The 103178-nt window shown below is 44.0% G+C and overlaps 2 protein-coding genes across 10 annotated transcripts; one reads left to right on the top strand and one right to left on the bottom strand.

Annotated features, from left to right (window-relative positions):
• The first annotated feature begins 8019 nt into the window (after positions 1 to 8019).
• Positions 8020 to 68115, top strand: VPS54 (VPS54 subunit of GARP complex). 9 transcript variants are annotated; one of them, XR_009818131.1, is made up of 27 exons: positions 11082 to 11228; positions 11661 to 11772; positions 21173 to 21334; positions 22150 to 22391; positions 23832 to 23910; positions 26882 to 26916; positions 28234 to 28365; positions 30962 to 31347; positions 35761 to 35887; positions 37694 to 37801; positions 40537 to 40592; positions 42397 to 42493; positions 42969 to 43306; positions 45203 to 45332; positions 45763 to 45944; positions 46746 to 46858; positions 48299 to 48362; positions 50452 to 50557; positions 53757 to 53844; positions 55196 to 55317; positions 55430 to 55510; positions 58546 to 58653; positions 59853 to 59947; positions 62141 to 62318; positions 64546 to 64646; positions 65352 to 66096; positions 66272 to 68115. XR_009818131.1 is itself a non-coding variant. In XM_061989171.1 (25 exons), exons 4-25 carry the CDS (start codon positions 21199 to 21201, stop codon positions 62244 to 62246), a joined length of 2931 nt encoding a protein of 976 aa, XP_061845155.1. In that variant the 5' UTR covers positions 8020 to 8102; positions 8443 to 8536; positions 11661 to 11772; positions 21173 to 21198; the 3' UTR covers positions 62247 to 62655. The 9 variants fall into 9 exon arrangements, 3 of the variants coding, with proteins under 3 accessions (XP_061845155.1, XP_061845154.1, XP_061845157.1); XR_009818130.1 differs by having other exon boundaries at positions 64546 to 66096; XM_061989171.1 differs by lacking the exons at positions 11082 to 11228; positions 64546 to 64646; positions 65352 to 66096; positions 66272 to 68115 and adding exons at positions 8020 to 8102; positions 8443 to 8536 and having other exon boundaries at positions 62141 to 62655.
• Positions 63255 to 82698, bottom strand: UGP2 (UDP-glucose pyrophosphorylase 2). Its single transcript, XM_010209963.2, has 10 exons — positions 82452 to 82698; positions 77118 to 77245; positions 76468 to 76575; positions 69949 to 70134; positions 68124 to 68257; positions 67349 to 67646; positions 66224 to 66421; positions 65836 to 66078; positions 65259 to 65363; positions 63255 to 64363 (listed from the first exon to the last, which is right to left on the bottom strand). Exons 1-10 carry the CDS (start codon positions 82468 to 82470, stop codon positions 64256 to 64258), a joined length of 1527 nt encoding a protein of 508 aa, XP_010208265.1. The 5' UTR covers positions 82471 to 82698; the 3' UTR covers positions 63255 to 64255.
• Between the last annotated feature and the right edge of the window lie 20480 nt (positions 82699 to 103178).

The following is a 103178-nucleotide window of genomic DNA, read 5'->3' as shown; positions in this document are numbered from 1 at the left end:
TCCAGCAATGCCATCATCTGTTCTGTTAGCCCTGAGCAACATAGAGACAACCTGCCTTTTTAATTGGCCTCTTCTTTTGTCTTTCTCTCTCTGGCCTCTGCTTCCAGTTGGCACAGTGGCTGACATTATCAGAAGCCCCCATAGGACTGAGATGCAGGCGTGCCCACCTTTTGTCTGGAAGATCATGTAAAATGTGACTTTAAGGGGGATGAAAGTCTCCAAATTGCAGTGGATTTGAGAGGTCATGGTCTCTCACCTGTCCCAGCTTCTTTCTATGGTGGGACGCTGTAATGGGGATGTGTCCATGGGTCCCACCATGGGATGAACTTGTGGTGCTACCTTCCACCATTGCTGGAGGGTAAATGTTGCTCTAGATAGGTCACAGGGATGTGGGCACCTCTCCCATCCCCTGCCCCTTCCCCACAGCCTGTAGTTACAGCTATAGGCTGGACAAAGCTGGTCCCAGGCTCTGCAGAGCAAAGATGGCAGGGCCTCTGTTCCTTTCGTTAGTGTGCTTCACTTCTAAAGGGGAGCTGAATCAATCAGAAGGCTTGTTAAATGCTGTATAACAGCATGGAGCATGGATATTTAATGCTTTTTCACATTATTTGCATTAAAAGTGGATTGAGAGCAGATTCCCTGAGAGGCTGAAGACCCAGGCTCCACCACTGCTCTGGGACTTTTCCCTGTTACTCAGCGTTTCTGCCAGCGTCACTCTATCGCTTGGAAATCTCACTCTGCCTGTTCTGGAGCTGGAGCAGCAGAAGGTCTGTGCAAGAGCCTTTGGGCGTTGATGAATCAGTGCTCATGTTGCACTCCTTGGCAGCTCCTGACAACTGCCTGCCAGGGAAAGACATCACCAGAGCCAGGACAAGTGCCTTTTGCAAAAATGGGGCTTGACTAGAGACTGTGCCCAGCCCTAAAGGCAAAAACACTCCAGCCCCTCTGTCCTTAAAACAACATTGTCAAAAGCACAGTATCTGTACCGTGGAGTGGCTTTCAGGCTGTGGAGGCCTGTAACTAGTGTTCCTCATGACAGCATCTGCATGTCTGCATTTTGTTACATCTTTTATCTTTGTAGGCTAATGGTTATTAAAACCAGGCTGAGTTTATGCTTCTACGGCAAAAATGTTGAATGGTATCAAGCAAGAGAGCTTAGGCTCTGCTGGCCCCAAACAGTCTTTCAGACTGTAGTTTAAGGGCTGAATCACACTTCAGAGGTAGAAAGGTGGGATATCAGAGGCTGGCTTCCCTGGGACACAGCAGAGGAAGAGAAGAGCAGCTGTGGGAGTCCTCAGAGTCCTCAAACCCATCTTTGCTCTTGGCACTCAATAAAATAGCAGCACATCCAGTGTATTCTGTGTAGCAGGAGTTTTTAACTGGCTTTGCTCAGCCCAGCTTGCCACCTGGGTGATTCTTACAGAACCACAGAACCCTTACAGTTGGAAAAGACCTCACAGTTTAGAAACAAAGATGTTACAGCTTGCTGCTAAAGGTGCACCTGTCCTCACTCCATGGCTTCCTTTGTGTGACATTGAACAAGATCATCCAGTGAATGGACCTGGAAGAACAAAAGGAAAGGTGCCTAACAAGGCCTAAACCTCTGATTTTCAATTTATGAAAATTTAATGATGAGCTATTAATAATGAATGCAGTCAGGAAGGTGGGAGAGAACCGCAGTATAATGGCCTCGAGATTTCTAGTTAGCCAGATTTCTCTACGGAGCTGGGAAAGACGAGGGCAGCTTTCAAAAGGATGAAAAGGCTCCTCTAAGGGATAGATATAAGCAGCAGCCTGCAACAGTCTCTGTGGACTGGGCAGACTGGTGGAAGAGTAGCTTCTTTCATTAGAAGCTGAACTGGGGATGGGTGGCACACGTGTCTTGTAAGGAAAAGATGCTCAGAATGCCAAGACCTTGAAGTATAACTAAGGAATTGGGGTCATTTCCTTGCTGATGGTGATTTCCTGTGTGGAATTAACTGTTTCTCCTTGTCTTCCATCCCTCGAGCTACATGCACTGAAGTACAGCCTCCTGCCTCTTCAGCCAGATTTTGGGAGCAAATGTTCACGTTGCAGTGGCTGTTAGAGAGAGGATGTGATGAACGTTACACTTTGAGCATAAACAACTTGCTCACCTGTTCACCGTGGAGTAACATCGAAACCGTTTCCTCTGGTATCTGCACAAACCAGCGTTACTGAAGTGAAGATGCAGCACATCTGTGACTTCCCTTTCCTGGCTGCCAGGCCAGCTGCCTTATCAAAGAGACAAATGGAGTGGGTTAGACGTGGCTTGTCTTTGTAAGCCTGTAGCAGTTGCTTTAGGACCATGTGGGCCTTTAAGATTAATTAATGCTGTATTTGGATGTCCCCCTCGATACTGATAATAGGTTCTCTGGTCTTGTGGGGCCTTTCCCATCCCCCAGAGTTCATAATGTCATTCATTGACAAGCATTTGATTAGTTTCATGAAGGCTCCAGAGAAAATTCTACTTGGCTGTGCTGACTCTTGAATTTCTCTCATCTCTCTTAACTATTGTTTAAGCTGTTCCCTTCCTCATCTGGCCTGTATTTCCTGTCTCTGGCTGTTAGTTTGAAACGTGTTAATAAGCATCTGGATGCCATTAACATATTCTGTGAGAAAAGAAGCAGGATAAAAAGAAGAAATTGAAGGCAGAGCCTATGTAGAAGTAAATGTGTGCTCTTTTGTGAGTTAGCTCCCCAAAGAAGATGTGTTTGCACCTTTCTTGTGCTGTGGAACAGACCTCTAGGACTGGTAAGTACCAGTCAGATAGGTACAAAAATGCAGTATGGACAAGGGAGTTGGCACATGGTAATAAGAAATGCTTCCACAGGGTCCAGAGGGTATTAGAAAGAGCTTGGTGTGCCCATGGTCATCTCAAAAAAACCCTTGTCCCAAGAAGCGTTCATTTTGTGGCTCCATGTGCCAGGATAAAAAGGAGCTGGATGTAAGAGTGACCATTACTTTTCTCCTTGCTTTTCAGAGCTGGGTGAATACACAGAGTGTATCTGAGGCTCCTTTGAACAATCACCAGCAGATGAAGTAATTTGAGGCCTCACCCACACCACAGTTTATTCAGCCAGCTGCTGTAGGTCTTTCAACAGAGGTGCTTTTTAATACAGCATGAACATCTTAAGTCAAGCACTGAAAAATGTCACTTGGATTTTGACACACTGCCCACAAAGTATGAAGTATTTTCTGTTATGTGTTGTTGTCAAGTGGAGAAATGAATTAGGGTGGATTTTTAATTACTTTGATCTTGAACTCTGATATAAGTTGGAAGGGAAGATGAATAAAGAGGTGGTGCAAGAGCTGATCATACCTCTGGTGAGGAGCCAACCCCTGCAAGTGCATAGAGGTGATTTCGGTCTTGTTTCCGTGTCTGGCTTCTTGGATCCAGTTGCTCAGTTCCTACAGAGGCTTCTACTGGCAGCAAGCAGGCAGCAGGAGACAAGAAAAGACATGTATTGTCTGAAATCCAGGTATGCTTCATTTCTGGAAATGTGGGGAAAGGCTGCCATCTGCTGTAATAGGAAATGATTGCTGGAATAAACTGACCAAAATCATAGTGGTCATGTTGAAGCTGTGATGGGCTTAGGGTAGAGGTAAAGTTAGGCAAGCAAAGACAAACTGTGAGCTTAAAGGCACGTTGATGCTTTCCATACAACTGACTCCTAATAACAGTTATGGCCTAGCTCTACAAAATCATGCCCTTGGAGTAAAAGAGTCATCCTTATGGTCTCCAATTACTTTAATCCTGGGCATTTGCAGTCACGGGCAGAGACAGGCAGAGGGGAACTGAGGAGAACTTGGGAAAGCTGCTGGTCAGGGGAGCCTGCTGTCAGGGGATGGTGTGCTGATTCCTCAGTTTTAATCTAGGTACCCATGTACTTCTACAGCCTGTCAGCTGAACAATTTTACAGTGCACAAAGATGTGTGTTTTGTCTTTCAGCGGTGTGTATGTGATACCCAAGACAGCAACCACTTAGCTTAGCTGCCTCTACATTACCTGATTGAGATTGCTGTAGATGCTGGTGCTGTATTCTCTATTGGTGGACCTTGCAAACTAGAGCAGAGCAAAGCCTAAAAACATCTGTAATTCAGGGCCTTTATCTCTGACCTTTAAAATAAAATCTCTACTGAACCCTGTGGTAAAACTAGAATCAAATTCTTATCTCTCTAAGTCCCTGCTTGCTTGGTATCTTCTTTAGACATCACCAACTGGGTCTTGCTTTTCTGTACTTTTTCTCACTCCACATCACTTCCTTTGAAACTGCATACTTTGACTCACAAGTAATCTCAGAAACAAGAGCTTTTAGTTTGCCTGAGTAAAGGGAGACTGAGAGGCCTGAAAGAATTGTTCCAAATAAACAAGTTAGCACAGGAAAAGATGAGAATAAAGGACAGGGGCTCCTGACACCCAGCTTTTGTAAAAATGCAATTTACTGTGTGGCTGTGAGATGGCAACTCTGGCAGGCTCATGTTCTTGGGGTCCTTTAAGAATGAAACGCTTCCTCTCATACATGCTCAGACAAAAAGGATGCACTTAGGAGATAAAGCTTTTGAAACGTTTGAGTTGTGTCTCGTCTGCCTGTTTGTAGGCACGTGTCTGTCCCTGTCAGACAATGCTTAACACAGTAAAATGTAGTAAAGTCAAGATATTTTGCTGCTTCTGGGGTACCAAGATGGTTGGAAACAATGAGGTCTGGGAGGGAATGTAATTGATTTTTGGCTGCATTTTGTTACGGTAGGCAGGAGGTCTAACATCAAATATTGCTAAAGAGATGGTCAGCTCAAGATGGTAGGTACTCAAGCCTTAAATGGTGGAAGTGAGAGGCCAGTAAGAGAGAGAAATGTTTGTCAGCAGTGCAAAAGTGTGGGACATGCTGGTGAAAACACCCAGGATGTAATGCAGACAGAAAAGAGACAGGGAGGAACTTCTTCAGAAGTATCTCAAAAGAACAAAGAGAGAACAGGCTGCGAAAGGATAAGTCTTATGTAGACACAACAAAGCTGGAAGGCTTGCTAGGCATCTTTATCCCCATGGATGATTTAAGTAAAGGCTACAGGTGAATTCCATATATATCAGACACACCTGGTCTTTACACAGAGATTCCCTGATGCCAAACAGGAGAATCCCCTGTTGTGTTTCTCAATAACTTCCCATCTCTCCATTTAATTTAAAAGAGAAGCCCTCTTTGAGTCCATGGTTGATGAGACTGGAGTTGCTGCTCAGACCAGACTGTTTTCCCATTACACTTCCCTGAAAGCATCCCACTAGAATCCCTCCTTTTGTAATGTTGGGGTGGCAGTGGCTGAATTCAAAGGGAACACTGCACACAACAAAGCTAGCCTGGAAAGCTGACATAAAAAAGGCCAGAGCTGCTGTTGACTCAGAACAAGCTACTGTCTGATAAAATGTGCTTGCTCCAAATACAGAAACAAGAGCTTTTAATTTTACACAGCCTCATTTCTGAAGGCTGACAGCACCAAGAAGAAACTGAGTTAAATGCAGATACATCTGCAGCATGTCTAGCATGCTGAGGAATGAATTGGAGCCTGGTGAAGCTCTGTTACCTTTGTAGACATGGAGGAATAAATGCTGTCCCATTTAGGAGCAAGGTGAGAGATTTGGCATCACTGTTTCATGGGTTGTCTTTATGTTGTGACAGTGTCTTGATGGAGGCTATTAAGGAACTATCCTAAACAGAGCCATTTACCTCCACTCCTCTGATCCAGCCACTTTTCCTTCCTGCAGACTATTTCTTCTCATACTTTGTGCACTCTGACACATAGTAGTGGCCTGACTTATTCTCACTTCTGAAGGAAAACGTAGGTATGATCCTCCAGGGTCAAAACAGACACCCATCCTTCCCTGTATCTTGCCTCTAGCAAGGATGCAGCATGTCAGGTGGCGGCCTGTGAGTGCAGAGGGGGGCCAGTCATCTATCTTCTCTGCATGGGTCTGATGCTGTTCTAATAGTTAGCATTTGGTTGATGTGGTAAAAATAATCTTCCAAATTGTCATGTGTTAAGTTGGAAAGCCACTACTGTTGCCCTATAAAACTGCCACTGCCTTGTGCATCTAAGCTCCTGTCTTGAAAGATTTCTTGTGGCATTGAGTATCACGCTCTACTTACACAAGGCATGGGAAATCCAGTCTTAATATCCCTTCACAATACTGAAGACAATAGGAGCAGAAACTCTCCATTGGCTTTCTCTGCAGTGTTCATTATTTCACATATTTATTTTGTGTCCCTTATTTCCTTCAAAGAAAGCTTTTCCTTGATGTTTGCTTGTTGCTATCACTGTTGAATGCTATTCTGTTAGAGACATGATTAACCACCACACTCAGGGTTCCTGAGGGACCTGCCCATCTAATTACATTCCATTATTATGTTCCCTCATATTCCTAATGGATCCCAATACCTTGTTCATTCTTTTTACTTGCAGCACAAGTTGAGCAAAGGTTTTTCTATGAAAGTTTCTGGAAGGTATAGCAGTACCAGGACCCTGCAAGCAAGGACCTTCTAAAACACTATAGCATCCTAAGAATGGAGCCTAGATATTGTGAGAGATAACACAGCTTTTACAATAGTTGGCTACTCCTTCTGCCACTGAGCAGTAATACTCATTTCCTCACTCTTCATTGTCTCTTGCCCTCTCTCATATCTGGGAAAATGTTGAGCTGCTTTGTTCTTTTTACTGTTTATTTTCAACAGCACAAAACCCACTGTTTCCCCTGTTTCTTTACCAGGAAGACTCTGCAGAAGACTCCTGAGAGTGAGTGTAGGAAAAAAAAACCCCTATTGTATTGCTGCTGTTTTTCCAAGAAAGCCAATTTGACTCATGTATCTGAAAAAGTAGTGGCAGAAAAAAATCTCTGGCTACAAGTGCTGGGGATTGGATTTGTTTACCTGGGAGAGCCTTTGTAGGACACGTGCACAGGAATAAGGATGTTTGTCATTTTATATCACAGGGGCACTGTAACACACTGGCAGCACTGAGTCACACTCTCCTGCAAAGCCAACGTGGCCCTTGGCAATCAGTAGGAAGCAGAGATAACCAAAATGCTACAATCAGAAGACTTCTCATAATTGCATGTTTTACAGGCATAAGTTGTACTCCAAGAGGTAGATAGACAACACACCAAGTGAACTATGGTTAGCTGACTCAATTTCCTGGTAAAGCAGTGGCTGTTCTTATCTGCAGAGAACTGTCAGCACATTCAGGCTGTAAACACAAAAGTTCACAAGACCAGCCATGCTGCATGCCCTGGGGAAGTCTGTTATGGTTTAAACCAATCTTTCTTCTCAAAGTCACCAGAAATCACCTTCTGAGTGTCCTACAGACCTGGAGGGAGGAGATATCTCAGGCTGGACTGGCATTGTTTCTGCCACCTGCTGTGTTTAACCAAAAGATGAGAGTCAGAAAAGCAAGCAGCAGGAGGTAAATATGTGCCTGTCACCTTTTCCTCTGGTCCACAAATATTACACAGCACTGGTTTATTCTTCCCAAGGGAAACAGAAGGCTTTGCTGTTAATACAAAATGCATCAGAACAGTAGCAACGTTTCACTCGGAGAGAACATCACTGAAGCACATGGTAGAAAATGAAGCAACTAAGGTAGAAAATAACAAAAGAAAAAAATTGTGAGAAGATAACAAGACTCTTTTCATTGCAACTGAAAAATATTAAAGGTCATGGGAAGGTGTATGGCTAAAAGGTCACTTTAAGGGTTTGGCTTTCCTCTGTGTCTCTGGCACAATTACTCATTGTGGGTTTGAATGTCTCTCTGGTGAAAACAGAAACACAGACCTGAGGTTCTAAGCCAGGCCAGTACTTCCTGGGCAAATGTCAATGGAGGGGTAAGTTCAACTCTACATAGAGGTAATTTAATGCTAAATTGATTGATTGAGTGATGCAAAGTTTCTTTTTGAAGCTGCTCTGAGCAATCAACTGAAATTAACCTGGCAGGATGTCTCACTGACTTGGGTCAAGATGCTTCAAGATCAGAACCCCACCAGCTGAGCACTGAGGTCACTCCGGCTCAGTTTGGAGACCAGGACTGGACACATTGCAGCAGTGAGTGTATCAGCATGTGATTCATCCAAGGGAGGCACATAAAATGATATCCACATTGCAGTGCTCACCTTCAACCTCAGACTGGCCCCTAGGGCTGGGGAGGGGAAACTTGGTTTACCACAGAGGCTGTGGGAAGGGTTGTCCCTTCAAAAACAGCATCTGTTGTTGATAACTACACACAGCTAGGGATTCCCTTCCTTTTTGCCTTTCCCCTCCCTTCCCATCTGTCTCTTTGCCAGTGGAAAGTGGTTATGTAGATACTCGTAGGTCCCCTCCCAGAAAGCCAGATTACTGAAATAAAACAATGAACTTAACTCAAACTTTCCATCTCACTTGTGAGTATTTGCAGGAGCCACGAGGACACCCTCAGTCAGATGGCAGCAATGATGGAGCAGCAAGGCAGGAATGGCTGAGGATGCTCAACTGAGACAACAGTAAGGAACCCAGTAGAGAACTTGCTTGTTGGGGGGTCTGTGCTTTAAATATTCCAAATATGGTTAGTCTTTGGGATAAACCTTTCATAGCCTTGTGGCAGTGATGCTAATGCATATCTTTAGCCTGATGCAGGCTTTTTACAGGCCGTGTTGCAAACCAAGTCTAGAGAGAGGAATAAAATAATAGGATACTGCAACCACAATATGCAGCCTCTCTGAGACAGTGTCTGGAACAAAGCAAATAATGTGCTTAATGCAGGGTTGTGTGGGTAACAGAGCCTCTCCACAATTCTCTGGCATTTTCTTCCTGCTATTTGTTTATCTTATGTGTGTATATATGTATTTTTCTCTTCTGCATCTACAACTCATTCCTTCTCTAGCAAAAAAGCCCAGACTGCTGCACCCATGACTAGCACAGGGTCATTACTGGTGTTAGCAGCTTTCTGTTGCCATTAGCATGTTAATGACAAGAGAAAAGCTGAAGATGGGAGCCTACTGCCTGACAAAGGAAGGTCCCAGACAAAGGGTGAACACTGGTCAGGTCAGACATATCTCTCAAGGAAGCTCCTGAAAAGCCCTTGTGACTCCCAAACACCTGATCTGGATGTCTGAGATTTATCGGTCCTGAGTCTGCAAAACAAATAGTAGCCAACAAATGTCTGTCAACGTTGACAAAAAACCATCTTCACTCCAGCTTGCGTGAACTGTCTGGTGTCAGCGCAAGGGCAGGCAAAGAAACAAGTGAGCTGTAAGCCAGGGTGTGAACCCATGGATTTCAACATACGTGCATTTATGCAGCCCATAGCCATGTGCTCTGCTCATGAACACAAATGGAAGTGCTATTATTAAGTTATCTCAATCTCCCAGTGTTATGATACATTTTGGTGACTACCACAGGACTATGGTGGAGAATTTAAGTGTGTTTAAGTTACAGTCAGGCATGAAGCTGCTATTGCTTGATTGGGACCTAATGTGTCTGTACTTCAGCATATTTTGTGGCCTGATAAAGAATTATAGCCTAAAATATACATCTGAATAAGAAGTTACCAGCCGAGGAATTACTGGGTATAATGCCTGCTTAAAGTGTTACTGTGGGCATGATTACTCCACCTCTGTGCAACGTGACGGCCATGTCCAAAACTCATGCCGGAGCATGGGTCAGAGTCTGGCCGTTGCAGCTTCCCTTCCCTGCTCACCACCTGCTCAAAGGGAAGCTGAGAGGCCTCCATGGTGCCAAGGAGACCCCTCAGCACAGGCTCTGCCAGAGGGTGTTTCTAGGGCCCCTTGTACCCTAGGACGGTGGTGCTTCAGCTGTGGGACATTCATGAGGACTTTGACAGCCTGGGATGGTGGTGCCTTGGCCTTAAGGCATTCATGAGGTGGCTGATGCCTTGAAGCTCAGCTATGAGGCCCTTCTGGGCCTCTCACCTTCTTTGGCTGTGGAGCACTCCTGTGGCCCCTCACACTTGTAGCTGTGAGGTGCTTGTGCAGACCCTTGAATGGCAACATCTCAGCTGTGAGTCACTCATGTGGACTCTCACATGCCAGGCTGGCAGTGCTATAGCTGTGAGGTGCTTGTGAGGACTCTCTAATGGTACCATCTTGTCCAGGGGGCCTGTTGAAGGGCAGCGCCTCAGCCACAGGGCACTCATGAGGCTTCTCACAGCCTGGAAGGGTGGTGTAGCAGTGAGGTACTTGTGCGATTTCTCAAAGGGTGGCACCTCAGTGTTGAGACAATTGTGGGGCCTCTCAAATGGCAGCACCCTGGCTGTGAGTTACTCATGGTGCCTCTCCTGTGCCAGGATGGTGGTACTGTAGTTTTGGTGTGCTTGTGCAGACCCTTGCCCTCAAAAGGCAACACCTCATCCGTGAGGCCTGTCAAAGGGCAGCACCTCAGCCGGGGGACACTCATGCAGCTTCTTACACACCAGCAGGGCTGTGCTGTAGCTGGGAGGTGCTTGTGAGGACTGTCAAATAGCAGCACCTTGTCCATGGGGCTTGTCAAATGGTGGCATTTCAGCCACGGGGCACAGGTGGGGCTTCTTCCATCTTGGGATGGTGGTGTAATAGGGGGGCAGTTGTGGGGTTTCTCAAGTGGTGGTGACTCCCAAATGATGGCACCTCAGTGAGAGGGCACTTGTAGTGCTTCTCATCCCCCAGAATGGTAGTGCTGTAGCTGTGGAGACTCTCAAAGGGCAGCACCTTGTCTGTATGGGGCCTCATAACCAGCAGTGCCGTAGCTGTGGGGTACTTGTGGGGCCTCTCAAACGGCAGCGGCTCGGCCCTCGGGCACTGCCGAGCCTCTCGCCTCCTTGGCCGGCTAGAAGCCCCGCAGATGGGTGGCGAGGCACCCCCGGCCGGGACAGTCCCACCTCACCGCTGCAGCCGTCCTCTGAGGGCGGGCTCCGCGCCAAGAGCCGGCGCCGCTCCCCAGGGGCCGGAACCGCAGGCTGCAGGGCGGCTGGGCAGGGGCAGCCCCTTCCGCCGGCCGCGGCGGCGGCTCCTCCCCCGGGCGGCGGGGGGAGGCGGTGCCTCGGCCACTCCTGCCGCCGCGGCTACCGCCGCCCGGGCAGCTTCCTACGCTGCTCCGCGCCGCCCAGCTGCGCCGTGTCCTGCCCTGCCCTGCGCGGGAGGCAGCGACGTGTCGCCGCGGAGGCGCCGCGCCAGGCCGGCCGCCCGCCCGGCACCGCAGGTAGGTAGCGCGGAGCTCCTCAGCCGCCCGCCGCTAGGCCGCAGGTGCTCCCCCGCGGCCCGGGAGGCTCTCCCGGAGAGCTGGCCTGGAAAGTTGGATTTTCTTGCGTGCTCTTTGTCTTTGAGGCCCGGGGGCCCTTCGCGGGGCGGGAGTGGAGGAGGGCGGCCTGGGCCGTGTGGAGGAGCGGAGGGCGTGAGGGAAGGAAGGGGCGCCAACTTCGAGGCGCGGGGGATGTCGGCCGGTTTTCCCCCTTCTCGGCAAATTTACGTTTTGTATTTCCATGGTAACTCCCCAGTGGGAAACGGGTGGTATCTGAAATCGGTGCCTGTGCCTGGCAGGGAGGCGTTGAGCGTGTGTGGAGGTGCCAGCGTTGAGCCAGGCTTTCCTAGGCCACCCTGAGTGTGGCCCTCTCATGTGGGCTCTTTGCCGCAGGTCACGGACACGCTGTCCCCCAGCTCTGAGACCGGGCAGTTCTCCGTATGATGCGACAGGGAGAGATATGACGACGGCCTCCTTGAGATACTCCCGGCGTGTTCTCGCTGAGGTGAGTCTAGCTTCTCATAGGGAACTTCTGTGCTCATCAAACACAGTTTTTATAACCAGGTGATACTGGTGTGAGCAAGCATCATTTGGGGCAAGCATTTGGGATTTTTCTCCATAATACTGGGACGTGACACCTGTGTTAGTGGCAACCAGGATGGACTGGAATGTGGAACGCTAAAGGATTTGTTGGTTCCAAAAAGCATTTAGGGTTACTGTGGTTCCTGGGTTTATAGGTGATCCTAAAATGACTTGTTTAGGTAGATATTGTTTCTTACTTTTCCTTACTGTGATTTTTTTCAAACACTGTATGTCTTGTTGACAGAAATACTCATATGATTGTAAAATATCAACTCCTTACATTCCCTGCTAAAAAATAGCTTTTTCTCTCTTTGACGGTACAATTTTGCCCTTCATATGTTATCGTTTCTTGTTTCCTTCTCTATTTTCGTTATGTTCTCTACATACTTAGGATTTCTGTTGCTGGATGAGCAATCCCAAATGTGTAAAATACCTGTTTGAAAGTACATAAAAATATTTGACTACAGATTTGCATGCATATCTCTTTTTTTGAGAGAGTTTTAAAGTGCAGGTGGTGTACCGATTTTGCACTCTTACCTATACCTTGCCTGATGAAGTCCTGAATGAGAAGAAATCCTATGAACTTCTGTGCAGCTATGGCCCTGCTTTGCAGCTCTGTGAAAAAATGCTTTTACTAAAAGACCTGACTGCAGTACCTTAGTTGTTGGAGCAGCAGCGGTAATTACTGCTTTAGCCTTAGAGCCAGTGTGACTTTTTCCCAAACTGTCATGCAGATAAAAGCTGTAGTTCCCTTGAAACCCTCTGGACATAGGATGTTGCTTCTGTTGGATAGGAAAACAATGCCTAAAATTAACTAATTGACAGACCTATAGCTGCCTAAGCAAAAACTTCTGTGTGTCGTGTGGGCAGCCTCAGCAGTGAACTCTGAAGCCTGCATGCTTGAGAAGCAACTCTAATTCTTCTGTCCCATTTGCTAGTAATAGGATCTGTTCTGAGTGTCCATGTATTTCCAGTTCTCTCTTTCTCTGTAGTAATAGTCTGGCACACGTGTGCCTTCCTGTCAGCAGCACAGACTTCATGGGAGGAGAAGGGGATGTACATTCCCAAGGTTGAACAGGAATGTTGTTGCCTGAAGTGCCAGGAGCCACTGGAGAGAGTGGAGAAAGCAGACTGCAGACTTGCTCTTTGGCAGTTTGGGTGGGAAGAAGTTGGGAAATGGAATCATGTAGGTATCGTTTCTTCTTTTGGTGAAGCAACTGTGTGTAGAAACTACTTCTGCTTTCCTCCTTTAGACTTCTGGAGAAATGAGGAGCTGCAAGTTGCTCAAGAAGAAGAGTGAAGGGCCACGAAGATCTTATTGTCCATCTAGTTGAGAGGCTTAGTTTTCATTCAGTTTCTATTTGGGATTTTTGTGTGTTTGTTTTTCTCATACTTTGTTTATTTACGCCCTGTCTTATTTTATGAATGTGGCATAAAGAGAAAACGTGAGCATGGTGGATGTTTTACGTGAATATATCTGGGGCCTCATGGTTAAGTCCAAAGAACTATTCCCTAGCATGTCTAAGATTTGTCTTCCCTATATTTTTAACTTTTTGCACCCAGTTCACTTTGGTGTTAGGTTTTAAAAAGACATCTGAGTATTCTTTTCAAAAAGTAAAGCACTCCTCATGTGTTTCCCCTGTAGTCAAAAACGGTGGATCCATTTACTGATTAGACATTATGAAATACTTCTCTTTGTAGAGAGGAAAAGCTAGGATATTTCAGCTATTAATCTGCTTCTTAAAACAACAAAAAAAGCCACTTTGTGTGTGGGACTATGTGTGTTTCAGATGGGTTATTGACTTGGAGTAGTGTATCTGGTGCTTTGTACCAGGGTGGAGAGTTCCCTTCAGTTTTATGTGTTTACCATAAGCAGCAGTGTAAGACCTTCCTTTTATTTTTTGGCATTTGAAAGGTAGCATGACTATACTGCTTTTTACACTTACGGAAATATTTATTCTTCTTGTAAGTGGAAGCTGTTTGAGGGGTGAAAAGGAAATGATGTGATAAGAGGTGATCAGTTTCATTTGATATTCTGTGGTGCAGGTGTTAACACCGAAAGAGTAGCAACAAACATGAGTGGCACTCCGTTGTTCACCAAGGCCAAGTTTCCACGGTCTTGTTTGCTGAGTACTTGTCTTAGAGAGGGCTTATTGCCTCCCACTAGTGGACTGACATCCTATGGCAAGTCTGCTTGAAAAGACCTGCTGTGAGGTATGCTTTGCCTGCTTTTGGATCATCCCTGGTTTCAGCTTTTTGCATAACGTCAAAACTATGAAATACTTTTATTTGGCTCTTTCATAGCTGCTTGCAATTGTTCAGGGCTTTGGTAAGGCTTTGGAAAGATGTGATTCTCATGAAAAACCACATTTTTAGAAAATTAGTTTCAGATGAACAAGGTGGTGCTCTGTCTGCTGAAGATTGCAAGTGGAGAGCTATGCACAGTGAAACTTACCATTGATGTAAGTTGCCGTGAGCTTCTGTCAAACTCCTTTCATGAAGTCAGGACCTGTGCATTACAGTTTTCACTCTGGCTGGTGTAGTTCTTCTGCCTTGCCTGAAAATGTCACCACTCTGTAGTCTCTGCCTTTGACAGATTTCTAGCTGGAATGCCTGCTGGGGCTTCTTGATCTTTGTTGGGCTGCATGTACCTCTGTGGAGCTATAGGATATTTACACTGTAGAGTAAATAAGTACATAAGTATATTTACACTGCTTTCCAAGGAGATAATGCTCACTGTAATGCTGACACCTGAAAAAAAAAGAATGCAAAGACATTCAACTTGTTTAATAGTGTGGGCAGCTAACTACAAGGCCTTTTCTCTTCTAACATATGTTTTTACTGCTTTAATTGTTTCTGAAAGATTCTACCACCCGTGGTATGAAAGAACTTGACGCATAATGACTTGAATAGCTGTAGGAAGGTCTTTTCCTCCAGCTCAGAAGCTGCCTTCTGATTTCAAATTAGTGTTTAGCATTAGGAAGTTAGATTTCCAGATGAGAAGAAGTGCATTTGGTACATTAGGTATATCACAGATGTTTCATTTGATTGTTTTATTCAGTACCTGAATAAAAGTAAAATGTTACGTTTAATTGGTTTGTCTGTAGGGAGAGAAATTGCTTTCTGATTTTTGACAAAATGTTTACTCTTGTATATTATTCTAAATAACTTGTACATCATTCAAATAACAATATGTTATTCAGTGATGGGACTTTTGGGGGTAACTCTTCAGAGCTCTTTTTTATTCAGAGAAATGAAGCTCAACTAAAGCATTTTTGTTTAAATCTTCTGTTCTCAGGTGACTTCAGCTGGGGAGGGCAAAAGAAACTGGTACAAAATATAATGATATGAAAGTCAAATGATATTTCATTCTGGCCTTGTGGTCTATCTGATGTTTCCCAGTGAGGATGCAAACTCTCCTCTTGTTTTTTTGTACTCAAATTACTTTTATTTCTTGTCCTTCTCCCTATTTCAGGAGAGTATTTTGAGATGGCATTACAAAAGAAAATCTAAGAGGAGGGTGATGGTATTACCCTTTGAGATATTCAGGTGCTCTTCCTTTTCCTCAGTCCCCATCATGCAGTTTGCTGAGAAAGGGTCACTCATAGGCTGGCTCGTCCAAGGAGTTGCAGAATATGCTGGATCATAACAGCACACGTGGCTAAGCAGGGCTGATGAGAAATGCAGCAGCTCATACATAGCTCCCTTGTCAGGTTGCTTTCATCCCAGCAAGGCTAATATGAATGATGATCACTCATGCTGACTTGCAGAGAAGATAGGTCCTCACTGTGGGAACATGCGATTTGAGATACTATTGAAAGATGTGCAGAATGCACTAAAATCCATGTGCATTTATTAATAGAAATACATGTATATTTATTAGGCTTTCAGAAAGGCTGGGCTGACACAGCTGGTCTCCAGGTTGTGTAAGGAGGCCTGATATTGGAATGTGCACCCAAATGTAGATGGCTCTCCATTTGGACAAAGTCACAGCTCTCCTGACTCTAGCCTCATCCTTCCTCTGATAGTCACCCACTTCCTGCTCTAAAAACTCTGGGGTAGAAATAGGTGTTCAGAAAGAGCTTGGGTTAGCAGAGCAGCTTCCACAGCCTTAACCACCTCCTCTGAAACTGCTTAAACATTTCTGCTGAAACCTAAGCTCTTTCTCTCCCCGGCTGAAGGAGGAATGTCTATTCTGAGGCACAGGGTCAAGCATGGAAATTTCACCCTGAGGCTGAAAGAAAGTAAAAGTGTGCATTAGTCCAGACAGGCTCATGTTATCTTACAGAGGTGGTGTGTACTTTGTTCATACCATGGTTTACTTGTTACAGGGCTAAATCCTGCTGATTCAGCACAAATTGCTGTAAAATAATGGAGCGGGAGACCTAAAGTTTTGAGGACAGAGTAAATATATTAGACCAATAACAGACGTTGTTGACTGTTGAGGTCCTGGAAGGAATCTCTTGTGCTTTTTTCTTTTTTAGTTATGCTTCAGATATCCTTATCCATAGCAAGTATTATCCTTGGTATTTTTAGCTGCTTCTAGAAAGGGTTAAATATTTTGCTCTATTGTGGCTTATGGGAGGCTTCTGATGGTTTTCTCTTCCAAAGGATGTGTGTAACCAGAACAATACTTTAAAATGTTTTTATTTCGCTCTGCTGTTTCCAGACAAAGCCATGAAAAGCAGTAGGGACTTTAGTATGCCATTCCCATTCAAATAAAAACTTCTCCTTGTCTTACCTTTTAGATTCTTGAAAAGTGCCTGGTGGTGTCCAAATGTGGCTCATGGTGTACAGTGTGGAATGCTAGAAGGAGAACTTGTTCAGTGTTGTGTGATAAATGACATCCCATGGCTCTTTCCCCTGGGTGTGTAGTGTGTTTTCTCAGATGCCACTATTTTTTAAAGCCAAAATTGAGTTTTGAGAACAGATTCTATCAATTGTATGAAGGGCTGGAGCTAATAAGCTCCATGTTCCTGAGTGCCCTTCGTAGTACCAACCAGCTTACCAAAACTGCCAATTTAAGTCAAAAGCATTTCTAGTAAGTTGTAGATTTGTTTTCATTTCGGAGAGAAAGCTCCAAGAAAAGGGGAATAAGAGTTTCTCTAGTGCATAAATTGGGACTTCAGACACCTTACAGAGATTGTGCTGGTTTCATACATTCTTATCTGTATTCTTAATGTAAATTCCAGCTTTACAAACCAAAGTGTGCATACATGAAAACTCCTACTAAAAATTATTAACGTGTGTAAATCTATTACCTTAGTAGGAAATAGAAAATTGGTTGAGAATGCTGATGGAAAACTGCCCCAAAAAGTGGAAATACTAAGGTAATATCCATGAATAGGTTAGGTTTAGTTTGCACCTTCTGTAGTATTGTGTCTGTATAGAGGTTAAGCTGGATGTTTTGGTAGCAAAGATTGGCCATCTGAAAAACAGAGCAGGTAAATAAGACTCAGAATGTGGAAAGGCAGTTTCTGCAGAACTTTGTGTAAGTCTTAATACTTAGAAAAACAAGCACGGAATCAGTAGTTACAACCATCCCATGCAATTACTTCTGAGTAATGCACTTTGTTTTTTGTTGTGTTGCTCTTGTCACTGCTGAAACCTTGGGTGTGAAGCTCAAGAGTCAGAGTGTAGTCACAACAGAAATAACTTCTTAATATTCATGTGATTAATACATTACTGACTGCAGAGATCTTCTACTTTGCTGACTGTACAGTGTCGAAGCAAGTGGTTGTTACATTTGTCATCGCAGTCATGTTGTTCTGTGCTGTACGTTGTACAACTGTGTCATATTTACTGAGAGTGTTACTGCCCAAGGTGATTTTTTTTTAATAGAAGAATCTGTAAGACTGTTGAAAATGAAATACTAATCTTCATGTGTTGGGACTGCAAGAATACATCAAGTTTAAATTCAAATCATTGAAGCTATTTTCATCGTTGCAGTGGCTGCTTCTTAAGTCATAGCAATGTAATGTCATTTTTTAAACTAAGGAAATAAGTACAGTGTGTACAAAACAGATTTAATATTTGGAAGGCATATTGCAAATATATCCATAGTCCTGTAAGTATTTCCCTCATTACTCCTGGGTCTAACCCTCATGGTTTTTATTTGTGTTAGTTTAATACACATTGCTAGACAAAATGTGAGTAAATGATGGTGATTACTGGCGAGGACAGGGTTAATCTAACCCAGTTTTAATTGCATATCATTTAAATATTGGTGTCATTAAATTACACAGTTCATATTCTTATTGCTGCACATATGCTTTTATAAGTAGGAGGCTCAGGGGAATCACCATTTCATAATTCCCTCTGCATAGCTTGTGCAGTCAACTATATTTACCAGTGTTTCACTTGCATTTAAAGTTGAATGAGTTAAAGTACTCTATAGCAGTTTTATTCTATATTAACGTTGAGCTTTGGGTTTTTTGGTCATGTTTAAGTCAGAAAATATATATATATTGTTGCATATTTTAAAGTGCTGCTTTGGAAATCTGGTTGTACGTTCATTTGTCCAGAAAATGTTTAGTAGTGGTAGCGTGAGGAATGGCTGTTCTATTGGTGCACAAATGAAACTAATTTTCAGTTGTGTACAAGGTTGACATACATGGTAGGGATTGAGTGTTTCTGTCTTGATGTAGACTTGTCACATATTCCTTTGTAACTGAAATTTAATTCAGGTAATATTGTCCTGTTAGTCAAGTGATGCTGACTTGTCTAATTTAAGGATTGCAGTTTGAGGAATGCCTGGTTTTGGGCAGTACAGATGGGTTTCTTCCTGTGCAAATGTGGCTGTTCATTGAGGTTAATTATCCCTAAGGTCCAGACTTATGAGACTACTGGAATAGCTGTTAACTATGAATAATTTAGTACAGCATCATATTACATGCCACTTAAGAAGGCCTCTGCCTGTGAATCCTTCTATCTTGTTGAAATCCACTCAACAGTATGAAGGTTACTGCTTGCACTGATATTTTATTGTACTCTCTTCATTCTGTTTAAAGGTTTGTCAGCGCACAAAGGCAATATGAAGATTTTTATGGTGATAAGTAATAAAAATACCTGTGCAAGTGTAGATATAGCTTGGTTTTGAAAAGCTGAGGGGCTAGTCTTCAGTGTTCATTTGTCTTTTAAATTTGTTTTAAATCTGGCCTAATGCAGTTAGCATTTTCTCCACTGAGATTTATGTAGTTGAGAGAATTCATATCTTATAATACACTTTTAGGCAATACCTCGTTATGGGGAGAGAAGCTTAATGAAAGACTTGCTAGCAGGAGCACAAGATTTCAGTGCTTGCTACAAATTGTCTTAGTTGCTTATGCATCTGGCTAGAGCAGACTGTATCTCATTATAGAGGCTTTTTCAGGAGAAAAACTGCAAATACAGAACACTGAAGCATTTCTAAGTGCAGCTAAGTTTACTGCGTGTCTTTAGGAGCCTTGATCATTATAACTTGGCACTGTGTTTTTTTAAGAATGTTAAAATGATGGTGTTTTGTCATTATTATCAACTAGATTTTTCACAAAAACACCCTAAAACATTAGGGAAGAGCCTTCATGAAGAAAGGTCAAGGGTAGAACATAAAAAATGAATGTACAACAGAAATAGGAGGGGAAAAGGCTTCTTTGGGGCTTTTTGGCGAGAAAGACCGATACTTTACAACATTTAAAGAAAGTCTGGAAAGGGTTTTCTTCCTTTATGACTACTTCCAGATTTCCATTAATGCTCCATCTCAACTAGTATAGTTTCTAGGATAAAAAGGAAGGGAATTCTCTCCCAAGAAAACCCTGGAGACAGATTTTCAGTCCTTGTGCCCTTAGAAAAGGGTCCTGCCAGTCTGTTTTCACCCCTTTTAAAAGTCACAGAATATGTGTTTGTCGGTCATTATGGGCCTGTTCGTTGGGATGCTCTGTTACAGCTGTATGTATCCTAACTCATCTTCAGAATTGTTTTGTAGGACACTTCCAGCCTCCTTTAGAAAGGAGAACTTTATTTTTTCTTTTCCGAATGAGATGTTGTTAGAAGTTGACAGGGTGACGTACAGTCGTCCCATGGTACCTGCTTCAGCAACTGAAGATAAAACAGACCTTTTATCTTTTTGTGCTCCCTCATGGGATAGTAAGTAATTTAGGTGTCCCTTAAGGGTTGGTAGTTAAATGCTAAGATCTTGCTAGATGTGTTTATTTCTCCTTAAAGGTGGAGATTCAGATCAGTCCCTTTGAATGGGTGCTCTTTGAGCTGTACGTTATGGCTATGTTTTAATAAACTCTCAAAACTCTTAGTAGTTCTGCAGTTTGCTACTGACTCAAGTGATACTTTGATGGAAGTGCAGCTTTGTTTACAGATGGAAAATAGTAATTATGTTGTTCAACAGTGGTGTAAAATTTTTAAGCCTCTTTATTTTCAAATTGCTAGCTTAAAATTCAACTGAAAATTAGTGGGACTTTACTCCAGAGCTTTTTGATCTTTGTTTTAATTGTCTTTCTCTACAAATGCTCTTTATGCTTGAAGCCAACTGCAGTTGATCTACCAAGCAGCCATGGAAAGTCAAATTGTCAATGTTCCTGCTTGAAGTGATAAAAGATGTCTATGTCCTGTACATACCATGTGCTCAAGCTTTTCAAGTGTGCTCGTATTCTTCAGGTTCTGATTTGTCTGAAATAAAAGTCAATTCAGTTATGCAGCAATTTTCAGACTTTCAATCTTGACCTGAGCCCTTCACACAGACAGGATAGGTTTTCTGAGGTTTATCTTTCTGCCTGCAGTTCTTTGAACATTGAGATAGTTTCTTTTTCCTTCCTCTACGTGGGCTGTGGTGTTTGTGGAGTACAGGCCTCAGGGCAGTACTAAGAGCACTGTGGAGACCCGATGCAAAAGGTGATCATCTGCTCCCTGCAGTCACTGAGGATAGTAGGTAGGAGTGCAGAGGAGGTGTAAGGCTCAACATTTGTCTACCCCAAGCTTCCTGATATCCATGAGGAAGTTCTACTGTGAATGTGTGCACTGTGCCACCAGTAGTTACAACAATAGAAAAGAAGTGTCTGAAAGACATCAAACCCAAACATACAGTTATATTGGTGCTGTGTGCAGGAACAAGCTATCCTCCAACCTAGAGATGTGGGAGGAAACAGACTATTAAGTTACATTCTGCCTTGTATTTTTGTGTTTAAACTAAACTTTGTCCTGTTGCTGTGGAAATGTGTCAGTTAAAGTGTTGCAGTAAAAAAAAATGCTATGTAGCTGATGGAGTGACCTTGTTTTGATGCCGTCTGTAACCAGAACATTATTAAAGCCAGTCTTTATTGTTTCTTGTTTAGCTTTTATCAAGTGGTGGTTTTATGCAATGGCATCAAGCCACAGTTCTTCACCAGTGCCTCAGTCAAACAGCAGTGATGCTTTCTTTAAAAAAGAAATGGATGCCACGAAACGATTTCGACCTGTGCAGTCACTGCCTGATGTGTGTCCCAAGGAACCTACAGGTAATGTTGGTGTGCAAGGAAAGCGAAAATGCAGTTCAATTTGCTAACCCTTTTACAGTTGTTCAGTCAAATTTTCTCTTATACTGGGTGTGATGTACTAAACTATAAGTCTTCAATTTCCAAGTATGCTGTAATTGTGCTTTATAACACCCAATGTCCCTTTGGAGCAGTGGGAGAGCTTTACCATTTGCACCTCAGTTTTAGATCTCCATGTTGTAAATAGGATCTGAGCTGTGTGATTCCACAATATAGCTGGGATCCATACTACGTGCAAGAAGAGGGTATGTTCTGTCAGAGCTTCTAACAGCATGCTTGGAGTCGAGCTGCATTACTTCTGTGAAACACCCCAGCCCTCTTGCAGTAGGAAGCAAGAGACCAAGACCTGTCTGTAGCACTGTCATCTCTAGTCCCATCATAAAGCCAGGTTTTGGTCACAGCTAGAGCTGCTGTGGTATATTAAAACTTAGTTTATGAAAAGAAATAGATGGGGTGGAATCTTGAGAACTATGAAAGAGAATGGTAATAAATTTCAACTGTCATTAAAAATGTGTGTGTTTGGAAGTTTTTCCTCTTCAGTAAAAGTTAGTGTTGACCTAGATATATTTAATGAGTGTGAATACACCATAGTTGGTTAATCTGATAGAATAAACACATATTAAAATATTGCAAAAGGGGACTATCCTGTGTCTTTTGCATAGACAATTCTGATCCATTATGAAATTGTGAAAACATGGTTTGCTAAAGTAGCACATTTTAGTAAAAATGCAACTTTCAGGTTCTCACCATAACAAATTGTCTTGTCTTTTGTGCTGCAGGCGATCCCAATAATTTATGTGACAGCCCATCTCTAGTTGTGGATCAGCACAGATGGACTATTTATCATTCCAAAGTCAATCTCCCAGCAGCACTAAATGATCCTAGGTTAGCAAAAAGGGAATCTGATTTCTTTACAAAAACATGGGGAGTGGACTTTGTGGACTCTGAAGTCACGCCTTCATTCTACCTCCCACAGATCACCAAGGAACATTTTGCATTATACCAACAGGAAATCACTCCGGTAAGAGCACAAAATTAGGTGCATGTAGTACTAGGGGACACAGAGATCTAAGGTCCCTCTTCTAATTTGATATTGTCCCTGCTACTTGTCTGTCATACAGTTAGCCAATCATTAATTTGCTCTTCAGTGCTTGTTGACTGACATTAGGCTTTTCTTGTTTTGTAATTTCAGTATTTGAAATGTTCTCTAAGTTCTTTATAAGCAATTTCTTCTTTTGTTTTTTTTTTCATTTGTGTTTCTGGATAGTGACTTCTGCACCAAGTCTTACAGTTCCTACTTATTCTTTCTGATTATTAATCCCTTTTCTGTAAAGATTGTTTAATGATAGGGCTTTGCAATGCAACACAGCACTTCTGTTCCAAAGGTCTGAATATAAATCATGGCTATGTGCTGCAAGGGTTTTATTTTTTAAGAGTCTTTAATTTAAACAGTTCCATGTGAAATTCTTAGTCTTTAAATAGGCCTATTATCTTGATGATTTGTCTTGTAAAAGGGAAGTTTGGGCTACGTCTAAGGACAACAGGACCAGTAGGAGACTTCTACATACTTAAAAGACAGGTGTCAATAAGTATGTAGTACTTCTTAATGTTTCTTTTTTAACCGTAAGAACATGTAGAAGTCCCCTACTGCTTTCTGCTTCCTTGGTTTTTAACTGTCTTATTGTTCACTCTTACACAACTGGCTGCAGGAAGTGTTACTTGTGTAAGTCAGAGTTCAGTATGTGAAAGTAAATTGTTTGTAACTGAACTATTGCCATTAGTTCACACATTCAACAATTAAAATGTTTAAGAGCTCATACTTTAAAATCACCATGTAGTACAGTAATTGCTAAATGAAAAGAAGTTTTGGGAACTGACCCATGATGTAGCTTCAACCAGAGATCTAGCAAATGGCAATGTTCTCTAGAAACATTAGTTTCTCACCGCTGTGGTTTCTGGTGTTGTTTACAACTATAGATAAAATTTCAAGCTCAGCACGACGAAACAAGATACATAGTTTTAGCCAGGTACTTGTTAGGTATGGAAACAATTTCTACTTTGATCCAATATAATTAAGTTAATGGAAAAGCATTTGTTATGTCTTAATGTGATTTCTGGGTTAGACAGCAAATAAATGTTGGGATATGTAATTACAGTTAATCTCTGGTTATATAACGTGGAGAAGTTATTACACCTCTAATAGTGTTTGTGTTCATTTTATCTTGAGACTTAAAGATACAGTGAAAAACAATGTATTGCAATTTTTGGTACCTTTTACCTGGAAAAACATTGGCAGAGTTTTTTTTAAGAAGAAAAAAATACTATTTTGAACTTGTCAGAATTGTTTGGTGTCATGCAATTATGTTGCACTGGAAGTGTTCTGAATATTCTCTTTCAGAGGAAAAGAACCCAATTACTAAACCTGAGGATAATTCTTTTTCATATATTTTCTCTTTTACAGAGAGAAAAAACACATGAAAGGTGCAAGAATATTTGTACTCCTAAAGACACTTTCGACAGGACTTTATTATACACCCATGGTATAGTCAAAGCCTTCCTTTAGTCATAAAAAAGTAAATTCTGTCTGTATTAGGATGTTATAGCGTTCATTATGGAATCCTGTAACGTATGATCACCTCCTTTAATTTCTCAAGGGCTTTGTGTGCAGTAATAGGTGCTGCTGAAAACTTTGTAACATTGGTTGAAAGCCTAGACATGTTTGGCTAAAATTGTTCATGACCACTGCTGATGTAGGTCAAAATGCTTGTGATACCCGCTCTTAAATTTTCACCTTGGCGTGTTTGCATTCATGGCAGGTCGTTATGTCCCTTGCAATGCTTTCTTCCTTTTATTTAAGATCTCTTTAAACTGTTGCATCAAATTTATAGCAACTGTTGACTTTGCAATGAAGAATGACAGTGCTGGACCATTCCTGTCTCTGCCATGACATCACGGAATGTCTGGGGTGGGAAGTGACATCTTGGGATGGTCTAGTCCAAACCACCAAGCAGGGTCACCTACAGGATTATAGTGTCCAGCTGGGTTTTGATTTATTCACAGATGGAGATTACACAACCTCTGGGCAACCTGTTTCAGTGCTTGAGCACCTTCACAGTGAAAGTATTTCCTTATGCTCAGGTGGAGTTTTTCATGTATCGGTTTCTGCTCATCACCTCTTGCCCTGTCACTGGACACCACTGGGAGGAGCCTGCTTTCTCTTCTTTACACTCCTTCATGAGATATTTAAAAACATTGCTAAGGTCCCCCATGAAGTTTTCAAGGCTAAGCAGTGTCATTTCTCTCTGTTTCTGCTCCTGTGCAAAATGCCCTGCCCTTCACTGGACTCACTCCAGTATTTTGAGGTCTGTCTTGTACTGGGGAGCTCAGAATTGAGCATGCTGCTTTAGATGTCTCAGCACTGCTGAGTGGAGAAGGAGGACCACCTTCCCTCAACCTGATGGCAGTGTTCTGCTTAATGCAACCCAGGATGTCTTGCTTCAAGAGTGCACTGCTGGCTGGTGGTCCATTTGTTATCTAATAGGACCTTAGATCCCTCTCTGCAGAGGTGCTTTCTAGGTGGTAGACCCCTAGGGTGTAACGGTGCCTGTGGTTATTCTTCTCCAGGTGTGAGACTTCGCCTTTTCCTGTGTTGAACTTCATGAAGTTCCACTCTGACCAGTTCTCTGCTTAGCATTTCTCTGGTTCCTGTTAGCAAAGCTGACCTGGCAAATTTATTTTGTTGACTGCAGCTGTAACAGGGCTGAATTTCAAAATTTAATGGCAGGAGTTCAGCTAACATGAAAGTGGACAGAGGAAGGCAAGGGGCAAAATGAAAAAGACAAGCAAAAGGAAAATAAACACTCATAACCTGGGACAAGCTTTTAATATTTAATTGTCCTTATTTTCTAAAAGTGTTAGCATAAAAGGGTTCATTTGCCAGTCACTGTTGGCTCAGGCTTGTCTGTATCAATGTGTACAGGTAATGCAGCAAGAAGCATTCAGTAGTTTACTTATTTGGATCAGGTTCTTTCAGTGAGCTTTCTTCCTTCTTTTCATGCAAAAAGAAACCCTTTTGTAAGGTTTGTCTGTGATTACTGTTCTTTTGGAATAGCTGTTCCTGAATGAGTCTGTTTGTGGTGTGCACTGCAAAACAGAAGTTCCTTCTTCAGGATTAGCTTAATCCATTTTGAAAGAGTCTTTGTTTTAAGAGGAGAAAATTACTGTGTCAGTAAAGTAACTGGGAGCTTCTTGGGTAGACGGACAGTTCTTAGTAGAAGCATCTTTGGTAAACTGAAACTCTTTATTTTCTATAGTTTCTTTTGTTAGCATTGCCCGTCCTCCTCTAACTCCAGCTCACAAGACTTGACCTTTCACTTCCGTAAGAGTGTGTCTGTTCAAAGACTGAGGACAACAGATTGATTCCTAGGTTGCCTTTTGTATTTCAATACAAATAAAGCAAGAAACAAATGAAGTAAGAACCAAAGAGATGAGAGAAATGTGGGAGATAATGCTGTTGTGGTGCTTATCATGTAGACCACATCGTGTTTACCATTAGTAGCTTGTCCAGCAGAGTTATGGGCTTGTTGCTTTTAAATTCCTCACGTTTTTTGGCCTCCAGCCTGCCCCCTCCTTGTAATGCACACTAAGTTAAGGCATAGAGATGGAAAAGGGGGCTGAACCTCAAAAGTCTGAATTTGCTTTTTCTTCAGTTTCTGTTGGGATACAATGATGCACCTCTTTTCTGATCTCAGCTCTCTCACCACTTGCAATTGTTAGGTCAGCTTACATAAAGAGAAAGGCTGCTCCTGTGCCACTTGCTCAGTGTACTTGGGAGTCTGTCCTGTGCCCTCATTCATGCCTTTTGCCAGCTTCCCAAGTGCTGTGCAGAAGTGATTATATGGGCAGCTTCAATCTGGAGCTTTTAGAATTGGAGAGATGTTGGAAGGACCTTTCAGTGGCCCTTGCTGGCTGATTGAACAGTTCCTTAAGGAATGTGAAGTGATAAGTAGATTGGTTTGTATGACTAACATTTTTGCTGTTGAAGCAGCCAAATGTGAGCACCTTTGACTACTATGAGCTTGAGACCTAAACTACAAAGGACAACAGAATATTTCAAAGAATCAGAATATGACAGGTTGGAAGGGACTTCAGAAGCTCTTTGCTTTGGCTGCCATCTCAAAGCTGGTTCAGCTGTGAGGTCAGGCCAGGCTATTAGGGATTTATCCAGTCATGCCTTGAAAACCTCCAAGGGATGTGGAGTACTCAGCCTCTCTGGGCAGCCAGTTCTAATGCTTGATAGTCCTCATGGTGAAAAAAGTTTTCCTTGTGTTCAGTTAGAACGTTCCACTTCCATTTATAATCATTGTTCCTTGTCTGCCGCCACGGTCTGTTCCCTATGAGGTACCTGATATTGTTGTCTTGGAAAGTCCCTCATAGGGTTTAATAGTGTTCAAGGTAATTGTTGTTCATTGTTTGCTTATGAATAACTACTTGTGTTCTGTTTCATTTTAGATAAATCCAGGACAGATCTGGAGCAAGTACCTAAGGTATGGTTCCTGTACACTCTAAGCTTTTATACAGGTTTCTCACATTCAGTCTTGAATATCTGAGTGTACTCTCTTCTTTGTAGAAATATTGTCCAAGCTGATTACTTGAGCTGATTCTCAGGTGGATCTGTAGTGCTCAGGCTTTAAAAAGACTTAAGAACAAGTTACTTTTACTTTTTTCATTGTTTCCCATGGTCTTGATTTTTCTCTTCCTCAAAGTAGAATGCAAATGCCATTATTTTTTAATCTTTGATGGTTAAAACCTCAGAGCTGGGCAAAGTTAGCCACTTTGTGTTCTAGGAGGAAGAGGAAAACTGAGGAATTTGATAGAAACTTGAATACTGCATAGTGCACAACTTAGCATTAGTTCAACTCCTTGAATCCTTGAGCAAAGCCCTCTTCCATGCATGCTTGCTGTATATATGATGTAGTTCTTTTGTGGCATCTTGACAAAACACAACTCTAGATTCTATTTTAGTCTATTTTTTTTCTAGGTACATTAAGAAGTCTGTGTTAGCATCTGGGTCAGCATCTCTGTGCTAGTTGTGTAGGCTGTTACTTGGATAGCTGCAACTGCAATGTTTAAAGTCCAGGAAACAAGAATGTTTGAGTGTGATGTGGTGCTATAATCTCTGTTGAACCTTTTAAAATTACACTTCAAAAATATAGGGAAGGGGTACTACTGGCTGCCTGCAAACTCACGGTTTGCATCAGTTTTGTTAAGCAGAAATTTCCTTATCAGACAGAATTTAGATGACTAGTTCCCTGAGATGTGCAGTTTGCGTTAGATGTAACTGACTCTTTCTGTGACCAGTGGATTTGCTGCATTGTGCTGAAGGAGATCAGCTTTAGGTTTTGTTCCCTCTCAGGCAATGCTTGCTGCACTCTTGACAGCTGGCTGGATCCTCAGTCAGGTGGAAGCTGTGGCCCCAGAAATGAGGAAATCAGCAGTAGGGTGCCCCTGCTGTTAAAGGACATTTGCTCTTTTCCTTCAGAGGACCCATCTGCGACTGCCTACATTTTCACACTCAGGATGTTTAGATCATCTTGAGTGCTTGGTAACCTATGTAATTTTGGAGCTGTGCCTTCCACTTTTAGGAAGATAAGACTTTGTCAGATCACACAAGCTTTTAAGGTGTGAAGTAAATTGATTGTAATGTCTGGACTGAATTAATTTACCTGGATGAATGAAAATTTGGGTCTTGAAAATCGACAAATAAGATCCTCATTAGCTTCATGAGGCAGGAGATGTTCAAATGGGGATAAAAATGCAGGGGTGAGGGAGGCACATTTATTTCTTTTGTTTTTCTGTTTCAGATTTTTATGAAACCAGATTTTGCCTTGGAAGATTCCTTAACATTTAATGCCGTTTTACCATGGTCTCATTTTAGTACTGCTGGTGGAAAAGGAAATCGTGATGCAGCTTCTTCCAGGTTACTTCAAGAAAAGGTACAACTTTGGTAGAAGATGTTGTTATCCATTGCAGCTGTTAACTTACTACAAAGAAACTCCACTGCTGCTGTTCTGTACTGTTTCAGATACCACTGTTGTGGGCCTGGTTATCTCTGCATTTTACATCAGGCTACAGATTGTTAGTAGACAATGCAGAAAGCATCTTATTGAAAGAACTTCTTTTTTCCCCCCAATAAATAAATGCATCAAATCTGGGGAAAAAAAAGAACCTGTATATCATAATACATGACTCTTCAAGACTGCTAAAACTTAGTGAAACAGGTATATATTGAGGACTTTGGAGATGTGGAGCTGTTTGTTAGGGAGGAAGAACAAATCCACTAGATGGGAAGGTTAGAAGTTGTATACTGTTTATTGTTTTCTGATATCTCAGGAAAACTCCAGCTTCGAGACACTGTGATTTCTGTGGTAAAAAAGAAATAACTAAATCCTAAGATTTTTGCGTGTCAGGAGCTTCCTCTTAGCTTTTGTTGTCATGTCATCTGCACTGATCCATTTTTGCATTTCAGAAAGGACTTGAGTGCGTTGCAGAGCACGAAATTAGAGCTTTTTCATGTTGAAAACATGAAACATAAGTCTTTAGTTGGATTTGAGGTGGTTTTTGTTAGTTATGGAAGTAATACAGAAAAAAAGTCCTATAATGAATCATGTGTATGGTACAAATACCCACTAAATGCTCATAGAAAATGGCATAATTTTGGACTCTGTTTTCGAACTTCAGTTTTCTCTCCTAAAAAAACCCTTCTGGGAGCTAAGAAAAAGCTTTAAAAATATGAGATGCTTTAAGAAAAAAATAACAAGAGATCCTCTGGAAGTGTTTATAAATTTCCAGGAGTTGCTATTCCTGCTGTCCTGCCAGGTCAGGAGAAGAGAGACTCTACTGGAGATTAATGTTATCTTTTATTGGATTGTCCTCCATGCCTAAAGCTGGAGGAATACTTCTTGGGTGTTTCTTCTGGCAGTTGCTGTCTGGGGAGCAAAAAACCAGTGTCTGACTTTAAACTCACAAAGTGTGTCTGGCAGCAGCAGGATGGACACTTGACATCAATACCCGGAGCTTTCTCTGATGCAGTGGAGGCTTTGAAAAGCTGTGAGCTGCACTTGTTTGGAAAGATGATACAAATACCTCAATAGTAGCCAACAGTTGTGTTGCCTGCAAAGCCACATACCTGACAAACAAATTATTACACTGCTTCATGTTACTGAAAGGAGCCTGAATTTTTTAGTTTACTTTTTAAAGGCTATGAACTACACGAGGTTTACATTTACCACATGTAAATAGGAACCCTGCTGCCATCAGTATCCTTAGCTCCAGGCACCATTTGTCGACAGGATTTTAAAAGTCCTGCCTTAAACACACATACTTAGGCTATTAGTGCTTTTGGACTGCTGTTGAGCTGCTTGAACAATTTCCCCCTGACTTTTTCTCTTCCTTACCTCCTATGTCTTGCCCTGCATTGGGACTGTAAGCTCTTTGAGGCAGGTACTGTCATTTTGTTCTGTTTGTTCTATCTCAGCATAGAAAGGGACCTGGGGCATCTGGTTGGTATAGTCACATAAATAAATAACTGTAATAACCCTTTCTCTGATCCCCATGTCACAGTCTGTCTCAGCTTTTCCCATGGGCTAGGTGTGTCACAGCTGGTTGGTAAAGGATGTTTTTCATGAATCATATTATGAAAAAGATGAGTTTGCATATGGAATAAATCCCCAGTGTTAAATACATGAAGGATAGCATTAACATGAAGGAATCATTCTCTGGCTGATTTTCTCTGGATGGGCCTTTTGAAATGCAGCATGAGGTTTGAGTGCTTGGCACCTCTTAAAAACCAGGCCATCTGAGTATTAGCATTCAGATGAGCATCCTAATGCCTCACTGCTTTGAGTTTGTTTATTCAGCATAAGCCAGAACACAGAGGTTTCTGTTAGACATAGAAGATTTGAGTTTCAGGTTTTAAACGTAGGCATAATTCCTCTCTGGTAATCCCACAGTGCCAGCACACTTGAAAGGTGCTTAATAAGAACTCCAGCTGGTTGGCAAAAAACAACTTCAGGCAGAGGATATCCTGAGGATTTTTCTGCAAAGAAGGTGCTGCAGCTCTTAAGTGAACAGAGCCATTCCAAAGCCATGTCATCAAGTATAGTCGGGCTGCATCTTTAGCAGCTTCAGTGACCCAAAGTACATGGTATATTTGCATGGCTGTACTATTTTCACTTGCAAGCCATTATCCAGAGCTGTCTCCTGTTTGGTGGCCATATTCTAAGTGCCAGTGTGCAGCCTTGTGGTACAAATGCTTGAGTTTTTAAAAGTTACTGTTCTACTTTGTAATTTTCAAGCAGGAGAGGCATCAAGTTAGCTTTCCCAAAGTGATTGCAGCTCGTTTAAAAACAAACCATCAAATCACAATGGCTAGTTATTTGCTTGCTAATCTGACAAAGGGGTTTATTTTTTATTAGCACTATTGCTTCATGATCTAATAAGACAAATATCCTGAAAGTGTGTTTGCATGGTGATAAATTTGCCAAGTCGTAACAGCTGCTGTTTGTTTTTCCTCTTCCCTCCCCTTTCTAGCTGAGCCATTATCTGGACATTGTGGAAGTCAATATTGCTCATCAGATTTCACTGCGCTCAGAAGCATTTTTTCATGCAATGACCTCTCAGCATGAGTTGCAGGACTACCTCAGGAAAACCTCCCAGGCTGTAAAATTACTTAGAGAGAGAATCTCCAAAATTGATAAAGTAATGTGTGAAGGATCGCTTCGAGTTTTAAGACTGTCACTAACCAGAAATAACTGTATAAAAGCATACAATAAGCTGAAGTTAATGGCTACTGTACACCAAACACAGCCCACGGTGCAGTTGCTGTTATCAACCTCTGAGTTTGTTGGGGCTTTGGACTTAATAGCAACAACACAGGAAGTGTTACAGCAAGAGCTTCAAGGCATTCACAGTTTCCGGTAAGTAGCCATCTAGGAAATCAATAAAATGCAAATAGAGCTAAAATGTGTTGAGCACACTATGTTGGCTGAAGGAGTTTGTTTTACTGTTGTTGGTTCTTAGAAGACAAAGTACAGAAGATACAAAATCTAAGTGTGACGTGAACAGTGTGACTAATGCTTGTGCCAGAGATCGTTATTTTTTTAGGGAGGGGGTGAACTTTTAACGTTTTGATGCTTTGTACTCCATTCCTGTTAACAAGTGTTTGAAGGTTGCAGAGAGCCAAGCAATGACTGGGCCTTCATCCTCCAGGGCTTGTAAGCCCACAGCTGAGTGGTAGTTTACAAGTGGTGGTCTGTAACCCTCATGCATGCAGCACCCCAGAGAATTTCTTGCTACACAGCTCCACCCTAGGCCCATGTCTTTAGTGACCAGCCTGGAGTTACGGTGTTACAGGAATATGCTCTGATCACATGTCAAATAGGTTGGCCTTCAATTTGTGCTGGAAGAAACTTTGCAAGCAAAAGCCAATGCAAAGCTATCAAACCAGGGCTCAAAATGTGGTCTGATGTTGACAGCTGTTCAGGTGAGATGCTTTCAGCTGTGTCTGCTCTTGTGGAGGGCCGTATTTGTAGTGGCCAGGAGGTGCTTTTTGCTCCATCTGACTAAAAAATCCAGTTCTGTGAGCTACTGAGGTTGGGAAGACATGGTGAAAACGTGCAGCCCAAACTGCTGTCACTACTAGTTTTTTACCTGTATTTGCTACAGTGATGGGAATTAGTGAGTCCAAGGTCCTGTGCTGGCTGCTTCTGTTAGCCATGGGTGCTTAGAGCTCCACTGGATGAGTTTTGTGATATGCAAGAGTATTAATACAGTAGAATCCTTTTAGCTGATGTAAAATGAGCTACTGTAATCATTATATATAGTTTAAAAGTGTTCTATGCAAAGCTGCTACTGTGTCATGGTGCTAGAAGTAGTGTATGTGGAATCAGCTTTGGGACTCGCAGCTTCCATTTCAGCTGTATACTTACAAAACTAAGTTAATGCTGGAGGAGGGGTTGTCTTGTTTAGAGGTTATGTGGTTCTTGAGACCTGCTGGTTCCCAGCTTGCCTAATAAAAGCGTGATTGTTGCTTAGTAATTCTTACCACAAATGTTCAGAACTTTATATGGTTACTGCTTTTGTCTGTGTGTTCTGATGAGCTCCTCTTCTAACAACCCTTCTAGCTGGTTTGGAAAAAGACTCAAATTTGATGTAGAAAAGATCTGACAAAAAGTATTAGAAAAATATATATTAAAAATTAACTTTTAAAAGGAAAAAGTAGCTGATGAATTACTGGGAAGAAAGTGGTTAGAAGCTGTTAGTCTTTTTCTTTAGCCTAGATGGTCCATTTTTAGACACCTCAGTGCAGTTGCTTTCCTATTTCTCCTCTCAACCACTTGATTATGGTGCACAGCCCTTGACTGAATCATGTTTCTATTCAGCTTGATGATAGTGAGTGTGCTTCCACAACCCTGGGACAGCATCAGTCAGAATTAGTTGTGTTTTGCAATCAAGTAACCTACGTGCTACCTCAGCAGAGAGTGCAATTATGTTGTTGTTGTGGCTGATACATGTTATGTCCCAAGAATGTGTCATTACTTTAAAATTCCCCCCATATATGGAACGTACTTGCAGGTGAATATTCATCTTGTCTGTAAAAAGTAATTCCTATGAATAATGCTTAGTTGGTTGGTTTGGTAGAGTTAGAAATAGTGATGTGAGTGGGAAATGTCCCCTCTGCTTTGGATATTAAGGGTTCAGAAAAGCGATTTAAATGCAACCTGAGTCACCACCCTCACCAGAGACACAAGTACAGTTGAGAAGTCGAGCAGAGTTGTTCCCAAGTCTTACAGAGGCCTCATCTTGATAAAACCTCTCAGTAGAACTTTGTGTTTCTAAAAATAAATGATATTTTTAAAATCTGGGTTGGTGGCATCCACAAATACTTCAACTTTGTCCAACAAATACTAAATGGATGTTCTTGCTTTGCCCTGGGCCAGAGTGCTGCAATTGTCAAGTGAGTTAATTATCTGATTTGTGAAAAAATACTAACTTCTATATCAGTGCCTTATTCTTCCAAATAATTAGTACCTGGTTTTCCCCCAAATAATTTATCTTGTTTTAAAGAAAACCTCATTGCTTTAGTGGTGTGTCTGATGACTTGTAGAATTTGCTTTTGAACAGACAGCTTTAAATTGAGCCCTGTCACAGATTTGTTAAATAGAAAGCAGTAAGAAAACTACTCGCATCATCCATATACAAAAATGTGTCTCTTCTTGTCATGCCATATGCAGAAAAAAAACCCCATTTGAATCTAGTTACAGCAAAAATGAAAGCACCTTAATGGTACTGTGAAGTAATAAACTGGTATCTTTAATCTAGGTTAATATCCCAAGTGATTACATGTATCAGTCCTAACTGTGTGATTATTGCTTGCTACTACTGTTGGATAGAATTAAACTTAGAGTGCTCTTTAACCTTTTCTAGATCATCTTTCACATTTTTGTTTAAAAAAAGCTTCACATGTTATCTAAATGACAAATCTGTACTGCCAGTTTTTACATTGCTTTCACAAGCCTGTTGGAGTGACGGATATACAGTGGGGTTTCTTTCTACCACACTTCCATACTTCTTTTTTTTCATACAGTAAACCACAGATGCTTGGAAAAATAGTTGTCATCTGTGTATTTTCAAAGAACTTTTACCCTTCACTCATGATTTCACATCAGAGAATTGTAGTGTTCAGTCACTGAAAGGACCTGATGTGGGACTGTAACCTCTTAAGCCAGAATTGCAAAGGCATTTTGATGGAGTGTGAGTTCAGGTTGGACTTGTTCCTGCGTGTTTCAGGGTGGAGGGATTTTTTTATTATTGGGGTTGGAACACCTGAGGCAAAGTGGTGGCAACAAGTGCTGGGAGTTCTTGTTAGATGTTTCCATACCTGAGGTTTCAGAGGGTTGGCTACTTTGTGTTTCAGTGTAGTTAAAGCACAGTTACAGGAATAATTTACCAGTTCCCTAAGACACTTTGTGTTGTGGATATTAGTACTGCAGTAAGCTTTGCAACTTCAGTCCATTACATTGCTAATAATAATCTTTAGGATTTTTTCTGGCTGTATTTGTTTTGAAATGTCCATAATGCAACTGATTTGAATTTATTCTAGAGGCCATTTTTCCTTAAATTAGGTATTCAAAATGTGTTGGCTTTCCCCACTCCAGCCAATTCTTGACCAACAATTTCTAAAGCAGACACATACTTGGTCATCTTAACTAAAAGTGCTCAGTGCTGGCCATGGTGGGCTTCTGCAGGGAGGAGCCACCCTGGTATCATGCTTCCTTTCACCCTGGCACTGACTTTGGCCTATGTGGGCTGTGAGGTGGGATCCTGTGGACTTTGCATTGATCCAACAGTGCTCCAGCCAGGGAGTCCTGAGACAATTTTGCCACTCTATACAAGCTAACAGTCTAGCCACACCAGCACTCAGTTAAAGTCAGTGAGCCATGCAGATTCATCCTCCCCATTTTGTATCCAGCTTGATCTGAAATATCACAGAACTCCTGCTGTCTCATGCACAAAGTGTCCACTGGGTTTTTGTAAAACCAAAAGTAGTCTTGATTTCTTTACAGATATTTGCTGCTCCCAACTGTTGATGGAAGTTGGAAACCCTGGAGTGTTTGTCATCTCTGAAATTCCCACTTTTAATTTTACTCTGCTAAAAATTTCTCTGTCTACACAACTTTTAAAAACTAGTCGATGTTTCTCGAGTGAGAAATTTCCCTGTGGTTCTGTGACAAGTCTGCAAAATGGGATTTAAAATCTTTAATACTTGGAAGAAAATAATTCTAATGTAATATGGCATAAAAATGTCAAATTTGAAAACTTCTGTGTTCCCTGAAAGCCAGCCTGCTGTGTGAAGCTATTCCCATGTCTCAGTCGAGCGAATTAAATCTGTGATCACCTTAAAAGCTCAAAGGTCTGACATGGAAAAACTTGTGGACTGATGAGCTGAAGAACTGGACAAGCAAAAGAAAAGAAGTATTCCTTCTTTTTCACACCTTTATGCTGACAAGCACTGAGCATTTTCAGTTCTGGTTCACTTCACTGGGAAGAGAAATATTCAGCACCTTAAAAAAAACCTTGAAAAGCCCTCATTCCATTTTTTACCCTCCCATCAATATTCAAGTCCATATGTTTTGCTGGAAAGTGATGATGCCTCTGAAAAATGTATGGTTTGAGCTGCTCAAAGAAGTGAAAGATTTGAGCCCCCCCATTAAGCCAGCATTGATTGCATGGAAATTACTCCTGGGTGCTTATTTTTTTTTCAGCTGTGAACTAATGATTCTTTTTCAGGTTGATTATTTAGCTCATATCTCAATGGCTGTTTTTCTTAGGCATCTCGGCTCACAGCTTTGTGAACTGGAAAAGCTGATAGATAAAATGATGATTGCAGAGTTTTCAACTTACGCTCGCAATGATTTAAATAGACCCCTAGAAGATGATTGCCACATTCTAGAAGAGGTATGTCTCTTATTGAAATAAACTGTCTGATGAATATGTTTGCATCTTTAAATACTTAATTAGCACCAACTAATTCACTCAGGTCCCTAGTAGCAACATTATCATTTTATACTATTTCACTTCTCATCCAAACCTCCCCCTGCCCCCCTATTTTTTGTGCTTGATGAAATTAAGTAATCATAACTAAACTCATGGAACTGCAATCCAGTCCTACTTTATTGTTTTTCCAAATAATCATTTCCCTTTTCTCTGATTAAGTATATACTGAGTTCACTTTATGAACCTGAACACGTAAGTGGAAAAGAACAGGGGTTCTCACACCTGCTGGACTGTAGATTTTCAGTTTTGCAATGAAAGCTGATAGTTGCATCTTATTCTCATTCTGTGTCCCTGTGCATTTAGGGGTGCTTATAGTAAGCTTATGGCTGCCCTGAATACATACTTCATTTGCAGTATATATATATTCATCATTCCTCTGAAGGTCAAAAATGTCTGAAGATTAAGCTATTCTAATTGCTTTCTAGTCAGGAAGAGATTTCTGTGTACTTATTTTCAGTAGTTGCTAGACCCTGTTAACTGTTTAGTCTTGTTTTATCCATAGGTTTCATAAAATACAGTGAATGGCAATAGCACTTAAATATTCCCGTTTCTTCCCACCTCTGTGCTGCAATGTAACAGCCTCTCATTTATGCTGGTGCAGTTGTATTTAGTGTCATTCTTGCACAGAGTAAGGAAACTCACTAATCATAGAATCATAGAATGGTAGGGGTTGGAAGGGACCTTTAGAGATCATCTAGTCCAACCCCCCTGCAGAAGCAGGGTCACTTAGATCAAGTTGCATAGGAACATGTCCAGGCAGGTCTTGAAGACCTCCAAGGAAGGAGACTCCACAACCCCTCTGGGCAGCCTGTGCCAGGGCTCCCTCACCTCAACAGTTAAATAGTTTTTGCTTATGTTTAAGTGGAACTTTTTGTGTTCCAGCTTCATCCCATTACCCCTTGTCCTGTTGCTAGCTACTATAGATAAAAGGGATGTCCCAACCTCCTGACACCCACCCTTTAGATATTTATAAATGTTAATAAGATCTCCCCTCAGTCTCCTCCAGACTAAACAGACTCAGTTCCCGCAGCCTTTACTCATATGAAAGATGTTCCAGTCCCCTGATCATCTTGGTGGCCCTGCACTGGACTCTCTCCAGCACTTCCCTGTCCCTCTTGAGCTGAGGAGCCCAGAACTGGACACAGGACTCCAGATGAGGCCTCACCAGGGCAGAGTAGAGAGGGAGAACCTCCCTTGACCTGCTGGCCACACTCTTCTTGATGCATCCCAGGATGCCATTGGCCTTCTTGGCCACGAGGGCACATTGCTGGCTCATATTTAGTTTATTATCAGTTAGGACTCCCAGATCTCTCTCTGCAGAGCTGCAGAGCTGCTCTCTTCAGCAGTTCCACCCCCGGGTTGTACTGGTGCGTGGGGTTGTTAGGTTGTTCCTTCCCACATGCAGGACTCTGCACTTGTCCTTGTTGAACCTAATCATTAGAAATATCCATGTTTCTAAGCATAAGTGGATGAACACAGTGGAAGAACAGGCCTGAAAGGGGCTGGGAGGAAAGGGACTCAGGTGGTGTTGCCATGAGGAACTTTGTATAGTTAAAGCATGGCATTAGTCTCAAGGCACTGGACTGATCTAAATACTGTTCACTGTATATTTGCTACATGAAATTTCTTACTGCTGTGCAATTTCTTAAAACTATTTCTTGTTTTGATGTTTTAGTGTGGTTTTTTTAAAATCTTTTTTCTTCATAGGAAAGACTGGTGTCACTAGTATTTGGACTTTTAAAACAAAGAAAGCTAAATTTTTATGAAATATATGGAGATGAAATGATTATTACTGCAAAGAATATAATTAAACAGGTAAGCCAAACACTTCTGATGCATTGCAAAAGCCTGCCTCAGCCCCTTAAAAAGATTTTTAAAGTAATTAAAAACAGCTCTGATGAAGTTTTTTGCTGGTGGGTTGTCTCTCATTTAAAGAAGCTGAGCTTGCAGACATTAAGAACTTCCTGAAGCACAGAGGTCTGGTTGGAAAAGAGACCTTCTGGAAGGAGTAGGTAGCATAAGTACTGCAGATCACGGCTTTCTCTGTGTAATTATCACTGTTCTAAATCCCATGATTTTAGCTTAGGGATTTTTTTTCTTTAACACATGGCTTTCCCAAATAGTACAGTTGTCTTGACACAGTTTCAAAACAATCCACAACCCAAAAACCAAAACCACACCAAAAAGCCCTTCATAACCCTCTGAAAAAAAAACCACCCAAGTTCTTGCTGTAAATGCATAAAATAGAATCAACAGAACTTGCCAGTTGAAACGATTCAGTTCCCAGTAAATGCCACAGAAAACAGGGTGAATGTTAGCACAGACCTAGCATAAGCAGGTGATGAAAGATTAGAAAGTATCCTTGCCTTTTTCTGAGAGAGCAAGGTGAAGAGGTAATGCCTGCATTGGTGTGGTTAGCTGCCATTTAAGGTAGTGTGTCTGTCTTTTCAAACCAAACATTTTTTTTGTAGCTAAAACCAACACATGAGCATAGTTCAGAGTACTTTTGGGGGGGAGGAAATGCATGGACTAGTTTGGACAGTTGCACAATGACTTTGTTTGCAAACAAAAGCTTTGAGCCTGTGTTTGGTACTTGTAATTTTATTCATCTTGTTTGTTTGTATGTATACATGAGAATATTGTGTAAAGGGTGTTTTTCTCCCCTAAATATACACAATTATTTCAAGAGTTGTGTTCAGATGTGTTATGAGCTACCTCTGATTTGTGTCTCAAGGGCTGGGAGATAGTCAGGGAGTGGGTTTGCTGTCAGATGAAGTCAGTCAGTCTCCAATCCTCACATTATACTATGCTGTTTACAGCTGTGTTGTGAACCACCTTTTAAAACCTGGGGTTTTAATTTTTAGTTATTGTTTGTACTTCAGCCCCACGGTTCTGTTGATCTGGTCATGCAGGGTGGGTACAGATGACATAGGCCAGTGTCGCTGGTAAATATCGTAGCAGAACTAGAAGGCAGGCAGTGATGTGTGTGACTCTACCACCACTGCTTGTAAGGAGTTGGAGATGATAGGAGTCCTTTCTCACTTGAACCCAATCTAATTTAAATTGGATTATGAACTCCTGCCCCTAAATGCTTGTTCTCTCTCTGCCTGAAGGCAGTGGGAAACTGGGCTGGGTCATTGCCCTGTTCCCTAAAAGATCATCAGGGGGTGTGAATGATTATCATTTGGTAAAGTGCTTTTCCCATTTTGCTGGGAATATTTGTGGTGGATTTTTCAAGCGTCACCTCTACTCAGTAATAGACAAAGTTTAATCAACCTCTAGCCTGAGTTTCTTGTTGAGTAGTGAAAAGAGGATCAGAGTGTTTGTGTGTGCTTTCTGCAACATGTTTGCATGATGGCCTATTGTCTCAACTCTTAGGGATATTTTTGCTTAATTAAAGGAAGCTGTTTCCTTCCCACACCTCAAATGTGCTTCCCGCTCAAATGCATTGCTGGACTGTTTTGATCAGTACTTTAGTAGCTCTCTATTGTCAGGCAGGTGAAAGAGCAGAGGTTTGTAAGCACTGAACACACTGTGTAGTTCAAGAACAAGGTGTGTTTTTAAGAATCTTCTGTACTCAATACCATTACTCAAAATGCAGGTAAAATCTGTATCGCTCGAGATGGCAGCCCTTGGTCACCACTTGCATTGTACATACTCACTTAAAGGCAAGAAGAGTTCGTAAGCTACTGGCTCATTTGATCACGTTATTGATTGGCATTTGGGAGAGGATCCCTAATTCAGCCTAGATGGAGTTGATTTGTACCAGTTGATTTGTCCAAAGAGATCAATGACATTGCTGTAAAACAATAGGCGTGTTTGGCATGAGAATTAAGTGTTCTGAAGAGCTGAAGAAACTGGCTAGTTTTGTGTGTAGCAGTTGAAGAGCAGGTGTCCCTTGAGGAAAGGCCACAACATAGCTTTAAGGGTGTGGACAGATCTACAGACAGAGAACAGATGGACAGCAAATCCCATAGCTACTAGGAGAGCAGTTGAAATCAGGTCTGCCTTAACAGTTGAAAGCACGGGACTCCCAAGTGTGTGCTTCTATTCTTCTCTGGTGCTATTCCTTCCAGTGTAGGTTAGTTCTTAAGTCCTATATTTAAAACTGAAAAGGAAGTCAACCAACATTTCCCAAAGTCAGTCCGTTTGGAAAGGGGAAGAATATGACTTCTCTTCTTAAGTACCCGACCTGAGAGACATTTTTGAAGCGGTGCTTAGCATCCATACTCAGACAAGCAGGTCCCTTTGAGGTGGAGCCAGTGTGCCCTCCAGAGCTTAGCACACAGTTGAGAACGTTTTGGCCATCTGTATTTTGCAAATAGATGTTTGGGGTGTGCTGGGGTTGGGGGGGTAGGGTGTTCTTTCGGGGGTTTTCCGTTTGTTTTTAGAGAAACAAGTTATTAAATCATACAAATACATCTGTCCTCTGTTATTTTACTTTTTTAATTTAACTTGAGGGTTACTGGGTATGTTATGAAACTCAGCAGTGGTTAGAAAGAAGCTAAGATCTTGTTTTGTTTTGTTTTTTCCCTCTTTAAATTTGACAGTGTGTGGTTAATACGGTATCGCAGATAGAAGAAATAGATACAGAAGTGGTTGTTAAGTAAGTATACAGTCAGATTTAATATCTTTCTGGTGGGGGATGGGGTTAGGAGATGGATTTTTTTTTAGCATAGATCCATTTACCTTTCTCATTTGTTCTTAAATTTGCCTATAACTAAGGATTATCCTTCTGTTGCACATTAAGTCCCTGCCTCTGTCAGAATATGGTGTATTCCCCTTCTCATTCAGATTCTAATGTTACCTTAACCTTCCTGTAAAATAAATACTAAAGTTCTGTGAATCTCACTGCATGAAGCATAAACTACTGTATTTAGACATGTATCTTTTAACTACTTGAAGGCATTCCCTATTGTCATAATCTGGGATTTTCTATTAAAACATGGTAGTGGTTTCAGTGCCTCTGCATGCATGAGAGTAGGAGCTATCCAGGGATCCCAGACAGCTTCAGACTGGAGAAGTGCCACAGCAGGAACCTCACAAAGCCCAACAAAGGCAAATGCCAAGCTGTGTGTCTTGGGAAGAACAGCTTCTTGCAAGAGGAGAGGCAGGAGCTGACTGACTTCAGAGCAGCTTTGCAGGACAGGACCTGGGCATCTCTGATGGAGAACCAGGTGGCCATGGACCCAGCAGTGTGTCCTTGCAGCTGCAGCCTGGGCTATCTTGCATAGCTAGCAGGCTGGGGAACAAGAAAGACATTAAGATACATCAGAGAGCACTGGGTTGGTTGGGATCTGAAGCATGGAGTGTAGGAGGAATAGTCCAGGGATCTGGGTGGAAAACTCAGGGGAGAGCTGCCCACAGCAACCCCATAGGAAGGTGATAGGGAAGCCATAGACAGAGATGGGCTTCTCTCAGAGGTGTGCAGGGGAAGGATGATGGGCAACGGGCACAAGATGAAAGGTGAGAAATGCAAGTTGAATCTTAGGAAAAATGTATTCTCCATGAGGATGCTCAAACACTGGAATAGGGTCCAGAGAAGCCGAGAGATCTCTGCCTGGGGCATCATAAGCCTTGACTGGGCAGGACCCAGAGCAACCAAACCTAGTTGGAATTGTGTTGAGCTTATATTGGACAAGGCACCTTCCAAAGACCCCCACCCCTGCCAACTTTTGTTTTCATGTCGCTCTGATTCATGCAGCTCAGCAAAGGTTTACCACAAGATAATAAAACCAGACCAGCTGATAAAGGAAAGTGAGTGGGATTCATACCCAGGCTGGGGAAAGACTAGGCACAGGGTCATTTGTAAGTGTAGGATGTTTGATCACTCTTCTCCAGTGTTTACTATTCTACTCTTGGGTCCTAACTGTGTATTTATTACAGGCTTTAACAGTTGTTCTATCAATGACTTTCCTGCCTTTTAACACAGACAGTTGACTTGTGCTTCAGTAGCAGATGTGGCCTCATTGCCATGCAACAAAATGGGCTTAATAACCCAGCTTTTGGAACACTTGCAAAATTTTTCATTGCATTTTAAAGGGGGAGCTTGTTTTTCCCTATTAACCCTATTAACCTCCCTTCCTTGTTGGTAACACATACTTATCCCAGGGAAAAGAACATTATGCCTTGGAAAAAAACTAAATGGTAAATGTGAGGCTTTCAGCTTTTTAAGATTATGTACTTTGGTGTACCTCCTTCCTCATTCCCCTTCCATACATTGTGTTGATCAGGTGATACCTGGTGTTGGTCAGGTGATATGTGGTGTTCTGCCAGATCTTCTGCCAAATCCTCACAGCTTTCCTTATATGTACAATTCCATTTAAAGCATGGGGTTTTTCTTTATGTGCCAGCAAGAAGCATGGCCAGGAAACATTTGCTGTTTATTGAAAACTGCTCTTTCTTTTTAGACTTGCAGACCAGATGAGGATGATGAATTTTCCTCAGTGGTTTGATTTACTGAAGACTATTTTTTCCAAGTTTACTATCTTCCTGAAGAGAATAAAGGTAAGACACCAATTTACCAAGAGCTTCGCATAGCTCAGGCATGAAATGAAGTGAAGCTACTTTCCATTTCAGGTCTTAAGGTGTTGGTTTTGCTTATAGAGTTCAAACTTTTTGATTGAAAGAAGGATATGTGGATATCGACATGCAGGGCAAAAATGATCAGTGCTAACAAAGGGAGCAGTGGGAAGGAGATAATACCTCTTGTTGTGTGATTACATCCATTTTAGGCTGCTGGGGATTAGGACACAACTTTTGTATGTGTTAGATCGCTTCAAATGAGTTTTCTTTAACCATTCTCAGAAGCATCTGATACTGGTTACTGCCAGATGGATGGGTCTTTCTCAGAATGCTAATTACAGTAGAAAATAAAGGCAGGATTGAGTTTAGTGGGGAAATGACAATCTCTTGCTAACAGCAGCTTGCAGCGCAGGGGTTTTTGGGGTTTTGTTGTAATAAAAGTTATATTTGATTCTAGGCAACGTTAAATACTATCCGTAGCGTGGTTTTCTTGGTTCTAGACAAGAACCAAAAAACCAGAGACCTGGAGGACACCTTACAAAAGAACTCTGCTAAAGACAGCACGGTGGACACGGAGGTGGCTTACCTGACTCACGAAGGCATGTTCATAAGCGACGCGTTCAGCGAAGGCGACGTCCCGCCCGCAGCGGCTGACACTACCTCTCAAAGAAACACTTCCCCCAACAGCGAGCCCTGTAGCAGCGATTCGGTCTCTGAACCAGAGTGCACTACTGATTCCTCATCCAGCAAAGAGCAAACCTCATCTTCTGTTACTCCAGGGGGAGTAGAGATGATGTAAGTAACCGCGCTGCCCGTCTCCTCTCTGCAGTGGGTCAGGAACAAGGTGTTAGGTGCAGGCGGTTGCGTCTGATGATACAGGACCAAAGTGACTTTGAAGGGATGTGCGTTTCTAGGTAAGCAAAGCACAACATCTCTCCAGCATCGCCCCTAGAGACTGCTGTCAGACTGCACTGTCCCCAGCTCGCCTTTCTTTCCTCGATTTGCCTTGTTTTCACTTCTGTAGGTAGTGGCACAGGGGCTGATTATGTCACTTCTTGCAGAAACAAGCCCCTTCTCCATCTGTTCTGCTGGAGAGCCTGCTTCTGTAGAGAGCAGGAGTGATGCAAGTTTAGCCTTCATGAAAGACAGATTGTTTGTCATGCCTTTAGCAGGCAGAGGCTTTTCTGTTCCTGGTCAGTTTTCCCTATTGCCATTTTTTTTCCTTGTTTGGTTTCTCTTCAAGCTGACTTCATGGAATACACCTTCTAGAGGAAAAACTGTTCACTTCCAACTGTTTGACTTGCATGGTTACAGAAATCCCTCTCAGTGCTTTGGTAACATAGGCAGTGCTGTCCTGTGGTGCTCCAGACTCGAGCTGTAACCTTTTTGGCATCCTTTTCTGCACACCTTATTTATGGCTGAAAGTCAGAGCTACCTTTTTAGAAGAGCCAAGCAATGTGTGTGTGTGTGCGTGTGGCACTTGGGCATGAGCCACTTCAAAAGCCAGGATACCTGGATAGAGAGTTCTGTCAAGCAAAATTGAGATACCACTTGTTACCTTACTGAAAGATGGAAAATGGCAAGTGGCCTGCCCACTGCAGCTGATTGGAACTCAGGTGTCTATACTTGTGTGTTTAAGCAACTGTCAGTTTTAACAAAGACCTTCCCCTTCATATCACGATGCTGGCTGAAGGAGAGAGATTTTCAATAGTATGCCGTGCATAAAACAAATCCAGGCCTCTCTATGTCCAAGCATCCATTGTATGCTGGAAGAAAAATGCAATATGAAGAGGAGTCCAAGGTTACAGAGAGCAGGGAAGGAGAGGGAAGTTGGATCTGAACTGGTCTGGAGCGCTTTGCCAAGTTTGCTAAAAATACACCACCCAGCTAGTGCTCTCGAGCAATAAGGTTGTTTCCAAGGCTGGTTGCATAACTTTGTTCTAGAGTGAACTTGCTTCATCCCTCTTCTGGTTTTCTCTGTACTTCTGCCCTGTGTTTGGAGTAGCCTAATAAAATTACACAGCTAACAACATCAGCCCAGCTGCTGCTCAGCCAGATTTTCTCATGCCTCTCATACTGTCAGTCCCTTGGGCAGCAACAGTGGACCAAAAAGTTGTTACCTTGATTAATTACATGAATGGCAGAGCTGTGCTATGGCATAGCCATCAAACAGGAGACAAATCACACCTTTTTTTAAAACACCAACTTAGGAGCCTGAAGTTCAAAGAGCTAATAGAATGACAGCCTATAGGTTGAGGAGGTGGGGAATGCAGAGCATCTCTTTTAGGCCTTACACTTGCATTGAAGAAAAGTGCTGTCTTGTCTTTCATACTCTGGTGATGCTGAAATGTTACAGGAGCTGGGTAGATTTTAATCTCTGTAAATGTTAATAATATTTATTGTATTAGTAACAGCTTTGTCTTGTTTTCTTTTAGACCATTAATAGCAATTAGAATGGAGATGTACAAATATAAGGATGTGCAGTTGTGCATTTCCCTGTTGCAGGGATTGACATGACAGTGACAGCAGCTTAGAAGAGAACCCATCTGTACAAAGTTACTTTGATGATTAACTGACTGTCTGCATTTGATAGTTGCTGCAAGGCTCTTTCCTCCTTCAACCTGTGAAGAGAAATACTGTTTAAAAAAAAAAATGAATGCTCAACCAACTGGTTCTGTCATTTGTATGTAGGATCAGTGATGACATGAAGCTGACTGACCTGGAACTGGTCAGGCTGGCAAACAATATTCAAGAGTTACTTTATAATGCCTCTGATATCTGCCATGATCGTTCTGTCAAGTTCCTCATGATAAGAGCAAAGGTAAGGAGCCTGGGTCAGATTGCTGTAGTGAGTCATCTGTAATTAGAATTTACTCACAAGTTACTTGATGAGTGAGAGCTCTGAAATGGCATTCTCAATTGAAATTAAGTAACTGTTCCTGCTGCCACAGGCACTTGATGCCCAGAGCACACAAGCATTAACATACCCTGTCATTGTAAGGCAATGTGAATTACTGCTGCTTTTTTTTTTCCTTTTCAATATTCTGACTTGCTGTCTTTGAAGCTCCATGCAGAGAATGCATGACAAGGGAGCTGCTTGCATTGCAATCTGCTTTCTCTGTGCCATGCAGGGTTAAATAGTGTGCCTCTGGAAATACTAGTAGCCCTCAGACATGCTGACTGGTTAGTTCTTTACATCTCTGAATCTCTGTGGTGTTATGCCTCCTTACAATGGTTTTCTTTGCATACAGGATGGCTTCTTAGAGAAGCTGAATTCCAATGAGTTTGTTGCTCTCTCTCGCTTGATGGAAGGCTTTATCTTAGATACTGAGCAGATCTGTGGCAGAAAAAGTATGTCCTTACGGGGGGCACTTCAGAGTCAAGCCAACAGATTTGTGAACAGATTCCATGAGGAGAGGAAGACAAAACTAAGGTATGTCTGGGTTAGAAGATCTTTGTGTTCTTACATGAATAATTTTATCAATCATACACCAGGCAAACACAGTCTTTTGTTGCCCAGGACACTAGTTAAACCAGTTGTACTCAAGTGCAGGGGATGAAAAAACTCTGTTAAAACTCCAGTTAATTCCAACTGATTTAGACTTTTACTCTTTTCATAACTTAATTTCTTCAAACTGGATTGTTCTGTAGTCAAGTAAATTGCTACAGGAAATACTCAAGACTGGCATTGAAGGGCAGGATGGCTCTGTCTTCTCAGGTGTTAAGTAACTTCAAGATAATTCATTAAAGAAAACCCAAACCCAACCAAACAAAAGCAAATAGAAAACAATAGTAAAAAAAACCCACCCCAACTGAAAAAACCTCCAACAGAAATAGCAGTTAAAATCCCAAACAATCAGCTTGGGGAACAGCCTTCCCAGTAACATACATCAGGTCTCTTTGCTTTCATCCCTCAAAAGCTCATAGCATTCCAATATTTACACAGTACTTCGTTGACAGTTGTGTCATAAGGATCTTTATTGCCTGCTGTAGCCTTTTGTCCTCTGTGATAGATTGAATGAACAAATTGTGAGCTCTGTAGGTCAACACAGTGGTTTTCTGTTTTGCTACTGCCAGTTGTTGGGCACCTCTTTGTAATGAAGATGAAAATAATAACAGTTTGGGCCACTTTATTAATTACTGTAGTTTTGATTCTTCAGTATTATAGGCAGGAGAAGCCTCAAGACAAGGCATTTGCTTTTCTCAGCCTTCTCTCTGTTGTGTTTGTCACCAGCCTGCTTTTGGACAACGAGCGCTGGAAGCAAGCTGAAGTTCCTGCCGAGTTTCAGGATCTTGTCGATTCGGTGTCAGATGGCAGAATTTCTCTCCCTGAAAAGAAACAAGCAGGTGTGTATCTTACAGTCCTGCTGTTAACTGGATTTATTCTCAGCAAGTGCTGCTATTGAGTGTTGATGTTCATATTCTGATGTCTCTCTTGATCCGTGTTTGCTCCCTGTCTTCTGAGGGGACCAGAAGGAAGACTTCTTTTGTTTTCTTTTCCTGTGACTGATGTTGAAACCCCTTGTGGCAACCTTAAAAGATTAATTATTTATTGTTTGAAAACCCATTTAAGTGTTATCACAGAGAGGGAGCTACTTTTTGTACAAGTATTCCCAGTGTAGAGGCTTACAGGCTTTGCACAAATTCCCCTGAACATACCACTGAAGTGTTGCAAGCATACGTGTGTGTGCTCAGCCCTCCTTGTGTTAAAGCTTGCTCCTTCCCACTACTTCATCTGCCAGGTGTTCAAATGAAAGGCAGCATGCTGTTTGGCTGCTCGTGGAAGTGGAAACTCGTGTACACTGAATTATTTACTTTGCCACAGAAACCTCATTTGACCTCAGACAAGTCACTTCTTAATCCTCGTGCCCCATTTCCCCATGTGCAAAATGGGAATACATAACATGTTCTTACCTTGTGGGGATGCTCATCAATATTGCAGTGATGAATATGTGTGAACAACTATGAGAGGAAGAAAACTTACATAGAGGAGGAGGCAAATGGCAGCAGATGAGAAGAAAATGCAAGTGTCATGTCTGCCTCTCCTCCCAGCAGATACAGAGAACATATTAGGCAGTAGTGAGCTCCACACCAAAATACATTCTATGACCATTGCTCTTAAACTCTTACAGCTTCTTTTGGAAAGACAGGAAACTGGTGGCATCATGTTTAGCATGAAAAGCTTCTGTTGTGAATCACAGAATCTCAAGGGTTGGAAAGGACCTTGAAAGATCATCTAGTCCAACCCTCCTGCCAGAGCAGGACCACCTAGAGTAGGTCACACAGGAACTCGTCCAGGTGGGTTTGGAATGTCTCCAGAGAAGGAGACTCCACAACCCATCTGGGCAGCCTGTGCCAGTGCTCCCTCACCTGAACAGGGAAGAAGGCTTTCCTTTTGTGTTTCTTTGGAACCTGGCTTGAAGCTAAAATATTAATATAGACAGCAAATCATGTGAGAATATATAGTAGAAAACCCAGTGACTGTTTCTGCTTTTCTTCTTCTATTTGTAACCTGTTGTATTTGAAGTTTCTGAGCCCATAAAGACTGTGGGACATTGGGGGATTTTTGATCTGAAAATCCCAGCAGATAATAAAGTAACTTGATAGATCATAACAGTTATGACCAGCAATATAATAAATATGGTCGAAGAGAGCATTGCTCCAAAGACTGAATGTGGAGTTGTTTTTCAAGCCCTAGCAAGGGAACGCTAAACTTTTAGAAACTATCATTTTGGTACTTGCTTTTAGTTTAGCTGACCCCTTTTTCTTTCTTCTTAAAACGTCTAGCTACTGAAGAAAGAAAGCCAACCGAATTTCTTACCGTTGAAGGACAAAAATATGCAACAGTTGGGTAAGATTCACTCTTTTCTCTTAGCTGTGGGTTAGTTGGCAAGAACTTTTGAGTAGAACTGTGATGAATACTAACAGCTTCAGCTGTTAGCTCTGCTGTCATAGCCTAGTTTCTCTTTAGTTCCCTAACAGTTACAAAACATTGCAAGCTCTTCTGTAAGTTAAAATACTGTTCTGTGAATGACTAGGCTGAAATCTATGGTTTTATTTGAATATGGGAGGGAGAGTGGGTCCAATTACTCCATGAAAAGTGTTAGGGAAAGATAGGTTGGTCTTCTTAGCACACCGTTGCTGTTTCTTGCAATATAGGTTATCTCTGGCAAAACCATAGAATAGTTTAAGTGGGAAGGGGCCTTTAAAAGGCATCTGATTGTACCCCCTGCAATAATCAGGGACATCTTCAACTAGATCAGGTTGCTCAGAGCCCCATCCAGCTTGACCTTGATTGTTTTCAGGGAGGGGGCATCATGCCCTCTCTGGGCAACCTTTGATGGTGTTTCACCACCCTCATTGTAAAACATCTTCCAGTCTGGATCTCCCCTCCTTTAAAACCATTACACCTTGCCTTATCACTACAGGCTCTATAAAAAAAATCTGTCCTCATAAGCCACTTTCTAAGTACAGAAAGGCCAAGGCCACAGTAAGGTCTCCTCGTAGCCTTCTCATCTCCAAGTTAAACCCCAAAATGGATGAGTCTTATTCAGAATACAAAATAAGACAGGGGCTCTCTCAGAAGCTGCTTAAGCTTGGTATCCTGATTGGGTTGGATTGGAAAGTAGTTTCTGAAAGCTGGTTGTATCAAAGACTTTTGAAATATATGATACATACATCTTTCATTTAAAAGCATGTTGTGTTTCCAAAGACTGTGAGGCTTAAGCATTAAATATGCATGAGAGAGTTTTTTGGGGAGGGAGTAAAACCTGGAAGATCTCCCTCCCCAGAGTCCTAACATCAATTTAGCCCAAACTTAAAAGTTCTGATTTACATAATGTCTTTGACCAGCTGCCATTTTGAGTTGTTTCATGATGATGCATCGTTGTTCAATTAGGAACAGAAGCTGATGGCTCAAAGTTTCTGTGCCAGACAACTCTTATCACTGCAAAAGAGCATTTCAGGTCAAGTAAGAGTATTCGAACATGCTTTGAAAGATAGAATGTACTTAATGATGATGTGTTTGATGATCCATCTCTGCTCATTTCAAATGTGTTTTATTTAGCTCTGTGAAGCAATTGTCAGCTTCATATGTTGGTGGAAATATTTCAGTTTTATACACTTCTACATACAGTTTCATTGTATTTACTCAAATAAAATGCATTCATGAAGAAAAAGCCTAGATGTTCCCCCAAAATTCTCCAGCTGTTTATTTCCAGTTGATTGTTCTTTGTCTTTCTACTGCCTCGAGGAAGAATGAGATTTAACTTTTTAAAACATTAGAATATCTACTCTGAACACTTGATCTTGCCTTAATTCTCCTGCCTTCTGTGCATTTGGATTCAAGAAGTGTACCTGCTCTTTGTGGAGCCCTAATTCCATCCAGTAGCTGCCAAATTCTCCAGTGCCTGCTGAGTTCAGGGGAAATGACAGGTGCTGAGCGTCTTTGAATATCGATGCTGTTTCTTCACAGCTGCCTTCTCTGTTTGTGACCCCTTGGCATTCAATGCATCCTTTCCAATGGTGACTGTTGTCTACATTCTGTGGACTTTTATACTTGCTCAAAGTTGGCCAGAATTACACAGCAGTATAAGAAAGGAGCTTTGAATATTGTTGTCCCCTGCCAACATCTACATGGAGACTTCTAGTTCCACAGCAGGGTGATTAACGAATAATACCAAAGACATTTAGATATTTTTCTCTCATATGTTAAGTACTTTGTCCACACCTCACCCTGTGGAATGGATATTCTTTACAACCATATTTCTGTATATCTTCTTTTACATCTTCCTTCTAGTTTAGATCAGTTAATGAGTTCAATTAGTGCTGTAACCTCTAGCGTTAGGTAGCTTTCTATCAACGTGACTGACCTGTGCTGGATTTTTCTAACAGCTTTTTGTGAACTGAGATGACATATTTGTCTGTTTCCTCTCTTGTAGGACAGTATTGCTATTAATAAGAATAATCCTTGAGTACTGCCAGTGTGTGGATAACATTCCTTCCATCACCACTGACATGCTTACCCGCCTGTCTGATTTACTGAAGGTATGGCTCCAAAGGTAACATCTGTGCTGATCAGGGCTATTCAGGGCAGAGAAACACGTCTTGCTCTCTGTAATGCTTCACCTGCTTTTGTGATTTCATATAAATTATCTGTAAATGACTGTGTTTGTTACTGTGCTATCAGGTAGCCTGTTAAGCTAAAGGCATTAAAGATGCAGTGTCACGTGACAACTTTGGGAAGGCAAGCCTCATGTTCACTTGATATTGGAAATCTCATCCTGTAGTGCTTGTCATAGCTGCCTGTCCTTCAGGGTGGCTGTAGGATTAATGCTACTGAAGAAAAAGCAATTGGATGCCAGAGAGATAGATATCTATATTCAGGAAGGAGACGGGTCCTTAGTTTTTACAAGTCAGTAGAGGTATAGTCAATAGACGCATAAGAAATAGTATGGGGTGTAGCTTCTGCTGTAAAATGTAAAGATGCTGAAAGACCAGGAGCTTTTTGTCATTTATTTCTCACTAGAGAAGAGGAAAGCTGCTAAAGCACAGGTACTGTGAGGTAATATAAGTGCACAATAATAAAAAGAGCACATGGATGCAACTTAAAACTCTCATATATGTAGATATACACATCTATATGTATATATGTAGGCTCCAAAGCCTAGCAGTTAATTTATTTCAAGGTTTTCATTTGTTTCTTTGCCCACAAAGGTTATGTCAGGTATTAAGAGTTCTGAACATAAGCCTAGTCCATAAAAACATGAACAGATTCTACACAAAAGTATGTTGTACGTAAGGTAGGGAATGGAATAGGGGAAACACACCCTAGGAGATGGACCTTTAAATAATCTTTCTATTGGTAATTCTCTGAATAACCAGATTCAGGAAAGCTCCTCCCTGCAATCATCATTCAAATTAATCTACAGACCTTCCCCTTTGAAAGAACTCTCCAAGGCAGATCAGTCAGTTCACTCCTCATTCTCCAGCTGCTGCTTCACTCGAAGGCTGTAGCAGCTTTTCACAGCAACAGATGCCTCAAACTTGGCCAGATTTGCATCTCTCTGTTTTACTTCCCTCTGCTTACCATATCTTGTTCCAGCTCTGTTGTTTGTATTTTACTCCTTGGTATTCAACCATCATGTGCAGTTTAATTATTGTATTTCCCGTCTGGCAGCAAGGTGCCATCCATTGGAGAGGTGCCAAGCAGCTGGCAAAGACAAAAGCTCATTTATTACACTTGGAACAAAACAAGAGCCACTCGAGATGTCCCTGCAGGTCACTACACTTTCTGTTTGACAGCTGTCAGAGATAGCAAGGTTTGAAGGTAACAAGAGCTAGTCTGTTGTGATGGAAAGTGCAAAGTATTCCCAGACAACGAAGTGTCAGACTGGTTTTGAACTGTGGCTGCAACCAGAGTGAAATGACACCTGTATATGGCCAGAAACATGATCGTAGTTGCTGGAGTTGGTTCGTTGGTGCAGGCAAGAGGAGGCTGCAGCCATGGTGTTGGAATGCAGAAATGCTTTCCTCCCAGCAGTCACAAGGAGGGGGTATTGCTCTTTTGATGTTTCAGGCATGCTGCTTCCTTGCTGCTTTGTGGTACTGTCCACGAGAGGCAGGAGGGGAGAGTATCTGTCATTCTTTTAGGGCATGTTTTTAATGTTCAATGAGTTGGTGCTTAACCTGACCTAAATACCTCAGAGCAGTTTAGGCTGTGCAGGGTATCTGTGTTTCTGTTCAGTGCTTCTACTTCTAAGGTCCACCAGGAGGCATAAGAAAAAGCCTTGCATTTGAGGAGGAGGAGACAGAAGTGATTGTTGAAGAGTTTCAGACCCTGACTTCTGTCTGAGAGCAGAGTGGATGATGCCTGTCTCAGGTCAGAGGCCACACAGAGCTCAGGGTCAGTTGTGACACTCAGTCTGGGTTGCTTTTTCCTGGCCCCAGATACACCACTCTGGGTGTGTGTAGAGTTCACTGTGGTCCTGAGCTTTGTGACAGGCAATAGTCAGAAAAATTGCTTTCAGGTTTTTACTCGAGGAGGGTTGCAGTTTTGGGTTTGTTCTTGCCTGATTGTGAAGCAAGACCTGTGCAAGCACGATTGTGGCCAAAAAGAAAAGGAGCTCTATATGAGGGGAATCCTCCGTGTTGCAGACACAAGCTGCAGGGCAACCTTGTCGTGATTTCTTGTGAATCTTTCTTCAGGTGCCTGGGAAAGGGTCAGCTCTCTGCAGGCTGTGCCTCCCAGTGTCAACAGCATAGTGCTGTTCAAACATGAGCCCTGGGACTTAGGCTCCCCACCCAATGCAGGAATGGAGGACAACAGCAATGACTCCTCCATCTCTACTTCATTGCCCATGCCAGTCTAGAATATCTGGTGTCTAAAGCTGAGGGATGGAGCAGAATTCCAAAACAAGACAGGAACTGTCTTACTGTCCAGAGACCCTGCTGGCCTGTGTGCATTTAATGGTAACTGAGTTAGGAAGCTCAAGTCATGAGTCATCCACTATACTTGGAGTTCTTAAGAGTTGGGTTTTGACATAGCTTATCATCTCTGTGCACCACTTACTAATCTCAGTATTATATAGTGCTACAAACACAGATTCAGCCACCTCAGCAGCAGTGACATTCAGTGCATTCCAATTTTCTTCAACATCAACAGTGGGAGAAGGTCTAGAGCCAGAGCAGAAACTTGGCTTTTTTTCTGTTTCCCATTCTGATATTACACTTGTCTACTCAGCAAAACTAGAGAGATCCTTACCCTTCTCTCCATCCCAGATCCTGGTTTGAGAGGGATGTGTCATAGCTTTCTAGCACCAAGCTGTTCTTGTGTAAGGCTTAACACATCTAGTCTGCAGCGAGGCTGACTTGCTGCTCTGCTTTCACATTGAGAGAAGCCTCACCCAAAAGCCTCACAGAGAGGCAGAAATCAGTCCCAGAGTTGAAATCACTGAGTAGCTTAATAGTAGCATTTCTCCTTCCCTGTCCAGCAATGCCTCCTTGAGTGCTTTAGCCTAAACTGACTCAAAAAGCACTGTGTGACTACTGAGAGTGGTGAAAAAGTTGCTTTTGTCTTACTAGTTAACAGTCGTGGGCTTCTCTCATAAGGAATATGTGAAACCCTGGTACTGGCCTTCAGAATAATCTATTTAATGACAGATTTCTATTGATGCTATTTCTAAACTGTAGTAATGTTAAAGACCAGGTGTGCATTTTCACTCTTTTTTGATCTTCTTCCTCACAGTATTTTAACTCTAGAAGCTGCCAACTCGTGCTCGGAGCTGGTGCGTTACAAGTTGTGGGTTTGAAAACAATCACTACGAAAAACCTAGGTATGGATTTCTGTGTTTAAATTGTCAAAGCTTGTTCTTCTGCCTTGTTAAAAAGAAACAAGCACAAAAAATTCCCCACCCTAATTGTTTGTGCTAAAGCTGTGTTTGTGTTGTGGTGCCCCGCATGGAACACAGAAGCTGTAGTTACTTTTGCAGCCCTTGCTTTGGCGCGCTTGGGAGCTGCTGAGTGTTCCCATCTTGAGAGGGGAGGTAAAGGAGTGCAGCCATATCCCTCTGCCCCAGGACATTTTGCTGAGCTGTGCTGCCCCATCTGCCCCTGTGGTGCTGTGCTCTGTGTGGCTGTGCCCACCTACAGCTCCTGAGGGTTGCAACTGCATCTCAGGAACACACCAAGTGACTCCTGTGGATGGCTCAGAATCGAGGCTTTTGCCTTTATGTGGCTGAGTGTCCTGGTGTGCTCAGGTGGCTCAGGGCTCTCTGTCTGTATGCTGACACCAGACTATGATTTGGGCTTTAGAGTATCTCATTTTCAGTGTGCAACTCTTTAGCTAAAATACCTGCCTGGATTGGTTTAGCTGCTCCCTAGAGCTGTGGAGAACCAGTTGCCTTCTCCTTGCTACAGTCTGACCCGCAGCTCGAGACCTCCACTTTTAAACTGTCCCCTCAAATTAAGAGCCTTTGGTTGATGGGTTGAAGCAGCTGTTTGAACTTTTGCAGTTCCCATGTTTCAGGATGTCCTGATTACCAGTCTGCATTTCCCTTCTGAAAAGGGAATGGCTTGAGGAAGATTAACTGAGAGGCTTCCCCGCAAGGGGACAGGGGCAGTAGTGTTGGAGCAGACACAAGTGAGATCTTTGCTCCAGAAGACTTCGTGGCACCACCATGTGTCCTGCAGCCTCCTCAGACCCTGTTGGACGTGGGAGAAGCTTGGGTTTGGGAATCCTGCAGGCAGGAGCAGGCTCTGTGCAACTCAGCCCTGGCAGGGCAGGGTGTTTACATACACCCCCTGCAGAAGGAATGCCGCTGCCTTGAGAGTGTGGCTGCAGAGGCTAGGTTGCTGATGAGTCAGGTCTTTTGAGATTTCTCTGATGTCTGTGTGTGCTCAGGGCTCAAAATGTCAAGCAGACACTTAAAGCCTCTTGTAAAATTAGTCCTGTGTATCTAACAGAAGGTGGGTGTGAATAGCCAGGTACTAGTCTGGTGTCTTCACTGGGTGGGGTTTCCCAGTGGAAACAAGCCTTGCCTCTTTTTCTGGGGGAGGGGAAAGAAAGAAGCATGTGAAATTGTGTCAGATTTTGTTTTGGTGTTAAAGAAGATGCAGTTTATCCAAAAAGACTCTTCCTCTGTAATAACTGTTTTTCTTTCCCTCTCTCCCCTTGTGGATTTGCAGCCCTTTCTTCACGTTGCCTACAGCTAATCGTACACTACATTCCTATTATCAGGGCTCATTTTGAAGCTCGTCTGCAGCCAAAGCAGTTCAGCATGCTCAGGCATTTTGACCACATTACAAAGGTAACTCTTTTGGCATTTCCTAATTAAAGGCAAAGTTCTGCTCTTCACAACTGTGCTCTGAAGACTGAAAACCACTAGCTTGAGAAAAAAAATCTGCTGTCTTCCATTACAGGATTATAACGACCACATAGCTGAAATTTCAGCAAAGCTCGTGGCCATCATGGATAGCTTGTTTGACAAACTGTTATCCAAGGTAATGATTTATTAATTATACACTCTCTAAATTGCAATTGGAGATCTCCTCATGTACAGACTACATGTTTCAAATAGGGTCTTAAACTTTCCTAAACAGAACTTGTTTGAACTTTTGTTAACTGTGTAAACACAAAAGCTCTGTGCCCTACTTGTGAATGTGTTTTGTCTTTGCTACCTGGGTGTCATTTGCCTTCACCTCCCTTCCAAATAACAAAGACAGAGTTTGTTTATTCCTTCAGCAGTAACAGAAACTTTGGGTGGTGCAGATGGCTCTGGTACTTAGAAACTGAAGTGCTCTCCAGCCCTTAGCAGTTCTATCTCACTGGCAGCTCTTGTCTGCAGTCAGGCTGAGCCAGTTCTAGTTTCTTTGGAAGTGTGGGGGGTGTGATTTCCTGCAGCAGAGGAAATGGCGAAACAACCTGCTGAGGAGAAAGAGTTTTTGGAGGGGAAGGACCAGCCCATCTATTGGGCTGCAGGCCTAGGGGCTAGAGGTCTGTGCTTAGCAGTTCCTGCTGTGTAGCAATGTTAAGAGCTGTCTTGTGAAGTGCTGATAGTGTAACAGATTGGTCCTGGGCTGGACCAAACTGCTTTGCATCTTATACTCTTGGTTTTTAAAACAAGCTGTTCTAGGAGAGAAATTAATTATGTAGTGACAGATCTGATTTATTGGCCTAGGCCAACCTCCTCCTTGTAGGAACTGATGGCAAGTACAGCGTGTCCCTCCCTGAAGGAGCACAGTGTGGGGAGAGGCTGATGGGGCTGCAGTGAGGCAGCTGTAAGAGGCTGCATCTCTGTCTTCCCTGCTGCTTCTATTATTTTCTGTTTATTTTATGTTGTGCTCTTCTTTTTATCTGTTTCTTTGGGCTGTCAAATAGTGTTATCTAAACTTAGGGGAAAGGAAAGGAGCCAAAGCATTTCAATTAGGATTCCCTGCCTCCTGATGTTTTAAAACATGTTTGTGCTCTTTTCTGAAGATCCAAATAGTGACCTGCTACTTTTTTTTGGGGGGGAGGTTTGGGTTTCCCCACAGACTAATGCCTGTTCTATGAAGTAACATGGCTATTTGACCATTTTTGACCATTACCTCTTGAAAATAAACGAGTACAGGAGGAAAGGGAACCATGTGTTGATTTACCTCCTTTCCTACCATACCTCATAATTTGGCTCATCTTGTTCCTGAAATAATGAAATGGTGGCACTGGAGGCTGTGAAGAACACAAACCCAGGAAATGTGCAGGTGGCTGTGTCAGTGCAACCGTGTCAGCCTGTTCTTTGGTGTATATGTTTTTGTGAGAACCCAAATAATTCAGTGCCTTGTGCATAAAGCGATCACCTGCTTTGCGGAGTGTGAAGCTGAACGAGTCAACAAGCACCTTTACATTGCACGATCTGATTTGTAGGAGACAAAGACTTTGGCCCCAGTAGATGGGACATTGAGCTGGCAGTTGGGTAATGTGGGCAAGTTCCTTTTGCATTTGCAGGGCCTCCTTCGCTGTGGGAGCTCCGTGGAACAGGAGCTGCCTTTGCTGGGGTGAGGCTTTGTGCTCAGAGGGGTGTCTCACAACGGACACTTCCCAGCATCTGGCCACTCGCTTTGGCAGGGAGATAAAAGAGGAACAGGGGCATTTAACAGCTATAATTAACAAGTGAAAAAAGGGTAGCTTTTTAAAAAGGGTTAAATGTTCCTGGAAAAACTCCAGAGCAAGCCCTTAGCTCCTCATGGAGCTTGTTGTCTTGTGACTGTTTGGACAGAAGAGCAGTAGATTTTCTATGTGGTCCCTGGTGATGTGCCACGCTGTTGACCTTAGCTGGAGATAAAAACAGCCAGCACCTTGGAGGGCTGCAGGTCATGTTTCTTGCTGGTGCTATTGCTTTTCCCCTGTTACGATGGAGAGTTTGCTTGGCCTCTAGTCATGTAAAGAGCCATTGCTGTAGCTTGCAGGTTCCCTTTGGCCTCATAACATATGGGTGAATGGTGAATTGTTGCCTAACTCTTATGTCTTGAGGCACAATCCTGAACACTCCGTGGTTGTCCCACGCAGGGAGCAGTAACCAGGGTTTTTTTGCTGCTTCTCCAGTCAAAATGAGGTTATTGGTTTGGCTTTTCCCTAAAGGCTTGCTCAAAATTCCCCCTTTCTGTTTTTTTCTCTCCCACTCAGGCAAGCTTTGTTCTCTTTCCCAGTTCAGGCCAACATCTCCTCCAATGTGTTTGTAAATAATTTAGTTCCAGTGATTCAGCTCCTCCACTGCATTGTGCAAGGCTCCTCAGGGGAAGTATCACCCTACCAAAGGCGACCTGCCAGGGTTTAACCCAGGCCTGTGCTAGCACAGCCTCTCCAGCAGGAACTGAGGAGCTGACTTCCCTGTTCCTAGGACACTTTTTCAAACTGCTTCTGAGATCTCACTCACATATTCCTTATCCAGGATGGGGACATAAGGATTTTATTCCCTTTGTAGGGAATCTGGTGGTTTCCAGTGTCTTGTCTGTGGGATTTCAGTCACTGGGAGAAAGGTTGTTTGCTGCTTTTGTTCTCCAAGGCATTTCTGCAACGTTTTTCTGGGGCTTGGTTTTGTTTTGGTATTTTATAGCCAACTTTGAGTTTTCAGGAGCTTGTTTTCCCTGCTTATTCAGGAATTTGTATGTATGTGGTCTTAGAGAAGTAGTTTTCTCTCATGAGGTACTTGGATATTCATCAGAGGTGAAGATTGCATCAGAGATGCAATTCAAACTAATGAAGAGAACTAGATGAAGTTGGGAAATCCTCAGATTTCCTACTGCTTGGAATGTTACTGTGTCTTGCTTGTGGAATGTCTTGCTTATAAAGCAAGAAGTGCTAGAAGATTGTATGCTGTGAGTCCTTGGCTGAATCAGATCATGCCCAACCACTGTTTTAATTTGTGATATGCCAAATGAGCCTTGATTCGTGACATCATCAGCAACGCAGGGCTTCAGGTGGCTGCTTGAAACTTTCCTATGTAAGAGCCATTTTAAAGTGGTAGGAAAGAGTAACTGGCTGTGTTCTTTATTTCCAGTATGAAGTGAAAGCTCCTGTTCCTTCAGCATGCTTCAGGAATATCTGCAAGCAAATGGCAAAGATGCATGAAGCTATATATGATCTCCTTCCTGAAGAGCAAACTCAGGTGAATGCTATTTTTGAGATTCATGTAACACCTCCCTTGCAAGTGCACATGAACTCTGTAACAAGAGAGACTTGTGCTTTATCTGAGGGGGGGGAAATGTCTTTTTTTGAGTCTTTGTGAAACCCACACATTAAAGGGGTTGGCAGCAGTTATGCAGACAGCTCTGTCTGAACTGAAGTAAGTGTTGGATGTGCAGGGAGAACGATGAGATATGCAAAAGGAACAGAATCATTTTGGCTGGAAAAGACCTTTAAGACCTAGTCCAACTGTTAACCCAGCACTACCAAGCCCACCATTGAACCATGTCCCTCAGTACCACATCTACACATCTTTTAAGGATCTCTAGAGATGGGGACTCCTAACTTTTTGCCTAATCTCCAATTTAAACCTCCCTTGGGACAACCTATGGCCAGTTCCTCTCATCCTATTGCTTGTTACTTGGGAGAAGAGACCAACCCTCACCTCAGTGCAACTGATTGGCTCCAACATTTTGAGCTGTGTTTTAGTGCCTGGAGAGGTGAATCTTCAACTCAGGAATTAGTGCTGAAATTCCACACAAATGGCAACACTTTGGGGCTCGAGTTACAGCCCTTTTGTAACACTCTTCTGTGACATTGCTCAAACTTAGTGGCTTCCAAAGGTCCCTAAATGGATTATGCAGCCAAATCGTACCAGATGTGCTTTTCTAGTGTTTTGCTGCAGTTACTGCTACTGCAGAGTTGTAAATCTAAGGACAGGAAGGACTGATCTGGTCACTGAATACACAGAGCTGTAGTTTCTCTTTTGCACTAAATTAAATGATCCCATCAAACTGTTTTTCACGCTTTCTCTTGGAGAAAAAAATAAGACTTTAAGTGGTTGTAGTACAGGAAAGAGATTTATTGTCTTTTAACCTGAATACAAGTGACTAGATGCTTCAAACAACAGGGTAGAAAAATGGCTGCTCCAAAGAACATGTCCTCTAAGTGCAACACGTAACAAACAGGTGAAGGGGGATCCTGTCCTGGGTGTTATAAATTGTATAGGGCCAGGAAGATCAGTGGCCAAAAGACTGGCAGAGAGGGGTAAAAAAATCACATGAATTGCAAAAGCAAACGTGCAGGGTAGTGATTTACGGTGCTGGCAGTGTGTTTCCTTGCTGTGGGCTGTGCTGTGAGTGTGGGGATGGTTCTGTACTCTGCTCCTCTGGTTCCTTCCAGACGCTGTTCCTCCGAATTAATGCAAGTTACAAACTCCACCTGAAGAGGCAGCTGGTCCACCTCAACGTGGTCAATGATGGAGGGCCTCTCAATGGGTAAGTTTGGACACTTCTGTTGTGTGTTACTGCTGCATTTCAGTAAGCTTTGTCTGCCCCAAGGGAGTTGTGGTTGCAGAATGTAGCCTTGTGCTGTGGTTTGAGGTGGCCCGTTTGGAGGTTGCTTACAGTCAAGGCTGCGCTGGGTGCCTTCCCCTGGTAACTAGGGATGCAGTTGCCTTGCTTTGGGAGCTGGGTGCTGTCCTGCTGGCAACCTGCTCTAGATTCCCTCATCTGTGGGTTGTTTTTCCTCCTTTTGTGTGACAGCAGCAGCCCCAGTTTAATTGGCAGGAATTGCCTGGTTCCCAGAGCAGGTTTGAAAAGTGGATGATGACTCATGGGACTAGGGAAGGAAAAAATAGGGAAATGAGGTGTTTCATCTGCACAACAGACAGCTTCTCTGCAGAAATGGTTTTTACAGCAGAACTAGATGTAAAGCAGGGATTGTGCTCACAGAGCTCTTCCCTTTTCCTGCCCCAGCCTGAGGCTCTGGCAGCACATGGTTGGAGGTTCTTCTGAGTGTCAGGCATCCCACACTTCCCAGGAAGGTGTGCAGCCTCTCACAGGTTCAATCCTGTTCCAAGTTGACTTTTCCTCTGAAATGATGGGGTTTGTAATCAATGACCTGGAAAGGTAGTAGGGGTGACATTCAGTTGGCCTACCCACAGGCAAGAAACCCACATCTTAGGTTGAAGAAGCCAGAGACGGGAAGTTGCTGGAAAGGAGAAGAGTTTTGTTTCTGTTCAGTGTACTCTGACTTATCTTGCTTATGCTTATTCATCCTTGCACTCGGTGGAAGGGTTTATCTGCAAGGGTTTTCTGTACTCGTGTATTTCAAGGTACCATCCCATTGCCAAGGTACCTGCTGAGGTGTTTGTAAGCCCCCCTACCTGGAAGGAGAGCAACCACAGCATGTTCAGGAGCCTTCCAGTCCTAAACAGTGTGCTGTGCCAGCTCCACCCTGCTTCTTTGGGTTAGATTGATGCTTGTGGATGGATCCCTTTGATGGGAGGGTCAGGGCAGGAGTTCTTGGTGATATATTGGTGGTTTTTCCCAGCACAGTCACCCATCCTGTCAGATGGGACTCTCAGCTGCAGCTGGAAGGAGTAATAATGCCCTGAGTTGAGTTCTTCCATGGCAGCAGCCACTGGCCTGAGAATACAGGTCCCTGACAGCATGTCAGCAGGGAAGGGAAACCTCAAACATCAGGGAAGAGAAACCTCGAGCACTGGCTTTCACTTGCTGGTGGTCCAGCAGCCTTCAGTGACATGGTTTTTAACACACTTTTCTGATCCTCATTGTTTTAAACTGCTGCTTTTTGTAACAAGAGTAAAAATCCAGGTCTCTGCATCCTGGTTAATTTTTTTTTTTCCTGTGAAAATGCAACTTTTATTGCTACATCTTGCTGCTTTTCTAACTAGAAACATCATAATTGTGTTTCTGTCATCGCCAGGTAGGTTTCAACAATGTATGGGGGATTGTAACTCTGTACAAACTGTTACAATACTGCTGTTTGGTTGCTTTGACAGTAACTTTCTAGAAAATGTAAGTTATTGTTGCAGCAATTAATATTTTAAATTGCAGCAGAATTAGGGCATTGATTCTAAGTAAGTCAGGGATGTCAGCAAAGGAGCAGTTTTAGATGCCTAATTCTGATGAGTTTTCTGAACTTGTTACTTGATCTCCCTTCAATTATTTTTACACCTAGCAGCAATCAGAATCACAGAATGGTTTGAGTTGATCATGTTTCCAGCTCCCTGCAGGGACAGCTTTCACCAGCTGAGGTTGCTCAAAGTCACTATCCACCCTGGCCTTGGACACTCCCAGGGCTGGGACATCCACAACCTCTCTGGGCAACTGGTGCCAGTGCCTACTCCCCCTCACTGGGAAGAACTTCCTTACATCTCATCTAAATATCCCCTTTTTCAGCTTCAAGACCTTACCCTTTGTCCTGTCACTAACATGCCCTTACAAGAAGCCCCTCCCCGGCTTTCTTGTAGGAATAGAGGTCTGTATTTTCATGTAAAATAGATCACCTCCACAGCATTGAGTTTTGAACTGAGAATCTCTACTCCAGGCCTGGTGCCTGAGGAGGTGGCATTGCAATCGTGTGTCCAAATCATAAACAAACCCTGGCTGGTTTTCTGACAGCAACAGGTTCAGGCTCACCTTGTGTTTATCTTTTCCCTGCAGACTGGTCACTTCAGACGTAGCTTTTTACACTGGAAACCTTCAAGCTCTGAAAGGCCTTAACAACTTAGACCTAAACATGGCTGAAATTTGGGAGCAGAAGAGGTGATGAGCCAGCGGGAGCAGTGACTTGGCTCTGAGCAGAGACCGACTTCCTTCTGAGCAGCAGGACGCATGTGAGGTGAATACTTAAGAGCATGGAGTGGGAGAAAGGGATGCTATTGATGGTGGGGAAGCCCAGCCTGGAGCGAGCTGCGTCCTTCGTGTCCTGCAGCAGCAAACGAGTGAGCGGCTGTCTGTGCAATGGGGGTTGTCTTCATTCTCTCTGGAAACAGACTCAGGTTTCTTTGGACCAAATCCAAAAGAACAGATAGCTGTAACACAGCTGTAGTTGTCTAGAATGCTCTGTATATCTTTATATTAAAAAAGATGCTTTGCATTTCTTCTAGTGCAATGGAATTCACATGGTGTCCCACCTTATTTAATGATGGTACAATATAAAACTCTTGCCCTTGGAACTCTGTAGAAAATGTTTTTTTCTCTATGAAAATGATGCTGTTCCAAAATTTATTTTTTTACAGAACTTTATATAAATAAATGTCTTTTGATTGCTTGATATAGGATTCAGATTTGTTAGGGAGTGGGCCCGGTGCAGGGGGCTTTCTCAGCGCTGGGCTCTACAGTGCCACCTGAAGCCAGGCTTTTGTAACAGCTGCTCGCTTCCCTGAAGGCAGGACCTGCAGAAAGAGCTGGGAAAGGATCAGCAGTAGCAGTGCCGTGGAACCTGAAGGTAGTAAAAAGGCTGGTGTGGGGATGGTGGCCTGGGGCAGGACTTTCCAGCTTGTTCCACCATTGCAAAGGCACAGGGGAGCGTGTAGGAGAGAGGAGGACACAGAAACGTGGCAGGAAGCATTTTTGAGTTTTCAGGCATTTTCAGGTTGCACTATTAAGAAAGCTGCAACTGAAACATGAGGAGTTTTTAACACTACTTTTTTAAGACTCAGAGAAGTGCCTGTGTATTTCATCTTCCCCTCGTCTCAGGGCCTAACCCCGTGCCCATGCTGGGGCATCACAGATGTCACTCATGTCAGCCCAAATAAAGAGAGAAAAGCAGAGCTGTTTTTTAAAGACCAACTTCTTTAATGATACATACCAGTGTTATACTAAGCTTATAAAATAAAGTTGTCTGCATGTAAATACAAGAGAAACATTCAGAACTCAATAGTGATCAGGACAGGGATTTCCATTCCTGTACAAATTTAGAAATGACTCAAGATAAATTAACATACATGGCTGTGACAATATGAACATGGCTGTAGTCAACATGATCCACTGATTGAGAAGAAGAGGGCAGCTTAAGGATGAGGATAGTTAACAGGAGAGCCAGTCTGAGATGGGATGTGAAAAAGCAAACACCACATGTGGATACTGAGGATCTTTTTTTCTCAAGTATTAGGTTCTTTGGGCGAGTTTGGAACACGGACGATTCCCACTCTCATGATACAGAAATGGAGGTATTGACAGCCTTACCCCAGTATCTTGACGTACAGTGGGGATGGGACATCCCAGATGGAATTTGGGGGGGTTCCAGAGGGCTGCAGTGGGGAAAGGTGTGAGCACAGGAACTACAGGGTGTGACAGCCCAGTTAGCAGTAGTGAAACTTTGGGTTTTTGACTGTGCCTGCACTTGTACTTCATAAAAAGTCATCACGTGAGTAGCTAACCGTGTTGTCCCACGGGTATTGCTTCACAGCTTCATTTCTGCAGTTAACAGCAATGCAAAACTACTACCTGTTCGAGGCAAGCCTCTGCACTTCTTATCGAAGAAGATCTGTCCATCTTACCGCAAGACAAACAGTATTGCACTTCAAGGTTATATTAACTGAGTTACAGAATCTCTTTAAGGACTGAAGCGTTACTTACGCACATCCATGGCGCTATGTGTCTGCTTAACGAGATAAGCAAGAGAAATTAAGTTGAAATTAATACTGCAGGGTACTGTGACGATGACGAAGCGTAGGCCCTCTGTGTACTTGGATTTCTAATGCTTCAAAGGTTCTGCCCCAACGAGGCTGGCGCAGCACAGCATCCTCCGGCCCAGCCGTGCCCCTGCCCGCCTCAGTGGTCCAGGATCCGCAGGTTGCCTGACACGATTTTGTTCTCCAGCACAGCTCCAGCCGGGATGTCGATTCTGTCGCCGTGGTTTGCGATGATGATGACTGTTCCCTGCATTTGCAGAGAACACAACAAAGCCATTAGAAACTTTATGTTAACTGTTGCCTTGGAATGAGCTGGAGTGGTGGTGGCTAAGGAGCAGTGTGGTGTCCGTTCGGTAACACAGGCAGATCCTGGCTGCACTGTGTTGTCTTGCTGCTGCATTGACCTGTTTTTTCCTCCCCCCAACCAAGGTTTTAAACATGTACTATTGGAAATACTGTAATTACAAGCACACTAGACACTATCAGCTTACAAGAAGAGCGGATGCCTTCTTTGAAGACACAGGCTTGCAGTAAGTGCTTTTTCTACTTCTGCTTGCTTTGAGGTGGAAAAAATGTTCCCCCATCTGTCCTCCTTACAGCTGTAAGGCAAATAGGAACAGAAGGAGCAGGGCAGGACACAAGTGTGTGAGCAGGCACTCTGGTAACAGCCCTGTGGGCACAGCCCCAGCTCACACAGCTCCATGGTGGCAGCTATCTTGCCCCTGGACTGTTAGAGGGCCATGACAGTGTTCTGCTGGGAGCAGCCAGATCCTGAGAGAGAAAATAACTTCCTCAGCTTTGACATTGCTAATAAATCAAGAACCTCAAACAGATGAGAAGGGGCCTGTGGCTGTGGCTAGCCTGGGAGGCACCTTGCAGAGGTAAAGGACAAAGCCATAAGCATTTAGAATGCAGAACAATGAGATCTGCAGTGTTTTTGAGGTTGATAGACTAACCTTATCTCTAGGACTATAGAAAGCAGCAGCTGCACTGTTAACTCCTGCATCCCCTTCACAAGGGTTGCTGTTTGGTTTTTGCTGCTGCAATGTGTTACTGAATTCCCAGGAGTGCCTCCAGGGACAGGTACCAGGGAGCAGAGATCCATCACCCTTAGGGCAGCGGCATCCCCGTGACACACTCACCTTTAATGAAACATTCTTCCCAAACGTAACGTCACCTGAAACTGTGAGATGATCCAGCTCCAGCATGTCTGGAATACTTTCAAATCTCCGCAGGTAATCCTGAACCTTTTGGAGAGAGGAAAGAAGACAGACAGATTAAAAACCCATTTGTGGATTAAGACAAGTGTAGGAGCTTCTTGAAAACTCCTTTCAGGTACCTTTCCAGAACCTACATCTGACTTCATCTAAGAATTACTACTTTGAAAGCAATGCAGTTGTCATCTCTGTCAGTGGTTACTACAAGCAGCAGCAAGAGCAGGATCCCACCAAAGCTGGGTGGGCTCTGGAGAGTACAGACAACCCCCTGCACCTTCCCTTTCACCAACAGACAAGGTGAAGGGGCACCCACCAGCAGTATGGCATCAGGCACACCGGTCAGGTGGCTGGTACTCCAACAGCCTGGCGCTTCTTTACAAATGGCATAAAGGGGAATGCCCAGATGGGCAGAGGTAGACACAGTAAACTTCACTTGTAACTTGTTGCTTCAGACTGTCTTTTGAGTAAAAAGGAAAAGAAGAGTATAATTATAGGAGTTTACCTTTGTGAAAGAACTTCCCAGCTTGACAAGAGGCACTGTGGGAAACTCCCGCTTCTCGCTCATGGTCAGAGAGCCGGCGTTGAGGCTGTACAGGTTGGACATCACCAGCAGGAGATCTGACGTGGTCTTCACAGGCAGAAAACGACTCCGAGGCACGTTTATCCCCAGAGAGTTCTCAAAACTCTTAATAGCAGCACCAACCGCGGTCTCCAACTGGATAACGTTCAAGCCTCCATCCAGAGTCTGGAAGAGAAAATTCAGGTAAACACAGGGGCCCTCACAGCTCAAGCTGAGCAAGGGCCAGAGCCCCAAAGTCACTGCCAGACAGGCTCTTTTCCTTTAGAGACCTCAAAACACAGCTCTTCCCCTGCACTTCCCAGCTCGTTACCTTTGGGTTTACAATGATCTCCATGTCAATGGCGTTTTTCTCTTGCAGCCTTTTAATGGCAGACAGGGCAATCCACAAATTGTTGGTGTTGAAGATTTTGAACTTTGAGACGGACTTGAACTCATCCACGTGTGCTCTGGGAACCTGAGCTATCTCCACCAGCCTCAGCTTGTTTTCGTACTGCGTAAGCGTCCCACCCTGCAAGGGGCAAAGAAGAAGTTCTTAGTCCTGTTCACAAGATGCCAGAGAAACCTTCCCCTCACCCCAAAACCAACCACCTGCTTTGTTGGCATTTCAAGATGAACCTCAGTGAAAAGGTGGCCCTCACGTTCAGCTACAGGTTACTAGTTACAGGCTATGTTTAAAGTACAGTCAGAACTCCCAACAATCACATTTCAGCATTCTAGACAGTTAATTCTTTATAAATAAAACAAGTCTCAACAATTTCCATTAAGTGCTGCAAATCTAAAAGTTGTATTTGTGGCATTTATGGGAGAAACAGTCCATCAGTAACTTGAGCTGCATTCTGAGTGTGCATTTCTGTGGGTGTGCAGGGCTAAGTCACAGCTTGTTGACTGTCTAATGAATACAGAGATCACATCTGCCCCTCCTCACGTTTAAAAGAATATAGAGGCAAAGTCCAGTGACGGGACAAATGCCCGTGGGAAGCATTTGATATGTACCATAAACACACGAGGTGTTGTTAAACACAGACTTTGTGCTAAGTCAGGCGGTTGGGGCAGGGGCAGAGCAGCAGCCAGGCCGAGCTGGGGTGTGTAACACCCGCTGTGCAACTGCTGTAACCATCCCCAGACCTCTCCCCTCGGTAAGGGATGGAGGTTGTGACCTGCAGCTATCACTCGTGCTTTCAGTCATCAGTCAAGCCCTGGCTGGCCTCATCTGCTGCCACCCAGAACCTTGAGCCAATTTGTTCCATGAATTGGAACTTCATAAACTTGCTGATTTTGTGCATCTCAAATTAGATCACAGCTGATGTGTTAAACGGTGCCTGAAATAGCTGTAAGAAGCCTGGATGTATGTCTGAATTCATGCATAGAGAAGAGGCTGAGCTTTTCACCCTCACACCACGCGCTCGGACAGACTCCCACAACCCTTTCCCTTTACCTTCACATCCGCCCGGGTTTTGTTTGTGACTTCCATGACGAATTCACAGCGTTTTCCATTGGGTGGGTTCATAAGATGATTGAGTATGTAAAGGTCCACAGTGGCACCCAAGTTATCTATATTGGATACAAAAATATATTCCTTCCCCTCGGCAATGAGGTTATCCAGCAGACCCGAGTTATAGAAACTGGCGTAGATGTCCCCGTGGCCTGGGGGGTACCAGCACTCCGTGTTCTCTCCTGAGTAAGACACGTCCTTGGCTATGGGCAGCAGCGTTTCCTTGTTGATTCTAGGATACCTGGGAAGACAATGGGCTTTGTTAAGTTCTCTACAACAGAAATCAACCCCAAAATATAATAGTAAAGGTGCGACTACACAGGCTTTTTCATCCAGCTCTTGAGGGTAAGCCCTCCGGATTAGTGTAAGTCCTCTGAATTGAATACTGAGCCGTCACTGAGGAGCTGCAGAGGGCAGGTCTCTCATTCAAGGATTTAAAGCCACATCTCTCCAGGCACACTGTGCAACAGGTTTCCTCTGGCACACAGGTTCAGGGCTAAGGAAGCCGTGTTCTGTCCCCCTCCAGAACCCAGCTGTCCTAGCAGCAAATGCAGGAGCCAAGGGCCAGCACCCAGCACACCACCGCTACTCACTGCTACAGCAGACACTATTGCCACCCCAGCATCTCCAGTGAAAAACCCCCCACCACCTGGCATCTGGAGAAACGCAGCCGGTTTGTTCTTTCCCTTTCACCCCAAGCAGAGAAGTTTTTGGATACCTGCTTTGATTAAAAGTGTATATCTTCACACGGCTGTGACTGTATTTCTGCAGGATTTTCTTTGTGTCATCGTCAGTGTTGAAGGAATTCATGAGGACAAGGGGAACATCGGTGTTGTAGGTTTTGTTTAAGTGCTGGGATAGGAAAGAAATTGTAAATTCAGCATGTTACTGTGAGCTTTAACTCTGACACCTCAGATTTAGGGAGAAATAAATTGTTAGATAACGCAGACTGGAAATAATGAATGCATGAAATAAATGAGAGAGCTGCTTATGCCAACAGAATGGCTAATAAGTCAGGTTAAAGGAAAACAAATCCCTGTGAGTAGTAAAGATAAAGCCCACATTAATTAATACAAAATTAATCTTCGTTTTTAGACCCACATTGAGGTTTGACATTTAAAAAGCACAACGCCACAAAATGATGATTTGAAATTTTAGGCCATTGTTGATTACAAAAGGCATGTTTTCCCCCAAATTACTAAAGTCTATCAGGGTAAGGTTTCAAAACCTTCTCTGCAGAGTCAGCACTTTGTGCTACGAGAGGGACAATGGCATATGGGGTACATAATGACATGGCCCAGCCTCAATTATGTGGGCATCGAGCTGAAACACACACGAGCAGTCCCACGTGGACAGCAAAGATCAGAAAACATGACAGTGTCCCATCCAAAACAGAAACAAGAAACATACTTCAGGGAGTTGAAAGGTTTGTGTATCAGTCTGCTGGGACTTCCACAAGGGCCCTTCTGAGAAAGCTGGATATCAACATGTGTCTGGTGTAGCACTAACACCTGTGGGAGGGTCACTTGCAAACAAACTGAGGCAAAAACTCTTGGAGCTCCTGGAATAGGCACACGTGATTTCCTACTCTAATGACCATCTCAAGTATCTCCTGCAAGAGGAATATTCTGCAGGAAAAGCATAAACTGAAATATCCTCTCTCAACATCGTGGTGGGTGTCAGGAGGTTGGGGCATCCCTTTTTTTCTATAGTAGCTAGCAACAGGACAAGGGGTAATAGGATAAAGCTGGAACACAAAAAGTTCCACTTAAGAACAAACTATTTCACTGTTGAGGTGAGGGAGCCCTGGCACAGGCTGTCCAGAGGGGTCGTGGAGTCTCCTTCCTTGGAGGTCTTCAGGACCCACCTGGACATGTTCCTATGCAACCTGCTTCTGCAGGGGGATTGGACTAGATCATCTCTAAAGGTCCCTTCCAACCCTTACCATTCTGTAATTCTATGAACAGCTATGAACAGCTATGAACAGCTATGAACAGCTATGAACAGCTATGAACAGCTATGAACAGCTATGAACAGCTATGAACAGCTATGAACAGCTGTTATTTCCTTTTACTTCTCTTTTTTCAGAGCAAAGGGACAGTGGTCACTTCCAGCAGGACAGCTGTAATTCGACAAGGGACTCTGAGCTGCTGTGGAGAGTTCTAATGCACATTTAAAAAGTTTTTAAAAACTAAAGACTTGCACCTGGAGAAGTCAGCAACAAGGCTGGGAGTTGGCCATGCCAGGCCAGCTCTAGAGCTGGGCTGTTTGCACTTCTGGACATTGCCCCTGCTGCCAGGTCAGTGTGCAGAGGCTGTGTGACCTGTGCTGACATGGGTGGAGCAGGCAGAGTTCAGGCACTGCTGGCTCTGTCCCTTCAGTGCCTGTTCTTTTCAAAGCAATTCTCCACCAGTGCTGTGATCAGCCCTCCTTTTCCTCTCCTCTTACTTGTGGCAAGTCTTCACTGTGCTCTTTCTTAAAAAGTCACAGAGGAAAGGCTGTCTCACTGCTTCCAAGGTAGAAAAGTCCCAGCCCAAAGTTACCTCAATCTGCTGAACTGTCAGATCCAGGAAGGTGTTCTCGTTCCGCACCCCAATCAGGCTTTTGGGGCCTTTACACCCCATGCTTGTGCCCAAGCCGCCATTGAGTTTCACAACCACCAGTTTGTTCAAGACAGAAGCAATGTTATCGGGCAGCCCTCTGGCCTTTATCTTCTCATAGGGCTGGATCTGAAAAAACAAACCAACCCAATGCCAGCAGTCAGGTATTTGGAAAGAAATTGCTTTTCTCTGATAGACCTTCAAAACTTCATGTTTGGCAATAACACCCACATTTGTTCATAAGCCTTATGACACTAAAGAACATTTGCAAAATGAGTCTACAGTAATCCAGTTCGTTACAAGTAACCAGATTTGTTACTCCAACAACCTCTTTTCTTGAGAGCTTCTACAGACCTTGTGCCACCACACACACGCAGCTTCATCCTGATGAGAAGAGCTGTCACTGCTCCTCCAGGGGGTGGTTCCACCTCGATGGTGAGAAGGGGTAAGGAAGAAGCCAGGCCAGTTATGCCACTTACCACAGCCCTTTTCTCATCCTGCAGGAGAGGGGGCCAGTCTCTTTATGAGCCATCCACCTCACTTTCCCAGTAGGATACCCACAATTTAAGAACATGGGCCCTGCTTGCAGGATATAAAACTTTTCTCCCCTGAGCAGCTCAAACTCTCAGATGATTATTTCTTTTTACCCTTTGCTCCGGGGTGGACAGAAGCAACATTCTTGGCAAAAGGTTGGTTCTTTGACTCAGCCAAAACCAGGTTTTATTCCAACTACTAATCCAAAATAATAAAAATTCTTAGTTCTTACCCTGCTATTTTCAAGACATGTTCATTCAGCTCAAATTAAACCCTGCAGAAAGTTTCTACCTTGCTGACAGCCCTATCCCACACGTTTAAAAACAATAGTACAGGGCTAGTGATGGAGAGCATAATCAAGCTTGTAATGACAGCATGCCTTGCATCAGGCATTGCTTGTCCCCTAATCCAAAGCACCTAAAGTCCAAGAAACAAAGGTAACAATGCAACAATCAGTATTGTGCCAAAACTGTTAGAGCAAAATCAATACAATTATCCTTTAGCCTGCCCTTCTAGAGATTTTCTTTGGAAGAAAAGCCTTGGTGTTTCAGTGCTGTGTGTATTCTAGCAGCAAGAAAACAATTTGAGTTCTGATAAGGGGTGTGTAAGATCCACAGCTGATTTCCAAAGACAAATACATACAGAGTAGTTTCCAGAATGGTGTTTGCTTTGGGCAAGTCAGGCCGGGGTTCACAGGGAAATTCTCTCAGCGCTGGAACAAGAGTCAGATTTCTTACCCAGATGCATGACGGGGACAGAGGAGAGTTTGCGCAATTCCAGCATTCCTGTCTGCCACAGGCAGCAGATTAGAGCTGATCCCTCACCTTAGGGAGATCCTGCTTTAGGCAGCATCTGGAAAGCTTGTGGTGTATATTTAAAAACAAGATCTCTCCACATGGGGTTTGGATAGCTCGGGGAGAAGACGGTCCCTGCCGTTTCACAGAGGTCATACGCGGGGACTTCTTCCCCAAGTTCCTACAACTTTGCAGGAACAGAAGTGTGCAAAAAGCAGAATCTTGCTGTCTTTTGTCAGCCACAGAGATTGTACTCAGTCTGGGCAGACACCTTGAAAAACAACCATTCTTCTTATCAACAGAGATAATCAACAAGGATTTTTATGTACTAAAGGTACCTCAGAAAGCTTACTGCACAATCCACTACAAGCACAACCTACAGAGCTTTACACTCTGAGATTTACCTACTTTCCATCTCCTCTAAGTTCAAAATCACTCTGTATTAGACTGCAAATAGATTTAAAACATCTAGGTTTGAGCTTTAGCCGAGTGGGATGTGAGTCACAGCCACAGTGTTCAGATGCTGCCTGAACCAGCCAAAGAATGATTTCAACCTTCAGGCCTCGCGACGTTCTCCTCACGTCACTCGCAATAGAGCTCTCTGAAAAGCAGCAAGTCTGACACTCGGTTCAGGGCCAGGCTGCCTGAAAATCACTTGCTTTTGCTCAAGTGCCAACTACCCTTTTATACCTTTGCTATTGTGCCTGAAACTAGCTCAAGAGTAAAATCCCGATGCAGTTCCACTCAGGCCCTCCATCAAGGATTTGGTTCACTGGAAGCTGCATCAACAACTCAAAATTTATAACTCAGTCTCACTAAATATTTCAGTTTCTTCTGACCCGGGCACTGGGAATGATGACTTGGATCTTGAAGGGTCTTTAATTCAGAGAATAACAAGCATCAGGTACTTAAATTCAAGCAGGTTCCTTAGTTCCAGGCATCTGAAGGCACTGATGCGCAGAACTACCTCACCCCCTCTGAGCTTGTGTACAAGCCTAAGAAGTCCTCCACAGTCATAAAAATCAATTCTTGCTGTAGGGGTTGGAAGAGCGGACCTGACAAGCAAGTGCTGATGGGGAAATAACTTCAGGAACAAAACCCAGCAGGAATGACATGGCTTACAGACGGATGTCTACAGCGTTACTCATCTGAGACATCTCAAAACTGTGCTTTGGGATCGTTCTAAGATGACCCATCTAGCTGCTTTTGGTTTTGCAGCCAATGTCACAGAAGCGATTTTTCACAACTCTTCGCATGAGGCAACGTTGGGAGTTTGACTGACAGATTTCAGAAGCACACTCCTACTGCAAGGAAGTTCACAGGAGTTTGTCAGACACAGACAAAATGAGCATCGGCGCTGTCACCGTGGGAAGGCTGGAAAGGCCTGTATTAATCAATCCAGACTTACCAAATGAGGAAATAGTTACTCAGAACCAAGGGACAGCTTTAGAAACCCTTAAACCCTGTTTCCAGAGTTGAAGATTAAAAAGACATTTTGCTATTAAGACCCTGACATTCTTTCTTTTCCTTCCTGACACAGTTCATCAAGGTGACAAGAGGTACAGACAAGAATCCAGCCACTGACAGAAGGACAAAAAGCCTCTAACAGACAGACTCCTTTCCCACTCACATTGCTCTGGATGCTTTTTACACTCTACATGAGGTTTTGCACTTCTATTCTGAGGTTAACTTGATCACTGCAGTTCTCTCAAGGCCTCCCTCCCAGCAGGACTTTGCTATTGCTTCCAATTCAAACAAACAGAACACTGCAATCTACAGCAATAGGATTAAATTACACTCACCATGTCCACATTCTTTACCTCCTTGTTAACCAGCATTCTAAGTATCCTTTCTTCTCTGAAAACAAACACTAACACTTGTTACTATAGCTATTCTATGCTAGCTATCACAACAAGCCTTTGGACTTAAGGAAGTGAAGCATCCAGAAGGAAAAAACCAAGTCAGAGGTCTACCAGTATTGTGTGAAATGGGTTCCATTTCTGTGATCATTATCTGGAGCTTACAAGTTGTCAGTATTAGTTGTTACACTGAAAATGTGGAAGTCAGGGATGAAATCTCCCATTGCAGAGAAAAAATGAGGAATATCACGAGATAATCGTTTCTATTTCAATTTACTGTCAGGAACCAGGAAAGAACAGGAACCTACATTAAAAAACTAAGTACAACAGCTAACACACAAGATGACCATGGGAGTTTGATCAGTCTGTTCCTGCATAGCACCATCCCACAGCATTGAGCAAAACCCTGAAGCACTTTTTTGACCTAATCTGAAAGTCAGAAGAAGCTTATACAAAATAGAAAATGAAGAGACAAAGCCTATAAATGCAGTAAACTATTCATGAACTTTAAGTTGTTACAAATAAGCAAAAAACCCCATCCCAGCACATCCCAAAACAACCAACACCCAAACATCCCACATTTTGGCACATTTTCTGGGTGCTTTTCTGGGTTTTTTTATAGCTACACACATACACCTAAACAGATACTTTGGGCTCTGCTGGTATCAGCTGGTATCATTACACTTGCCAAAATTCTCAGTGCTTTGGGCTGATCAAGCAAGCAAACCAATTCTCCAAAACCATCACGGGCAAATAGAGACTAGGTCACCAAGAAACTCTCAAAAGCAGCTGAGCACCTCCCCACCACCTCATAAAACAAGGTTGTTTGTATGGGCAGTTATAAATCATTTGCAAGACTACCAATGAGCCTTGTGTGTACCAATCTCTGTGCTGTTCTAACAAGACCAGGAGAGTACACTGTGAGGTTCTACAGCTAGGAAAAGAAAACTTAACTGGAACTGAACAGAAGCACTCAGAGAAAATCTGCATATGGTCACAGATGGATGCTTGTCCCAAAGAACTCAGTACTGCAGGTCTTTATTCTGAAGCCCTTCTAAAATTATCCTGTTACCCTTTCTGAAAGCTCCTGCTGTTCTTACCTGTACTAGCTAGGCTAGTAATTCTGGAATTCTGCTCTTTAAGAAACCAACTTTTAGCTCATAATGCCACAAGTCACACCCCTCGGGAAACAGTAATTTGAGAGAAGTTATGCTGCAGGGCATTTGAAAAGTACTTTGTACTTTCATGCAAGACATATTACACCTTCCACAGTACATCCCCTTCATGAATGACATATTAAAGAGGAGGTGGAGGCAGGGTAAATACAAGCAGGGTTTCAAGAGGGTAGAGAAATGGAACTCTTACAGTCAGCAAAAGAAGAAAAGGAAAAAAAATACCCAAGAAAATTAAGTTTGCTGTCAGATTTTGAGAGCACTCAACCCACCTCCTAGCAGCTCAGGAAATTTAAGTATCACCCAAGAGATCCTAAACAAAAAGATACTTATTATGAAGGAGGCATGGAAGAAGTTTGTTCACGGGTATTTTTGCCAAGCTTTCTTCTGTGACATTTATCGGTATGACTATTTAGAGTTCATGCTAGGAAGTAAACTTTCATTTAAGATTGTGTATACATGCATCTGACCTAACCCCAAGTGACCTGATTTTGCAGGACTCTTACCTTTCTCTTTCTCTCTCTGTCATCAAAAGTTGCTACATAGCTAAAGGATATGTTTGAGAAGGAGCCAGTACAGGACATAAGGAAGGAGAAAGATACTGTCTCTAATCTTGCCCTCCTTTCAGTCCCCTGTGACCTTAAGTGAGACCTTTGTCCAAGTTCCTTCCATGCCTTATCATAACCTTCCAGTTTGACATTTGCTTCCAATACCCCATCTGGTCATTTTCAGTCCTTGACAGAACTTGAATGTTTTTCCACTGAAGGTGTGCAGAACTTTAAAAATAGACAATAGCTCTCCCTCTCCACAAAACAGCCCATTCACTCGCATCAAATTGCTGTAATTTAATCCCAGGCCTTACCTTGACACAGAGAACAGTTTATTCCTTTCATTGTTGCAACTACCTTTTTACATAATTAAAAGATTTCTCATTCCCCAGAGCCTCACTCCCTCTGGAATTAAAACAACTCTTTTCTTCAGCCTTCCTCATGTCTTATTACCTAGAACTCCCAGTTTCTCACTTCAGTCTCTTTACTGAAGGTAGATTTTTCTCCCTAAAGCAACAGTTCATTCAGTGTTACAGAAAAGAAAGACGTCACATGTTTTTGAAGTTCAAAGAAAACACTCAACCTTGGAAAAACCCTGGACTTGCTCTAAAACAGCATCATTCTTCAACGCTTTAGAGAGCAGCCCTGCATCTGTTCTGGAAGTAACCGGACAGTTTGCCTTTCAGCTGGGAACAGAGCCTCGATTGAATCGCACAGCGAGGCTGAGGGAAACCACAAATGTGTGAGGACACAGAAGTCCCACAATATGCCAAGATCACCACATTGCAAAGAGCAAGGATTCGTAGCACAGCTACACCGTTAGTTACACAAGAGTCAAAAGACAGCCTAGGGACACTGATGAATCAATACAGACATGCCCTCATTAATAGGAAGCATTTATTTCAGTACTAAACAGTGCTGAAAGAAATATTTAGCGCTTTTTCAGCAGCAGTTCAAGCGTCAGGTTGTAAGTTATAACAACAGAGATGACATTAGAAAATTACGCTCAAAAAACCCCCACAGTCAACTACTCGTTTCAGATGCCTCGCTTTTACTGAGCTGCTGTAGCTTACAGAAGTTGCTAAATGAGCCATATAACCCAGCCCACCTGCCATATGTCCCTTTCAAATTATTTAGCAGAACGGGTTGCTGGAAAAAGTCTCATCTGAGACATGCAACCACCTTCTCTCATGGGCAGGAGGGAAATGGGAACAACAAGGGTCCTACCAACTTCCCCTCTTAACAGGAGTTACCATTAACTCCAGAGAAAGTAACAAATGGTAAGATGGCATCTGTCCCATTTTGTTCCCCCTGCTCAAGGAACAGCTAACAAAATAACACCGAAGAACTCGATATATATGCTAAGCAGACCTGATGTTCAGGAACACATACAACATCTGTCAATAAATAACTACTTTTCAGTTAGAACCCAAAGTGTTGTCCTACGTGATTTTACAGAACTGTGGCAGATACACTCAGTTGATGGGAGTCTACATCATTTGCTATAGGAAGCAATTACCAGCTTTGTGTTCCTTACAAGACTGTCACAACTTACAGAATCTTCTGGAGGTCTCTGAATCTTCCCCCAGTCCACAGATGGTCCCTTTTCTTGTAGGAATCTATGAAACAGCTTCTTAAATCCTTCCAGGTCCTTTTTGGTGTGCTACAAAGAAAAAGCACATTAGTTAATGCTGGTATTTAATGCACACCTATTTGGTCATGAAAGCATTTCTGCAAACTTGATGTACAACCTGTTTGCAAGTTATTTTCTCAGCAGTGCCAAAAATGAAATAAAATTACAGAAGGTACCAAAAGCTCATTTCCACTAAAACTTCAGGTGCAAAACCAACCTGGATCCCCAAAAGACAAGTCTTTGAACAAAATCAAAACCGTTAGAATTTGATCCAACCCTTAGGATAAGAAGATTTACCCTCCCCTTCTGTAATCCATTAAAGATTATATAGAACCTTTAATAACTAAAGATGATTAAACACTTAATAATAACTCTGTCATCTAGTTTATATGGCACTGAAAGCCTCCTACTGACACCGTATGCAGACTACTTTTCTATACAGGATGAGAGCACATCTTAAAAATAAGGACTGGTATTCTGTGATGTGTTTCCCTGTACACTATTTGCCTCGATTTCCTGTATCTATGTTCTCTCTGAGATGGCCTGAGTTGCATCCACATCATGCTTCTTACCTGTAGCTCATTTGAAGGTGCAGTCGCAAGTATCTTATCCAGCTCGACTTTCATTGAATACTCCAGCTCTTGTCGAATGACTTCCTGGAACTGTGAAGTGCCAGCTTGAGACATTGCTTTGCTGAGATCTTAAAGAAAAATAAACACACAGGTTAAAGGAAAAATAAGAAAACTAGTTTAGTCTACAAGTAGCCTTCAAACTCCTATAAAACTCCTAGTGTTGTTTTATTACTGTGCTAGCACTCCTGGAATCTAATGGGTTTGCTCTCAGTAACATGGAGAACAGACCTTGAATTGGGGCCACAGAACAACAACCCATCTCTCAAAACTCCAAACAGTCCCAACAGACCGATGATCCATCTCGAGAAATGTCCAAAAATCTACAGCACTACTTTTTTTTTTTGCTAGAGAGCCAAAGAATTCACATCCTACAGCATCAACGTACTTCAGCAAGTCAAAGTGTGAAAGAGCTTCTCTCTACAAAACCAATTCTTTTAGGTAGAACACTGTGATCGAGGGTATCCTTCTGTTCACACAAGCAAACAAAAACATATGCTTTAATTATTTATACAGTGCGTTTTCACAGTATCTTCAGTTTGTTCCAGTCAATCCTCCCTTACTTTCTCGTATGAGTATTTTCACACTACAGCATGCTTTGCAGTTACTAAGCAACCTAGAAAATTAGTCTGTCTGTCACTTCAGCGTTTGTTTTGCTTTTGAAAGCGATAAGCTCCATAAAATGTGGAAAAAGAGTAAATACACAAACGCTCTGTAGAGGAAAGTCCACATCACAGAAAGAAATGGAAGATAACGTGACTTTATTTTCCAACAGAAAGCATTTGAAGCGACTGCGTTCTCCAAAGACATCCCGAGTATGTTCTCTGAAGACCTCAGTTAATTTAATTTCTGCCAAATCCCTTGAGTAATCACTTCGCTGGTACACAGGGAGTGATGTATTGCCAAATATAGCTGGATTTTAGAAACGCCCTGAATACTAGTGCAAAAAGGGACAGGAGGAAACTTTGCAAGTGAACAGAGCGAGGCTGACAGAAAACACTGTGCAAAGAGGAACCTGCGTTTAAAGTTTGCTGATTTAGAATATGCTCCAAAAGGCTACTGTGTAGAGAACGTCTGAGCGAGCCAGAGGCACTTCATTTTAATACCATTCTGATTTCGTTTTATTCTTTTAAGCAAAGTATTCCCCAGCCTCAGCCTCGGTGACAGTATCTAATCCTTGCTTTGAAGCCCACAGAAGCCATTTTCCTGACTACACTGTTTTGCAGGTAGAGGAGGGGAAAAAAAAAGACAAAAAAAAAAGAGAGACAGACAAGTGCTGCAGTGCACATAACTGTGTGCAGGGCAGCACAGGGAAACGCCAGCTCAAGATGAACGGTACAATCAACAATAGGTTCTTTTTTTAATCAAATGTTTCCTTTAGTAGTAAAAACAGGTAACAGCTGAAAGCCTGTTAGGCATATCTTTCCAGGTCAAATCTGTACAAACCACAGGCAGCTCTTCATTAGGAAGCACCTCCTCCTACATTAAAATGAGATCTTAATACTTTCATCCTGAACTGCTGCAAGTACTGTCTTCTCCCTCACACGTTTTGGGTTGACGCCGTACCGAAACACTGTTTAAACTTCCAGCGAAAACGACTGTTAAGAGATACTTCCATGTATTTCAAACCCTCCCTGCAACATGTTGCATAAATACTATAAATTCACCGCAACTTAATGAGCAAATGCTAAAAGCATTTAGTCACCAACGTGCTCGCAGAGAAGCAAAGCAAACCTGTTGCTTTTTCCAAAGCTCAAGCTTCAAGCACGCAGAGCAGACAGCTAGATGCGATGTTTCTTACCAAAACACAGACTGCCAAAGCTACCAGTTGCCCCCCTCTCTTCATAGGCAACAGGGAAGACTTAGGCATTACTTTGACCACTTAATAACTACTGCAACCACTCTGTCTCATCCAGATTCAACACGCCAGGACACGGTTGCTTGGGGAGAGCATTATTAGTGCTGTTTTTATTATTACTTTGGGGAAAGAGAGAGGTAGGACATGGCTGGAGTCCATAGAAACGTGTGTTTGCCTGGTACAGGAAAAGTATCCGCTCTGCATACCTAAGAATTTGAATACTGTAACTAAGCAGCCAAGAGAAATAGCAACTCAAAAGCTTTTCTGCTTTTAAAGTGCCATTGCAAGGCAGAGGCTTTTAAGGCATTTACCTTCAGAGATGTCCACCATGATTTGGACTGGTTAGAGGTCTACGGCACCCTCCCAAAGCAACACCACGACAGCAGCATCAGGTGTACCCGCTCCAAGCAAACAGTTCCAGTACTAGTTGTCCCTGTGCTGCAGCCACTCAAGAGTTTTTGGGGTAAAGCTGGTATTTACACACCTCAGCCTACTGCTAGCAGAAAGATGACTGCTGCCCTTTAACAGGAGCTACTGTCAAATTTAAAGAGCCTGACTGAAGGCTCGTTTCCCTTTCCACCCTAGCAGCAACAAGGAAGTAGAAAGGCCAGTGCAACTGCATATCTGAAGGCAGTTATCTCCTACAGAGAAGTAGAATTTCCTAAGGCTATTAGGAAAAGTAGTTATTGTGCCCCTAAGAAAAAAAAAAAATCAGACAGGAGGCAGGGGTGTTGGATGATTGCAGAAAGATTTCCATGGGTATGTGCAGCCAAAAACTCCCAAATTACTTTTAAAAAGCAACATCTCTTCCAAGCTGTTTTGCAACCAATGCCTCGGATTTCAGTCTAAGCCCACTTTTATGGGACCAGTATTCTTGAACACTTATACGAAGGAAGAAAATGGTGGGATAAAGTAGTGGAAGGCTCTTGGGGGATCAGCCCACACAGGAAATTGGCACAGAACAGAAGAACATGACTAAATAGTTGAGGCTTCAGAAAACACCGGGCTTTGCAAAAATGACCACCCAGGGTATCTTATTTTAATGTCTTCAGCAGAAAGTGCTTCCTCGAGTGGCAGAGAAAGGACAGCTCTTGAATGGGAGTTTGCAGTGGCGTCTGACGTGTGAAGTTTTGCTCAAACCCTCCTGCCCCCACTGTTATTTCTAGCAGGCTTTTGTGCTCTGCTCTTGCTGCTACCCTGCCCTCACAGCACAAACCACAGCACATGGCGGGGTATTTGCAGGTTTATGATACATAACTTCATAACTGACACATGAAAGAACCAAAATATGATACAGCAGATCATATTAATAGAAAGGAGGTCTTCCTACGCTACCAGAAACAAAATAAGGGATAGACGTGCTCAGGAAAACCACACAACAGAACAGTGGTGAGTCTTTACTTAGGGCTTTGTACGTATTGCTCCTCTGCTGTCCCTCGACTTAACTCTACATTAAAAGCAGAGAAGACTGATTAGCTTTGATCATTACAGAAGAGAACTTCACTGCCTTGGTACATCTACAAGGACCCAGCACAGGAGCAAGTTGTGGGACAACTCAAGGAAGAAGTCCTCTGTCTCATGAAAAAAAACAGAAGTTATTTGTGCTGAGGGTCATGAATTGTAATTACTTTTCCAATCCAAGTCAGTACACAGACCGACCTACAGCAGAAAATTAATCAGGTTTTGTTGAAGCCAGACGACTTGCATAAAAGTCAAGAAGGGTGACCACTAAGTTAAAACACGCAGCTGAACTTTAAATGCTCTATCCTTGAACTCGGTGCTGAGTGCACAGAGCGAATGCCTTAACTTCCATCAACTCCTCTGAAAGTTCAAGGCAATTTTTATCCCTGAGGAGGATAAAAATCTCTTTAAATACTCACACTATAATGCACAATGTGAATAAATATTACTTTGACTTCGTAGAACTTTTAGAACTGAACACACCCCCAAATATTTTCTTTTTCCTACTACTAGAGGCAAAATTTGTCAACATATGTGATACTGAAGCACACTTGAAGTGAAAGCTATGCACACTAGCTCTCTCCTTAACGATGAGCAGGTCAGCCTGAGCTAACTCAGACGTCTGCAGCCTGAAGAGCCCTTCTTGCCAGCTGCAGGCAACAAGAGTTTAGGTGTTATGATCAGACACAGCTGGATTTCTCAATCTAGCAGCTGATCCTCATGCTAAAAATATCACTTGACATTGGCAACATGTTTTAGTGCTGTTGCCCTGCTAATAGCACACTTAAATGGCAGATACTTTGTTTTTTTCTAAGAGCTTTTAGGCTTGCCAAGTCCTTGGTAATATTTTAAAAAACTGGTTATGATCTTTACACGTTTCTTGAGCTTTCAGTTTCATAAATAATATCACTTGCCTGCAAGATGGCCACCCTCAGCAGTGGGCTGAGATAAGCCCATTTCATTTAAAATATAACAAGTTTTATGTATTTTCACCCTGTATTTCACCGCATAGAAGAGGCTTATCTTGAGAAGTTGCAGAGCAGCCGCCTGAGCAACGTGGCTGTAACACTTTCCCCTGCGGCACTCTGCATTTTGCCCAGGTGCCACAGGACACTTGCATACAGCAGAAGCATTTATCCTGTGAGCTTTGGACCGTCCTGGATAGCCACTGAGTGAACGGCAGCGATTTCCCAAAGCCTGTGAGGGCTTCATAGAGGAAAAAAACCCTACTCGTGTTCTTTCTATGGACAGCATTACGTTTGTTGATAGGCCCGCGTGGTTTTATATATTAAGGAAACCTACAGGCATGGATTTCATTACTAAAAGCACACACGCACCATTAGGAATATCAGAAAGGAGGGAAAAAAAACCTGCCACAGCAATGCACCAAAGTCATTTTTCTTCCCAAAATGACCTCTTGCGGGCTGGTTCCCTGTTTTGCAATGAAGGAATCTAAAACTCAGACCACGTACACACACACACACACACGCTCACACATGCGGGGAGTAAAGGAGAGCGCAGGAGCCCTCTGGCAACAGAAAATGCCAAAATACACCCAAGTCTCTGGCGAAAAAAAAGTGAAGACGTTTGACCTCAGGGCTCTTCCACTCCTAACTTTAACAGACGGCTTCGTGGAGAGGGGAAATCTCTGCTTGCAAGATCCACCCTCCGTACACTCTGTGAATCAGCTGCAGACAGAAGCCCCGTCACTACACCCCGCGAGAGAGTCGCCGAGGCGAGCGAAACGAGCCGAGCAGAACCAGAACCGGCGGCTATATAACGAATAACACTTGGAGAAAGCCCCTCGCACGTCACGACTCGGCTGCCGATCGGGCTGCTACACCGACCGCTGCCTTTGCGCCCTACCGGGCTGCTGGAAAGGAGGAAAAAGGCAGAGATCTATGTGTACGCAGCTCAAGAGTCAAAGAAATAAATCATTATAAAGCACATCAGCTTACCTTGCACAAAAGACGACATTTTCGCTCTTTAATAAAATAAATACTTTGCTCTTAAAAATATAGACTCAATTGCCGGGCGTTTTTTTTCCGCCCCGAGGCTAGTGAAGGGAAAGGCCGGGAGGACACCGGCGGCCGAGCAGCTCCGCGGCAGCGGGAGAGACGGCTGTCCTGGCCCCGCTGGCCCCTCAGCTGAGCAGTCCCTCCCGGGCCGGCGGGCGGGAGCCAAACCCCGAGGAATTTAAATTTCATCAATGAAAGAGGCGGACCCGCCGCGCCCCGGGTTTCGCCACCCCCCCCCCCCCCCCAAACCCTCCCCCCTCCTCTCCCCTCCCCGCCAGGCTGGGCCGCCCGCCTCCCCGGGGCTCCCCTACACAGCTCCTCCCCGCTCCCGGACGGGACGGGACGGGACAGGCCAGGCCGGGCCGGGCCGGGTCGCCTCTCCCCGCTCCGCATGCCCCGCGCGGCCGTTAGGCCTGAAGGCGGCCCCGCCTCTCCCTCAGAGGGCGCTGAGGGGCCCGCGAGGGCGCTGAGGGGCCGCCGCCGCCACCCCCCTCACACCGCCCCGGGGAGGAGACGGCTGCGGGGGGGCAGGGGGGCGGAGGGGGGTGTCGGCGGTCCCGCCATACCCACCTCGTCGCTGGCGGCACCGCGGGCGGCGGGGGGCGGGGCGGGGCGGGGCGGCGGCGCGGAGACCCGCGTGCGGAGCGCGCCCCCGCCCACCGGCCCCCGCCTGCTCCCTCCCCTGCGGCGGGGGCGGGGTCCCGCCGCCCTTCCCGGCGGCCCCTCGCCGCGGCGGCGGCGGCGGAAGTGGGCGGGTGGCGCTGAGGGGAGCGCGGCGCGTGCGCTGCGGCGGGCGGGCGGCTGTGGCGGCGGCGGCAGGGTTTCTGCTGCCTCGGGCGCTCTGCTGTGCTGCCACAGGCGTGCGTTTGGTCCCTGGCGCCGCCGCTTACTCCTGAGGGACATTTGGCCCCCGCGGGAAATGCGTGGAAAGAAACCGCGATGGCGGTTTTCTGCCGCGACGGTCGCCGCTGGAAGGCGGGAGCTTTGGAAAACGGGGCTTGAAACCGGGAGTAAAGAAAGCGCGGTGCGAGGCGTGTGGGATGTGGCTGGAAGGGCGTTCTGCCCCGCGAGCCCGGAGGGACGGCATCGCTTCTGACCTCAGCCGTAACTTCGCTCTGTGTTTAATATTTTCCCCACAGACACCCAATTACGGCAGAGAAGCCTGTGCCCTTGCCCACCGTCAGCACTCCTTGTAGGGAAATGGCAGCATTTGGTCTTCCAAAAGGAAAGGTGAGGGACCTGGGCAGTGCCAGGGTACTGCTGAGTCTCAGTTCCAAGAGATTGTAGAATCACAGCATGGCTGGGGGTGGAAGGTACCTCCACAGATCATCCAGCCAAACCCCGTGCTAAAGCAGGTTCCCCTCGCAGATCATGCAGGAATGAGTCCAGGTGAGTTTGGAAACCTCCAGAGGAGCCTCAACACCCTCCCTGGGCAGCCTGTGCCAGGGCTCCCTCACCTGAACAGGAGAGAAGTTCTTCCTTGTGTTTCAGGGGAACTTTTTATGTTCCAGCTTATGTCCATTGGGATGAGCAGCGTGGGCTTCATCTCTCCCAGCTTGAGGCTTCCCATAAAGTCTGTGGAAAACCAAACAAGTTTCGTTTCTATCTCTTGGCTTTAAAGAAAGCCAAAAACCACAAAGACTTGGAAGTGTTCCATGGATTTTACACCCCAACCCACTTGACCTGGGAGTACCGTGTCCTCTTGTGTTCCAATCCTACTCCCCAAACAAATGAAGGGACCTAAAATGTGAGAGCAGTCCCACTCCTGTCCTTGCATTGTTAATTAAAACTCTGTTCCTACAGCTCAGCTCTGTTACAATTGCAAATCCAGCACCTGCAAGCCAAACAGGCAAGCTTGGTATTCTCCAGGTAGTACTGGCACAGCTTTTTTTACAACTATCTTTTTACAGGGTAATTACAGGCATAATTTACAGGGTAATAAAGGGGGATAACTTTTTATCCACCTGCAATAAAACTAATGCCAGTGACCCATCTCACTACAGTGGAAATAGGAGAAAGTCTTCCCTCCTGTGCTGAGTCTTATGCAAGTAAGGGAAAAGTCAAGACTGAGCACTGATGGTGTTGGTCACTGCGTTGCTTAGGGTGGAAGTAATCTGAATGAATACATCTGAAAACAGCAATTTTTGGTAAAACTCCAAGTACCCAGAGCTCTGGCAGCCTATTTTTAGGAAGAAGAAGGATACTGAACTGTCAGGGCTGATCAGGTCTGTCTATCTGCCCCTAGCAACTAAAGAGATTTAGACAAGGGACATAGCTTAATGATGGGCTTGGCAGTGTCAGGTTAGTGGTTGGACTTGATCTTAAAGATCTTTTCCAACCAAAATGATTGTACTATGCTATGAATTCTTCCTGAGTGCTTTGGTGGGCATCAGCTGGAGGGTGGACAAAGGAGAGGTCGTACAGCACATGTCCCTGGCCTCAGTTTAAAAGAATTAATTGCCTAGATGCTAGATTAAAATAAGAGAGCAAGGTTTTTCTCAGAGGTCACGTGCAAGCTGATGCATACAGCTTGCTTCTGATCCCAAAAACACCAACGAGGGCTGTGCAGGGAGTGATGTGTTGGCAGCCAGTCCATCTGCCCCAACATTTTGGGTTAAGCATCCAAAGAAACATTGACAACAGGAGGTCAAAATGTCCCCCAAAAAAACCCCCAACCCAAGCTTTTTCTGCCCCTGTGCCTGATGTCACTGTCTGAACTCGAGTAGGTCATCATCTTCCAGGAACATGGGGCTGGATTGCATCATGAACATAAGAGTAAGCAGCAACGGGAAAAAGGCACCAAACCCAAGCCACCGCCTGGATTTTATGCCTCATTAAAAAAAACCGCCTTGTAAATACGCCTCATAGATAAAAAAATAAACACAATAATAGTGATTTCCTTTGGTTTCATCAGCCAAGAAGCCGACACTAAAGTGAGATGCAGCCAAAAGAGCTGGGCTCATCCTCCCCTTACTCCAGCCCTTCTCTCCATCCTGCTTTTGGCTCAGCGCTGGTGGTTTTTGGCTGGGACAGTCACCTTTTGGATGGGCTCATTTCTGGCATGCAGGCAGGCGGTGGGAAGGGGAGGTAAAATAGCCCTTCTGGGTACACAGTATCATCCTTTCATCTCCCTCTCATTTATTCCTTCTTCAGCTCTCCGAATTAAGTTTCCCATCGAGGACATTTATTTTCCCTCTATCTTCAGTCTGGTTTTCAGCCACTCCATTTATTGCCAATTAACTGGCTCGCCCAAGCTGAGCAGAATCAGCAGATAATGGAAATCAGGGTGTTTCTAGGGGAAAAGAGAAAGCACAAATGCCAGGGAAATGTGTCCAGGAGGTACTTGGAAATCCAAGGTGTGAACATTCTAATTTACTGACTAGGGATTAATAGGAAAAAAACCCACCTTTTTGTTTTGGTTCTCCACGTAACGTAAGTAGTAACACAGGTGCTTTATGGCCATTTCTTCCTGAAGCTGAAAGGTGATGTCCCAGCTAAGTTTCTCTTTTTCCTGCAAGGTGAAGTAGCACACACAGCCCCATCAGGCAGAGCAGGGGGACACCCCCTTCCCCATCACACCTAAGTCTGCCTTCTCCCCAAGAACCCCCCAAAGCCATTTCAGAGCAGAGTCTACTTTCTAGCCTAAGGGTAGAGCAGGAACAGCCTGAGGGCTTAGCTCTGCCAAAAGTCCCAGCTGCCTTAGCAGGGCCTGAGACTGAGAAAACAGGGGTGAAGGCTGCAGCATTTCATGTTTTTCCTAATTTGTTGAAGTCTCCCTTCCTCTGAAGTGATCTGCTCCCAGTTTCGTTGCCCTTGGGTCTTGCACTTAGTTAAAGCATCCTTGAATATTTCTGGGTATGTATGTCTGTAGATATAAAACTATATATATATATATTTAATATATGTTCTATATATGTTTGTATATTACGTCAAAATATATGTATAATTTATCTGTAATATACACACATAACCCCAGGAGAAGCATCCAGCAGAGCAGACATGCTACACACATGGATCCCCAAGAATGTGCATATTTTATATAAACATATCTTTATATATTAATCATAAAAATAGATATCACTAGACATAATTATACATATAATACGCGTGTGTATGGATGTATTTTAATATCTGAAGTATTTCTGTATACACACATGTATGATAGATACAGGAATTTGTATAATTTCTATAAATCGACATCTAAAATAAATGTAATTATCTATAATAAGTAAAAAAAATGTATTAACACACACCCCCCCAATCTTTTAGCAGGAAGAGACAGTGAGTGGCTGGGAAACTGTGAAAATCAACCTGTCAGCCCCCTTGCAGGGCACGTTCTGCCTCAGCTCCACCAACCTCCTGTTTGTCCAGAGAGTGCAAACACCCGCCTGACAGATTCCCCGGGTTGCTCTGGAAACTCATTTCCTGTGACCAACACCCATTTGCAATGTTTCACAAGCGAGAAGAGGCTCGCTCCCATTGCTCCCACCTCAGTTTCTCCCTCAAACTGTTGACTGGGGAGCAGCTGAGGTAAACCAGGGAGTGCTCAGGCATAAGCCTGGGAGGATGTAAAGTAATGCATTAACAAATTTAATAGCCTGAAATGGACCAGAGCTTTTGAACTGCATCATTAAAAAGTATCCCTTTGGAGCACCAGTCTGTGATACCTCAGGATTCCAACATGGGTGCAGAAACCTGTGACTACAGTCTTCTGAAATCTTTCGTTAAGTGTTTAAAAAGGTATAAAAATCCGTCATCTATGGCCAGCAGCCACTCCAGCGTTGAACCAAGTGAAGTTGAGGAAGGGCAGAGAGACCTCTCTAAGCAGGGCTGAGCATCTCAGGCAAACTGCTGAAATGCTTCAGCCAGGCATTGTGCAGGCTTTTCCTTTTAATTAAAAAGGAAATATTAAATTAAAATAGCATCAATAAATAAATCCAACCAACTCTGTGGCTTTCTCTTTTTCTTTTACATGTTTAAAGCAAGGCCACACAGCACACCTTTGGGGCAGCTGATGAAAGCCAGACCAGAAAGCCCAGTTGCACCTAAATATCCCCTGTTAACAAGCTCAGTTGGGCAGTCTGGAGGTTTTAGGTGCTCCCACTCAGAGCTGCAGGACTCTTGGATAGTGTTTTCACAATGTAGCAAACTTGGGAACACAAGGGTCTCCCGGTTTGGGGGTGAGTTGGAGGTGGTGGGAATGGCTGGAGTTGCTCAGCAGTCACAACTTTAACTGCCTTCTTGCAGTAATTCCACGTTGCCTGGCACCTTGTGGCATGTTGGCGTGCGAAGGCAAAGCTGTGAGGGGGCTTTGCAATAACAAGCTGCTTTCTGGTCTGGAGATGCTGGCGTGGCAGAGGGGAAGGCAGGGTTTCTATATGTCCTGTTCTATGAGCTGCCTCTCCCCATACTGGAAGTCTTTCTGCTGACTTTTCATAGGAAATAAGGCCCCAGGGACAAGCCCTTCGGGGAAAAGGCCTGTCCTTACCATCACCCAGCTGTCACCCTTTCACATTTTCCTCTGGCCCTATTCCCACCCCTGTAATTAAGGACAAATCAGGTATCAGCTCGCGTTGTTGGACATGGCTGTAAAAATTCTTGGCACTGTGCTCTTCCTTTCGGGGCTGGAAGCCAAGTGCTGGAGAGATGGCAGGAAAAGAGCTCGTTACGGCCACTGCGGGGTGAGAGCCTTCCATGTTATCCCTGATGTGCTCAAGGCTGGACCCAGGACCTAACTCAGACAAGGTGGCTGTGGTTGGACACCTGTGTGCCCACTCAGAGATCATATGTGGTTTCAGTCCCCTCCCCGTGCCTATGCCTACGATCAGGCAGGTGCCCTGCAACCAGGGGCACGGTGGACTTCAGCATGGGGACATTGTGCTGGCAACGTGGGGGCTGACGTGGGCCTGGAGGTGATAAGTAAGGCTTTGTGTCTGCAAGGGATGGGACGGGGATGAACCATTGGGGAACACCTCGTGGGCCAATGCAACTGTGTCTGTGAGGTCGCAGTGGCCTCGCAAGTCCCCTGCATAATGAGTGGTTCTGTCAACCCTGGTAGCCCCTTGTCACAACCTACAGCCATCCTTCCTAATAATGAACCATCCAAGGCTCTGTTTGGGCCCATTGACTAAGAAACTTCAAAGGATTCCCCACCTGTCACAAAAACCCTCAGTTTCTATACTAGCTTAACAACTACGTCTATATCTGTTTCTTCCATCTGCAATACCATATCAACCACGTGCTGTCAAACTGAAAGAGGAAACAAACAAACAAACAAATCTTATCTTCCTTCTAACTGCTGCCAAGTTTCATAACACACACAATAATGCTCAAGTTAAACAAGGAACAGATATGCATGGGAAAAACCAACTCACCTCGTTTGACAACGTGCTTGCCTAGCAGCACAAACCAGTGCAGCAGCCTTATGTGTACCGGGGACTGTGCCCCAGGCTTCTGTGCCAGTCCCTGCCCTGCACAACTGCCTTCCCATTGAATGTCCCACACAGACAGGTAGCCTTTTTTCCCCAAATCACATTTTTTAATGTAGGGTTGTTGGGGTTTTTTTTTTGCATGGTTAATAAAGCAGCTAGTTTCTGAGGGTTGAGAAATCATCTCTTGATTTCAGAAATGCTCTGAGGATGAGCCCATGCTCACAAGCCCATGCACAGCATGACGATGGTGTTTGTCCCAGAGAGGGAGTGGAGTTCTTCATCCAACCCCTAGTCTCACAACGCTGCAAAACCAACCAGAAGACCAACCCCAATGTGTCCAAGTGACCCTTCTTTTTCTCCTGAAATGCACAAAATGAATCTCTTTGCATTTTATTCCTTATAATGATTGTGCCAAGCCAATACCTTACTGACAGGCTGCCAGCCTCCTTCCCTGGCACGTGAAGGATTATATACACCGCTACTGGAGTAAGGAATATCACCAAGTATCACCCTTTCTCAAGCACAGAAACAAATTCTCCAGGGCACCTGATCCTTTCTGGGCCCCTGTGGTTCAGCTAAAGGAAGCATGTCCCATGATGGTGGTGATGCCAAACAGATCCAACAGAAAGACATGACCGAAGCTGCTGCATCCCAGAACTTTGTCAGCAACGTGAGGCTTCCTGACAGCCGAACGCTTCTCCACAGCTGCTTCACATAGACATAACACGTGGTGTAAATACCACCTTCGTGAGGTCACGCTGCAGTAGTTTCACAGAGGGGGAATGGGACATCCTCACAGAGATTTGGCAGGCTCTTGCTGGACCACAAGCCAGGATGGCCTCAAGCTTAGAGTCACGGCTCAGTAAGGATGTCCTGCCCCTAGGAGAAAGCTGCAGAGAACATGTGGTGCATTTAAGCCCCTAGTTGACCTTTCAGGTGCTTGTGTTTAAGGAGATGTAGGAAGAAGGCAAGAAATGCCAGCTGCAAACCCATTTCAAGTAATAGGATTGTTATCATTGACTTACTGCTTTTGTTTTGGTTTAATTTTAGATCTGCTCATTTTGGGTGCATTCTCTAACAATGACATCTATAATAGAAAGAAGTATTTAATGCTACAAAAGAATATGTTTCTCTTCTCTTCCACGTCTCACTGCCAGACAGATCCCTGGAGCACCTGGAACGCGCTTATGAGGATTTTTTGTGGTAGAACAGTGACCTCCTGCAAAGCCTGCCCTGCTCTTACCTCTGCTACAATGGAAGTGGGTGGATTTCATCCTTTGAGTCCTTGCCTGCTTCACATCAGGTTCCCCTGCTCTGCCTCTGAAACAATCCTGTTTCATGGACTCTCCCTAAAAAGAGCACTTAGTAAATCCTCTTAATTAAGGACATGTTTGCTTCCTTAGTTACAGAGGGACAAAGGGCTTCAGCTGGAACCCTTGCTAAAATGTTTTCTTCACACTACTAAATAGTCATGGAGAAGCCAGATGAAATGCCAGGAAACAATTTCTTCCTAGCACCCACACCACTGTGTATTGCCACCATTATCTCATTTTGGTGGCAAAACCAGAGTCTCGGGTTCATTTGGGTGACATGTCACAGCTGCAGGGGCTTTGCATCACAAATCATACCAGAGCACCATCAGCCACTATCCATTCTACCAGAGCTCAGGGTGGAAGGCATTAGAATTTGCCCACAGTCCCATTCTTGAATTGCTGGATGATAAATCTGTTGGATGATAAGTCTGTGTGTTGATTATAAATCACATTTACAGTGCTGTAGCCATTTTCAAGGAGATGCTTACTGAAGTACAACCCATGCCTATGCTCAATGTGTTGGGGGCTTCCTGAGAGCAGTCATGGACCATCCCGTTGGCTGTAGGACACAGCACCTGCAGTGAGAAGATGTGTGAGCAGCCTCACACCACAGAGTCTCTTCTCTGAACCAAAGCCATAAGGGAGATCTCCAGCAAAAACGGGTGAGACCAAGCCATGGTTACACCTCAAAGTGTCTCAAGAAGTCATGACAGCATCTCCCCAGAGAAGGGATTTTACATTTCTTGATCAGTCCCTCCCATGCTTGTCTGGGTCACTTGCACACTGACCAGCAAGGGAGGGGATGACGTCTGCACACTGTTTGCCAAGCGACATCATGTCCTGGGAGGGCATCAGCACTGCTGGAGGAGGCTCAGAGGGGAGTGGTCCAATATTTTTCACACTAATAATTTACTACACAGGAGTGGGTGTCCATGAGGATGTCCTTACAGAGGCTGTATTTGCAGGGGTAGCATTGAGGGCTAAATCCCAAGGTCTTGGCTGGGCTTCTTACCCAGCAGTGAAATTGTCCTTTGACTGCAGCCCTGAATAATGAAAATCACAAACATAAAGCCAGAGCTTGCTGTCCCAGGTACATTTTCATGGGGGATAGTGGTCCTAAAATTTTCATTCCTGATCAAGTTGCTACTGGGGTAGGCCCACAAGAAGCCCTGAAGAAGCATTCCTGGCCCCAAAAAGCCCTTTGTCAAGGAAAGCACAATGAGTGATTCCCAAGGGTCAGCGCTTCAGAAATAGAGGGTAGAATAGGAAACCTTGTTTCCTATTCTACTCTCTGAGTTTATGACTTCTAGACAAGAGGGGGGCTGGTGAGTGCCCCGAGTGAACAACCTCATGCTGGGCAGCAGAGACACAGCTGCTGAAGGGCATGAGACCTGGGGAATCTCTACGACCTTGGGTTATGCTCATTACTGGGAGAGTATGATGTGATGTGCTCCCAGAGCTTTATTTTGCCTCATCAACATCTGCTAAAAGACAACAGCATTTCCTTTTCTGGTTTTGAGTCCCACATCAACCACACCTCATCTTTCCAAGAGCACTTCCCCTCCCCCCAGCTTCCTTAAGCTATGGGGTGAAACACGAGTGAGTGTAATTTTCTACTATGTACCTTTGCCAGAGAAATCCAGAATCATCCAGAAATGTTTCACAAGCTTATCAAGGGCAATAAGTGTTCTCCGCTTGAGTGAAGAGGCTTTGACGGGAGTTTGGCTATACTGGTGGAGGACTAGCTCTACAACACAGACAGTGCCTCCCTTCTGGGTCCCTGAGCTTTATCTGTAGCTGTGGGAAACGACCTCCCATGCCACCAAGGTCAGGCTGCGGAAAGACGGGACCACTGCATCGCAGAGTGGTGAGGAGCAGGCTGGAGCCAGAGGCTCTCACGGAGTACAAACTGCACGGGAGGAGACAAATCCTGCAGCCTGCAGTAAAAAAAGCCTGGAAACTGATTTGTTAGGGAGGGCAATCCACAGGGGTTGTGTGGTTGCCAGCTGGAAACTTCAAATAAGGAAAGCAACAAGTTGATTTACTGTGATGGTGAATGTGCCGGGCCACATTCCTGTGCTTCTGGTGAGGGATGATGCTGTTGTCTTTGTCAGCTGCACAGATTTGACCCAGTGCTTGGCCAGGCAGCAGCTGAAAGGACTATATACATAGTGTGAGCAAGCTAGCCTGACCTCTGGCATCTCTTGTCTGTGCATTGCCACACTAAGGTTTAAGGTAGGGCTTGTTCTGCTTCTTTGGGAAGTTTGGGACTGAAAATAAGCTTTAAAAAAAGAGCCATTTTAAAATGGAAATAGGCTGAAAAAAATCAAGACCAGAAAGCCACATGGCCACACAAGAGGTTAACTGTGCTGCAGTTGCACAGGGTGCTGTCAGGTGCTGCATCTCCAGGGAACATGCCATTTTTGCTCAGTGCTGTTTCTGCCAAGCCTGGAGCTCCAGGGGCTGCTCCACATCCCACTGGCTCCTTGGCTGGTGGCACATCCACTCAACCCAGCGCAGCTGCCAGCTTCTCCTCCTTGCTTTCTGTCCCACTGTCAATGCAAAGGTGATTCTGCTCCAGCAGCTGCATGGGGTGGCCAAACCCTGCCTCAGGCTGCAGAGCCAGCACCTCACCTCCTCACAGCCACCAGCTCTCTGCTTGCAGGTGGGCCACCCTTTGCCATGTGGGAACGCAATGAGGTGCTGCAGTCCCCCAGCCTGCAAGGATCCACATGCCAGATCCCTTTGGAGAGCTCGTGGCAAAGCAAAAGCTGGTTAAAGCAGCCTGCAGGGCTGCTGGAGCATCACCACATGCTCCTGTTTGGTCACTCTTTTAGATTTCTCTGATGAGGACTGCAGTCATTACAGGAAGCATGTTATTGATGGGAAGTGAGAGCATGTAGCCCCCCCATACCCTCTGCAGCTTTGCACAGTTCTCCATGGCTGTTTTATGTGGTGCTGCAGGACTGATGCTGCAATATCTGCACTGCAAGGCTGAGCACAGCAACATCTTTGTTGCTACAGTATTTTTTCACCTCCTCAGCATCAGGCCCAGCAGCAGCAACCTTGCAATGGGCATTATAATGCTAAATACCCAAACAAATTCTTAATAACCAAGTAGCAAACACCTTGAGGGTTTGTGCTGTACTTTATCAGCTTCTCTGTAATCTCTCAGCGTCCCATCCCCATCACCAGGTGTGGCTGCAACCTACGGGACAGCAAATTTCACCTAAATGGCTGGGAGTTGGGGACACAAAGACACACAGCTGGGAAGATGACAAATAAGCAAATAAGCACAGGGCTTCTCTCCTGGAGACGGAAATTTGATGAGATCAGCACACGCATTCAGCTGAAGGCGCAGGGTAACTTTTGCATCCTTTAGAAGCCCCAAAGATTGGAAGCTCCCCTAAATTTTAACGAGATACTTTTGCAAAACCATTAATAGAAGCTGCTGAAAAGCAAATTACAGTCATTTATGGGGACTCACAAAGCTGTGGCAGCTATTCACTCAATGAGAGCTGGCAAAGCTGCCTTCCCTTCAAATTTCATACTTCCCTTTGTCATGAGCTTCCTTTCTCTTGTCAGGTTTTAATTAAACCTAGGATGGGCATATTTTCCTTCCCAAGCTACTTCTCCTTGGACCAGCCTGGAGCTGGATTCAGCTGGTTAGGAAGGCTGGGTCACAGACTGGGTGCCGGGCAGCACAGTTCCCTGGGCAAAACCACAATTCTCAGAGAAATAAGGTCTCACCTGATGTGTCTCAAAGGGCAATGCAACAGGTGGCCTCCAGAAAGCCCAGCTGCTTGGCAAGTGGATCTTTGAAAGCTAACTTGGAGAAGGAGGCTCCTGATCTGGCCAGAAGAGAGGGAGACACAGCTTTTGAACATATCGAATGGCTTTTAAAGTCCCTTAATGAAACCTGGGGAGAGAGTACATTTTCTTAGCTGCTCAGCTCTCCTGTAAAAAACACAAAAAGGCACAATACATCTTGGCCTTTCCCAGAGGAGAGAGCAACCCTAGCGTGTCTCTCTTCACCTTCAAACATTGTCTACAGAGCTGAGTCATTACCGCAGCTAATTAGAGACTTGAAGCTGATTATGAGGATTGCAGTAAGTGGAGATACAAAATCTGTGGGCCTGATACCCCTTAATACAAAAGCCACTTTACACTGACCTGGCCTTAAAGTACCCTGGGATGATGTAAAGTGCTCTTAGAGCAAATGGAATGAGTCCATCTGCATTTGGAGGGATTAGCACACATCACAGAATGCCAGCGTTCAAGGCTGATAGGATGCTCGAAGGGCCCATCTGCCTCCAAGTGAGATGAAAGCATCTTTGTGCTCACAGAGTCTAGTTTTTCACAACAAATAACAATTAAAAATATTCAGGCAACTGCCTGAAGAGCTGACTGATATTGATCTAGCAGAACAAAACCTTGCCAACCCACTTGTGGATGCCCTCCAGGGGTATCTTAAGAGCTTAACAAGTCAGCTCCCCTCCGGGTCAATTCTGCCAGCGCTTCCAATGCTGGATGCTCCCTAAACTTTAAGGACTTGATACAAACCTGAAAAGAGTTTCCATATTGGCAACATAGAGAAAGGAAAAGAGCTGTGTTGTTTTAAAATGTCTCAAAGCAGTAGATATCATCCCACTGTCCACAGAACAACTTTTGAACCAAAAGCATCAGGTATGCACGAGGGTCTCATGGCCTGGAGGTGACCATTTGGGAACAAGGTGCCAGTGCTTGCTCCAAACAGGGACGAACCAAAACAGAGAGCATCCTGCCAGACCCAGCAGCTTGAGAGCTGCTCTATCCCCTCCACGTAGGTTCCTCACAGAAGCCAATGACAGTGCATCCCAGGGCAGAGGACCACATACACACACGGCCATAATCTTGGCAGAGAAAGGAAGTTGCAAAGGGAAGCCTTATCTCTGGGCTATGCACAGCTCCAAAAATATGACAATAGTCATGAGACTCATGACCCCGGTCACCCAGCGTGTAAGGTTACTGCCAGGGTGACATTTGGATTACAGCACCATCTATCACTGCTTTGAGTCAGCAAATAGGTGCAGCCAAGGGTTTAGCTTTCCCTGCAAGTAAAATAATGCAGGAAAAGCGTTTTGTTGGTGCTCCATCCAGCCCCAGCAGGTCCCTGAGCCTGGGGCAGGGAGGGAGAGAGGGAGCTTGTGAGTTTGAACTCACGGGGGCGACACCTCTCTTAACCCTCAGCCGTGCAAGGTCCTGGGTATCAGCATTGGGGTGCACAGGGTTTGTACAGAGAAGCCAATGTACTACAGGTTCCCTCCCACTCACTTCCCAGCGCAGATCAGCCCTCTCTCATTCAGAGGCAGGGCAGATGCTCTAACATAACCTGTGATAAACACGTAAAGAACATGAAAATCCAGCCAAACCAGTATGGCCAGCTGCCTGTATCGGGGAGAACAGCTCGACCCTGGCTGGTGGAAACTAGGACTCCATCTCCTCCAGCCCAGGAGTCCTGTCTTTCCCCAGCACCAGTTCTTCGGGCAAGGGGGAGTGCAGAAAAGCTCTGCAGTCACCTTTGCTTGTTGTCAGATTACAGATCTTAGGAAAGAACTTTCTCCTGCAGTGGGAGGTGTTGCTGGGAAACAGGTCCGAGCTGTGGGATGACAGTGTGGCAGCCCCATCCCTAGTGGGTTAATGGAGAGGGTGGGATCTGTGTACGTGGATCCCTCCATCAACAAAACTAGAACTTTGTGGACTTGGCTCTTTTAGGAGAAATTACGGGTTCAGTAGGATGAAGAAATGAGAAGCCACCTGTTTCTGCATGAGGAAGAGTTGCTTGTGTGTGAATAAATACATGTGTGTATACAAACATTTTCTGATGTAAAGAAAAACACATCTACATGGCTTTGCAATCTCATATTAAAGCAAATAAAAACAGGTAAAGATTTTTTCATATCCTGAAACCTTCCTGCTGCCCTCACCTGTCTAAATGTGTGATCCAGAGTGATGCTGTGCCAGGATGCTGAGAGGCAGAGGGAGGCAAAGGACTGGCATACCTGGAGCTCAAAACACTTTGGCTCATGTCCTAATCACAGCCCATACAAAGCAAGCACATCACCAGACCTCTCTGCAATGGTTTTTGTGGCACATGATTTTCTACATTCTTCCATCACTTTTCCTTCTAGGACGTCTTTCTGTAGACATTTCCTACTCTTAATTTCCTTTTCCCCAATGACTGCCTTCTGCTGTGATGTTTTTTCCCCTGCTTTCCTTCTCTGTTCCCTCCAGGGAGCTCCATCCATTGGACCAGCTAGAAGGATAGTCCTGAATCCAGTTCCTGTCTCAGATGCAAGAAGAGCATTTAAGACCATGAGCAGCTCAGGAGGCACTTCCAGACTTGCTGTAGCTTTGTTATGAAGGCTGTCCCTAGCAAGCAGGAGATCTGCTCCCCTGCTTTATGAACAGCAACATGCTTGGCTGACAACACCAGCCCTCTTGCATCAGTCTGTGGGCTGTGGTCTCCATGTTTGCCACAGCTACAGTCCTCTGGGAAACACAGAGGCTTTGAGAAGAGCAGCAAAGCCACCCTTGTCCTTGTGCTGGCTGGATTACACCGTGCAGAGGACAGAAGCTACACCAGCAGCTGCAAGCTCAGAGAAATACCAGAGCTGCAAAGTCACTGTCTAAATTCAGACCCACACTTTTCCAACATGTTGGGTGCTCACAGCTTGATTTGAGGCTTTCTGCTAAAATAAAGACCCAGCTGCTGCTTATTTCTGATCCAGCTGCTCCGAAGCCCAGGTGGGTTTAGATGGTTTGGAGACTGCACCAAATCTAAACTGGAGACATCAAGCAGTGTGTGTTAGCAAGCAGAAAACATGGAAACAGAAGTTAAACTCTCAGGGCTGTGTCTGCCACTGTGGAAAATCCTGCAGTTCTGCTGTGATTATGTCAGCAACACAGGGTACACATTACCCGTGACTTCATCTCAACCCTTCAGAGAATCCCACCCCACAGCTTGGTGAGTGACCTTCCTCCAAGGCAGCCTGGATGCAGTGAGGGGTAAGAGAGTTTGAGTGTGGACACAACCTGCTCTTTGCCAGTTGGCCCCTAGCAACAACAACAAAAAAGTCTCAAAAGCATGTTCTCATCTTGGACAGGATGATTGTGAAGCTGTGTCTAACAAAAGCCTTAAGAAAAAGAGCTACAGAAATATTCCAGCAGCTTCATGTTCCCCAAGGGGAGATGTGGGCTGCCAGCTGCCTTGCCAAGAAAATGTGTCTGCAGGAAGAACTGCTCCATCAGCCCTGTCTGGCCCCAAAATCCCAAAAGGGAAAGGTCCAAAATCTCTACCCTGGACTCACAGCTTGGTTTTACACCGGCATGTGCTAACACATACAACATAGGTGGCCAGGGACATTCCCAACTACAGGGTCTTGATCACCTATGTGGGTAAATTATTAGCACAGACCCAATAGTGTTGGCCAAGCCAGCCAGCCTTGTTTCAAACCATTCCCCAGCACCTTGTTTGGCTCTATGATGGGCAAAGAGGTGGCTGAACAGAGTGGGCATCTTGCCTGAAGAAGAGCTCTCTGGTGCTTTTGGTGGGGGCACCTAGAGAGAAAGGCAGATCTGACCAGGACTGCCAGAGAAAGAGAAATGTGCTTTACAAATACTCACTTGCAAGTGTCAACGTGGAGCAGAGGCAATGAGAAAAGAGGCATTTGTGTCTGCTCCCACAAGTGCACCAGCACCTGGCTGAGCCACTGGCGTGGAGGAAAACTAAGCAAAACTGTGCCCTAATAAACCCTCTATATAGCTGAGCTGCCACTGTGAACACACATAAATAATAGTAAACCAGCACAGAAAAAAAGTATCTCTATGGTTGCTAGGCAAATTAATGTTCCAGCATAAATTGCAAATATAAATTAGCTCAGGATGCACACACAGGAGCGCAGCGTCCACAGGGGCATGGGATTGCTTAAGGGCTAAATGCTGGCCAAAGCAGTAACGCTTGGTGGGATGGGAAGTTAATGCCCTGTTGTTAGGAAAAACTGGGCTGGGCAGGAGGGCTGCTGGCTAGGGAGGAGTTTGCCAGTGCATTGCTCCCATTAAATCTTTCCCCTATGTGTTTTAGGGGGAGCTCTGGCTAGCTCGTTTTTTCTGTACCTTTTTTTCAAGCATGTCATAAGCTAATGGCTTGTAATTCCTTGTGCATAGCTTTCCAGTTTCTTTCAGGTCCACCCAGGCCTCCAGTTCTGCTCTCCTGGATCAGATACTGGCCAGGTCCCTCGTGGCATTTTGAAGCCAAGCCGGTCACATGATGAGATGGTTAAAAGGCAATGAAAATAGCAAGGGATATTGAAAAGGCAGCTCTGTGCCAGGAAGGCTGCAGACCGACCTCAGGAAGGGAGGGAAAGTTGCCTTACAATCCCTGCATTGATAGCACCACATGCTGAGAGCACTTTTCATCGCTTGCTGCTGCGGAGAGAGACGGCATCAGGGGTGTTACTGAGCCATTCCTCATCCTGGTCCCTCTGGCTCCAGGGGTACTGGTCTTCTTGTACCCCTTTCAGATGGGGAGGAGAGGCAAATTCCGTGTTTTTTTACTTTTCCCTAAAAAGTACACACTTGTTGGACTCGGCAGCATGCTGGGACTTCAGTGGAATATTTTCAGTGGCTGTGAGTCACCCTGCAGTTAAATAATAAACACGGCAATAACACACTGGTACATTTTCCTAGCGCAGGAGACAGGGGGTGTATTGTTATCGGTTCTTAAGAAGTGCTATTCTTATATGTGGTCCCTGTGCTCCTTTTTAATCCAGTTGTCTATCCCCTAAACACTTTCTTGAGAGCAGATGCTAAACATATGTCATTAATTCCTACCATATATCATTCTTTTAATATTCAGCAGTTGTTGGCAACTTTTGGTGAGGTCTTGGCTACAGAGAAATGAAAATTACATGGCCAGTGCTATTCAGTCAAAGAGATTTCATTTCCTAATCCTTTGAAAAAGGGTATAAGCAACTTTACTCATAGGAGCAACTACTTGGGGCTGAACCTGTGTCCTGCTGCAAAAGTGGATCCTTTATAATGAATTCTGTCCATAAGCACTTGCCATCTAAGCATTAAATGGCATAAGGCAAGGAAAAAAGGTGACCACCAAGAGGAATTAAAGTTGTAAAATGCTGTAGTTTTACAACTCTTCATTGCCTCTCTGAATTGTATGTTTCCTACCAAGAATTATGCCAGGAATGTTTCCTGTTAAGTATAATATTTTTTCCAAGACTGGCTTGTAAATCCAGACTATAATGAGACCCACTGAGAGATTTGCTGTTTCCATGGGAAATTAGGGGGCTAAGCATATCCAGATTTAGAAATACCCACATAAAGCTACAAGGGGCACTAACCAAAATCTGCTCTGCAGAGGGGCACATCCAGCTTGTATTAAACAAACGTGCTCTGCTGCTGAGGAGCAGCAATTGCCACAGCGGTAAATGAATCCATCCGTGGTGTCCTGGGTCCCGGTTCAATGACAGCACATGTGTTTCGCTATGCAAAAACAGAATTTGGCCTTCCACTACCATCATCACATGAAAAAGGATTTTAATACGATGAATGCAGTGATGCAAAACTCATCTGGAGCTTGACTCGTGTGTAATTTTCCTAACATAACTCAGCAAGCCTCTATCCACGAGGCTCCACGGGACTTTTTTCATTAAGCTGTACAGCTTGTACAGCCCCCTGTCTTTAAGGTGACATTTCAAACCCCCATGGAGAAGGGACAGTTGTCAGGGCTGTGATTAAAATAGCTCCTTGTTTGTTGGTGTGACTTTTACTCAGCTCCCAGGAGACGTGGCAGTGAGCCCTGCCACCTCTCCCAAAATAAGATATGCCCCAGATGGATGCGCACGTAACAACTCGCTGGGTGCCGTCAGCTCCCAGCCTGCCCTTGCTTGCACCTGTCCTAGCTGGGCTAGTGATTGCCATTGACCACCTTTCCATCACGTGGCCATGAAGACACCCGAGCTGCATGCAGGAGTCTCAGATGGACTGGCAGGCACAGTCCTTCCACCGCTGAAGAGCAACCCCAAAGATGTTGTGGTACCACTTAAGGCTTTTTGGTGCTTCTGTGAGAGAGCCAAGAGACACAATTCGAGGTCCTAAGGCTGAATTTGCTTGTGCTTATGCAGTTCAATGCCTTCTGGGGGACCGCAAGGATTTGTAAGAAACTTTGAGTGTTGATGTCCTGTAGCATGTCCATTGCTTCGCATAGGCAATCGCATCACAAGTGTCCATCACTTCTCCCTGGAGCCCTGGCAGTGAACTCAGACCCAGCTAAAAATAGGGCTGAGCCAGTGTGGCTGAGCCCATGTAAGCAGCTCTAATGCAACACCTGCTAATCACTGCCTCCTGAGTGAGAGAGATACACAAAGCTGCTCTGCCAGGGTGGGTTTCCAGCACTAACTCTGGAAGAGAAACCACTTTCTGATGTTACTATCTTAAACAGAGCAGAAGGGACAAGAGGGAGCAGCTGTGGCCGTGCATCAGGTTAGAAACAGCTTGAAAGATGCTCATATTCTGGTAGAGGCAAGGAAGAAAAGACAGGAGCTTTGCAGAGGAAAATGAGACAATAAAATCGTTTTGTGACTTTCACTGTCTTCTTGATAAAGCCCTGTAAGAAACTTCATTTAATGAGAGCTGGCAGAACAGCCTAAATCCCCTGAAAGCAACAATCAAGGATGCAACCACCTGTGTACTGTGCCGTGGAGTGGCTTGTCCCTCAACAGTAAGCTTAAAACACAGACTTCATTGCCACTTTTCTCCAGACATGCCTTTTCACTGAATCTTACTCTGACTTTGGTAGCCTCCTGACTGGGACCTGATACCTATCATGACCCAGACTTCATTAGATTGTAGTTGTCCAAGTGTCTTAAGTCTCCTCTTCCTTATCTCATCATGTATCCTAGATGGTTCAACACCTTCCTCAGAAAAGGAACAAGCTATAAGAATACTCTCTCCCTTCTAACAATATGTCTTCCACCTGTTGTCCCCTCCCTCTCTAAATCCTCAAAAGTCAGGCCCAGTATTTTTGGCCAAGGGGCTGGCAGATAAGACACATGACTCAATGGCTCTTCTCCTCTGAAGGTGAGAGCTGATGAGGGCTGGGCGAATGCCAGCGCTGGAAACGGAGGCTGGCTCAGCCCCAGCTGATCTGCCTTTCCCAAGATGTCCACGGATGACCACGTCTGCCCATCGTCTGGCAGCCCTGTAGAGTGAAAGGCCAGAGGAAATAATGCAAAGCAGCTTAAATAATGCTTTGGGAATACATTAGGTGGTTAGGATGAGTAGGTTTTTTTGCTTTTTGTAACTGGGAAAATCTCTGGTTTGTCTCCAAGTCCAGCTCGGTATCAAGAGGGGCTACTGCAGAAAAAGCAAATTTGAATTGTTTATTTTTGTGACAACAGCTCCTGGGTTGACTCAGTTCATCTTATCTAAGGGACTTTGATAAGTTTAAGGTTTTGTCCTTGGTATCAGCAGGGCAGTGAACAGAAGACCTGCTCCTGGACTCCAGCTTCTGCTGTTGCATGTGCCAGAGGGCTGGCAAACTCCAGGTGATTAAATATTAACTTTTATTGCATGGCATCTACTTTGTCCTAGATCCAACGCAAGCTCCTTCTCCCAGGAATGCAGTGGTTATGATAAGCTGAATGATGTGGAGGCTCAGTTATTATGCACAGAACTGGTAGCGAATCAAGCCTTCAGTTAACTTGATGCCATACTCCCACTTTGGGCAGGGTGAATAGCTCTATAAATAACATAACAACAGCCAGCCTATCCTTCCAGCTCTGATTTAACTCTTTTATATTGATTTGTATGCTTTTTTTTAAAAAAAATTACAGCTCCTATTTTCTGTCTGCCTGGGAAAAGTTGTTGTGTGTCTTTGAACAAACTCTCCAGGCAGATAGTCCCAAACTATTCCTTTTCCCCCAGTTAGAATCACAGAATCTTTTCAGCTGGAAGAGACCTTTAAGATGATCGAGTCCAGCCTTTGTCCCAGCCCTACCAACCACTAGACCATTTCCCTAAGTGCAACATCCACCCATCTCTTAGATGTGATTTCCCTTAAGGCACTTATAATGTGCTTTACCAAAGCACCACTTGTAGTTTTATGCATGGCAAAGAAAATCTTGGATCACCTGTGAAAGTCACTTCTGAAATCATGCGAATTTGAGTCATAAAAAACAGAGGAGAAAGAAACACCTGAAAAGGGAGAGCTGCACTGGCAATATGCAGTGCTGATAGGTACTGGATGCAACCATAACTAAGGCCTCTCTATCTTCTTTATATTTCTCTGCTCTGCTGAAAATCGGTGACTGCTTCAAGAGCTCAAATTTAGTGGCAATTACACAGCTACACAGGGAGGATGTTAAAATAGTTATGGAGAGAGAACAAACAGAACGAGATTGTGCAAATTCACCTCCCAGCCCCATCATATCTTCTGTGGCACAGCTAGACAGAGGCACGTACGGTGTGGATTAATGATTTGCTTTTTTTTTTCCCTCCCCCTGCTATATCAATGTAATAAACCTCTAGAAAAAAAACCCTGTGCTCTTGTACAAAAGCTAACACAAACCTGTTCACCCCAGGGAGCCTAGAAGGGAAACAGTAGTTTGGCCAAACAATTCATCTTTACAATATCGATTCTGTCCGAGTAGCATAAATGGAAACAAAGCCTTTAAGTCTAAGTACCAAAGTGCTGCCTCTATTTGATATAATGAGCACACGTTTTCGGGAAACGTGGTACCCTGGGAGCCACCTGCTTCCCAGGCTCTGGCGGGTCACTCAGCTCATGGGCTCCAGTGGAACTCTTTAAATGACAGTGGCCTGAAAAATATGGCAACCTTTTGCGTACCCAATTGCATGGCAGGATATGA

The sequence above is a fragment of the Colius striatus genome, chromosome 2 (assembly GCF_028858725.1).
Source record: "Colius striatus isolate bColStr4 chromosome 2, bColStr4.1.hap1, whole genome shotgun sequence".
NCBI lineage: Eukaryota > Metazoa > Chordata > Aves > Coliiformes > Coliidae > Colius > Colius striatus.
Note: the sequence above shows the minus strand (reverse complement) of the source record. Positions and strands in the feature narration are given on the sequence as shown.

Bases quoted from the DNA above. Each gene is read 5' to 3' on its own strand.
- VPS54 (XM_061989171.1), top strand. From the start codon at position 21,199: ATGGCATCAAGCCACAGTTCTTCACCAGTGCCTCAGTCAAACAGCAGT. The intron at 22,392-23,831 runs GTAAGAGCACAA...TCTCTTTTACAG, and splicing joins ACCAACAGGAAATCACTCCG to AGAGAAAAAACACATGAAAG. The intron at 26,917-28,233 runs GTATGGTTCCTG...TTTCTGTTTCAG, and splicing joins ATCTGGAGCAAGTACCTAAG to ATTTTTATGAAACCAGATTT.
- UGP2 (XM_010209963.2), bottom strand. The intron at 67,647-68,123 runs GTATCCAAAAAC...TTGTCTTCCCAG, and splicing joins TACACTTTTAATCAAAGCAG to GTATCCTAGAATCAACAAGG. The intron at 66,079-66,223 runs GTAACGAGCTGG...TTTCTCTTCCAG, and splicing joins AGATCATTGTAAACCCAAAG to ACTCTGGATGGAGGCTTGAA.